The 107,454-nt window shown below is 41.1% G+C and overlaps 1 protein-coding gene across 1 annotated transcript; it reads right to left on the bottom strand.

The window, feature by feature from the left end:
• Positions 1 to 23,543: 23,543 nt before the first annotated feature.
• PLCXD3 (phosphatidylinositol specific phospholipase C X domain containing 3) lies at positions 23,544 to 106,093 on the bottom strand. The gene is made up of 3 exons (XM_050328731.1): positions 105,926 to 106,093; positions 58,865 to 59,573; positions 23,544 to 30,897 (listed from the first exon to the last, which is right to left on the bottom strand). The coding sequence occupies exons 1-3, from the start codon at positions 106,026 to 106,028 to the stop codon at positions 30,741 to 30,743; spliced, it is 969 nt and encodes a 322-aa protein (XP_050184688.1). The 5' UTR covers positions 106,029 to 106,093; the 3' UTR covers positions 23,544 to 30,740.
• Between the last annotated feature and the right edge of the window lie 1,361 nt (positions 106,094 to 107,454).

The following is a 107,454-nucleotide window of genomic DNA, read 5'->3' as shown; positions in this document are numbered from 1 at the left end:
TGGAACAGAACCTAAAACCTCCCAAACACCCACCATGCATTCCATCCAGAGGGCAATGTTACATTGAATCCCTCTTCTATCTGTTATACTGGCAGAAACATGTCAAGACACCAGAGTCCTCAAAACATATTTTCCAATTTGTTGGGATCCAAAGTCATATAATCCTTGAGAAAGAAAAACGACTCAAGAGCTTCTGCATAGTTTCTTTTTCCAGTTGCCTTTGCAGTTTTTTTTGGTTTGTGGGTTGTTTTTTTTTTTTTTTTTGAATTCTGAGTTTGGCCAAGAACTGTTGTTACACAACTTGAGCATACAATTAGCAAACCGATGCTCTGACAGATCCTTATTACATTGTATAAACTTGTCATAGGAAATCAAAATAGTCATCACTGGCTCCCTTGTTGCTGCTGGGTGGGATTTTTAAAGTTATTTGAAAAATACTGTGTTCTACTCTTCAGGGGGCATCTAAGCCTTAGCACTTCCAGCTCCCTGAGGGCAGCTCCTCCTGCCCCACTGGGACCCCAAAGAGTAGATACCTGGTTTCTTCAAGCCATGTAGAAACAAACCACAGCTGTGAGCTGCAAGTCAGTGTTCACAGCAGTGTAATGCAGACAGCTAGAAGCTTCTAGCTGAGACACTACTTTTACACTTTTTATTATCAGGAAAACAAGGAGTCACTAAAGAGTTTTTAAATTTTGAAAGGATTACAAAAGAAAGGCACACCATATGGTGTACAAGCAATCTGTGTCATTTGTAATTGGAGAACAAGCTAGCAAACAGGTACCACAGTCAATATTATGAGAAATATTAAGTGGAGACAGGCACAGATAGACTTCCCACCAAAACCAGAGCTTAAGGACACCATGAGTACACCCATACACGGAAGTTCATGTGAACTTAACTCAGTTGTCTGAAACTGATGGGCCACCACAGCAAAGAACACTCCTTGGGCTAACTCACATTTTGGCAAAACTGCATGTAGCTGCTGATGGGCCCCAGGAGGCTATCAGCATATCTGCAAGCAGGCCAGATGATGAGAAGAATGAAGGGCCTGGACCAGAACAACACCAGGGTGACTAGAGAAATCAGTTTTTCCCAAGGGTGGCAGCTTACTCTCTGTCACTGCAGGACTGCACTTCATTTTTTACCTGTTTCTCACAGGTTTTGTCTACAAGATATCCTCAAAGAAATCCCACTCTCCCTGCATTGGCTGGAGATCCACACTTGCATATGTGCACCTTTCCCTTACACCACAGGATGTGTTAGAACATCTTGAACAGCAGAAAATACCCTAGTGTTCGTGTTCACCTTCTGTTATTACAGTCAGCTACTCACAAGATCTCCTCTTGACCTTTTAAAGGTATGAGAAATCAAATAAGTCTGTTTAGAGATACAAGCTCTTAGAAATTCAGTCAGCATTATGGAAAATGATGGCTCACGCAAACAAGGTCATCTAGGACTGATTTTCACATGAAAAGTGTCAGCACCAAAAAATGCTTTTCCTCTGGACTGCAGTCCTGCAGGCTTTCATATCCATATGATGCTGAATCTTATCAAGTCTGGTGTCAAGCTCTGGTGCAGTATTCCCCAAAGACCAAAGCACTACCACTTGAATCAAATTAGGAGCAGTCCAAAGAGGCCAGTGTACAGATACATGCCATTTTACATCACTCAGACTTTGGGAATGTCTATGCACATGTTCATGGCCTCAATTTCATTACTTCTACAAGAAACATTTATCCAGCAAAACAAACATAACATCCGTTCATCTCTGCTGCAGTGTGTTTATAAAAGATCATTTTTCAAAGGATGTGGAAATGTTATCTCAAAGGGAGCAGAGAAATCCAACGAGTATTCTATGTGACATTGTAGCATTTCTAGCTGGGTTTCACAAGGTCATGTCTCATCTGTTTCATCCTGTATCTAATTCCTCATACTGAGGAAGACTGTGTTATCTTCCCAAGTCTACCTCTAACTCCTCTCTTAGAGCAGCCCACATTTTCACCACAAATCATTGCTCAAGGGAGAAACTCTATAACTATAAATGGGAAAGAACAGATTGAAGGGGGCAAACACCGCAACCTTTCCTGAGAGGTAAGCAAAACAGAAGTCTAACAGCTCTTAAATTTAAGTGGCATTCCCTGGTGTTTTCCAGATCCTCCAGCTGCAGAGATGTGAAAAGCCATTCATCCTGTCCCATAAAATTCACTACTGTGGACTGTTACCAAGCTACGTCCAGTCCTTTGGATGATGAATAGCAGGAGTTTACTGCACTGCATCCTTCATCTCACACAGATCTTCAGGTGTCTGCTTTCTGACAAAATCTGGATTTTTAAGAGCATGAAGTGATACTCTTCACTAGACAGTTTTTTACCAAAAAAGTTTTCCTGAAAACAAAGCAGAAGAGAAATCTCTCGTCCTTACATGGCAGATCAAAATTTACTATCAGGATGGAGTGGAAAGAAAATACACCCTGCAGTTAAATTTAATAATTCAGTGAGTTGTTTTTGCTCCCTCTATGTCCCCCATGAGAAGGGACATTAAAACAAAACAAAACAAAAACCCCACAAACAAACAAACAAACAAAACCCCACAAAAGCACAAGGAAAACCCAAGGGGGAAACAAGAAAAAACAAACAAACAAAATAAAACAAACAAACAAACAAGATGCCTTTAAGCACAAAAGGGCATCTGAATTACTTCAATGCTTAGCTGTTTTGACACATCCTGTGGTAATAAGAAAAGCAAACCTTCAAATATCTTATATACTCTATCCATCACTGGGCTGTCTAAGGACAGGGGTGGCAGTGCTGCTGGCATGGCACAGTGGTGGCAGGTAACCCTACTGGCAGCCAGGTGCCTGTCGCCTGTGCTCTGCCTCACCAGGAAACCCACGCTGCTGCCTCCTCCCTGATGCCACTCCAGATCTGGAGGTGTGGGATTGAAGAGCAGAGCCAAAGGATTTGAGAAGAGGGCTTGTGTCAGCAAAGAGGATTCTGTGAAACAGCAGCACCAGTGGAGAAAAATGATTTCTGTCCAAGGACTGGATAAGCAGATTCAGACTTTATAAGACAGGATTTGGAATTAGCTTCCCTCTCTGGGTGCTTTGTTGAATAAACAGTCAAGAATTTTCTCTCTTAAATAGAATTTGCTGCTTCACTGAGTTTAATTGGTAAGCTTGAAGTATTTGGTGCACTCAGTAGAGAAGCATAACCACAGGACTGCCCCAGCACAACCACACCATAGGTACATTCCCCTAAACTGAAAAAACCCCACCCGTTCTGCCAGAGGCTGAAATGCTTAAACAGAGGATTTCATCTACCACACAGTAGAAAAACAAAATCATGGAGAAACTAAATTCCAGGTTCCATGCTTGTAAGGGGCACCTTAGGGGCACAGGAGGATAGGGACCAACATTGCATAGCAGGCATTCTTCACTCAGTACTCAGCCACCCTCACGGGGAGAGGGGGGTGGGTCTAAAGTCAGCCACCCTTTGCACAGCACCCTGCTTTCCAAAGGAGCCACCAAGGAGGAGGAAAGTAGAATCTGAATGAAGTAAGTCTGAGCTGGTCTGTCCCAGAAGACAATCTCTAACCCTCCATTCCACAGACTGCAACACAGAGAACCAGGATCCATCCTGCACCATAGCAAGGAGCCTGCAGAGTTATTAATGCAAGAGCTTAGGGAGAAAGGAAGAAAGGAAGGAAGGAAGAAGGTCAGAAAACACCTGGCTTTAAATTGGGATTTGAGTGCACAGCTGGAAAGAGGATGCAAGAGTTGGGCTGCTTGTATTAGCCCAGATGATCACCTTACTTTACAACACTTTCAGAATAAATAAAAGCTATCATTAAGTAGCTACTGTTCAAACTGCTTGTGGGTTGAGGAATTTGCATCTAAAGCATGCGTACTATATGAAATAAGTGATTGACCTAACAGTTTTGTTTCTTGATCAGCACTTCACAAGTACTAATGAATGGCATAATTGATGATCAGTAAAACATATTCTGATAATTAAATTTATGAGAGACCAATATAAACCTATGTCAAAGTTGTAGTGAAAATTGCTTTTTTAACATTTCATAGAAAATACCTACTTCCCCCTATTTTTTAAATGTGAAATTTGCATTTATGGTGACTGATATTTTTAAATGGGGAAGGGTTTTTTCTGGTTTGTTTTTCTTTCTCAAGAAAAACTAGAAATTTTCATTTGAAAAATACTTGAAATTAATTTGAAAAATATGAATTTTTTTTTTCCCTTGAACCCTCTCTCCCCTCAAGTTTTCTCTGCTGAATAGATCTAATCTGTGATGTACCCGGGAAAACCTGAATCACACATGCACACAGTTGCCTTCCTACAACCTAAGAGTTCTCAAATTAGGGTGATTAAGATTGACAGGAACAAATTAGAGTAAAATTTCTTCAACACAGTTATCATTGAGTTTTTCATGTATCCAAATATGGTAAGACAGAACAAACCTGCAATAACCTTGAGAAAAAAAAATCTTCTAAAAGATGCACCAGAAAATGTCTCTTCTTGACTTGAAGGGGTTGGAAATCAGTTGAAAGTGCCAGAATTTAAAACCATTAGCCTCTTCTGATGTCAAAAACGTACCCCTTCTTCATATTGGTTGTAATAGTTGTAATAGCTGGAGCTCCCTGCTACTGGGCCAGGCAGTGTGCAATGCTGCTTTTCTGTCATGCATGGTGTATTTGTCTGTGGAGGACAACTCAAAGAGGGGTTCATGTGTCAGCACATACCAAATGTTATAAATGTATGCCCTGATTCAGCATAGGAGGAGCTGCAAAGGGCAAGTTTCTCCCATGTAATCTCTAGGAGATACGTGGCTTCCACCTTCACAAAAAATGACTGTTTTTTTGTTCATCAGGCTTTTAAGGACCTCCCAGACTACCACAAAAGTCCCCAGCCACAGAGGAGTGAATGTAGGAGAGGGATGGAAGGTTTTTGGGCACATACTTTTGTTCTTCTTCATCAGCCTGGCCCATGGTTCATGGCTGGACCATGAACATCAGTGCACATGAGCTGGCACCATCACTTTATCTGACAACAGTGTCTATCATATGGCAACATGAGTCCACAGTCTTCCCATTCGCAGTCACCTCTTAAATTACTCCCAGTCATTGCACGAGTCATCAAACAAATTCACTTTCTCTTGGTACCCATAGGCACTGGAGCACTGGAGTGAGAAACGATTGCTGAGGTCTGAGACAGTGAATAGGACTCAAGATCAGGAATCCGTGGAACTTCAGCCAGCAGCCATGATGGAAGCTGTGAAATGGTACTTCTGGAGTGCAAGCAAAAAGGAGGGACAACAGAGCTGTGAGGCACTTGTACCCCATAGCTGAGCAGGTATTCTAAATAAAAGAGAGGAGAAAATACCTGCGATTTCATGCAACAACTAACTCTGCAGCTGTATCACTACTCAGTTCAGATGGTGGCATCATGAGTAATTGTGAGCATACCTACAGTCCAGGAGACAGCATCTTTTGTCACAGCTGACTTCCCCACTATTATCAGCAGCTACTCCCTGTCTCCAATGAGGCAGCCAGGGTGTGTGTAGCCTGCCTACAGGCTTTGGATGCTCCCTGGGGAACACCTCTCAAAAGCTGCTCCAAATTATGGAAAGTATGTGGAGAGTAGGTTCTGCTCCAGGCCACTGGAAGTTCACCTGGCAACTGCAAGAGCCACCTGCTGTACTGGGCTTTCTTACATGTGGTGGGAAAGTCTAGCAATGTGTGTACATAAGGTGACTACTAGAAAGTGAAATTTTCCTTTACAGGTTCCACAGATTTATTTCGTTTTGCTTCCAACCAGTTTGCTGGTAGATCTCACCTTCTTGAAAGAGGTGGTGTGGTGCTGGAAACACTGAAAGAAGGAAGAAAATATCCTACTTGACAGGATAAAAAAGGATAAAGTTTCAAAAGAACCAGTATGAAGCAAAAAGAATCCCTGATAAATAATGATAACTACTATCAAACAAGTTTGATAATTGTCTATTAAAGCATCTGATAAGTGATCTAGTTTGATTAAAACAGCATCTGGAAGCCACCTGTAAAAGGTGAAGGGAACTGGGTGTACCCCTAACCACTGCTTCTGTGTGTCCATTTCTCTCCCAGGCTCACTTCCTCTGGGCAAAAAGCAGTGATCCTCTGGCTCCGCTGCTTTCTCCAGGGCCTTTCAAAGTCCTTGGACAATTTTCCTTTCTTTGCAGAATCTAAACAGTCAGCTTGGTCCTGGACCAGGATTAGTGGCAGTTTCCTTGGGACTGGGAGCTGTGGCATGTGACAGCTGTTTTGCAGGCAGAGATTGACCTGTGCTGTGGGATTTCCTTCACTCTCAGATGTTTCTCAAGTTCATAAAGTTCAGCCCACGAGTGAGGCCAGTCAGGCATTTACCAAAGTCCTTTCCACGAATGCTTTGTAAGCAGCCTGGCACATCTATGGGGAGGGAGCCATGGAGCCAGACACACTGCACATAGCCTGGCTTTCTATCAGACACAGAAGAAGAAGAAGAACAAGAATGGCATATCTTGTCTTATTTAGGACAGTTCACGTAACACATTAATGCTAAGAACAATACTTAAAAAAGCTTAGGAAGGAAAAAGAATTTTCTTTGCTGCAATGTCCATTTTTCACTTCATAAATGCCCTGTGCTATACAAAAGCACAATCCTGCAAGCCTGCAAGGTGTGAATGACTATACACCCCCAAAAAGGCTGTTTGAGCCATGTAAAGCAATTGAGATACCGAACTGGACAATCGCTAGCAAAATTCGTGCAGCTTCACTGAAAGCAAACTTCACCACTAGGGAGCACCAACAGACAAAAGTTTTTTAGAGCTTCTCTGTGTTGAAATCAAACTACAAACATAAAATACAGAATGCATTTAACACTGACACAATAAATATTTTAAATTGCGATTTTTTATAACTACCCACTGAGAAACTAGATGAATCAGAAGTGATGGGGCAAGTGATTCTAATTTATTTGATCACTAGACAAGGCCTGTAAATTGATAACCAATCGAGCTCTGCTGATTCATCTCTGCAACTCATGGATATTTTTTTCCAAGTTTCTGTATGATTGGTAACTTTATCACAATAAAAAAATAAAAATACTAGGCAGTGAAACATTCTTTCTCTACCAGATATGAACTTTCTAGGTCAAACCCGAAGTACATTACAGAGCCAAGAGAATAAACAGCTTCTTTTTTAATGTGGCAAATCAAGATCAGAGGTTCTTGTCAGAGTTTGGCAATGACTCAGAGGCAGACAAAGAAAATTCAGAGCTATAGCTCAAATCCCAGTCTGCACAGCAGAACTGACTGACCAGAGATGATTGATAACAGCTCACCCTGTACAACTTCAGTTTTTCTTCTTGCTAGAATCACAATTATAAGTCCTCCTTATCCTCCATTTTTCTCTAAATTGGACACAAAACATCAGCACTGCTGTAAACACTTGTGCAGAGTGGGGTGACACTAAGGACACTGTCAGACTGTGCTCTGGCTGTTCTGATTTTAATTGTAGACTCCAGAACCTTGACTCCAATAAACTGCTGATTAATGTAGTATTTCACATGCTATCTTCTGTTTCTAACACTAGAAGATAGGATTAGACTTGATTATTCAGTGACTCAGAATGTAGATCTCCCTAGTCTTCATTTTCCCCAACAACCAGGATGTGCACTTGTGATAGTGCCCTCCACTTGGAAAGCAGAGGCATACCTCACACCATTCCCACAAAACAGAGGTGGTTCAAATGGAGGTTAGTCTATAGCCTCTGCTCAAGGGGGAGGTTACAAGGACATTCACCAAACAAATATACTCGTGCCATGACTGTCAAAAGATGCACTATGTGAAGCTCCAGAGACCTAATGCAGTGGATGATTGCACACTGAGCACTCTTCCTAATGCCGTTTTGGTTATTGTATGGAAACTAAACTGCATTCATCTAGCCTGCTATGGTAGCCCATTTCTATTGGAATTGCAACCTGGCTGTCAGCAGAAAGGGGACTGATAGGATTAAGCAAATGACCATGGGCAGCAGGAGACAAGAGGAATTCCCTGCTGTGAAGACAGGACACTTCATCACAAGACCTGTTAATATTTAGCTATGTTTATTCATCCTGTCTCATTCAGCAAGATATGGAAGGACTTTGTGGTGATGCTGTCAGACGCGTAGAAGCCCCTTGGTTTTCTGCCCCCAGGTGGTTCCTCCCTGCAAGAGAATGTTAACCACTTTGTGTAACCTTAATCAAACGTTGTGTAATCCCTTAGTTAGCATAACCTGCCCTCTTCATTAGCATGTCCCACTCCCCAGACCCTTATATTGCAAAGTGTTCGATAAGGCATTCTGGTTTGCACCCCTGAAACTGAGATCGTTTGGTCTTTGGACCTTTGCACATTTCCAGTTGGATTAAACTCTCTCCTTCACCAAGGGCATGTTATCTCTTACCTTGTTCCTTCCAGTAGTCGCATCACTGTAGTGAGCATACTATAAATATCGAAAGAAGGCGTAGTTGAATTCAGTAGGAAAACTCCTGCTCACCGGTACATTGCAATGACACTTAAGGTGACATTCCTGACGCTGAGGGATTGCTTCTGCACTGTAGTGCTCCTGGGCTGGCCAGGGATTCCAGTCCTCAGCCACGGACTCCTTGGGCCACCTGGGCACTGTGTGTTTGAGGGCAATGGGAATGGGAGCTGAAGTGGAGCAGCTGAGACAAAATGTAACTGAGAGCAGTAAGTACATGCATGGTTTATGCCTGGTACACTCGGTCAAGATGGATAGGAGAAACCATACAGAGGGTGAAAGTCCTGGGAGTTGCTAGTATATACAGTATTGTAGGGGCTGTACAATGCAGCAATGAAACAATGCCCTATGTCGATAGAAGATACTTCCCTTTTAGTATTAGAAATACTAAATTCTACATTAAAGACCTGGTTTTTGACCTCCCTTTATAGTCAGACCACCCATCTAAATGTCTGCTCTCCAAAGTGCTTGCGAACCACACACAATGGAACAGACCAAGTTTGGTGTCAGGCAGGAGTGTAAAGGGGATCCCAAGCTGTAAGGGGTCCTAAGGTCTCTCCTGCAACTCTACCATGCTTTGACCAGTGGTATTTCTGAGCAGAACTAAAAATCAAACTGTGTCTCTTGTCAGCTGAGATGCAAATGCTTAACATCAGGGCTCATGAACACTGTCTGTGTGGAAAGCTTTTCCTCTGTCTGATACATATATGATATAGTCTCTCTGCCTATTCACTGCAACTGAAGATCAACCTCAGCTTTGCAAAGAGCCTGGTTGTGTCTCACAGGACTACCTGCTCTTCAAGCAGACCCAGCAAACACAACTTCAGCAAAGGGGGAATGAACTGCAAGGAACCCATCCAGGCCAGCTGACATCTGCTCATTTGCACTTGTGTCCTGAAATACCCATGTCTGCATTAACACACCTGCTGGCACTGATTCTGACCATCAGCTACTAGCACCTGCTCATAGTCAGCCTTCTCTAAAGGAAGCATTGTATGGATCCAACTGCATTTTTCCAAGGACACAGACTCCCCTTTACTGCAACCTTGTTCATGGAGAGGAATAAGATGGGATAAGCCCTCCCTGACAAAGCTTTTGGCTTGCCTGGACCACTCCTTGTCCCTGACCCATCAGAAGCAGGAGCAGGAGCTGACCCTGGAGGCAGGCTGTGCTTGGAGATATCAGTTGCAGCAGGACAGTGCTGCTTGCCCAGGCTCCAGCACTGCTGAGCCTGCATTTTGGGAAAGGCCCAGGAGAACAGGAGGCAGCCCTGACCTGGTGCTAATGAACTCAGTCATAACTGCACAGCTATAAAACTGTTTCAAAACCATTCAGCTCATCTGAGATATTTTTGCTTCATGCTGCTGCAAGTGGGAAATGTTGAACTTTAATGTGTTTGCAGTGATTGACAGGCTCACAAGGGGATCCAAAGATATCCCACTATATATCTGAGACAGCTTTTAAAACTGAGCTTAGAGTAGTCAATCCTTCTTTAGAGACTTAATGAGTTTAATGATCATCCCAGTAGACCAACACTCACTTTACAAAAATAAACTCAGAGGACAGGGAGTGAATTCAAGTAGGGTTCAGGCCCTTAAGTGAGCCCCACTGAAGATGAAAGATGACTTATGGTTTACCTGTAGATAAGCAGGAGACTTGAGGTACTTCTGTAATTATGTGTGTGCCATTCTAGGGAAGCAGAGGCTATTTTCATACCTCAGCCTAATAAAGTAAATGTGAGAGGCATCTGTGCTTTGTTTATAGCTCCATTAGCCTTTCTTGAACTGTAAATTACTTGGCAATGGCTGAGACAAAGTGGAAATGCAGGGATGAATTGCAAATGAAAAGTTTGAAGTTCACAGCTAATTCAAGTCTTTCAGATTTTACTGCTTAAACTTACAGTCCCTTTGAAAAGCTACTCCATAATTGTAAAATGCATTAGTAGAAATCAACAGATTTAGTACATGTTTAATTGTAAAACAGACCACTTAAAAACATTTTTATATGTATTTTTTTAATAACTTCTCAAGTCTGACCATTTTCTGTGGCAATCTCCACCCTTCTCTCTTCCTTACTCTTCATCAGTCAGTGAGCAAACAAATGGGTTTAGGGTTTGCCTAGCACACTTGAAATTTTCAGAGAGAGGGGAGTTAGGAGCAATAAATTGTACTCCCATTTTCAGCCCCCTGGTTTAACCACAATGACAACACGAGGAGAACATAAAGGCCAGGCTGTGAGGACCAGACACAGGAGGCTCAGTGTTGTAATGGCATCTGGAGCATTATCAGTAGCACAGTTGTGAGTAATTGCATTAATTGCCTTTAATTACACTCTGGGACCTGAAGCAGGCTGCTTCCAAGAAACGTCACACAATACCAGTCACGATGGGTTTAGCAAGTAACGTGAACAAGTATGGGGTTAGAACTTTCTAATCAGAATTGCAGCTGAAACAACAGATGTGTGCATGCGTATTTGTGTGCTTGTTTTACATCCACAATAGAAGTAGAGAAGCAAGTAGCAGATTTTTATTCTTAGAGTGAACGCTATAAAAAGGGCAAATCTGGAAACTACACTTTGCTTTGCTTTTCCTGAGAATAAACATGACTTTTTCCTTTTCCATCAGTGTCCCTACCCTTATAGAAAAGCTTTAGGCATGGTGGGTTTCACCACAGTTCTTGCTGGATAGTAACATCTTTGCCCCTGACACCATGCAAATTGTAAGTTACCACAGCTTTCTGCAAGTCCTGAAAGGAATTTTTTCTCAAAATCAGCTCTGTCCCCTTTTTAGTTGTAGTTTTGAAAACATGAATAAATGTTCACATGTATGCATTTTTGAGAAGAGGCAATTCTGTTCAATGCTGGATGGAATTTCCTGATGAAATCCAGAAGTCAGTGGAGGAGTTAGTTGCATTAGAAAAGCATTTTCTCAGCTCTCCACCCAAGCCTTGGGGCGGACCTAACAGTCCAACACCCCAGCAGAGCCGGGATAGTTGCAGGTGAACATGTACCTCATTGAAGGCAGACAGGCTGCTGAGATAGCTCTGCTGATGGAGCAAACATGACTGTTTCTCTGTCACCAGTCCTTGGGATGGAGTTGGTGGTGTTGCCATGCCATCTTTACATCACTCACCTGCAATTACGGGAGCTGCACTCTCCTCCATGACTCAGAATGTCTTATTTGTGATCCATTTATGGTAAGGCAAAGCACAGGCAAATTGTGGGTCATACTGTGATTTTGCCGTAAATCTACCTGTCTCACAACTCTTAGTTTTACATTTATTTTTAATTGTCTGAAAAATGTCCTGTAGAAAGCATACCACATACTATTGAAGGAACCCAGAAGTTATGTGCAATGGCCAACAATCACAGCAATCAACTGACAGCTCTATCAGGGTCCATGTAATTCTTCTGACCTCCTGCTTAGCAAGCAGGAGGTCAATAAGGGAACTTCAAATCCCCTAAGCCACAATTTACCAGAAACTGAAATCTTGGCGTTCCAATAGATTTCAAAACCAACAAAAGCACCCTGGAAACCAGCCATAAGTATCTGACTCCCTCAACTGTCCTTGAAAATCCCAGCCTAAGGTCTTGCTCCTACTCCCATTGAAGTAATTAAATTAATGAAATTCAAGATAGGACAGCAGAGGAAAGCGTTGTCCAGACAACCAAACACAAGGTTAGGAACTCAAAATTACAACACCCAGTCTCATACCTCCTTTTCTATGGATTGTGCCAAGTCACACACTTTCCTTGCTCATTTCCTTATCTATTTTTAGACTCAGGTTCTTTTTTCATCTACTTAAAAAAAGATTTGTTCACCTCTATATCCCCTATTGTTCATCACTATATCCCCCTACACAATCTTCAAGTTATTAATTTTCTTGGATAAAGACATCACTGACAGGCAGGTCTGCTTCTCATCATACATAACCGAACAGCCTGGACTCCCCTCTTCTCCCTGCAGCTGTACGAACTCGCACTGGAGAGAGAGAATTCAGTGTTGTGCAGAAGCAGGGAATATACCAGGAGGGGTTTCATTCTGTGCTTGCGAGCTGCAGAGATGCAGAATGAGAGGAGGCTGCTGATGGAGGCAGCTGATGAAGATGCCAGCCCACAGTGCACTCCAGGATTTAACTGCACAGGAAGGAGGTCTCATGACTAACAGCACACTCGGGCCCCTGGTGCATCAATATTGCTAACTGCAGGCACTTTGAGGCTTGCTTTCCCACCCACACTTCCTCCACTAAATCCGCCTATTCCCAGTTCTTGGGCATGGACAGCCCTGCTCCCAGGTGCTGTATATGTTCCTGGTATATAACCACCACAGCTGTGACACTCATCTTTCCTTGTTGATTTATAATGCAGCAATTACCAGCTACCACTCTCCTTCATGGGTCTCCTCTCCATCCATCCCTCCCTCCATCTGTCCATCCATCCATCCATCCATCCATCCCAATATCCACTCACCCGTCCTGTTTGCACAGAAGTTCGGCAGCACTGCAAAGTGCCCCGGTTATGGTTTCTCCTCCACAGGCTGCTCCGAACTGCCATCATAGCCCTTTACCCTGAGGCACCATAAACTGCATGTAGGCTTCGTGGTGACTATGAAAGGGATCTTCCAAGATCGTGGTTTTGGTTATACAAGCTCCCATTTCAATGTTTGAAGCCAATCTTCATGAAAGAAGCTGGAATGAGCTGAACACTTACTGCAGCATCAGCATATTACAATTGCCAGGTGCCAAGTATATTATATTAACACTCACTCAACACCACCTTTGCCCTGTAAATCATAATGAGAGATTTTGCAGCTCTTCTAATGATGATGAAGAAAGCTTACTGCATCACTGGAATAATTTAGCTTAAGGGAGCCTGTAGAAGAAAAAAGAGTCAACACATATCACACATTTGCCCCCTATTTTCTGCTATTTACCCTGAGCAAGAAGGTCATGCAAAATACCTTTCATTTCATCAAAGGTAATTTAAGTCAATAACGTCCAACTGACTCTGTACTGTTAAGCTTGCTCTGCAGAGGTAAGAAAATGGCCAGTGACCTGAATTTTGCATAGAAACAGTGCAGTTGCAATGCTATAGACATGGTTAGCTCTAGGTATAAAGAGACTATTCCTTCAGACAAAGATTAAAAAAGGTCATACTTACAAGCAAGGTCATAAACAGACATTGGGAAGAACAGTAAAGGACTCTTCATTTCGAAATGATTGAGATGTTTTGTGATTATTGTAGATGGGTTTTTTTTTAATTATTAAAAGAAATTAAAAACGAATCAGGTGAGAAGCTTCTCTGTCAGACTCAATGAGTGCAACAGAAGGTGAGTATGCAGAGGAGGGATTAGTAGAGGAAGCAGAGCTGGAAGTTTGGAGAAGGGTATGATAACAAAGACAATCATGCTTTATATGACCAAGGCATTTTAATTGTTTTTGAACAAGATACGTAAATAAAGGGAGTTTGTATCATCACATTAACTAAGTTGCATTTTTCTTATGAATGAACAAGGTGAGATTCAGCTTTACTGACAGCAATTTGACTATAAAAGCCTGGTAGGAGAATTAGAACCCTTGAGGAAAGGAAGGATCCATTGCCTCAAGAAAAATAAATTAATTACCCAGAGCGTGCACTATCTAATTAAGCATGAACCAGCCGATACCTCATAGCAGGTGTGCATATGGACTGCCCCTTTATAGAATCCTCACAATCTGCCTAAAATGAAAGATGATGTAATGCAGAAGCAGTTAGGATTACTAAATTAAATAAAGCATAATATTACCAAAGCTATGTATGGTGGTTTTGTAGGGCACATTTAGCATAGCGCTGTACAAGAGGGAGTTTGTGCTGAACATTTTCCCAAAAGAAATCACAACTTACTTAATACAAATATTGCCTTGAGCAGGCATCCATGTTTATTATAGCCATGCTTACTGTGTTCTACCTAACACAAGACAAGAATGCTGAAGAGGTGCTACTACAATATTGAATTAATTTTTTAAATATCACTCGAAGTCTCACTGCACTATTCACGTACGAATTTACAAATATGAGCAATAACTGATCTTTTTCAAGTCCTCGGGGATAACTGTGAAAGTCAGGTCTGTAGTAAGTCACAACCTTGTTACCTGTATTCAGGAGTGTGACTTGCAGCCCCAACATCACTGCTTGGGAGGGGAAGAAACACTGCTATTTAGTGCTTTAGTATTCAGTGCTAAGTCCAGGACCATCAGATGATCAGAATGTATTGGTCGGTGTAAGAATTACTGTGTTTTGTAAGTCATGGCAATACAACTTTTAGGTCACAACACTGCTGAATCAAGCAACAGAGACTTACAAGACAAGTCTTGCCATCCCTAACAGGCATCAGCACTGGAAATAATACAGTGAGCATTTGCAGGGCAACACTTAAGGACTTCAGGACAAAGCAAGCATGTATTGTGTTTGGCTCATTACACTTCTGTAAAGCAGCAGCTTATCTTGATTTAAGTCTTGATTTGTTCAAAGTACCACGCAAAGGTTTCAATGTTTGGTTGGTGGCACTTGTGCCCACAGCCTCACAGCTGCCACACTGCACATTCTTTGTTTGTTTTTCAAAAGCCTTTTTCACCTGGTTTGATCTTTGAGCAACACTGTGAAAGGAATTACCACAGACTGATGCAATCCAAATCCTCTAAATCCTATGAAAAATCAATGTGTTTAGGTTTCACAAGCACATTTTCAGGCAGGGAGGGGATGGGGAAGGAGAGGACACTGTCCTGAAAGTAGATGCTTCCTTTTCCTTTCCCCTACTAAAAAAAAAGTCCACACTAGGCTTTCAGTTGAAGAGAGAAGAATCATTAGAAGTGCCTGGGACACATCTCAGTTCACAATTAGCCTCTGGAAAATTCCTGTAAAACACTCTATACCAATGCAACAATCTTTCCCTGGGATCTGCAGTCAGTCTTTCTGGAAGTATTTTAAACCACTGATGATTCAAAGGAGGATGGATTCAGCATGATGAAACATAAGCATAGATGAGACCCAGGCAATAAGCTGGTACATATTCTGCTTTAGGAACTGCAACAGGACCACATGGATTTACAATAATCAAGAACTGGGTCCTTTAAGATTGAGACTTACCCAAGCCCCAGGTCTGGTCTGGAGAATGAGCTCATTTCAGAGTCAGAGGTCTCTCCTGAATTTCCTGAAAATTCTTCTTTCTTTCAGCAACACACAAATATGCTCAGAACTGTGCAGTTCATCACCTTGAAAGCAATAGGACTGGTGTAGCTTGGAGAGAGTGTTTTAAAGAAGGTATTCTATCTGCCATCTGGACACACAGCTGCAAGACAGAGGCACCTGAACTTGTTATGGAGCCATGCTTGGAGCTTGACGTGCTGGGGAACTATTGGGAAAGTATTAGCCAGACAAGAGAGCCAGCTGCACCTTTGAAGACAAACTTTGAAATACAGGGAAGAAATTAAAGAGCCATCTCGGTCTAGCATAAAATGTAGTTAACAGGATCTCAATTAACACAGCTGAGATACAACAGTCAAAGAAAATGTTGTTGCTTGAGAACAGCTTGAAGGTATAGAAACTGGCAGTCACATTGTACTTTAAAATGGAATAGCCTTTGCAACATAATGTAGCAGATGTTGCCTTCCCCAGTACATAGGAAGGCTGTTCCTGCTCTCCCTTGGGCAGTTGGGCACATGTCAGGCCCCAAGCCTCCACCACCGCTGTCCTCAGCTGCCTGCAAGATCCACTGAGAAGCTCCTGTTCCCAAGGCTTTACACTTCTGCCACATAAATATGAAGTATTCGAAAATTAGAGCACTCATCTTACCTATCCACTAAATATAAATGTTGGACAAGCTCTGAGGTAGAGGAGCAAATACAGTGAGAAAAGGGCAAAAGAAAGCAAAATCAGGGCTCATTCCTGCACCAGAAATACTGTAAGAGGCAAGCACAAGACAGTTACATGTTAAGGATGACACTTGACCCCCAAATGGCTCCACATATGCAGCTACACATAATAAAGGCAGAATCTACATCTGTTTTTACTCAGAAAGAGTTTTCTGTTTGGAATGTCAATGTGCTCTGAACCATCTGCCACACAGGTTTTGTACAGCAATTCAAGGAAAGACGCATGAGAAAAAAAAGGAGACAAACATTTTGTCTTCTCCTTTGCTCTTCTGAAGCTACCCATTTCCTTCATAATCACAAAAATAGCATCAGAAAGGCTCCCAAACAATTTTGTTCCCTTCCAACTTATCCAATTATTAGGGGAGTATGGAATTGAATCAAGATACTGTATTTTCCACATCTACTGGTATTTAAGTGTTCTGTGCAGCATAAAAAGAGCCCCAGGGGAAGAGACTGGAAGAGCTTCAGACCAGCTGACACATACAATTGTTCCTGGGGAACAGCCTGTGGCTGAAGCCCAGTGATCTTGCACCACAAAAATGTTTGTCTAACATGACAGAGAAGAGCAACTTTGTGTCGAAAAAACATATATTTGTGGAAACATATTTCAAAAAGGAAAGAAACCCAATCCCAAAAGAGTAGATAAGCTTGTAAATTACAATAACACAAGACAGTTCCTCTTTGGAGAGGTCATCTCTCTCCTTTAAATGTATACGCACATGAAAATGCTCATACTTATGAATGTACTATGTTTACCGGGCAGAATCACTGTTTCTTTTTTCTTAGAGAATAAAAATACATAAAAAAATAAAAATACATACATGTATGACAGATCTTTGTAAACACAGTTTGGTTCAGCTCCTTTACATGGTTCTTCAAAAAATTGACAAAAGTTCTTGCAACTCAGTATGATAAATTCTCAATGCATCAAAATAGCGCTCAGGTCATGAAAGTTACAGTATTTACCACTGCCTTTAAGTAAGAGAGACCTTGTGCAAACCTGTAAATACTGTTTGTATTTATTAATAAACTATTTATGAGCATGCACTGGGTCCCACAAGACACAGGAGAACTAAAGGTACCACTGATATTTTGCTATCATGAAATTCCACTGAACCACTTTCTTTCACTCTCTTCATCTAATTGATGCTCAAAGGCTGTAAGAGGAGCTGCTGGACATTGCCATTAAACACCACTGGTAACAGCATAAGGGTTTTGTCCTGTTTTGTCTACCATGCCCAAGAAACAGAAAAACCCAGCACCTTATAGCAGTAGCAGCTCAAGTATTTGGTTTGATATGAAAAGTTCCATTCCAGTCCAATTCTCTATTATTGTACTCAATGCTATGGGACTAAAAGCTACCACAAAAATTGTCAGCATAATTCTCTAAGCTATTTATTTAATTCTCCTCAAAGGTCAAGAGATTTTTTCCCAAATGTCTGAAAAAAGAGCAAAGTTAAAAAAAAAAAAAAAAGGAGGTTCACTGAATTATTCAGTAATGTATAAACAAGTTCTCAGTATCAGTAACTTGGTCTTTTCAATTAAGCTTCTTTTTTAGTCTAAAAGTTGCATTTATTTAATCAAATAATAAAATGAAATCTTGATTGCTGAAAGAGAACATCAGAGGAAAAGCTCCTCAGAGCTCCATTGTGTCAAACTTTATGATTACAGACAAATAAACTCACTTTACACATATTTGTTAACTGCAGCCTTTACACAACTGATGTTTTCAATGCACAGAAAGAACAGCACTGAAAGCTGAAAAGCAGCTTCATCATAAATTGTTGATTTACATTTCTCCTTGTCAAGTTCTTTTAGCAAACTCTAATTTAGAACTCCCGCTTTATTAAAAAAAAAAAAAAAAAGTAGAGGGAAAATGACAGACATTTGAGAGCAGCAGCAGCAGCAATGTTTATTCCCTTCACCAGCAAACAGCCCAGGAAAGGTGGGGTTGCATTTGCTTTCAACTGTTCTTATTTCTGGTTTCATATCATCAGTGTGTCCTAATCAGGCTAAGCTGCAGCCAAATTTTATAATACCAGAACCATTTATTTGAACCTTTAGAAATCTGAGATCCTACCAGGTGTGCTTTCCTGTGGACAGAGTGGGAATTAAGGGCACCAACTCTTAATTAGTTATTGCCAATAAAACCCAAAAGCCTAAATTTCTTTTATCTTAAGTACTCTATAATGATTGGCTTGGTGTTTCGTGCTCCTCTTCTGCAATAAACTTAATAAGCCTTAGTCCTTACTGAAACAGCAAGTGTACTTCAGCACTTGCTGGCAACATGTGGCTTGACCTTGCTTCTTTTCAAAGAGGGGACAGCTAATGGCCCTACCCCTTACCTCCCTTTCAACTTGGAGTTTGCAAACTAAAATCCCAATGTTCAGATTACACGGTCAGTTCCTTATGGTGGTGCTGTCAGATTTCAAAATAAGATTTTTGAAAGCTTCCTCCTCCCTTCCCAGCCACACACAGACTAATTATGCAGATGTACAAAAAGGTTCAGCCAAGTTTAGCTCGCACATTTAACTGTTGTAGTAAGGAGAATACAGATTACCTGATTTTCTTGCAGACTATGCTGTCTGCACAAACAGATGTACAGAGTAATAATCCTCATATTACAAAAAAAGTGCCTGATCTGACCTTATTAGAGCTTTAGCAATGCAGTAATTCAAGTAGACGACAAACTCATCTCTGAAAGATTTGATTAATTGCAGTGCTGCTATTTTGTGAAAGTCCATGTATCGTGGATTACCTGTTTGTATAACTACACAGTTAATCATCCCAAAGCATTCAATGTGGAAGCTTGCTTTTCATCTGGAAAAGACTATTGTGCTCATTTCATTGAACATGGAGCATGAAGACACAATAGCTTGTAAGACTGGACTGTGGAGACAAGGCATGCAGGTCAGTTGATACCAGGCCCTATGACAAGCTGTGACTATAGTTAATAAAGTGCTCATGGCTCTCCACTCTGCCCTAAATGATATGCTCAAATCTTTAAACCACAAAACTACTGTCACGCAAATGCAGACTGTGTGAATCTCCAGGCAGTCTTATGAAAATCAGTACATCAAATAGATGAATGAAGACACAGCAAGATCTTCTCCAAGAAAATATTTTCAGTACCTCATAGTCCTGTCTAGCCAAGGATATGAAGAAGGATTAAATATCGAAATAAATGAACCTGAATTATTCTGCGACCCTATGACAACAAATCAGTAGAGTGCTCAAGGGGGAGCTATACAAGCAGAGCTTACCTGCACATCCATATAACTCGAAGTAGCTTTTTTTCTATTCATCACTAGACAAGTGCTATCAGATTTTGATTTGTGTGAAAGATTACCCTTTATTTACCATCAAAAGTAATAATTTGTTCTTTCTGTTATGAGACAACTGCTCCTAAGCACTCTCTTAGCACCAAACTATTCACAGCTTAGTAACTTCCTGAGATGAGTCCACTGTCTGTGTAGTTAGTAAGCTTTAATAAATTTATTTTTCATGAACTTGCCTAATCTTCCTTTGGCCTAATGGAAACATTCAACACCCACCCAGCACCCCAGGGCAAGGAGCGTTGAGGTGTAACTACACAGTAGGTGAAATCCCCTCCTTATGTTTGCTCTGAACATACCTCTGGAAAGATTCAACTGATGCCTTCTCCCACTGCTTGTGGACCACCACTTGCAGCCATGATAGTCATGGTTTCATAGACATCTATCACACCTCCTCATAGCAACCTCTTCTCCAGTCCAAAGAGTCCTGACCTTGTCTTTGGTGAGGTCGAAGTTTGCCACAGCTTTGTTCATCCTTGTTGCCCTTACCTGAGTCTTTTTCAGGTCTGCCACTTGCTCTCTAATACTGCCTAACCAAACTGCCTCAGTATTGAAATGCAGATGCTGCCCAAATGAACACATAATGATGTGCTCTGGTTTGTTCCACTTTCTTTCCTCATGATCCCATTTTTGACCATCAAAGCAAATGAATTTTATTGCTCCATTATTTACAGTTTGTTTCAATGTTGAAGGTAACAGTCAATAGAGATTCAAAATGTAGACAAATGATAAATACATATTTCTCAATAGCCTGGAAAATAGACTACAGACATTCATTGTGTTCACTGTTAATTGCATATTTAATTTCAGTTAAAATATAAAACCAGACATTTACTCTTGAAGCAATCCCAATGGGATTATCAAAATGTATTTGCCACTTTGGGAGCTTCCAGCAAGTCTATATGACCTATAAGGCTCAAAGCATGTAAAAGCACACCCAGTATGTCTCATTTCTACAAGCTTCTCATGCTTTCTATTTTTCAGTGCTGTAACTGGAGGAAAAGTGGAGGTGAATTTCATGGGGTTTCAGGCACATTACACAGTGAAAAAGGACTTTGCTCAGATTTTGGGCCAAGTGTTTAACGAACATGGGCAAATATTCCTGTTACTGCAGGGAAACAATGTGCTGATTTGTTATCAAGAAACCAGCCCTCTAAAACCTTTTGCAAGATCTTTGATGACTCTGGTCAGAAGACTGCTAGAGTGATGAGTATAGCAAGATGAAAGTGCTAAACACTGGCTGGTTTCTATGCTCTTGGCTGCAGCAGGTCAGATCTACATCAGATAGGCAGGGCTTGGATGCACAGAAATAAGCAATTCATTCAGGTATCACCCAGTAATTCTGTCCTCTTGGATTAGAATGCAAGCTGAGAGATGGTTTCTGTATTCCTGAGTTACTAGAAAAGCAAAGCCAGAGGACTCAGACCATTGACTAAAAATATGCTTTTTACTCCAAGGTAAGATCTATTCTGGCTGTTTCATCTGTGTAGTACCTGACACATCTAACCCACATCCCAGCTCATGCCCTCCAATTCTGCCTTGAAAATCATACAAGTTTCAGAAATGTGATGGCTACTCAGGGAATGGGAGTGGTTTGTTTAGACAATAGTTTTGCTAATGAGGATGATGCTTCCTCATCCATGCAAACTGCATAGTAACCAGAAAAGAGAATGTGCATGCAAGATAGAAGGACATTAATGGCAAAGGACACTGTCCATCATGTAAATCAAGCAGGAGTTTTTTAAAGTTCTCTTTCTTTTAATCAGAATGCTGTGAGGGACCAGTGGCTCTCCAGAAGCCCTGCAAATCCTACCTGCCTGTGGATCATTGTTTTCTAATCTGCAAGATTTTTTATTTCTGTGGCTTCATCTGGCTCAGATATTCTTAATTGGAGGTATGTCTTTCAAGCCATACTTTCAGGCTTCATACATAGGCCTGAATCTGTGTCACTGTGGTAGAGATGAAAGATAGTCTTGTCTCCAAGTGTATCCTGCTCTCCCGCAACATACTCCCTCTCCCTTCCCAATATCTATGTTCAAAGTGTTTTGTCTAAGATAGGAACACCAGGTGGTTATTGCAGAAGGAACTGACTGGATGACTGCACAGTTAATTTATTCCAGAGATGGGGGAGCTGTTTGCATTGACATTGGTGCACACTGGTCTGTAAAAGGTTATGGAATACTGATGGAGACTGGAACAACTGAGTCTCCCAAGATTGCAGGAAGATTCTGTGAGTGTATGTTCCTTCTGAGCTACCCCTACCCCTTCCAGTCCCTTCCAGCCTGAACACTTTTTGGATGTGTGAGTAAAAGCACTAAGAGCCATCCTGTTAAATTCAGCCCCATGTTTGGGTACCTTGCAGTTGATCAGCTCCTTCTGCAATTTATGCCACCCCTGACATGATCCTCTCCACCAGCACTAGAGTTAAATTCTCGCCCTCTCTCAGGAGCTGCAGATTTTATTCCAGCTGCCCTCCTTTCTGGGCAGGTTTGCTAGCCATTAATGGCCACATGAAAATTTGGTATCATTTCCAACATTTTAAAGGAGAGATGGAAGCTTTGTTTATTGATACTGATCCAAAATAAAGATTACATTTACTGTTCAGTAACCACTTAGCAATGATGTAAATTCATGTTGTGTACAGAGCAACTCACATGCTCCTGTTGGTAAGTACCTGTGGGGTAGGAAGAAGTGGGAGGACATTTTAAGCAGATGGCAAATTTAATTCATGGGTTTCTGCAGCGAGTCATTGAGACATTTGCTCATCTTTTGTGGCATCTTCTTCTGCAACCCTGGCAGCCTGTGCCTGGCTCCTTGTCTTCACCTGGGCCAAGTGAAAGGCCACAGAGTGTAGGAAGGCAGTGCACTTGGGCAAGGTTTGCCATGACACAGTAGGAGAGGTGAGCAAAAGAGGTCTGTCTTGGAAAACAACTTTTCCGGCCTCACCAGGAAGATAAAGCAATGCAAACCTTCAACTTCGAGCTGTTGCCAGGCAGAAAGGCTTTTATCTTGTAACATACCACACTTCACTTTTGCAGGACACTGCAAAGCCCAGCCTTGCTGGCCATGTTCCTGGGTGCAGAGCAGTCCTGGTGGGTACTGGCCTGTGTCCCTGTCCGAGGGAAGTTCCTGAACCCACAGGATACACCAGGGAGATAATGGTGTATCTTACTTACTCACTGGCATGTCCTGGAGCCAGACTTGGGATAGTAGGAAGTCTTCTCCACCTCCACCTGCAGGCAAGCAGGTTTTGGTTTGCTTCAGTGGTGGTCAGTGCTCACTGTGCCTACACTGGCTGCAGGCAGCAGTGGTGGGAGGGCTCAGGGGAACAACAAGCACAGACTGGCATTTCAGAGGTGCAATCCCTGCATTCCATCTCCCTCCTTCTCACAACATACCAGCAATGGCAAGAGTCATCAGCAGGGGCTTGAGCAGGCTACACAGCTGGGTCCTGCACCTTGGTGTTTGAGGAAAATTGGGCCTGGAGAGCCCCATTAGAAAGAGGTAGCCAAGAGCCTGCTGTGTCCTGGACAGCATGAATAGCACATTACAATCCTGTGGTATGGAAGGGTCCCACAGAAACCAAGGAGAAACAACTCTCCCACTGCAGTGCCCTCATGGAGCAGTCCATGCGTGCCCCTAACACAAGAGCCTGGGTCTAACATACAACTCCACCCCATAACCCAAAACTGTGCTTAAAAGGCCTCCTGCATATGAAGTCTTAAATGAAACAATGAAGCCGTAAAACAAGAATACAGGTACCAGAGCTTTATTAGATGTTTCACTGTTTACAAAGAAACTGGATTTTATATTACTTTTTTTAAACTCTAAATACACATTCTTGTCATAAAAATTCACATTTGCTATAGAGAACTGTAGGCATTTTTTACACAACATTTATTAAAGTACCATTGAACAGATCCTAAAACGAGAAGGTGCAGCTCTGTGAACCTTTGTGGGCACAACATACAGGGAGCTCCATGTCCTCAGTGTTACTCAATCATCTTTCCCACCAAAACGGAGAAAAGCCATTCAAATGCATTAATGCTCACTGGGAATAATAAGGCTTCTGTACAGAGACCCTGAACAGTGTCAGGAGGCAGTGTGGCAATAACATCCTAATAATCATCACCCAGATGATCCTAAAGCTACAGATGACTGAGGCAGTCAAAAACTTAACAACTGTCCTGGCAAGCCCAGATAATTTTTCTTTTTCTTTTTAAAACTGTGGTATTAACAAATATTTTTATTTTCAGTAATAGTAATTACACATAACCTCAGGATTCTGCTTTAAGGTTCTCAGCTTCACAGCAAAACTAATTGCAGCTACTCAAGGAATCTCTCCCAGTCAAACTGACCTTTCCAGGGCTGAAGGAAAAGGCTAGTACATGCCATCTCACTGCAGAAAAAAACCCCGTAAGTGTATCTCCATCTTAGGAGATATGCACTGGCCAAGCTGAGGCCCATCTAAGAGGATGTGTGTGCCCAAATTATAGTGTGGAGATACACCATCCAGGGGTATCAGATGAGGTCCACATCTTTTAGCCCCACACTTAAAATCTTTTGTGGACTGCTATGGGGTACTGAGGTTGATGAATTTCTAATATTCACAGCTGGCAGGTAGAGGGATGTGTATGAGGAAGTTCAGATAAGGAGCACTGAGCAGAGGCAAAGGAGAGAAGTGCAAAGATGCTGCATTTTAACTAGACAAAAATAACAGAAGAGGGTCTGAAATAAGACTTCTGCCTTCCCTCAGTAACTGTTCATGTGGGTCTGACTGAAGCTGATAGCACACCAAATGTGCTGATGTAGGGCAAGCACCCTTTGCCTACTCCAACTGGCCAGGCATAGGGTGTACCCTCTGTGTGTTTAGTTAGCACATCTTTCATAATTACCCTCGGCTTCATGCAGAGGCATCTTAGAAAGAAATCATGAAGTGACAGCTAGACCTAGCTATGGGAATGGTAGAGGAGTCATACCTGTAGGTAGTGTAGAGATTCCTAAGTAGGTCCTGCCAGCCACAGGGAAATTATTATAGCTTCTTTTTTTTTAAAGCTGCCATGACTCCTGAAAGCTGAATGCTGTACATGGGCAGGCCAGGCTGATCAGGCTATCACATTTATAATTTTCACATAAGGATTTTTACAGTCCAACCTACACTGGAGCAGTGTTCAAAGCTCTTCCTGCAAATTTAAAGCTATATTCCAACACAGGACATGAGCAGTATTGCATAGCATCCAGGCACTTCCTTAAAGCCAGGATATCCCCATCCTCCTATCATGACTGTATTCCAGAAGATGAATTTTAGGCCACTCAATTACATGATCACAATTCCCACTGACTTCAGCAGGAGTTGTGTGTGCGCAGAAGTGATTTGATCTGTAACACACCATGTCTTTGCTACCTTGTACAATCAAGGTAGTAGATCAGGCAAACATCCTATTCTTAATGTACAAATATGTAAGTGAGCTCCAAGTTACTTCAAGTTTAACTCCTTAGTGCCAAAAAGTGAGGGAGTCAGCTCTATGGACAACCCTTGGTATCATCTGAAACAGAACTGATAATTATGAGATTTAACAATATTATACTAATACATTAAGGCAGGTTACATAACTGCCCTTTTCCTTTAGGATTAATTATTATTTCCTTGTACACTGTAGACAATCCATAATCCCATACACACATATACCTACAAAACAGCAGCACAGTAAAAACTAAATAGACCACTGAACTCCAACATACTTGTAATCAATACATTGCACATACTATACAGCATATTTTAACCTCATCATTGGGTAAACATATACAATTCAGAACAACATTGATTGTATGTAACACAGAAGCTACCACTGAGATATGGCAAATACATTATACACTATTAGCTTTTACTTCACTGAAAAAAAATTTAGAACTTTAAAATGGTGTTACCTGACCTCTTGAAATCACCAAATAGCCTAATCAGTTGCTAATTAGTAGTGCTTCATACACCAAATTCAGGATAGACAGCACTGGAACTGTGTTTTCAGGGCACTCTGCCTTTTTTATTTTGTGGAATGAATCTCCACAATTTTAAATTTCCTTTGCAACACAGCATATACTTACTACACACTGACTCTCTGCTCCCTCTTATCTCAGGGTAAAGGCTTAAAAGCTACTTAGAAGTTAGCAGAAATGGCCTAGATTTGTGTCAGTAAAGACTTAGCCCAGCATACGGGATCATACGGTCCCTCTCACACATGTATGCAAATATATATTTATATATACATACACATGTACGTTTAAAAGAATGGTTTGTAAATTTGAAACCTACAAAACCAGTAAAGTATCCAACAGCAAAAGAATGCAAATAACCCTCTAGTTTTAAAACCAAGCTCCTGTGGTTTCATTCTGATTTACCCCTCACCAAAAAAGGCAGTAACTGGACTCCAGGAAGCACCTCCTGTTTGGTCCAGATTGCTGCAGGTTAGATCAGTACTGAACAAAGACGTCTCAGCATGTGTAAACTGAAAAATGGAGCCAGGTGGGTTTACACCAGCTGAGACACTCTGTGTGTGCAGCACAGTCGCCATTTTTCAAGTGTGGCTGAAACGAAAGGATCAAGTAATCACACAAAAATGTCAGAAAACAACAGTACTTGATGAATATATCATGAACACAGCAGGGTGGAAAATGAGCATAGGAAGCAAAAAATATTTTGGCAGTCAGTGACGTGGCAGTTTGAATAAATGGATGTTTATGCAGATCAATAGTGTAGACAGGTATTTCTCCTTGATGGGTTGATTGCAGTCATCTCATTTCCCGTGCAAGATTCCTCATAATACATATGAAGAAACATTCCATGTTAATAAAGTCAGAATAACATATCTGACCCAGCCTGCAAGCATATTTCTGGTTGAAATCAAACAGCTGCATATGGGTGGTAAAACTGGGCTCTTGAATGGTCCAGTTGTGCTGCATAGTACTTTCTGGCTTGTTCTTTTTTGGCAAGATCCCCAAACAATATCAACAGGGAGTGCATCTCTATCAGGACTTAGAGTTTTGGGCCCTCACAGATGAAATCTTCAGAAGAGCATGGACAGTATATCCCCACATGCACTTTTTTCTTTTAGTAATTAAGGCAAGTTTGTTTACCTGTTCTTACCATAAAGTGCTGTGCTTCTCCAATAGAAAGATCGACAGCTAAACAAAAACATATTTTTTCTGACCAGAATTTAACATTTTGCTAGTGTTTTTCCCCATTAATGGAGAAACTATATAATTTATCTATTATTGTTTCTTGTCAGAGGATTTTTTTTTGCTTTTCTTTTCTTTTTCATTTATTTCCAAATGGCAATTAGAATAAAACAGACATTAAGCAAACTTTTCATAACAATGCTAGCAAACTCTAGATAGCTCTATAGTTATTCATATATACAGGCACACACACATACACACTTTATTAAAATACTGCAGAGCATTTGCCTTGAGCACACCTCAGTGTAAGCGAAAAGCCTAGTGTAGATGGTGTGTGATGCCCTGATTTGAGCAGGGGGTACCAGCAGGAACCTGGTGTTGATGTTCTCAGATACAACAGAATTTCAACCAGAATCCAAAAAAAGAAAACTAAGTTTTACTCCACCCAAGGATTCAGATCACTTTACTATGTTAGAAGGATAGATTAACTCTTTTGACTATATTTAAGCAGCAGAAGGATCACAGGAAGAGTGTGGAAGCAACCAAACCCAGCTAAATAGAAAATTGAAAAGAGCATTTCACACCACACCGCTAATAAATAAGCAAAGATTTTCACATTTCTGTATAGGACACCCACATAGCTGTGGGTTCCAAAATATATTTTCATGTTTCATTTTATGTATCTGTTACATAAATTTTACTTGGAGAGCCTGTGGAAACCCAAAACAATGTGTATCAAAGTGTACCATCCCATATCTTGCTTAAGCATTCAAGTCCCATCCCTTGTTCCAATGAAAAGATGAATGGGGACTCTTAGGTAAATTTTTGGGGCAATCTGGATAAAGTTTATATGCTGTAAAAAACCTAACTGGCTTAGATCACAGATTTCACTGAGGATGACTCTTACAGTCCTAACCTATACAGGAAAAGAAAATGCTACTTAAGGAGGTATCATGACTTTATAACAACTATATGGGTTTTTTCTAGCAAATTTATGATACTCCTGTCCAGAACCACAAATATCATTATGCAACTGTGCATGGATGTCTTTGTGTCACATACCTACATTTAAAAGTGTCATTATACTATGCACTTAACCTTTTTCTTTACAGTACACACACGTGCACACATATTTTTCAAGGCATCCTCTCAGCACAAAATAGCAGCAAGTGTTCTTTTTATTCCACTTCCTAAACTAAAACCAACAAAAAAATTCTATAATACCCCTGTAGCCCAACTGTTCAATAAAACCATTTTGGATTTTCTAAACTCTGATGGGAGACAGTAGTCATTATCATCTGATAGAAAACAGCAGAGGACTGTATGAGACCATACTCCTCACTTAACCAAAAGTTCTAGTAATATCAACAGAAACTTGACATTAGTTCTATCTCATCAATCCCTGCAATATTTCAAACAGCATTTTCCTTGTAAGACGTTATAGCATCTATTGTTTTGCACAAATGAAATGTTTTGCTTTCCAAAGTTATGTACCTATGTATTCATGTGTGCAGGAGATATGACTGATTATGTTTTATCCAGTTAGGTGTCATACAGTTGCAATGCTCTCAGTTTATAAATCACTAAGTTTTTCATGTATTTTTTATATGTGTTTCATTAAAAGTAGGATGCTCAGTGATTCTTTTGCTAGAACAGTGCTATTCAGCAGATTTTCAATCTTGTGTTATGCAGTATTATATCCAACAGAGTATAAAGTACTGCTATTAGGTAGAATTGAACTACTACATTCTTTCCCACAGAAGTTTTTCACTGATGAAACTGGCACTGATTTTTTGTAATCAGTGGAGAAATGTTCTCTTCATAGCTGCCTTAAAGAGAGGCTTAGACTGTATCTATCTTTTTTAAGTGCAGTTTCAGTCCTGCAGAAATGAGATTTCCACTATGAGACAAAATACTCCACATCTTACAGTGCACACAACTTACTGATCTTATGATCAATCCATACTAAACACAGGACATTTTCCTATTAAATTCAGTAGATATTGGATCAGGCTCTTACATAATATTAATCATGGGAAGAAGTGATGCTCCAAGCTGGCCTAGCTGTGTTCCTGATAGAACCAGGGAAAACATGCACCAGCAGCTGTCCCTCTGGGGTCCAAATTATGACTAGTGTTATTTAGTATCTCCATTGTTGATATAGATGAAGGGATTGAGTGCAGCCTCATCAAGTTTGCAGATGACACCAAGCTGAGTAGTGCTGTTGACACACCTGAAGGGCAGGACGTCATCCAGAGGGACCTCGACAAGCTCGAGAAGGGGGCTCATGGGAACCTCATGAGGTTCAACAAGACCAAGTGCAAGGTGCTGCACCTGGGTCAGGGCAACACCCAGTATCAACACAGGCTAGGGGATGAACAGATTGGGAGCATCCCTGGAGACAAGGATTTGGGGCTGCTGGTGGGTGAGAGGCTGGGCGTGAACTGGCCATGTCACTCACAGCCCAGAAAGCGAAATGTGTCCTGGTCTGCACCTACAGTAGTGTGGGCAGGAGGTTGAGACAGGTGATTCTGCTCCTCTATTCTGCTCTGGTGAGACCCCATGTGGAGCACTGCATCCAGCTCTGGGGTCCCCAGAACAGGAGGGACATCGACCTGTTGGAGTAAGTCCAGAAGAGGCCACCAAGCTGATCAGAGGGATGGAGCATCTCTTCTATAAGGAACAACTGAGAGAGCTGAGTTTGTTTAGCCTGGAGAAGAGATGGATTAAGGGTGACCTAATTGCAGCCTTCCAGTACCTGAAGGGAGCCTACAAGAAAGATGGAGAGGGACATTTTACAAGAGCATGTAGGAACAAGACAAGGGGTTTTCAAACTGAGAGCAGTTTTAGATTAGCTATTAGGAAGAAATTCTTTACTGTGAGGGTGATGAGGCACTGGAACATGTTGCCTAGAGAGGCTGTGATTCCCCATTTCTGAAGTGTTTAAAGCCATGCTGGAGGGAGCTCTGAGCATCCTGGTCTAGTGAAAATTGTCCTGCCCATGTCAGGGGTGTTGAAATTAGATGATCTTTAAGGTCTGTTCCAACTTAGGCCATTCTATTATTCTGTGATTACAGAGTTAGGCCAGTATCACATTATCTGCTGGTTCGACCTGAGGAGAGACATTGGAAAACCCTATTTTAAGAATGAAAAGCAAGCAGGATTTAGTCTGTGCTCTGTGCAAGCTACACAGTACATCATGTTTACTGTCCACTTATTATGGTACATAACACATCATGTTTACTGTCCACTGATAATGCGTGTGTTAAAGCATGACCTTGGATTCACATCACAAAGGCATTTAAACCTGTAGCTCATTGATAAATACAATCAATTAAACCACCTAAGAGATGAAATGTAGCAGCTTAAAATTTTCGTGCCAGATATACTACCCTCAGTCTCCCAGTGTAACGTTCACACCGCTGGGAATCCTGCTATGAGCAGGAAGAGGACAATATACATCCCCTTGCAAAAAGTTTCTTGGCACTGTTCATAACCATAGAAGACACATGAATCACATTTGGTACCTCATGGAGAACCTGTAAATGGCCTTCTTTTAGCAAACACTGTAAACATGTTTAGTTTTGCTCTTCACATGAAACACAAATGTGAAAAATGATCATAAATGATGAAAACATTTTCCTTATGCCCACCCACTAAAGCCCTAAACACTTCAGTGTGTTACAAGAAGATGAGTGTTTTACAATATAAGTCTTTTAGAATACAATCCTCTTTTTCAATGCTAAATAATGCAACAACACATATATCACAGTACTATCAAGTAGTGTCATCTTCACCTTCACCCAGGGCGTAGTTGAGCTTTATGACTGTGCTGATAAAGTCACCAAGTTCTACAAAATCTGCAGTGATAATATTCACACCACTTTCTCCTGCCTTCTGAGTTCGGACCCACTCCATCATCGCAGGAAGAGCCCTAAGGAGAAAAGAGGAACCATAATTAGTCATAAATCAATGAGACAAATGCATTGAGGAAGGATTTACCAACAGTGACTCCCATTGATCTTACTTGGTTTCTAAGTTTCTCCTGTGAGAAAGGACTCAGGCTTTTGGAAAACTCTTTTTTTTTTTTTTTTTTTTTTTTTAATCTTCATTCCCTGTGGAAATAATATGTTGATTGTATTTCAACTTCTCAGTAGAAAAGAATGGAAGGAAGATCATATAGGCTCAGAGTAATTATTGATTTTGCCCAGAGACAAGGGAATGGACCAGATACCTTTTCGTTATCATCTGGCCATATGATTCCATGGGAATTGTTTATGGAAAAAGAAATAACAGAGCACTCAAGCCATTTAAAGCATGTTTGACACATTCAAGGAAATGGTGAAAAAAATATTTTGAGAGACACTGGAGCAACCATGACTTCTACAGTGTAAGTACAGCACGTACCACATACCTTTCCTTCCCTAGTATTGATATCCCAGCCATGAATTATATTTAATCCTATCAACTCTTTTCTAAGACATCATATTTTTATTATGTCAGATCCTTAGCACAGGAATACTGAGGTGCAAAAGATGTCTGCCTAACTCAGTTTGTGAATGTATAGAAATTTTTCTGAAGTTTTTCTGATCTGTGAAAATACAGAATAACAATCAGAAGAAATATCTATGGGAAAATAAAAGGCTCCTTAGGCCCACTGATGAAGTAAAGCAGCAAAATCCAGCTTTCATAAGAAAGAAGTTAAGAGAATTCAAAAAAATAAGGTACAGATTTTTCAGAGAAAGGGTATTTTTCAAAGAAAGGGCACTTTTCAGAGAAAGGGTAATTGACCACTGGAACAAAATCCCAATGACTGTGACAAACTCTGCAGCACTTTGAGTCCTTAAATCAAGCCTGGATATTGTGCCAAAATTATACTCTTGGTCAGCCTCAGGCTGCTGAGTTAAATAAAAGAACCTAAGGTCTGGGCAGGGCTGCAGTCAGTTTAGACTAACATCGTGTTCTCCCTTTGCTCTAAGATCTATAAATATGTGATTGCCCCCCAGACAGCATATTGTGCAGCCTTTTTCACAGGGGCAAAGGTACATGTAAAATTTTGGTCTGACAATAATTTAAATCAAGCTGAACATGCTGAACCTAAATCTGCTTTCAAAAGCTTTAGATCTAAAGAAAAGAGAACTATTAGCAGACACAGATTGTACTTGTCAGTGGCTACTAGAATCAGTCGGGTTTTAAAACAGAAAAAAACCCCAAGCAGTTATAATTATACCCCTCTATGATTTTACAGGAGAAAGTACAACATTGACGTTTTGCTTCAGCAAGATGTGCTTGAATCTACCATAAGATTGACATCTAAAGCCAGCAAAATATTTTATTTCAGTCATTGATTCAGTATGACTGAATACACACCACCTCATAAAACTGAACTTAAGCACTCTGCTGTCTATGAACTCAGCCAGTAGCTTTAGATTTAAGTCTGTGCAGTCCTAGGAAGCTGCACTCTGTTGAACTGTAAAAGGCACAGTTCAGGTGCTAAATACCCAGCAATACCTGAGCTGCTTGAAAAGATCTACAAGCAACCAGAACCAGGACAGATCTCAGCAGAACAGCATGGACCATCAAGGTGACAAAAGGCAGCTCAGAGCAGCTGTAAACTCCACTGCATCTTCACATGTGAGATGTACTGCTGAACTCTGGACAAAGACACAAGGTTGAACTTAAAAGATGGCAGTATGTTGCCTTGGTATTTAATATCATTCTATTTAAGCCCAAAGAGTTTGGGGTTTAAAAGTGAACTGATTGATTGTAGGCAGACATAGATTTTTCCTTTCTTCCCTCTGTATAAGTTGATAACCTTGATATTTTACTCCCCCTTGAGGCATAGTTAACTTCTTTTGGTGTCTTTCATTTGTTCTGAAGCTTTTTCTGATGTAATTCTGTCTTCAGACCATAGAGTTTGCTGTCCATACACTTACCCATATTGATCAAAACACTCTTTTCCTTTTCCTAAAGTGTTCTTATTAAGCCAGCCTTCAACAAACAGTCATGCCTCCTTTTGACTAGTACTTTATCTTAAACTCAGTGTGCCCTGCCATTTCGTCTGCAGTTACCCTTGATAGCTGAATGGATTATTTCTCTTTTACTGATATTTCACACAGGACACAGCTTCATGACCCTTTGCTCATTTGCATATTGTTAGATAAAGTAATGGAAATCTTTTGTTCATGAGACTAGAGAGCATTTAAAGATAAGTCACAAATGAATCACATTATCAAGCAAAAAACTTATTTGCACAGCAAAGCCAAATAACACAATCCTGTACAAAAAGACAGCTGAAGAAAAGTTTCCACTGACCTGAAAGATTTATCTAGGCTATGTGACTCTTTTTATGATAGAAATTAATACAAAACCCCATACAGATCATCTTTCTCCTATAGTGCCATCTTGAAAGTGGATTACACCAGTTTCTATAAGAAACCACATGTTGTTCAGTTTCAATACAAATAAGTCACAGGCTCACAATAATTGTTAGAATAAGCCTGACTTATTCTTTTTGCCTTTGTGGTAGCAGTACAAACCTTGTTCACCCCTTACTTTACATTTCCAAACTGTGCCTCAAACTAGGGATTGCTCTAACTAAGGCTTTTAGTCAGGCGAACAAACCACCTACATGACTGTGCTCACAGAAACACAGCATGGGCCATGGTCTTCATAGATGTTCTCGTGCTGTGCTCTGTCAGACACAGGGGAAGCTTCTAGAAACTTTTCACAGAAGCTAGCCTTGCAGCACCCCCCGCTACCAAAACCCTGCCATGCAAACCCAATCCATCTTGCAATGTTGATAAATTATTTTACACATAAGCATATATGTTCAAGCCTCTCAGCCTGCCAACTCTGACAGCATCACTGCCTCTGTGTTAGGCAGATCCCAGGTCTCCTGCAGAGGATATCCATGCTTTAGGATCTCACTGAAGCTCTGGCATCAATGTGGTACCAGTCTAGGTTCAGATCCCAGCTTGCAAGGACTGAGGACAGCCCAGGCATGTGAGCACAGACCACACTTGTAGATGCTCAAGGTTTGCAATCTCTGCTGTTACCCCAGTAACTACAGAGGTGTGGTCATACTGTAACTATATTCAAAGTCCATTATTTTAGTATAATGATTTTTCCTGAAAAACCAGTGTCATGCTTCCAATGCCACCATTGAAGCTGCATGAAGGACAGGCTCTGGCTCTCCTGAGGGCAACCTCAAGCCTTTCAGTCCTCCAGTGACTCAACTGCCTCTGCTGTAAGGATACAGTGAAAGCTGGATGAGTTGATCAAAAGTCCTGTTGTGGGGTGTCAGCACCTTGAGTAAATACTCTGAAGGCCACAGAGATGAAAAGTTTTACCTTAACTACAAACTAAGAGCCAGGCAGCAGGAAAAACTGACAGATGCAGAATACCTGCAACCCTTTAAACTTACTGAGTCTGCTGCCTTCCACAGCTGGTACAGTCCAGCCCTTATGCCCATAATCCCAGCTCTCAAAAGGAATAATTTCTAATCCCTAAGGGTTTCAAAGCCACACGTAATCCTGAGGCACATGCACAGAAGTGTGCTGCTTGTCTTAGCCTAGAGCCACACAGGAGGCAGTAGGGGTGCTCCTTAGCAAGATCTACGCCACAAGAGAGGAGTCTTTTCCTATCACCCCACTACCTGGGGCACTGTTTTCATCCTGCTGCAGCTCCACTGTCCTGGGTTGAGGTTTGCCAGATTTGACCCTGCCAGGCAGTGCAGCACTGCCCCACAAACCAGCATCAGAAGTCGACTCCCTTTTCCAGATCACTGGCAGAAGTGGAGGAGCTAGTGGCACTAGTAGTGCAGGGAGGGGAAAGACACAGGACTGGTGGGCTTTAGCTGTGGCAGGGGAGGAAGGGAATGGCATGTTACCTGGGTTTGACAATGGACTGAGATCAGGAGTCTTGGTGATAAATTTTCTGCCCTGAAGGAATATGTAGAATATCTCATCTCCTTGCACTGACTGGAAACTAGGAGATACCAGACTGCTGCCCCTCCCTCTCAGGGTGACGGGATGAAAACAATGTGACTGATTCGATGTGGAAGGACCTCATAGGAAGGGCTCTGGTCCAGCCTCAGCCACCACCACGGCATCTCACCATCAGCAGCCAGATCCATCCCACCACCCACGCTACCCAGCAGCCTTCTGGAGTGACCTTTGCACCTGCCAAAAAGTCTGCATGAAAAGGGAGAGAGTGGAGGAGACCTACGTAGTAGGGACCTACTGATGCTGCACAATGCAATGTCATGCAGAGATACTTAATGTAACTTATTCCTTCTGAGACCAAAGCATTTATCTCTAGGCGTGTCATGGTTTTGCCCACCAGCCAGCCCCTGGGGTTGAGGACAGTTTTGACTAGGTGGATCTCAGGACCAAAAGGCCAATCAAAACTCTTAGTGACGCCTTTGCTAATTACATATTTAAGAAAACAGAAGAGAAGGTTGGTTGTGCAGTTGAAATTAAGGAGCAGCCATGTAGGAGAGGTGGTAGGCCCTAAGAAGGGTCAGGCCCCCTCCTCCCCTGGCTTGGGTCAGGGGCAGGTGTGGTACTGAAGCCCCCCTTCAGTGTGAAGGGAGGTGAAGAAAAAAAAAACTTTAGAGAACTCACTGCTTGGACAGAAACCACTGCAGAACTCCAGAAGAAAGATAAGGGACCTCCAAGGTCAAAGCTGGCAGCTGCAGGAGAGAGAAGAAAAGTTTGAAGGAGGGGGGTTGTTTCTCCCCGCTTTTGCTCTCTCCCCTCAGCAGGGAAAAGACTGAAAAATAATCCCTGCCACCTGTAGAAGTTTGTTGGAGTGAGAAGACGCCCATGTTGCTTGTGGAAGAGCCTACACTGGAATAAATTGATGCATAAGGAAGCTGAGACTTCATGAGAGATCTGAGGTGAAGCAGAGTCCTATTGAAGATTTGTGACCCTAGAAGGGTTACGCCGGAGCAGATGGCTTGGGTAAGCTTGGGACCTGTGTGTGGGATCCATGCTGCTGCTGAAGATTTGTGACTCTGAGAGAGATGAAACTTACACTGGAGCAAAGACGGCCCGGGTAAGATGTCGGGATCCAAGTAAGGGATCCATGCTAGACCCATGCTGGAGAGGTCTGTTCTCCCGTGGGGAGGGACCTCCACAGAAAACAGGGGTGGACTCATAAGCCATTATCCCTTGTGATCCTGTGGTGAAGATCCATGGCAGGCAAGCATGCCCTTGCAAGTCCATGGAAGAGAAGACCTTCAGGGCCTGGGTAACCCCCCAGCCTCCGGTCTTAGCCCAGAATGGGGGTAAGCCCAGCCCTGGAGGCCAACACAGAGCAAGAGAGAAAGAGAAAGAGTTCCAGCTGCGACAAGAGTGCTGCAGAGTTATTGAAGAGACCTGGAGCTCTGAGAATGGAGAAAGAAATTGCTTCTCCTCCTTGCACTGATATAAAGGGGGGGGAAAGTGTTTCTGTAAATACATAGTACTTAAGTAGAATTGTTGTAGATATAGTTCTTTAGTTTTAGCTTGTTAGTAATAAATGTTAATACTATTTTCCCCAAATCAAATCTCTTTTGTCTGCACAAACCTTCTCTCAACTAATAGTAATTGTGTGGGGGGTGAAAGCAAATTGACCCAGAGCAGAACCACGATATTTTTGGTGGAGAATGCGGGCAAGGGCTGTCCAGAGAGGCAGTGGCCAGATCAAACCCCGTCAAGGTGGCACCTCAATAGGTCAGTCAGAGGTATTCATAATTTGGACACAACCTGGGCATCAGGATGGCTTACATCATTACTAGCAACATAAGCTACATCACTGTTTTCAGCCTTTTTTTTTTTTTTTTTTTTTTTGAGGAGCCATGTACTTTCCCATATAGCATTGTTATAGCGATTTTCATTTACAACCCGATAAAATCTGGACTCAGCTTTGACACTTATTACTTCCATTTTCCCTGTTCTGCTTGCTTGCTCATATAAGCAGAAATGTGCACAGATTTATTTTTAAATTTTTCTCTTCTTTCAGCAACAATTTTCTGGTGCATTGAAGGAACTCAGCTGAGAAATACTGACCTAAACTACAAAACAGGCACAGACCTTTTCAAAGCTTTTGAATATTCAAGGCCTCTCTTTTCATTAAATCTATCAAAGCTCTCAAGTGGACTTCAATGGCATTGAATTTTGTTTAAAAAATAGTAATTAAACATTCAAGTAACTTCAGTTCAAGCAGCAAAGCTGTGAGTCCCATTAAAAGCTTTCAGAAAAAAAATATGACCTAATTAATTGTATTAAAATCTGCTTTAAGAAAGCTGTTCATAGGTTATTTTAGTTCAGAAAGAGGGTTGGTCGTTTGGGTTTTTTTTAATGTCTGAGTCATCAAATGCTGACAACGTGACAGAAGACTAATGACAGCAGCGCTCTAAGACAGGACCTCCCATGGTGAAACAGCCATTCCTCTCTGCAGAGCTTTCAGGGGAAAGCAGGAGAAAAGGCAACAAAACAAAAGGGCTGTTTGCTGTTTAGAGTTTGATCACTAAAAGCAGAGAATAGGTTTTCTTTCATGGTGGAAGGAGCCAGTAAGAGAAATTGGTCTCATTCACAGGGTGTGATGCTGGCTAGCATTAAGTCCCCGTTACCAATAACAGCAGTGAGAACGGCAGCAGGTCCCTTTGCTCAGGGCAAATGAACATGGGGCATTTCTTCCCCCTCCAGCAAAGCACACGCCCTCCCTCCCTGTAGCCTTTTTAGCAAGTCAGTGTTACTGTTCAACAAAAAACAACCTCTCTGTATGAGGACGTACTCACACGTCTGAATAGGAATTCCTCTATTCCATAACTTTCCCCCACTCCATCCAATTTTACCAACCTCTGCAAGAACACTGAATTCTGGAGCCGTAACTCAGCACATGCTGACTTTGGCTTTTCAAGGATGCTGAGATTCATCGCTCCAGTGGGAGCAGTGGATGTCTCGAGTGTCACTGAGTCATAAAAATCACGACTGGAAAGAACTTCGAAAAGTCATTCGAGTTCATCCAGCCCACCTTGAGCAGGATCAGCTACACAAAGATCAGTGATACAAAGCACTCCTGGAAAATGTTCAATTTAATCAGTACTTGCAAGCCCCCAGTGACAGAGATGTCAAAACCTTTCTCTGTATTCAGAGCATCCCTGTATAAAAAACTTTATACATCCTCATTGCCTCCAACTGGACTAACTACAAGTGGATGCCACTGAAGTGATGGTATTAAGGCATGCTGCTCAAGAGTGTTCACCATGTTCTCAATCTGCTCCTGCTCAAGATTTACTCTTCATCAGTAAATAAGCTTCCCTGCCAAGGATGAACCTTAGGTACCATTCCACAATACATCATTCTACCATAATTTTCTCTGTGGTAAAACTAGTTTAAAAGGTCCTCTTTTATGTGCCAGCTGTTTATTTCTGCTCCCTGATCAAAATTTATAATTCTCTCAGTTGTGTTAATAGACCTGAAGAGGAAAACAAAAACAGCACATGGAAACGGTCTGTATTAACAGAAACAAAACAAATATTTTTGCTCCCTCTCTGTCCCTAATTCATTGACAAGATTTGATTTATAACAGGTCCTCTCAAACAAGGAACAAATGAACTGAAGCACAGAGATTTACATGAGCTCCATACAAACAGGCTGGGAAAAGAACTCCACAAATACACTTCTATACCTCTCAGATCCTCTCTAGGCAGCAGTATCATAAATTTGGCACTACCAAGGTCAGACTGAACAGAACCAGAAAAGTTGGGTAGGAATTTCTTCCCTGGCCTGAATGAACATTCAGCTGACATGTTATAAGAACTACCTGCATTAACCTCCAACAACACTGAATTTATTCTTCTGAAAAATTTGTCTGTAATTAAGTCATCTCCAATTGCTTTATACAGTTTGGAAACACATCTAATCAGATGGCACCAACAACTGTGCTGGGGTCAGATGAATCTTTTAATGTAACTGATCTTAGCAGCATACTCTGCAGAGTCACCATGGGCCAGATGTCTTCTCTCCCTGACTGAGCTTTTGTTGACTTTCTGGGTTTCATTTTTAAAGAGAGGCAGAAATGAGCTCAAAATGGGTAGTCCTACCCTCCCTTCAAAGAACATTTCAGCTGAATGTACTGAACCTACATCTCTATCCTTGTATAAAAATAAAACGGGATACTTAATAGCAGCAAATGGTGTTTGCTGGAGGTGATTAATGTTCAACATCCTATTTTCCCTGATTCCATGTTTCAAACTGTTTCACCAAAAGCATTAACTAACAGTGTTAGGAATACAGACAGCAGGAAAAGGATTCAGTGGATGCTGTAGTACAAAAGGTCTCACTAAGGAGATAACTATAGTATTTTGGTTATTCTCTTGGTTAATGTAGTAGGGAATTAAAGTGGCGATGCTAGAGCTAAAAGCTTGAGCTGCTACCACACATAAGTGTGGCATTTAGCCTGGAAAAAGGCCTTGTAAAACAAGATTTATGCTAGTATGGAAAATGCGTAATAGTTCATGGATTAACGGGAAAAATACTACCTACTGTGAGAATGCCTCTGTTCAAAGGCTGTTTTTTCTCAGTGATTCAGCACATCAAGTTAGACAAGCTCATCAGCTGCTCCTCTAGTCTGGACTTGTGCAAAGCATTTGACACGGTCATGACATCCTTGTCTCTAAACTGAGGAGACATTAAATTGGTGGATGGACCACTCAGTGGACAAGGAATTGGCTGAATGGTCACACTCTGAGAGCTGTGGTCAACGGCTCAATGTTCAAGTGAAAAGCTGTGACAAGTGGCATTCCTCAAGGGTTAGTATTGGGACTGGCATTTTTTAACATCTTCGCTGGTGACATGAACAGTGGAATCAAGTGCACCCTAAGCTAGTTTCCTGATGACACCAAGCTGTGTGGTGCAATTGACACACTGGAGGGAAGGGATGCCATCCAGAGGGACCTGGACAAACTTGAGACATGGGCCTTTGCAAACCTCGTGAGGTTCAACAAGGTCAAATGCAAGGTCCTGCAATGGGTCAGTGCAACACCCTGTATCAACACAGGTTGGGGGCTGGTAGGATTGAGAAGCCTGGAGGATAAGGACTTGGGCATGCTGGTGGATGAGAGGCTGGACATGAACTGGCAATGAGCACTCACAGCCCACTCACAGTCAAATGTGTCCTGGGCTGCATCCAAAGCAGTGTGGGCAGCAGGTCGAGGGAGGGAATTCTGCCCCTCTACTCACCTGGAGCTCTGCACCTAGGTCTGGGGTTTCCAGCACAGAAAGGACATGGACCTGTTGGAATGAGTCCAGAGGAGTCCATGAAGATAATGGCTGAAGCAGAGGATTGTAACACCTCTCCTATGAAGGTAGGTTAAGGGACTTAGGATTGTTCAGCAAGAAGAAGAGAAGGCTTCAGGTAGGTCGTATTGCACCTTCCAGTACCTAAAAGGGGCCTATAGGAAAGCTGGGGAGGGACTTTTTACAAGAGCATGTAGTGATAGGACATGGAGAAATGGCTTTAAACTGAAAGAGGGCAGGTTTTATTAGGAAGAAATGCTTTACTTGTGAGGGTGGTGAGAACACTGGAACAGGTTGCTCAGAGAAGATGGGGATGCCCCATCACTGGAAGTGTCCAAGGCCAGGTTGGATGGGGCTTTGAGCAACTTGCTCTACTGGAAAGTGTCCCCGCCCATGGCAGGGGGGCTGGAACGAGATGACTTTTAAAAGGTTCTTTACAACCCAAACCATCCTATGATTCTATGTTAATTGGTTATCTCTTGGGAGATCACACAGTGGTGATCAGGGAGACCGGAGTGCTGTTCAGTCATCATTCTTTTCAACCTTTTGTGGCCCAAACACAAAGCCTGAACACTCATTTACACAGGTACCTGGATGAGATACATTTTACCTGCTTGAGACAGTTGATCCTGGTCCAGCCTTCACAAAGAAAGCTCTGTTTTATATAAGAAAATTTTTGTATTTCTGTCACTAGTCACAGGAATAGCTACAGATTTGGGACTTTTTACCTCTCCCATCTTCTAGTTCTTTTATTTCTTTTTTTTTTTTTTCAAAAAAAAGAGTTATGATTTATTCATACAACCTTTACACTTGAATCCCTGTATTAAAGCATTCAAAGCAGGTGCTAAGAGTCTGACTGAAGAGCTGGAACTGCTTTGTCACAGGTGTATGTTTTAGCCATTACTACACCATTCACAGCCAAAGTTTCCTCCACCAGACCCAGACACGGGCTTTGTTTTCTCCAAGAGTTGCCACCATGGAGCCTTTCAATGATCTGTCTTGCTGAGGAATGTGGTTGAGGACTCAAGGTATGGAGCTGCCCAGCTACTCCTCAGTTCAGAGCTTTACTTCTGGCTCAGCCCCTTCTTACAGAACTCACATTCTCGAACATGTAAAGTTTGAACATTGCAAGAAAGAAGACAGAGTTTGAGAAGAAAAAAGGGAAAAGGTAGTGCATGGGGAAAATACCCTGAAATTTAATGTGGAGAATAATGAAAGCAAATCTAACACAGCAAAGGACAAAAGGTGGGTTTTACCAGCATTTAGCCCTGCCCAGAACCTTGGAACACAGATGAACTAGCTGAGGGATTATGAAAATCCCATTTTCAAGTGACAGCAAAAGTTAGTGTATGTAACACTACTGGAGAAAGCAGAGCAGCTAGGTGAAAGGTAGACTTTATTTGAGAAACATCTGGCTGCCAGCACTATCACTCTGCTGTATGACTTGTAGCAGAATTTAACACATCATTGCAGTTTCCACTGAAATCATTACTACGATAACTCTAAATTACTTAAGTAAATAGATAAAATATGGTGGGTTTTTTCAGATTAATAGTGTAGCTTGCAAAATTGTTTTCTTCGTATAGATACCTTAAAATGAAATTGAATCTCACAAATACTGGAATTCTTTGCTATTGAATACAGAGACAACTAAAAGGTATGAAACTGCAGGCAGCTGTTTGCCATAGTACCTTGTTCAGTATATTCCAAAATACATTTTTCAGACAGACATATGCAGAATAATTCATATGGAAGGCAGTGTTGAAAAATGCAAGGAAAATAACCATATTCAAGTAAGAGAAAGTTGGAGTAAAGAGATGCATCTTGAAGAATTCTCAGGAGTCCTATACTTTCTAATTGTTTAAAGGTTTACAATGAAGCAATCAACCTAACAAAGTTTAAATGGCAAATGATGACAGAAATAATTACCTGTGGAAAAAAAAGCTACAGGAAAATAGCAGTATTTCATTCTTGCCACTATTTGTACAGCAAAAAGCAAAGGATATAGTAAGGGCTTCAGGTAACATATCCAAATAACAGAAATTGGCCATAATTACAGATGATGAATGATGTTGTGATTAAAACAAGTTAGAAAATTAGATGGTTGAGACTAAATTATATAGGAACATACAGTTTTTTAGTTAATTAAAAAAATTAATTAAGTAATTAAATTAAAATTAATGTCTAGATGATCTTCAATGTAGCCAATTAAACATTCTTTTCTCACTCTTTGGTGTCTTAAAGTTTAAAATTTTAAATTAGATGTCTTTTTTTAAAAAAAGCTATTTTGAAACTTTCAAAACTCTTCAATATTTCTAAAATATTAAGGTAGAAAACATCAAGCTTAACTATTGTCTTACGTACTTTCCCCAAATAAAACTAGTCTTCAAGTTTGACCCCATTTCACAAATTGAATCAACAGTGATTGCAATTCTGTTTTCCCAGCACATTTACGTTTAGCATCAAAATTCCTCCCTGTTGTACTTCTCTCCATCTGAGGCACCACTTCTTCTGCTTCCTGCTGTCTATTCTTTTCTTCACCAATCCTTTTTATGCAAAGCCGGTTTTACAATTTCCCTGGCAAGGTGTGTACCAAAGGGATACAGAGAGTCAAGGATCCTTATTAACACCACTGTTGGGACCACCCAGGGTTTTGGCCCCCAGCACCCCAGGCTGGTGCCCAGACCGCAGGCTAAAGGGGTCTAGGGATGTCATACACCTGCTAGCTCCTCCACAAAAACGGTTTCATCTCACCACAGAGGAGGACTAGGCTGCTTGTTATAATTTATACATTTTCTGGCTTCTAGCTCTGGCTTCCCACAGCTAAACCAGCTTTGTTAATCAGCTGGATCCCAGAGGCACTATCCTTCTAAATAGCATCCTGGGCATTGCTGTGAATCATTTACCAGGAGCAGCCTTCCCTGAGCTATTCCTCTTTCCTTCCACTTACTCTCCTTGCAACCCAGAATTAAAAAGCCCGGAGCATTCATATGATAAACTCTTTACTATGCCAATGATAATTATCCCAAATACAGTACTCAGGAGATATTACAAAATAGTCACTGCTCTTTTACAGTGAGAAATGTTTGTTTTGGATACAAAAGCTGGGGTAGAGAGGCTCACCAGGTTATCTTCCTGCCAAGCTGGTCCCAGGTGAGGAGGAATTGTCCCTCTAACACAGACTTCTCTGACTCCTCAATAGCCATGAATGAATACCGCAAGAGCACCTGTTTCCCCATCCCCAGGTGGGGGTCCCCATCCCATGTGTCTCAAGACCAGAGCACTCCTGGGGCTCCTGCAAGCAGACTAGGAGGGAGTAAAACACTGTGAGGTCCTGTCTTCCCATCTCCAGTCATAAGGCAAATGCCACAGACAAGCCTGTGCATAGCTTCCTTTGGAAAGCCAGGTTAGCAGCCATGATGTTCTTCTGTAGAAGAGGGTCTGAGAGGAACCTGCTAACTAATGATCTCTATTAGTCTTTCAAAAGCTGGTAGAGCTCATCTTAAAAGCAGTGAGCTTTCCCACTTCCACTTTTCCAGCTGTAAGACTGCTGGAAAACTTCACTGCAGGGAGCCCTTCTCTCACTTCCAGACCAAATTTTTTTATTCAGTGTATACATGTTACTCTTCTTGAGAACACCAGCCTTCAGCCCAAGCTGTTCTTCTCCCTCCCTGGTATCTATTCCCCTGTGGTATTACAGACAGTAATATTATAGACAACAGGTTAGCTAAGGCATACAGAGCTTTTGGTAAACTCCATAAAAGAGTGTGGCAAAACAAACACCTGAAGAAAAGTACAAAGATCAGTGTTTACAGAGCCATTGTACTGTCTACTCTTTTATATGGATCAGAATCATGGGTCATTTACCACCACCACTTGTGTCTCTTAGAACGCTTCCATCAGCGCTGCCTCCGTACAATCCTAAACATCCACTGGACTGACTATGTGACCAACACGTCTGTCCTTGAACAGGCAGCAGTCACGAGCATTGAGGCCATGCTGCTGAGAACACAGCTGCGCTGGGCAGGGCACGTCTCCAGGATGCAGGACTACCGCCTCCCTAAGATCGTGCTCTATGGGGAACTTGCCACTGGCTGCCGCAAGAGAGGAGCCCCGAAGAGGAGATACAAGGACTGCCTGAAACAATCCCTCAGCCTTGGCCATATTGATCATCACCATTGGTCTGCCCTGGCCCTCAGTCGGGAGGCCTGGAGACACACCATCTATAACGCTGCTGCTGCTTTTGAGAACACACGCAGGATCACTCTCGAGGAGAAAAGACAACGCAGAAAGAATTGTGTCTCGTCAATATCACCTGGGGAGTCTTTCTGCTGTGCCTTCTGCAACCGGACTTGTCTGTCTCGCATTGGCCTTTTTAGCCATCAGCGCGCTTGTAGCAAGCGTGGGTAGAGCCCCTCTCAAATCTTCGTTCGCGAAGCCTAGCCATGATGATGATGATTACAGACAGTAGGCAATCACACAGCCTCTTGGGCTTCACTCTGCTGGGACTAACAAGACAAGTTCTCTCAATATCTTCAGCAATTCACATCCTGTTAACCCTAGTTAGTAGCCCCTCTCTGCATCTGTGCCAATTTTGTCTACTCCCCAGAACATGGATGATCAGAACTGCACTGAACATCCATAAAGGTATCCTACTCACACCTTGGAGAGTAGTATCACCACCTTTCTGCACATGCTGGGAACATCTAGGTGTATATCAAGAGGATACCACCCTTTTTTCCAGATTTTTACCAATAAGGGCTCAACTTTAACCAACCATGGGTGACACTCCAGCAGCTGCCCTGCTTGCTGTTCCCAGCTGATGAGATCCCACCCTACCAGAGCATGCTCCCATCACTATGACCTTGCATTTTATACCACTGAACTTCATCTCATTTCTGCATACTGAGGTACGCAGGTCTTGCTGTATGTATCCCCTCAGCTTTCCTTTGTTACAACGTAGCCTTTTACTTCATGTTACCAGCAAACTCTGTTAGCAGTTCCCTACAGATGACTTCAAGTTCTTAATGGAAAAACTAAAGAGGACCAGGCTCTTTGAGGACCCTTCAGCAAGTCCAACTTAATTTTGTATTTTCAAAATCCATTTCAGTTGATAATATCCTACTTAACACTTTACCAGCTGCATTATACATTATTTACCAGCTGCACTCGGCCATATTAAGTGTGACCAACATGTCTAGGGAGGTGATTCTGCCCCTCTGCACTCGTAAGACCCCACCTGTAGACCTGCATTGACCTCTGGGGCCCTCAGCACAGGACCTGTTGGAATGGGTCCAGAACAGGACACAAAGATGACCAGAGAATTGATGCAGAGAGATGTAAACTCTCCTATGAATACAGGATGAGAGAGGTGGGGTTGTTCAGGCTGGAGAAGAGAAGGCTTCAGGGAGACCTTATAGCAGCCTTCCAGTACTTAAAGGGGTTTATAAAAAAGAGGGAGAGTAACTTTTTACATGGTCAGATAGTGATAGGACAAGGAGGAACAGTTTTAAACTAAACAAGGAGAGATTTAGATTAGATTTAGGAAGAAATTCTTCACTATGAGGGTGGTGATACACTGGAAAAGGTTGCTCAGAGAACCTGTGGATGCCCCATCCCTGGAAGTGTTCAAGGCCAGGTTGGATGGGGTTGGAGAAACCTGGTCTAGTGGAAGGTATCCCTGGCCATGGTGAGAGGGTTGCAACTAGATGATTTAAAAGGTACTTTCCAAACTAAGCATTTCTGTAATTCTTTGCTTACTTATATCCCAAAATTTTCCTGTAAAATTTCTAGGGAACAGATCACAAAACCAAATGAATAATGACACTATCCACCTTTGGCAAAACCTCATCAGCACTTATCCTGCTTTCCATTAACCTCTGTATCTTCAATTATCACTTTTTCCATCTAAGCTCTTCATTCTTGTGAACACTGGGGGTAGTTCAGACAATTCCCCTGCCATTTTCAGATTAGGTCATTAATGTTTGCTGCTCTCCACTCTAAAACACTGTTTTCAGAGGTCTGCTTTAACATGTGGAAGGCTCATGTTAGTCTTTCAGCTTTTCTGCTATGGAGATTAGACAGATCACTCTGCTCTCTGCTTGAACTTATTCACTTCTTACAGTTACTATGAAACATCTTCCCCAGTGATACTGAGAGTGGTAAAAGAAGTCTCCAAGAGGAATCCTGACAATTCAAACACAGATTGGTAAACTAAATTCCAAAGTCCACAAAGTGGACGTGAGGATATGTGGGATTAATAACAGTTATTTTAACCAACTCACAAGGGCCTATCACTAAGGTAGTAACGGTACAGTTCACTGTGCAAAGGAATCCACTGGTGGAAATGAAATCTGCTTCTTTCTCTCTGGTAGATAGTTCTGGTAGATAGGTGACCTCTAAGACATTCTTTTAAGCATTCATTACTGGTAGATTCTGAAATCAAATACAAATAATCATCTTTACTTTTAATTCAACTTTTAACTCCTATTGCCAACAGTCTTGGAAAGTATAGATGATACTATCAATGGCAGCATAACACGACTGACAGCGAAGTTCAGACCAGTCATAAAGCTTGGTCAGACTCTTCCACATTGCATAGTCATGAACCACTACCTCGACTACAGCTGCCAGCATGCTCTGTGCCTTGACTTCAAATAATTTTAAATTTTAGAGAGGGAGTTGGGCCGTTTAACTTCTAGACAAAATAATGAGGTTGAACTTTCTCAGAGAAAAATTAAGAACAGATTCTGAATTATTTCTCCTGCAAAAAAAAGTAAAAGACCCTGAAATGTGCCTCAGTATTACTTTGGACAATAGTGCCTCCCTAAAAAACTCTGCCCTTCTACGGTGCTTATTACCATGCACTCCAGGTTAATTAATATTGTTAATAATAATTCTACTTTGCTCAGCTGGTGATATTCACCCTATAGATAGTAGATTAAACTATAGGTTTTAATAGCCATAAGCAACACTAAAATGAATATTAGGAATGAGAGAAAAAGTGTACTATCTGGAGACTGCCACTTGATCAATATCAAGGGGCAGGCAAAGGTTGGATACTTCAGTGCTAGACATCTGTTTTGGTACTAAACAGATCTGAAATCAGGAGGTCAAACCAACAGCTGCTGTTGTGTTAAAACTCCAGCATTTAAAAATGTGATTTTGTTTCAAATTAGAAAGTAAAACCAAAATCTTGGCCTCTCCCATCAAAAAAAGTTCAAGACCTATTTCTCACTAGAGAAATGAAAAGCTGGGAATATGGAAACAGCACTAAATATTGCAATTAACACTGTAACATAAATCTAATGACAAGACAGAATTAATAGAAGTGAAAATGGAAATGTTTTGACATAAAATATTTTGCTAAAATAGACTACTCCCTAGGGAAAAACTCCAAAAGGAGCATTCCTGGAAAAAGAGTAGACACCTGCAGTTTTCAGTAAAAAGCTGCATCAATGGGAAAAAGAAGAAATGGATTGAAACAATTTACATAAACATGCATTTGATACCACATCTAATAAAACCAACAACTGTAGACCAAACTCTTAAAAAAGGAAATAAAGTATTAACCAATATAACAATGATGTGAGCTCAAATTAGCTTTAAAAACAAAAATGTTTTTTGGTGATTTGTAGTGCTCTTACTGGTTCTGATTAGCACTAAATATAAGCACACATTATGAGAAGTCCCATGTTTCCAGTAATACTGGTAAATTCTGGATTGATCTCATATTTTATTTAATGAGAACTCTACATCAATGAACCATGGTTGCTAACCATCAGGGAAAACATAGACTAAAAAATACATTATATAGCTTGCAAAAATTTACTAGGGGACTGCAGAGGATGCATCAACGATAAACTAAAATCCCCCTGGAGAAAAGCCAGGACAGGCACTTGGTTGAGAAACACTATAATAAAGAGGTAATGGAATAACTGATTAGTTTGGACTGAAATAGACCTTTAAAGGTTATCTGAGGGACACCACTTGTCACTGATGTCTATCAGGACTCTAAGTTGTTGACCACTACCCTCTGGATGTGACTATCGAGGCAATTCCTTATTCACCAAACATCAAGGCCATATCTCCAGTTTAGAGAGAAGGATGTTGTGGGGGACCATGTCAAATGCTTTACAGAAGTCCACACAGATGACATCCGCTGTCCAGTGATGCATCACAGAAGGCCACTGGGTTGATCAGGCAGGACTTGCCCTTGGTGAAGCCATGTTGGCTGTCCCAAATCACCTCCCTGTTCTCCATGTACCTTAGCATAACTTCTATGAGGATCTGTTTAATCATCTTCCCAGGCACAGAGGTGAGGCTGACAGGTCAGTAGATCCCAGGGTCCTCTTTCCTACTCTTCTTAAAACAGGGTACAATGTTTCCTTTTTTCCAGGCACCTGGGACTTCACCTGATTTCCATGACTTTTCGAATAGGATGGAGAGCAGCCTGGCAACTCCATCAGCTGATTCCCTCAGGACTTCAGGATGCATCTCATCAAATCCCATGGACTTATATACTGTCATTGTGACCCTATGCACTGGTATATTGTGCATCAACGGAGATGTTATTTAAGAGATGACATGGATTCACAAACACTGGCCTTGAGAAAATACGAACCACTTACAAAAATTGCAACATGCAGATGAGAGTCTGTATTGCAGAAGAGATGTACCCTGAGAAAAGCTGTACAGCTGATACAGTGAATGCTGGTTGTTAGCAGAATAGGAAGATTACTGAGAGGGAATTTTAGAAACTGACCCTTGTCAGTCCATCCAGTGCATTATTTAATAGAATCACAGAATATCCTGATTTTGAAGGGACACATAAAAATGATTGAAGTCTACAGCCTGGCCCTGGACAGGACAACCCCAGGAATCATGCCATGTGCCCGAGAGCATTGTCTGAATGCTTCTTGAACTCTGGCAGGGTTGGTGCTGTGACCACTTCCCTGGGGAGCCTGTTCAGCACCCAAATACCCTCTGGGTGAAGAATCTTCTCCTAATACCCAGCCTAAACCTCCCCTGACACAGCTTCATGCCTTCCCCTCCTCTTCTTCTTGTGAGGAAGCTGCAGGTAGTTTATGAGGTCTCCCCTCAGCCTCCTCATCTCCAGGCTGAACAAGCCAAGTGACCTCAGACACAACCCATATGGTATCTCCTCTAAACCCTTCAGCACTTTTGTAGCTCTCCTTTGGATGCTTATGTTCCAGTTACTAGAGAACAAAGCAATGTCCTTCCTGACCTGGAAAGTAATTTTCAAGCAACAGCCCACCTATCTGTCTTATAAGAAATAGCTCAGAAGAAAAAAAAATTTCAGATGTTTTTCATATAGATTAATGCCTCCACAAATGTTCCTCAGATTGCAGAGCTCAGACAAGAGATGTTTCCACCAAGAGAAAACCGTTCAGCGAGATTTATGTCTCTCCTGTTCTAACACAGCCAGACAGTAACAGCAGTGAAATGTTATCTGATGGAGAGAAGGAGCCAGCAGCAAACACCACTAGGCAGATCATTATCAGCCAAATGTTCTGAGATGAGATTTGCAAAAGGCTCAGAACTCACTGTGCCTAGTGTGAAAATAGGGCAGCTCTCACTTCCAGTGCCACAGTAATGACCTTACCCCTCTCAGTTGAGCCCTGTTCTTTACCTTTGGCAGAGGGATGCTTAACAGATGGACCAAACTGGGCACAGACACTCATCATGCCACATGCTCCTACTCTTCACAGAAACAGTGCCAGTACCTTGGACAACACTCAAGTACCTTGATGACATTCTGGCAATGAGCTTTAGGACCACCCGCCTAGCATTTGACAACAGCCTGAAACAGATCCTGGTATGAAACACCTTTTCCTAAATCTTTACCATTTTTAAAGGCTGATGGTAACACTCTGTTTTCAGATTTATATTTTCACCTTAATTGCCCAAACACTTACCATCACCTCACATGCAGCTGAAGTTGAAATGAAACTTGCTGGGCTAACTGACTGCAGTAGCTTAGAGGAAGCAAGCAAAACAAAGTAAAAAGAGCATATATGGGAGGAGTGAGATGGAGAAAGGTGGCTAAGGAAAGGATGTACAACACTGGTCCTTGCACAGAGGCAGATTCTCCTCCTGATGTAGGGAAGGAGGCATGACCCCCACACAGCTGATAGTTCACTTGAGACAGCAGGAAAAGTTCTGAGGAGCCAAGGCCTCACTTCTTCAGCATTTTCCTCAATCAAAAGCAGGAAACAGATTGGTCCTGTAGCTGTGTTTCTCTGGGAAGGAAAACCAAGGCAAACTGTAACAAACTGAGCTCTGAGAAAAAAGCCTGCTCACAAGGAGGCAAGTTTCTTTGCAATATCCTCTCAAACCTTGGAAAACAAAGCAGCAAACACAATGGAAAAAATGACCCCTTCTCCATTATTCAAGCAACACTGTACACTACAACACCTGTAGGACTTGGATTATAGCATTTGCCTCCAAGCTTTAATTTGAACAGGTCTCACTGGAAAAGGAGAGAAGCAACTTTCAGGCATCAGAAGGTAAAAAAGGTGAGACCATTGATCTGCTGTTGATCTGCTGAGATAGGAAGGCTCTGCAGAGAGATGTGGGCAGGCTGGATTCATGAGCTGAGGCCAGTGGTATGAGGCTCAACAAGGTGAAGTGCCAGGTCCTGCCCTTGGGTCACAACAACCCAGTCTGGGAGAAGAGTGGCTGGAAAGCTGCCCAGCATTAAACAACTTGGGGGTGCTGTTTGACAGTGGCTGAACTTAAGCCAGCAGTGTGCCCAGGTGGCCAAGAAGGCCAATGGTATCTTGGTCTGTATCAGTAATACTGTGGCCAGCAGGACCAGGGCAGTGACTGTCCCCTTGCAATGGGCACTGGTGAGGCTGCATGCATGTCAAGTCTTGTGTCCGGCCCCTCAGTACAGGAAAGACATTGAGGTGCTGGAAGGAGTCCAGAGAGGGGAAACAGAACTGGGGAAGGGTCCATAGAGTAAGTCATATAAGGAGCAGCAAAAGGAGCTGGTGTTGTTTCACCTCCAGAAAAAGAGGTTCAGGGGAGACCTCATTGCCCTTTACAACGTTGTACAGGTTTTAAGAAGGTGGGGGTTGACCTCCTCTCCCAGGACATGAGGAAATGGCCTCAAGCTGCACCAAGGGAAGTTCAGATTGGACATCAGGGAGAATTTCTTCACTGAAAGTGTGATTAGACATTGGAACAGGCTGCCCATGCAGAAGGTAGAATCACCATCCTTGGTAATGTTCAAGAAACTACTGGACGCAACAGTATTATGATTTAATTGGCATGACAGCGTTTAGCTAAAAGTTGGACTCAAGGATCTTGGAGATCTCTTCCAACATTAATGATTCTTTGATTGTAAATTCAAGTAGGAAGGGAACAAAGATCCATGGCTGTGCCTCTTTGCTGTCCAGCAGCAAAATTAAGGTGTCCATTACCAAAGATCTGATTTAATACTTGATTTACTGCACAACAGTGCATGCTGGCAGAACTGAGAGTTCCAGAATGCTGTATAAAAGATAAAATTAGGCAGGTTTCAATACCCCACCGTGAAACAGATGATGGTAAGGTACATCCTTTTTTCTATAGCTCAGAAAACAAAAATGTTCAATGAGAAAGTGCTTACATCTCACCACGGATCCTTCTCCACTCTAACCACTTAGTCTCCTTCATATCTTAATACTCTTTTATGATATAATACATTCTGGATGACAGTTGCTTAGTTACAAAAACCCTCAGATCACCAGCTACAATATTAAAATATTGCCAAAGGTCAAATCCCACTGTATGATCATTCAGTATCTTAAAGACACGACTTTTATTATTTTTCTTAGTGTCTGAAATAAATACTAAGAAACATTTTAATATAACAAGCTGTGCTCTGTTGAAGCAACTGTATAGCCAGGGACAATACATGTAATTATATCATCATAATTATAGACAAACTGTTATCATCTTTAATTACATCAAGTTTATACCTTAGCCCTTCCCTAGCTCCCCCCCAAAAAAAGAAAAAAAAATCAATTCTGGAGGAAAATAGAATTCTGAAACATTTGTCTAGAAGTAAAATTGTAAAGAAAAGATCAGTAAAATAAGGTTAAATAATTCCAGGCTTTATATTGCATGAAACCAGCATCTTTCACAATGGCAGTGGCTCCTTAAGAAAGAATTGCATTGTATTCCGCAGACATTACTGATTTCCCAGGTCACAAACTATCATCTCTGTTTTAACAGAAGAAAAGCATGGGCATTTTTACAGCCTGTGTAAGTTCTGCATTATATAAAAGGTGGTACATTCCCAAGATATTCAACCTGGCTACTTTCCCTATTTTCATATCCTTTTCCACCCCCCTCTTCCAGTATCTCTTTTTACCAATGTGGCACCAGGGTGCCAGAATTCCTGCTTGTTCAGCATGCATTACCCCAGCACAACTCTGTCTGTAGCCTGCATGCCCAACTGCTCATTCAGTCCACAGAGGCTACTTGTTTGTAAGCATGGGGAAGCATTTAATTAAATTAGTTGCAGGCTTGGTGTACATTCTGACAATGGCTCTAAGGGGATTCTGTAGCTAAGGTTTCCTGAAAGCCCTTTCCTACAACCTTACGCCTTTCCTACCACCCAAATGGAGATAGCCCCTGCAGAAGTCAGGGATACGCAGCTGACTTCTCTAGAGACAGTGGAAATACATTCTCCCTAGATTGCATTTGAAAGCCCTCTAAGGCTTTAGAGGATGCTGAGAATTGCTCGTCCATCAGGAATGATACAGCACGTTCAAACATATAGCACCCATGTTAGTTAGCCCAGAACTGTCCAGTTCTGTGCTTAAAATTTGACAGGGATGTGTCTATAGATTTGCTTACTCATATAGTCCTGAAGGCAATGGTTTGCATCTTGCAGGTGCTAACACAACACAGAGACATAGATGTTACCATACCTACTGAGTTTGTGTTTGTTTGAGTTTGTATTAAATATGTTTGTATTACATAAAATTATTACCAGCTTGAAAACCACCTCGTGAATACATCAGGAAAAGCTTGTTTATGTAAATCTCTGCGTTCACTTTGTACTTTATAAATGAAGAGCAGAAGGATCAATCCATCAAGGAACCATTCCCTTCACAATGAGGTAAAAGGAGATACACAGGCCCAGGCCCAACATCAGCGAAAGCATTTTCCCTGGGGTCAGCAATTGTTAGCGTCTATTAGCTGTTGAGTTTCCTTAGTGATCTGAGTAATGCAGAAAGATCAAAGAAAACCCAACTGACTTAATGAGACATTTGCAATTTCAGTACAGCAGCCGTAGGGACTGAAGCATGAAATCTTTGAGACAAGTAGATGTTAGTGACAGCTTACAGCAGTGGGGCTGAGAGAATGAACATTTCCTGTTAGTGATGAAAAACACTTGCTGCTTGCTGCACACACAGGGTCACACTGTGCTCAAAGTGTGATGACAGGATCACATAAAAGATATTTACAAGTAGTCACACAGCATATACTGTAACTGCAAGCAGGTGTTTCGGTGCCTAACGTGATAAAACTCACAAGCAGAACAAACAGAGGGAAAGACTGTGAGACACCCTCACCCACCACAAGAAAACACCAAGACAACTACCCCAAACAAACACCCAAAAAACAAGACACTGATAATGCTGGTGGTTACAGAGCTGGTGATTATCATGACAATCTCCTTTCTGGATAAAATCCCATAGGCTACTAGTAGGTATGTAGACAAACGCTTCAACAAATTTATTACAAATCCTCTGCTCCTGTATTTTGTGACAATTTAATACTATTCCAGGTTCATGACCAAAGCCATCAGACACAATGACCAAGCCCTTCCTGTGGGAATGCTGTGCTAAAATTCTCATGCAGACAGATGCTCCAATGATGAAATGTCACTACACGTACACAGCCGACTTGGGATTTTTCTGTGCAGGCCTGTTGACATGGTAGATAGATTCTTCAAATGAAACCAAGGTTTGCCTGTGCTGTTCTGTGTGCAAACACAGAGACTGCTTGTGTAGAAAGACTGGAAAAGTAGTTAAGACTAGTTTGAGGAAGAATAGAAATACTAAGGATTTATCTGGATTACCCAGAGTACTTTTGAATTCCCTACTATCATACCAGAATGCCATTTTGTGCTTTCTGGGGTCAGGGGGGAAAAAAAAAAAGAGACAAAAAAAGACAACCACCTCCAAAGGAAAGCATAGAACAGTCAAGCAAGTATGTTGTACCACACACATTAGTGAGGGACAGAGCCTGTCGAGTCATGAAGTCCAAACCAGCTCATTGGAGCCTTCTGCTCTCCTGCAGCCCATCACGGAGACAGACATCTAGATTACAATCAGGAAGGATACACAGACAATTAGGAAAATACATCTGCCACAGTCAGCATTTCTGTTGTTTTGCTTTTTCACATAAAATAGTTTGAGAATGGCATCAGTCAGTACCAAGTGTGGATCAAAATATGATCAATTCCCACTCTTCCTGCCACACAGAAATGCAAAAATTCAGCTGAATGAGATACGGCACCATCAGAACTGGCTCAAAAAAATCCCACTTCTTGCAACTTCAGGGATCATTTTTCATACAATGTCCACCTATTACTAGCTAAATTGAACTCTGCTTAGTTCATGACTGTACCAAGAGATGCCTTCTCTCCTGACAGTTTCTGTGGCCTACTTACCACCCCTGCTGTTAATAGTGTGGATTGGATGTTTTGCCTCCACTTCCCAAGGTTCATTCTTATGTGCAGGATATTTTTTATTTTTTTTTAAATTTGGTTTGGTTGCTAAGGAGGAAGCTTTAGCATGGTAGGCAAGGATTTAGTCATATGTGAGCCACAGGGAACATTATCCTTAGAGATTAATTTGGAAATCAAGTGACAATTGGTGGGGTATGTGTTTATTTTCTATTTTTTGAAAGCTTTTAAAGTACCACAGGTTTTTTGCATCATCTGAAGGAGATTTATTCTTCTTCTATATTATTAAACCTCAGAGACAACAAAGAGAATATCATGCTTGTCTCAAGTGTCAGAGATAAAATTAGTAATTTCACTGCAAATCAGAAAACAAACTAGATTATTAGGAAGAACAGCTCTACACTAATCAAAAGGGTGTCTCACAACCACCTTTTAGATGTACTAGAGGCAGCTGCCTCACTGTGAATTTAATTCAATGAGCACAGGGAACGTAATTTATTTGGCACATACTGTTTGCTAATCAAAGAGTATTTCTTGGCATCTAAACTGTGTGAGTGACAGAATGTTAAGACTGAAAACATACTGATAGTCCTCAAAGTTTTTCTTCAAATCCAAGAAACATAATGTGCACACATGCAAGCAATTCTTCTCATTCAAGTAATGAAGACGAAAGCTATGTTATCAAGTTTTGTTACACTGGACTGTGGTCCTAGGGAGACCTTGCAAGAAATGGCGTTTTTCCTCTCATATATGTGCAGGTCAGAAAGCTTCATGAGTTTATATTCATGAGTTTATAATTTCTCCTTCTTTCTAATTACTGTACCACAGAACACTACCTGCGATGACGACAAAGCCTGTGAGCAAACCTTATCAGCAGAAAACAGTCCTGGTATATCTTCACTCATTTCAGACTTAGGAGCATGAAACTGGTTTTTTTTGTTGGTGGTTTGTTTCCTTTTTTAATCAATTTTACCGTGGGCCTCCCATCTTGCATATCTGTGGTGTGGGGAACAGGTTAAGGAAAAATGTCTCTTTTCCTTCTGAAATGTATTGCCTTGGGAGACTGTTCTACTGCAGTGTGAATGTGTGGACCTTCACCACCACAAGTAGTCATGATGAAAAGCCATTAAATAAACCATCTTGGCTATAGAGGAATATTTCACTGCGCTCTTTCACAACATAAGCTAAAAAACAGCAGAAAGGAACACGGATTGCTGCATGGTGTCTGCTCACAGTTTTTCCAGTCCAACAGATGCTGTGACTGAGAGAAACCAGGTTCTCCCTCTAAGGTAGCCACTGCTCTTCAAATCATAAATAATCTCATGACTAACAAGCAACTGCAGAGATCAAAACCTGGTATGTTTTATTGAATTTGAAAGAATCTAAACTTTGCTTTATTATCCATATGTAAATGGCTACTGTACAGATGGAGTTAAAAACAAAAGAAATTACTACAGGTTTTATTCGAAAATGCCAAAAAATATTTCTCAAATGCAATGCCTAGTTTAGGAAAAAAACCCAAACAAACAAACAAAACCCCACACCAGGATTATTTGGAAAATTCAACCTTTTTCCACCTTTGTATTCAGATCTTTTAAAATTCAATGTGCAGGAAAAACCCCATATAAGTACAGTTACAAGACTGCTGCCAAAAGCAAGATGTTTCATTCTTAAAGTAAAGCTCTTCAGTAGCATTTCTTAATAAGGAGAAAAGAGTATAATATGTATAAGTCTATTCAGTAACTGGTAAAAAAATTCCATATGTTATCTACCTGGACACAATGATGAGATTTGACCTGTATATTTATTCTGAAAAGGACAGAATAATTTTTTTAAAACTAATTAAGAGATGGTTTAAAATAGCAAACACAGCACAGCTGGAACATATATCTTGGCTCCTTTAGTATGGATTACATACTTTTAAGTTAGCGAAATTTTAAGGCAGTGAGGCTGAAGAGGTCTGTGCAAGTTCTACTAATCACACTTCATCTTCTAATTGCTCACCTATTTACTTTTTAACAGGATCATCATAAAATGAGGAGCAGCTCTGAATATACTTGATGTTTACTTTTAGAGCAGTTAACTCAACATATAAGCTCAGTTTCTCTCTACGTTATCACACATTCCAAGCCTGGAGATAATTTTAAAGGTCCATTCCTTTTGTAATGGCTACAGGAGTTATGCAAGGAAAGAAGCGAGTACTCATGCAGGAGGCATGATTACACATTTGTGGCTCATGTGAAAAATCTCAGTTGAAATTTGGAAACACAACATTTCCAGGGTTTTCAGCCCAATTATTTATTGACATTTCAGGTTAGTTACAATCTAAAAATCTGCTGTAGAGAAAGGTATACTATGAGTTCAAAGGCTCAGGACATTCAGAGCTCAGTCAAACATATTCAGCATCTTTTTGAAGCCTTTATTTTTCCAAACAGCTTCAAGAAAGTACATTATGCATTAGAGAAGAAGAAAATGGGTTTTAATGGCTATTTTATTGATGCAGCAAGCTTTAAGAACAACCTGTTAGTTTCCTGATTGTGCTACTTCATGTTCTAAAGAACACTCCAAAAGATGTTTAGCAGAGAAAACAAATCCCTGAACAACAAGGTGTTTATCTGTAAAACCCATCAACAAAGTAGTATTTCAGCACAGAGAAGTGCTCTTCAGACTCAGTAGAAAGGGAGATTCTCCAGTCCAGTGGAGCCTATAAAACATAGATGAAGGATATACCAACAGCTGCAAGTGCGGTAACATGAGAATTTCTGAGTCACATTCCTCTGCTCATAAAACCTTCTATGTCAATGTTTTGCCATTTCAGGTAAAGTTTTTACCTAGTGTTTTAAGTTAGCAGTTTAAGTTAGCAGCTTGGAAAGCTGCCACAGAAATGGCTCAACATTTCTCAAAGATAAGGCGTGTTTTCTTTGCAGGCACTGCATCATTCATCACATAGAAGGGGATAGTATTTCCAACAGACCTCCCTGGCACAAGCACATCCATACAGAGAGCAGGACATTAACAGGCCAGTGACCCCCCACGGTAAATTTTTTTTTTACACTCTGCAACCCTTTATTTTTAAGGAGAAAAACCTAAAACAACAGTTTTCATCCTAGCATTAAATTTCAGCTTTCCTATCGAGTTGTCAAGAACATAGTGACACATATATGCCTTTAAGCTGAAAATTGGCTCTTATTTAACAAAGTCAGAATGGTATAAATAATGCATGTCTTGCATAGGCAGCTTTTTTTGTAAAGTAACAGCTAATAGCCAGTCAACAAAGTATTTCATGAACAGAACCTATACAGGGGTCTGCAGTATCTTTTCTATATGATAAGTGAGAGACTGTTGGGCATCAGATTTACTCTAATGGTAGCCTGATACCTTCCATATAATATTTGATGGTATGGAGACAGAGAAACCATGCAGCTTTAAGGTGTGTAAACGTAGTTAAGGATGCTAAGGATGCAGCATCAGGCTTTGCTGATGAGCCAGGATGGACAACTTATTTATCCAATAGCTGATGCATAAATAAAACCTTAAATTATCTAGATCATGCAGATAGATTTGTCCACGTTCAGTGAGGAAATCCCAGACAAGATAGTAACGGTGAGAAATCACATTTGAAAAATAAATTAGCAAAACCTGCGCTCAGAAAAAAAGTAAAAATTAAACCAATCCCATAATATCTCCTTAGGCTTTAAGCAGCAGATTTTCTTCAGGATACAAAAGCTTGTCCTTGAATGTGTTTCTCTTTAGGATTTTAGAATTATGCCCAAGTTCTGACTAGCCCACAGTAGCATGGGAGAAATGCATCTGCTGGGGTTTCTTTGAAAGGAATTAGAAAAACAGCACTACCAACACACACACTCAGCCCAGTCAGCACATCTTACCAGCCACAAACTTACCTTTCTGTGATTGTTTCTCTGAGACCACTAGCAACCCCTTTCACCACCGTACTAGCCTTTGGTGTCAGCACTACTTGAGATATAAAAAAGGAGCCCTTCTTTCTTCTTTCAGTGATCGATGCCTGGAGGAACTGAATCAGTTTTTCTGGATCCGTTGTGTTTGCCCAAGGAGCTGGCATCATCTGGCCTGGCCAAAGAAATGCTACCTCGACAGCCACTGGACTGTGGTAGAACACCAGCACTTGGTGTTCCTTCTCCCATAGGTACTGCAGGGTGACTTCATGGGCAAATATAGCAGGACACATCTTGTTTCCATATGTGTCTTTGAGCATCTGGACAAGCTTTTCATGGTGGTACTTCTGCATCCCGTAGAAGTGATTGAAGTCCAAGAAGACCACTTCTTTTGGATGCTCAGTGAGAAACGCATTGATTTCCTCCAGACCCTCCTTGACTTTGGCACTGAATAAACCATGAGCAAAGTAGAGCTCATTGTCTGGGTCTCTGGGCTTGGTGGAAATTCTAAGATCAAAATACCGTATACCTGCCCCCAGCTGGCTGGTGAAGTTCATGGTCTGTGTAGCCAACCACTTCCTCATCAGCTTCTTAGCCACAGTTCCAAAAACTGACACAAAATTCTGGACTGTCTCTGGCTGTTCAGGCCCAACTGGAGAGGCTTCATCGATGTAGAAGCTAAAAGAGTCATGAGACCCTAAAAACACAACAGAGGAAAGGTATTAGCATTGTATTCATAGATTAAAAGTAATTGGTGATTTTTTTCTTAATAAACATAATTTTCTGACTTGTACCAACACTCACCAACCACCTCTCCCGCCCTTTCCCTCAATAACAGTGCATTTGTCTGGCAGCGTTTACCCCACCAGCACTTTGTAGGAACTTCAAAGAAAGGTAATGTCTGTTTCACTGCTTGTCTGATGCTTGGTCACTCTCTTCCCGCCTATACTTATGCCTTTCAGCTCAATAAAGCCAGTGGGCTCTCAACACAGAAGCAGTTCTGGTAGATAGTCACATAAATCCCTTGAGCCAACAGGAAGAGTCTGGCCCTGCACATTGCACCATGCACTGTCTAATTTGCAGAATAAAACAAACCAACATTATTCCACACACACACCTTTATAGCCAGCTAAAATAGGAATTGAAAAAATGCCAAGGACACGTAATCTTTCTGACCTTTATTTCAAGTCTCATCTGCTCATCCACAAGGTTACTGAATGCTGTTTTCCTTCTTAAATTTACCTCTAAAAGTCTTTCCTTTGCTTTGCTAAATAAGTAAAACAGATGGAGTCAAGGATAAAATTCCACTGATAAAATTCAGAAACTCCACTGCATGTTCTTGACAAGAATGGGATATACTTCTTAACATGCCTATGTACAGGACTGATAATTTTCTACAATATAGTTCAATACAAATATGAATGGCACTTTGCTATGCAAAACATTTTGCCTTAAGGTATGTTCATTAAAAAAAAAAAAAAAGAAAGAAAAAAAAGCCACAAACAAACAAAAACAGCAGTAATTAATTTCGCTCATCATTTAGACATCCACATGAAAACAGCTGACAAAGCTAAGGACATCTGCAAATGATCTGCATGATCATTCCTCTGCTAGGGGCTTCATCTTGCTTTATGCAGAGATAAGCTGGCCAGAGGAGATGTTTTTCCGCCTTTTCTACCCTCAGCCTGTTGAATACCCGGTGGTGAGACCTGGTAGTTTACACAAAAACACTGTTCGTCTTCTGGCACAGCCACACTCCCACTATTCCAGCCAAAGAAGATGCTTCTGGTCAGACTCACAGCAGCAAGCAGGTTTGCTCCTCAGCCTCAGACACACTCCTTGCAAACCTCCTTCAAGGTCAGCAGGACTTGCACGCCTAAAATGGATTGTAGCACTAGGCCCTCAGACACCCAAATCCTACAGGAAAATGAGTTCAGAGCACTAGGTTTGCCTGTTACTGATGCTTTTGTAGGTGCTTTTCAAAATTACTTTCCAAATCACGCATGCTGTAGCAAATAAGTACCACATTAATGAAATCCTGCCAGTCAGTCATTTCTGAGAGTGATGCTATTTCACCTGAACTGGAATAAACCCTATAAACCAAAGGGACAGCTATAACATTTTCTCCTTTAACAATAAATGGAGTCACGACAAATCACCTTAGACTCTGGCTTGGATTTGGCTTTGTTTAATCTGAGAAATGTCTTTAAATTTTGTACACCCCTGCTTTTCGTGGACGTCTCTTTGAACTACATTTTGCTTTAAATATTAGATAAATTTTCCATTTTTATGAAGTTTTCTGCTTCTAAGTGTTGAAGTGATAACATATTTCTTGCAGAACCTGATTAGATCATGCACTATCTGGTTACACACTGATATCCTCAGAGACTAGATCTGCATACAGAATTCTAATGGTAAAACAAATGATTAGAGCAGTGACTTGTGTATCAACAGTATTAGAGGGAAAATCAATGAGATACATTGAATGTTCTGCTCAATGTAATCTGCACTAATGCAGAAATCAAAGCAAATCCAGTCTTGTTTAAAACAAGGCATAGCTACTGATATTAGCAAGGGCTGGATTTGGCAAACCCTCACTTTGTCCATTGAAGTCCCTTTTATTTTTTAAGGGTTTATATCAGAATAAGTACATGTGTAAACATGATCAACTGATTAGAGCAGCAGGCTCAAAATGGTATTAAGATTAATTGAATCACTCATCCTTTATTTTCTGATGTACAGACACTCGCAACCTGAAGTTGCAGAAGTACTAGATAAACTTGACCAGTACTGCCAGTATACACATATTGGCTTAAACCACTACTTAAAACTGTTTAAGTCAAGAGAGGCGGTGCAATTATCACAGCAGAAAACTAAGGTGAAAAACTTGTCAGCCTGTAGCTACTGGTAAAGCAAGACACTGAGAAGAAAGTAGGCTTAGGGAAACACCGCAGTTAGAAACACCCGGACATTACAAGCAGGGTAGTTCAGAAAAATATATTTTTCCTAATCAAGGCCTTTGTGCACACACTTGAGCCTAAAAATGGGTATTGCTATGTGGAGGGTTTAGAGAAAAGTGCACAGTGCACTGAGAATCTCCATGTTTCATAACCCAAACAAGGAAGACCCACAGCATAATACAAAAAGGAAACAAGGTTTGACTTAACTTGGTTGACACTTAATGAAGCAAATGTCAGCTGTTCAGGAGTATGTAAAGATTCCTCTTGACTGAAAATACAGCAAATGTTTTGTCTTGCCACATGTATAAGTAATTTGAACAGGTCATTTAAATATTTATTTCTACCATTCACTCAGCTTTTGCCTTAATCCTACTCAACAGCGCTAGACAATTTACTCATGTAATTCACAGAAATTCAAAATCCTTACACAGAGCAAATTAGAGTATGATCTTTTCCACTGTTCTGCCCCAAATAATTACGTTCTTGATAACAAGAGAATCCTACACAGACATCCACTAGTTTTTAGCAACCACGTTTCCTTGCAAACCTTGCTTTTGTGCACGGGGACATTCCCATCCTGCTTCTTCAGTGAGAAGTCATCTTGAATGTTCTCTGTATCACCAAATCTCAGCTTCCATGAACAGAGGATGCAAATTACATTTAGGAATTATTGCAACAACAACTACAATCTCTGGAATGCTTGGGCATCACCTGTCTTCATTATGGTAGGTCTCCTACCACAGAGACTTCACAGATTGAGACCTGGAGAATCAGAGGGGAAATGACTCATCCCCAGTCATGCAGGGAGCAAAAAGTGCTATTCTTCTTCCGTGCAAACATATTTTCTCACCAGTTTACTTATTGTCTAGCACTTTCTTAAAATATTGCACACTGTTTTCCCACTGTTTCAACAACCCAACATATCACTGATCCAAGAAGTCACACCTGGAGGTTTGCAAGGGCTTGCATATGTGTGTGTGCATATGCTACAGAGTGCCCAGTCAAGAAGACAAAGCTGACAAAGCCTTTAAACAATTGAAATAAGCTTCATAATTAGATGTTTTCATGCAGAAACTTTGGGGAATCTGCTGGACAATCAGAACAGCAGAGCACAGGCAATCTGGAGAGCACCTAAGACTTTTTTATTGCAGGTACTCCTTTAAGTAGCAAAGGTGCACTGTTCAATCTTGTATGAGTTAAGGAAAGAATGGCTAAGGACATGAAGGCTGATGACAGCCTTAGACTGAGTGACTATGAATATTTAAGAATTTAAAATATTCAGGAAAGCAGTGAAGGCAAAAAGCAGAATAAAGATCCTGGATTTCAGAGTAGCAGTCTTGGCTTGTTCAGGAAATTGGTAAGTGGTAACCTGAAAAAGCTAAATTACCTTAAATACCAATAGACTCAGGAGAAAGGGCTGAACTTGAAAGGCAACCTCTCTAAAGCACATGAACAAAGTGTGAGAAAACAGGGAGGTAATGCAGGAGGTAAGTTTGCCTGAATGGGCAACTCTGGAGTGACCTCAAACCTTGGAAAGCCATTGCAGAAGGTGTAAGCAGGGACAGGCTGCCAGGGAGAAACAGAGGAGGATGCAAGAAGGGAGTTACGAAAGGCACAGCTGGGAAGGGAAACCTGCAAGGGATGGGAAAGGCAACAGATTGCTCGTTCAGGTAAGTCAGCAGCAAAAGGAAGCAAGGAGAATGCTGTTTCACTACAAAATAGGGCAAGAGACTTACCGAAAGGTGGGATACTATCCAGAGGGACCTGAAGAAGCTTGAGGAGTGGGCCCATGGGAACCTCATGAGGTTCAACAAGACTAAGAGCAAGGTGCTGCACGATACCAACACAGGCTGAGGGATGAACAAATCGAGAGCATCCCCGGAGAGAAGGACTTGGGGGTGCTGGTGGATGAGAAGCTGGACATGAACTGCCAATGTGCGTTCATAGCCCAGAAAGCCAAATAAGTCCTGGGCTGCATCAAAGCAGTGTGGGTAGCAGCTCGAGGGAGGTGATTCTACCCCTCTGCCCTGGTGAGACCCCACCTGGAGCTCTGCATCCAGCTTTGGGTTCCCCAGTATAGGAAGGAAATCAACTTGTTGGAGCCAGTGCAAACGAAGGCCATGAAGATGATCAGAGGGCTCAAGAACCTTTCCTCTGAGGGCAGGCTGAGAAATCTGGGATTGCTGAGCTTTGAGAAGGGATGGCTGCTCAACAGCAGCCTTCCAGTACCTAAAGGGGACATATAAGTAAGAGGAAGAGCAACTTCTCACATGGACAAGGAAGAACAGTTTTGAACTCAGAGAGGAGAGATTTAGATTAGATGTCAGGAATTATTTACTGTGAGGGTGGTGAGGTACTGGAACAGGTTGCCCAAGCTGTGGATGCTCCATCCCTAAAGTGTTCAAGGAAAGGTTGGATGGGGCTTTGTAAGCTGATCTAGTTGAAGGTGTCCCTGCCTATGGCAGGGGGTTGGAACTAGATGATCTTCAAGATCCCTTTCAACCCAAACCATTCTATTTTTCTATAAGTTATCATCAACAGACACTTAAAATGTCCATTCCAGCAGTGATTTAAAAAACAGAAGCAGCCAGTTTCAACCAGCAGCAGCACTGCTCAGCACTGAGACATTAAATTTAAATAAATTTAGATGTGGCCAAACACTATTTAGATATTCAAGAGTAAATGGTGCAGTATCACTTATATGGCTAGAAAACAGCTGCTAGTACTTTTACTAGGGAGAACTGTCTCCTATTTTCTTTCCTGAATTCCTGTAACAGGACAGTTAGGAATATTTAACCCACTACAGTTCAACTACGGACCCATTTATAGCTTCCCTGGAGGGCTAAACTCCACATTTAAAAAATAATTTGTCTCAGTGCTGAAAGAAGTCCCTTAGGGAGAATACATTGTAGTTCAGAATCGTTTCTTCAGTCCCTTGGAGGTTTACACAGAGGCATGGCAAAACTATTATTTTTGGTGGCTAAGCTTAAATAAATCATTCACAAAGCCATCAAGTGTAGCTGAACTTTGCTGTGGCCTGCCCTTGCTTCCCTGTACATCCCTTGTAAAAACAGATTGGTAAATAGGACCCAAAATTGAATGTCACTGACCAGTACGCTCCCAACAGAAGCAATCACACCCTGAAGATCCACAGGTATCAGAAAAACCACAAACAGATAGAAACAAAATTTCACAGTTTTTAGCCTGTTGTACCCTCTTGCCCTTCTCCCACATATCTCAAACTCCTCTTGTCTCTGTGCTGGGAGTTACCCAACAGCTGTTGGAAGTAGAGTCTTTTGCTGCTGCTTTGGATGTCACTAAAAGATTTACCTGTTGTTGTCGCTCTGGTTTTAGGAGGTGTCATCCCTTGGCAACTATTGCTGAACTGTCACATGCAGTGCCACCTAACTTCTCATCCTTATCACTGAAGGCTCTATAGTGCCTGATAACAGATCACAACATGTGTCTTGGATAGCCAGGACAAAGTCCATGATCTCCTGTACACAGGAGAACAATGCAGATGCTCTTGCAATCTCATTTGGTCAGTTCTCACTGTCTTTTCTGGTCTTAAAATTCAATCAAAAAAGGGAAAAGCCCTGTGAATCTTCAGCTAGTCATACTGCCATTTCAAGGAATACCAAAACCTACTCATGAACAATAGAATCAGTACACCTCAATATTGCATTTAACCTTCTTTTTAAGATGGCTGAGCACTGTTCCTTTCATCAAAGCAACAGAAAACCTTGGGAAGTCAAAGGGTGTTGTCAAGAATAATGCAATTTAGACTTCACAGTCCGGTTCCCTTTAGCATGCAAACTGCTTGGGTGATACAAGCTTTGTTTGATAAAACCATTACCCAGGAGAGCAAAGCCAAAACAATCAGGGGAAAAAAGAGGGGGGAAAAAAAAAAAGAGAGAGAGAGATTATAAACTGCCCCATAAATTGTCAAAGGGCTTAGCCACCTATACACACTCAGCTGTCCATGGTCTAAAGGCATGGGAAGAGAGGTAGACACTACCTCAGGTAATGCAAAAATCCAGCTAATGAACAAGTCCAGAGAACATGAATACTTGCATGACCTTACAAAAGCAATATATGTATACATGTATGCATTATATATCTACTGGTACACTCAAAAAAAGAATTAATTCTACTCTTCTTCTGCTTGTATCTCATTCTGCCTTGAAGACCTTGGTTACAATGTAGGAAAAGAAAAGGGAAGGCAATGTTTGCTTCCTTTCTGTACCATTACTTCCCAGAACCGACAGCCTCCGTTTCCATCCCCATCCTCCTCCTACAGGAGATAAAGAAGCATTTTCTCTCTACCACCAGGTAAGTTCTGGACCAGCCGCCCCAACAGCACATAATAGTGATGCAGACCTTGGTCCTGTGCCTGGGAACACAGCACCAGGAGTCTGCACTGTGCTGCCTTGTTGAGACTGTTGTTTCAGGCAAAGTGGTGTGTGAAAGGGACAATCTCAAAAACTAGATAGGTGCACAGGAACTACCATGTGAACATTTTAACATGGTTTGCTTTCAAAAGTGAACAGAAGTACTTTATATCAACAGCCACTTGAAAGGCACATCTTGTCAACCTCTGCCAGGGTTTTTAATGCTACTTCTGCCACGGGTGGAACTCTGCATTTCCCAGACAAAACATCTCGGTTGGAGCCCCTTAAACCACAACAAATATCTCAGCACAACCTCAAAAGACTTACCAGTTACTGGATCGATGGACACAGCCTAGAGCTGTGTGTGGCAAAGTACAAAACACTCAAAACCCAACACAAAGCAGCTACTCTTTGATTAATGTATTACAGAACAGACTTTATCCTTCAGACATTCTCAGAATAGCTGAGTTCAGAAGAGACCTTGAGACCATCAAGTCCAACCCTCCCTCCTCCTAAGTGAAAGAAAAAAAATGTGTGCACAGATTATAACAAACCATTGAATACTGATCAAAACCTCCTCTCTGAATCAGCTTCTTAGCTAGGAAGAAAGAAGAACTGAGAGTCCATGGCATTCCATATCTAGTGACCAACTTTCAGACTTGAATGACTCCATGTTTTTGTCCTCCCTATAAACACATAAAATTTTCATGAAACAAGAATGGATTTTAAACAATAACTTACTCCTCTTACATCTCCTTACCACCATTTTGTTTTGTACTTTTGAATATGGCTATAACTGCCTCCAAGAGAAACCCGTGACCATTGACTTTACCAGTAACTTCCATGAACAAGACAAACCACCCTTGATTAAGGCCAAAACTGTTACCATTTTAGGTAGTCTTCAAAAAAACAGCTTGTGGAATATGGCAGTGCCTGCCCTGGGAAGTGTTTCTGATCACTGGATACAGGCAAGATCAGTGCCTCCCGTAAGTGCTTCTTCTTTTCCATAAAGAGCTCACTCCTAAAAAATCAAATGGCTTGGAAGGAGGGGAAGCATCCACTTGGTATTAAGTCCCAAGGTAGCTGATAATTATCACAGTATGACAGGCAAGCTTGGCTATAAATCTGATTAGGTTACTCATTATTCAATTCCTACTAATACGTTTGTTTTATAGAAAAGTACCCACGTGCAGTCTCTTACAGTTCCCTCCTGCAAACACAAAGACCAGCTCCTGTTCCTTTCAAAAGATTATGCCAGTTAATTCCACATTTCAAATTCTCAATACTCTGTTGAAAAGTAAAGAAATAAAAAAACCCAAGCTGTAATTATATTTCTAGCTCTCCAAACAGTGCAAGCACATTCACAACTATGGCCATAACAAAGTCAATTTTTCTAAAGAAACAGGTCTTTAAAACAGAAATTTAGCACATGCTGCCATCCTGAGAACATGTTTGCCCTCTTACTTGATAACTTCCTTAGTGTCCTGTAATTGTTTGTGTAGCATGAGGTGAAGTAATTTCTTTTGAGAGGCTGCTAAGTGTAGATAGCCTCCCACCTCTTCCCAGTTAAACCATCTCCAGATGGATTTCCTTGCAGACTTCACGCAGGTAGCACTCAGAAGGCAGCATGGTGCAGCAGCATGTGGATGGCAGGGGCTTTCCAAGAGCCACAGATTACTGTATTATAAAAGTTCACTGTAAAGTGAATTACTAGTTAACCAAATGTAGTTCTAAAGAGGACAGATTTTACACAGATAAATGTAAGATTCACACTGCTGGAGAAGCATGTCAAGGTCAGGACACAGCGCAGGGCAGAGCAGGCTCATTCTCATGATTGCTCAGCTCAGCGGAGTCCTTGTCCAACACTGCAGTGGGGCAGGCTTGGGGCAGCAGCACTGCTCACCACCTCTTCCCATCCTCACCTCCCTCAGAGCCACATCCTGTTGATCACCAAGCCCAAGCCAGGACACCACAACTCCTGTGGACACCCAAAGGCAAACAGCACGGGGAACAATTCTGCATTATAGATGTAAAAGTGGAAATGACATGCTGAGGAGTGAATCAGCTGGAGTGCCTTCTCCACTGGTTTTTTTTCCAAATGTGATCTAAACTCTCATCTGCACACAGAAGAAAAGGTGAAGGAGGAAGGCAGTGATACTGTATATAGCACAGGCAAAAAAGCACCCTGTTGAACATCTGTGCACTGCACTGGAAATTTTAAAAGCTGTAAAAGCCTTAAAATTTTTAAAATCTGCCCACAGTAAGCCACTAGAAAAGTTATTTTTATTTGTTCAGTCAAGTGAAACTTTAAACATGATTTCATAGTGGTTTTCAAGCAGACACATAACAGTTCTATAAAAGAAGAAGGTTCCCTTCACCTGTCAGGCTAAAACTCAGCAGAATTCATGAAAGAACTTAAACTTACAAAAGTTAGTAAATCAGTTCTTAATTTTTGACACAGCAAGAGTAACTACAAATTTAAAAGAAAATCTTTGCATCAGGATTGACCAAGCACATAAAACATACCGTTTAAGATGATCAGAATTTATAACTTCAACAGCAGAACAGACACATCACTACAGCTTGCATGATTCAGCTCAAGTGCTGCTGCACACAGACTACCACGGCCTTCTTGTTTATGCATTTGGCTGCATTTATGAGAATTGAACAGAATACTCCCTATCACATTAAATAGGCATCACATAAAACATTGTTTTGAATGGACAACTATAATTTGAAGCCAAATTTAATCACTTGGAAAATTCATGGGGGCAGAGCTGTAGCTATGGTCAATTACCCAAACTCCACAAATGACAGTTCTTTCAAGTTTTTGCTTTTTTGTGAACACTGCAAGCAAATGTACTATTCTATCTTTTCTTTTTGCTCTGCAAGCTCATTGCTGCATGTTCAGATGCATGAGAGATCTCTATCAGATCTCACATTTTAGTTAAACACTAGTCTCAGAAGTACCATAATAGCTACTTTTCTTCTTAATTTAGGGATTCGCAGACAAGAATGTGAAGTAAGGAAAGAGCAAGGAAAAAATAGCAAGAGGTATATCTGAATCTAAGCATAAAATTAATGTGCCAGGAATAGTTTGGGGCGTATTTTGTTCCAGTACCAGCTCAGTCTGGTTGAGTATGTCATCAGCATCCAAGTCATATCTCCTGGGGCAATCAGCAGCACTAGAACTGTGTGCCAATAGCTTTGGGACTGGTGAGAGGCTGTGATGATCCCAGGCAGCTCTGCTGAGCATGAGAAATGACATCTCCCTACAGTGAGCACCTCCTGACCATAATTCATAACCCTAGTGACAGGACCCATTGACAGGACAGCACCCAAGAAGGCTTCTAAAAACAAGAGTGTTCATATCTCTCCCTCTCCACGCACACATAGAGCAGAAGTAATTCAATGTTCACACTCTAAAATAGCATCAAATAAGAAAATCTGTTCTTCTCGAGCTTTTATTTTACTTACTTTCATGGAAAACATCCTTTAATACTCTTGGCAACAAGAGAAATTTCCCTTAAAATAATTGCTTCTGATTACACTGATATCTCTCCTGCCAGTTATTGTATCTTTATGGAAACACTGAAGTTTTTTGAAACCTGATTTTGCCTTTCCCTCACCTCTTGCCTATTCCTTCTTCTTTGATCTACACTTATTTTCTCTGGCATATACAGTATATCCCTTTCTTAACTCATGATTGCATTGACACATCTATCAGCCTCAGTATAATTTTTATTTCATTGTGCTCTTCCTTCTATTTTAAAAACAGTAATAATTTAAAAACCCAACCATACAAAACCCTAAACCCCGATGCAAAAAACAGCACAGCGTTTTCTTCTAAATCTGAGCATCACTACTGAGCAGTTCCAGTGATCTTGTAGCTGACAGAAATTACTTGCATAACATATGTAGTTTCTGCATTTTTACATATAATTTAAAGTCCAATAAAAGGAAAACCAAGAGGTCTGTCTGGATAAAATGAAACTGCATTGCAAACTCAGTGGAAGAATGATCCCTTAAATTAGGCTTCTTGTTACTTTTAAGGTCTCTACAAGAAAGCCACTGGCATCTGAGATGGATCACCATAAGAAATTTAAAATGCAAGATTTTTCAGTTGTTCAAGTACCAAACTCTGCTGCAAGAACATCTGCAATGCAGAGTATTAGGACTCTGCCTTCACTGTAATGAGTGCACTGGCAGTCAGTTTAACAGCACTCTAGAATGGGATGTCCCAGGGACAATACTGATAGAGTCTTCTATTACCATACCATAAAAATCCAGGCTAGCTTCCTTTTCATTTTCTGAGTTTGAAAAGCTGAGGCAAATCTGAGCAGTTTACCTGATTCTTGGGGCAAAAACCTGGAAGAGCAGATGGGAGAAATATTACACCCTTTTATGAGTCAGTTTGTAAAGGCTTTCATATAGAAACTCTCTTAAAATATAATTTTTAATAAGCTGTCCATATAGACTTAGCTGACTGAACACATCAAGCCTGACAGGTAACAAAAGAATGTAATGTACTGCAAAGGAAGGGGAGGAAGAGGGAAGCATGTCAGGTGTTTTATTTTTTGATCATTCCCTTTTCTATGGATCTTTTTTTATCTGTAGATTGCCTCAAACCTTTGCATTAGACATCGTTCTACTTTTGTGAGTTGCCTGGTAGATTTGACAAAGAGTTACAAACAAAGTAACTCCCTTAGCCAATCTGCTGAATGCAAGACATGTCTCCCAAGACCAGGTGTTCGAAAAGAAGTCTCTCTCATGCAAGGAAGGTCTCTTCCACCACAAGTAAAGACATTGTAAAGTCTGATTTCACGTGCACTAGAGGAAAATAGTGAAGCAATTTCCCTTGGACCCTGAGATGCAAATTGAAAACACTGTGTTACCAGTGCCAAAGTATTTTTTCCTACCAAAGTCCAGAAAAACATCCCTAACCAGTTGAAGCCTGAACTTTAGGAATTCACCAACTATGCATGTACAAATGGAGTACCTCTCCAGCCCAGGGGATCCCTCTCCATCAGTTTGCTCTGCTGTAACTCAAGAGAGTGGGCACGAGAATGGGCAAGTGAAGCATCACCATGATGAGGAAGCACACAGGCACACTCAGCTGGCCATAAACATAACCACTCCACCAAATTACCACATCATGGTGTCACTGGCTTTCTCAAGCCCAGTGGTCTGCAAGTAACAGTACAGCTTCTGCTTTCTTATGTACATCACTGCTCTACGGCATTACTACCTCAGAAAGTAACTACACATTAAAACCATTCTGGGAAGTCTCACTGTCTGCTCCATATAATCAATATTTGACTTTCACATCCAACTGCAGAACAAGGAAAATAGTCTCATTCAAAAGATTTTTGCATGTGAGTTTTCAAGTTGTGGCTTTCATAAGATATCAACTGCAAGGCATTATGAACCACCAGGAGATGACACATTCTGAGCTTGCTGGCACCCAGAGTCCATGTCAGGTGTCAGAGCAAGTCCTCTTCAGCCAGTGTATTCCAGTCCCTTCTTGCACCATGCTTTGCTACTCGGGTTCTCATGGAAGATCTCCAGGCACATATAGCCACTGTAAACTATCCTTTCTAGGAGCATGAACAGAAGACAAAAATGTGACTTGCTGCACAGTGAATGAAGAAAAGCAACTACAACACCTGTAAAACCCTGGATCAACATCAGAAAAATAACCTATTGTGGTAAGGTGGCACCAGGACTGGAAGGCAATGAGCCAAGAGGCTTTATGGGGGAAACAGTGGAGAAATGCACCCAGCTGGAAAAGGAGGACACAGAGAACACGTTTAAATAAAATTATTTATTTAGTCACTGCTAAACATAAATATATCCAAAAGTGAACGGTGTTTTTACTCCTTGACTGTGAGGTGTGGATAGGCAGATCATCTCTCTGCAACCAAACAGGAGATTTAAAAATAAATCCTATCCAAGCTGAGTGTGGTTCAGGTAAGAACTGTCAGGCCAGCTCCACTGCAATGAGACAGTGTCCCCCTTCTGCAAGAGGTTATACTCAGCAGAGTTTTAAGAGCCTTCTAGACAGAGCTATGGGATAATCTGTTACCCCCTGTGTTCCTCAGGTTCACAACGTGACTTCTGAATAAGGTTAAGCCTTAAAATATGAAGTTTAATACCACTTCCAAAGTTCCATGCTTTTAATTGTATCTCTGAATAATCTTCCTAGCTACAAATGTGTCTCATTTAATTTTTAGCATAAAAACCAAGATATATCACAAAAGAACGGAAAATAAAACATTGCGAAACAGCAGAGGCATCAATCTCAATCAACAGGTAGGAAATGGGACACACCTGGATGCTATTTTATCTTGTAGATCAAATAAAAACAAACAAACAAAACAAACCACCACACTGTAATACAGATAAGCATTACAAGTGCCACTGTTGGAAGAGTCTTAGGTAGGATTGCAAAATGTGTCTATCTTCCACATCACCTGTACAACCACTCTGGCCCAGGAACATAAAGACACTATTAATGTCATTTTGCAAACAGAATGAAGGCAAGTAAAACAGACAGAACAGATAGAACTCAAACTGCCAATACCTGTCTTCTACACATCTCTTCTACCATCACTGAACAGGCAATTTAAAGACCCACATAATCAATCAACCTACGGTTCCATCAAACACCTTGTAACACCTACTAATCCAATTTCAATCCACTTCTTCTTGCATTATTTGCTGCTAACATTATCCCCACTTGATTCAACACAGCAGTCAAATAAGCCACTAGACAATAGAGAGGACTACAAGAAATTAATTAAAGCAGTTATAAAGTAGTGCTTATGCTATTCCATTTCCTAAGTTTTCAGCCTACGGTCCACACCAGATTCCCAGTTGGCATTTATCAGTACAGCTCTAATGACCCATTAGGTCAATTTAGACTACTGCAGATCTGGCTGTTAGTGTTTACCATTTAGCATTAAGAAGTCAATGAAAAAGCACAGGTGGTACTATTGATTAACTGAAAGAACAGACAGATGATCTGTACTTTGCCCAGACTCAGGATACATCTAATTTACACTGGATATGCTTGTGTCTTTAAAATCAATTATTAGTTTAGCTGTTTCATACTAACACTATATAAATATAACATTTCATAGTATTTTCCTAACTTGTAATTGGATACTATCGTCATTCTCTGATTTCAACTGTTTTCATCCTCTCTGTTCAATAGTTAACTTCAAATTAAGCACAAGCGTAAGTCCTATGAGGAGAGGCTGAGGGAGCTGGGGTTGTTTAGCCTGGAGAAGAGGAGGCTCAGGGGTGATCTCATCACTCTCTACAACTACGTGAGAGGAGGTTGTAGCCAGGTTGGTCTCCTCTCCCAGGCAATCAGCAGTAGCACAAGAGAGCATGGTCTTAAGCTGTGCCACGGGAGGTTTGGGTTGGATATTAGGAAGAAGTCTTTTACAGAGAGGGTAATCAGGCATTGCAATGGGCTGCCCAGGGAACTGGTGGATGCTCCATCCCTGAAGGTTTTAAGATGAGACTGGATTTGGCACTTACTGCCGTGGTCTGGTAACCACAGCGATGTTGGATCAAGGGTTGGACCTCAGGATCTCAGAGGTCCTTTCCAACCTGGTTGATTCTATGATTCAATGCAAAACTTACAAATTAGTAAATGCATTTTAAGGACATCTCAAATCACCCAAATATGGAATGCTTTCAGTCTTGAATGTGCCCCCCAAAAAGCCATGTTTTCTCTTTAACATCATGGCAATGACTGCAGTCCACTTAGACTGACTGTGTTTTGGCTTCAGTGTAACACTTCCACAGCTTAGAAGTCAAAATGCTGTTATCTGCAGTAATTCCATAGCTGGTGATACTGGTAAAGCTGACAATATTAGTAAAGCTGACATTTCCAGTGCCTGTGCTTCCTTCGAATTCTCTAAAAATTTACGTGTCACCCTTTTCTTTTGGATTGAAATTGTCCTTATTATTCAGTCAGGAATACCAGAGATCAAACTGACTTAACAACCCCTTCTTCTCCACTCTCTAGCTCTATGCCACCCTGAGTATTTTCAAGACACTTGCAAGGACTTGCTCCAAAGGGTCCATTTCTGACCTAGTTGTGAGAGGATGTGAATGGCATGTGAGAAATGAGACCCTTTGCTTTAAATCATTAAATAATTCCTTAATAAAATGGCACTAGCAAACAGTATCTCTATTCAACAGACCCACTGCATTGCCAAACACAATGGCAGCTGTTCCACACTGCTGCTACTGTTGTTTTTCAAGGAGACCGCCAAAGCTGCACAATTACCACCAGTTTTATTTTTTCCTCTTTGCCTTTCCTCCAGTTATAGACATATACATAATTTCAGTAATTTGACAAATTTTGAGTAACTGAGGTATTTTGAAAAATAAAGTCCTGCTTACTATTTTTAGGAGCAGCTGTACTGGAAAAAAGCCCCTTGCAGTTACCTAAAAGAGGACTGATGGCAAGAGATCAAGATCTTCACATTTAACTTTGTTTAAAAAGCTTATCCACAACCTTAACCTCTCTGTTGGATACAGAACAGCCCTACTGCTGGGACGTCACTAAAGCTTTGGAGCATGTGAAGACAAAGCTCCCAGGACTCTCCATCCCTCCAGTACACAGCTGTGATCCAGAATGCAGTGGGGAAGACAAATTCAGCATGTAGCTTTGGTGAAAATCTCCCCATTGCTCAACAGTCACTTCTGCGATACTGAGGTATTAATACACCCTCTCCCATTAAAATTCTCCTGGTAAGAAGTGCCACATAGGAACTAGGCATTGCTGGATTTTTGGTTGGGGCAGTGCTTGGTGCAAACACACACTCAGTCAAAGACTTAACAATATTTTTGCTAATGCCTGTCACAGAACACAGGAATGTCCCTCTTGCTCACAACAGCCCCTCCCCAACCTTGCTGCATTGCTGCCCTTCACCCCACAAACCTGCACACCGTGGGCAGCCAGGCACCCCTCGGCACTGCTGCTGGTTCATCCAGCTAGAAACAGCCACGGCAGCAGCTGCAGAGCCTGTACTCCGCCCTTGGAGCTCGGTGGCACATGGTGCTCCAGATGGTGCTGTGAGGACACTGCCCTCCCCTTCTGCCCTGGAATCATTGTCAGCAATCACACAGATCCCACATACAACAGAGGAGGCCTGTGTGCAGAAGTTCAGTTTTGTGCTGTGCTCATGACTGTAAACCACTCACCGTTGCATACAGTTAAAATGTTCAATATTTAAAAAAGAAAGTATACAAAATAATTGCATGGCAAATTATTTCTCACCTATGAAAAACACCTAGCCTGTAATCTTCTGTTATTAACAACATTATTGACATATAAACAAAGAATAAAATACCTCTTATCAGAGGGTACATTTTTAAATCTAAATATACTCACCAAAATTAAACTTTGAAGGAAGCTCCAAAATCTTTCCTGCAACCAGCTATCAGCCATTTTTTACATTATGTTACTGACATACCTTAATTAGCTCTAATTAACAAATTAAAATCACTGTCTAGAAAAACTGTGATGCACTTGTTCTGAAGTAGTTGTGCATCCTTATGAACATACAGTCACTTTAATCTTACAGAATTCATTAATGCAAAAGGAAGGATATTTTTTCCCATCATGAATTACGACATACCTGTTTTCCACTTCGAGCACTCGGGTTTCCTGAAAGTCACTAGCAAACTGCTAGCTAAAAGTATTAAAATCTCTGATCATTGAATTCAATGAAGAAAAAAAAAAGAAAAAACATCATTCCTTTGCTATAGAGACTAGTATTTTTTTTCAAATACATTTCAACAGGACATAGAAGGATACATTCGAAGAGCTTTTCAAAAGAGCTGAAGATTAGTTTCTATCTTTCTGTTTCCAAAGACCTTTCAAACCTTGACTTGTGGGAGTCTATTACTGTGAGTCAATGACAACTAGGCTCTTTGAAGTGAGACAGACAGTTTTAAGACTGGTGGTGCTTAACTACAATATACAGTACTACTGCTATTGAAGAAACACGATTTTAAATTTGAAATTAAAAGATTTCTAGCCTTTATGACAGTGACATAGCTGTTGGTGTTACTAAAGTTCAGATCTCATTACTATATAGTTCTTCAACATCCACAGTTGATTTGCGAGCATTGTTCCAGGTAGGCTTATTGGAGCTCAGTTATCAAGTGCAGAGCTTATGAATTTGCTGGATCTTCTAGCTGAACTGTAATCTTTCCTAAGTCGTAATAACAAAAGCCAAACTTTGGGCAGGTAAGTGAAAGCCAAAGGAATAATCAGCACAAAACCTTGAGAAAAAAAGCTTCTGAATTGCAAGCTACTTTGCCTGAGAAGAGACTGGCAATACAATACCTTCTTTATTTGCTGAAGTGCACTTGAAGCACAGTAACTTCTCGCTCCAGGTACTTAGCTATCCAAAAAACCAGAAGATATGTTCCACCTTTTGCCTCATTATACTTGCATACCCATCTGTGAAGAGGTACAAATCCACATGAAGCACTAATTGTTTCCCTCTTCCACAAGTCAGCATCCTTTAAAGAACTCCAGAAACAAGATGGTTCAATTATTTGCACACAAAGAGACAGATTTCATGGCACTGATTGATTTTCACCAGCCAAGCAAAAGCAGAGGCACAAAAGGGCACTACACTCTGGACAGTCAATGGCACATTCAAGGATGATGAAGCAAGTGTGAATGCAGGTGCCAGGCATGGTTTTGCATATGATGCCACACATCAACAGCCAGTAAGGACCATTACGATCCATGCTGAATTCCACCCTGTCTCCTGTGTACTCCATTAGTGCCTTTACACAAGCACATCACCCAAAAAACTCCTTAATCTCATGCAGCAGGAGCAGCTGCAATGGAGACAGAATCCGGCCCCCAGTGTGGGAGGAAACTGAATGGGGAGCAGAACAGCAGTCCCACCCTCATGCCACCATTTAACAGTTTTGTTGGTATGTGACCTTTTGTTTGCCATCAAATCATCACCCTAGCAGTCAAATCATATGTTTGCCTATTCATCAGATCCCCTGAACATTCAAACCACATATACAAAGGCTGTTTGGATTCTTCCTGCCTCTATTGTGGCAGTTCAATAACTAAGACAGGGAGCTCCCAGCTGGGTATGAGCAGCAGAGAAACACTGCACAGCCAGAGGGGAAAGAGATCTCAGCAGAGCACACTTATATAGGGAGAAAATTAGAGTCTGAAAACTCAACAGTAAGTCATCCCTTTTCTTCTGAGTGCGATTAAAAAAAAAAAAAAAAAAAGATGCTCAAAATAATTACTACAATAGTGATATTTAAATGTTCATTGGTACAGTTCTCTGCAGAGCTTACAGTTCTGATTGACATTTTGGCTGGAAAAGGAACCTTACTTAGCAATCTCTGTTTGTTGAATTAAAGAATTAATAGAGGCAGTTTGATAAAAATGATGTCACCCTGTTTGAAACCAAGCCAAAGGAACATATGCTTTCATGATTTTGCCCCTGCAGCTGTATGGTGATATTTAGACCTACAGATTTTCAGGATAGATTTGAATCCTCACCATTAAAACTCAGAAACTGGGAATTCATTACAAAATTCTAGCACTAAAACTGCCTCCAGATGAACACGTTCTGTTTGCAGGAGCAGCAATTCATTGGATATTTAATTTCTTCACAAAGAAGAACATTCACTTAGCTGGTCCACAGTTATCACATCAGCTACTTCACCCAGTTGAAACCACTTAAAATTAAGCCTCATCTAAACTGGCACTGGTCATCTAAATTCCATCTGAGATGAAAAAGAAGGACCTCTGAAGTGTATTTACTCTGTTCACATATATGCGACTATTATAGACTAGGGTACTTTATTAGTGAAGGTGATTCTTTTTCTCCACTCTTTAAATGCGGAAAAATAAGTCAATCAGCTAAAATTAGATGAGATGAATGCCAGCATACATATCTCTACTATTAATGAATGCATCCTTTAAGGGAAGGGAAATATTATCCCTGTGTTACTAATGGGCAACTTAGGGTCTCAGGAGTCTGGAGGTCATACTTTGAAAGAATTTAAAGTACATCTACACTTAATTTAGAAGTTTAAAGTCTAAAGCTGGGACCCTGAAAACTCCTCTGCGGAATATAGGTGAGGAACAGAGAGTCTTACTTCTTTTCTGTCTCACTGCGGTATAATTATAGTAGCTACACCTGTATGGGATAGCTTGAAGAAGTCCTCAACAAGAAACATGTCTTGCTCAAAATACAAAACAGAGAAACTTCTATAGAGAGATAATACAGGGATGTTTTTGTTATTTCTGAGCAGTGCTTGCACGCTGGTGGGGAGAGTGGGGGTGCATGGGAAACTGGGAGGAGACACAGTCAGGACAGGTGACCCCAACTGACCAAAGGGACATTCCATACCACGTGACATCATGATCAGTATATAAGTTAAAGGAGAAGAAGAAGAAAGTGGGGGGATATTTGGAGCAATGGTGTTTGTCTTCCCAAATAACCATTACAAGTGATGGAGCCCTGCTTTCCTGGAGTTGGCTGAACACCTGCATCCCCGTGGAAAGTGGTGGATGAATTCCTTGTGTTGTTTTATTTGTGTGTGTGGCTTTTTCCTTCCCTATTAATCTGTTTTACCTCATCCAATGAGTTTTCCAATTTTTACTCTTCCGATTCTCTCCACGACCCCACTGGCGGGGGAGTGAGTGAGCAGCTGCACGGAGCTTAGTGGCTGCCTGGGGTTAAATTATGACAGATTGGAAAAAGACTCCCATTCTCAGTGTTCTTCCCCACAGTAATACAGAAGAAAAGTACAGGAGAAAAGGTGATGGTGCTTTGTGGGAAGTGCTGACTCAAGTTCAAAAGTAGGGGTCATTATCATAAGGATGCAGCAAAACCCAGCCCCCCCCCCAGCTACCAGGACTCACCTGTCGGGCTGCGGCAAGCTGGGCTCTAAAATCAGGTGTGAGCACTGTATGTTTGATTCTGTGGGCAGGGAGGCATGGACAAGGACAAGATGAGGGAAAGCCTACATGACCAGAGTTGCTGCTGCAGGTCCTACAGAAACACCCGTCCGAAAATGCACCCTTCCTCTGTGTGTTTATTGTGCATAAGTGTGTACGGAGGAACATACATAGCTTCACATAGCCCAGAGAGAACCAACACAGACCTCATCTGAGTGCTCTCTGTAAGCTACATCCCTGGGGAGAAACAGCGTAACACTTTCTGTCATACAAACTAAAATTACACAAGCTGTCTTGGTATTTCTCCCACCATGACACAAGAACCGTGCCCAGACCCTGATGTGATGAGAGAAAGCATTTTTTGGAACATGCTCAGTACAACCCAGGCTGGAATCCACTTGATATCCAGACAGTAACATTTTCAGGTTTCATAGACTGAGCTACTCAGAGTGCATATATTCTTAGATGGCACTAGTATTAGTGTCAGGTTGTATTTTTGTACTTAGCTTGAAGTCTGCTGCTTCCATTTCAGTCCTGGGAAAAGATTTCCTATATCTAGAAGTTTATCCAATTTTTTCCAATTATAGCCACTGGTCATCAAAAATTATTACATTTTCTACATGCTTGGGACTATCACAGGCATAAGGAAACTGCTGCAATAAGGAAAGATACTGAATCTGATGTCTGGATGGAGACTGCCCAAAATTAAGAAAAATGAAGCCACATTACCATTTAGTTCTCAAATTTACACACCATACCCAGAAGACCTACACCTCAGCCTCTAAATACTACTCATTTTTAACTACTATATACAACTAGGTAGAGACTTTAAAACACTAAGAACTCGTTTGCTTCACTCAGCTAACTCAACTCCACAGGAAACAACTGAAACAAGAAAAATGTTTCAAAACACTTGAAAAAACATCCATGCAACAGAACCAACATTACACAGCAAACTCTAAAATGCTGGCAAAATAATTTGGTAATAGACAAAAGAAGAGAAAAAAATCCTGTTAACACCCACTGTCAGCAACAAATTAACCCTGGAACCCTATAAATGCATCAAGAAAAATAACAACAATGTTAGATTGAACACCTTTGGACACAAATTTGGAGTTAAGTCATTAAAAAGATTTCTTGAAAGGAAGGATGCTAATAAAAACCCAAACATCTTAAACTTTCAATACTTTTTTGTGAACCATACATTTCTTCATTAGGCTAATCCCATTAATGCTTGATCAACAGACCCAGTTCCAGCTCTTAACAATACAAGTAACACCACTTGGCAGTCTGTGGCAGTAGTTTGCCTTTTCCTCTGCCAGGTAAATAACTAGTAAACTCAAGACTGCTCTGATATCAAAGGCTCCATTTTTCAGATGGGAAAGAAAACCCAGAGGATGTGTGAACTGTCTTGCTACAGAGGTGGCACTTGCTGAAAGGCAAAGCCCCTCTCCCCCAGTGACCTCCACTAGTCATCCTCGCTCACATGCACACTTTTCCTTTTGATATGCCATTGGCATCTGAGGGGAGACACACAGCTTAACAGGTGGCTTATGGTCCAATAGAAAAGAAAGACATCTATAAATAAAAAGCATTACACACAGGCAAATGTGCTGATATTTTGTCTATGTGCATCTTTCCACCTGCACAGCATCGGAAATTAACATTTTCTTAATTTGCTTGAAGAAACACACAGAAGGTCGGCTCAATCTTGTGATTTCTATGGGTTACATTACCTGACTTGAATGCCAAACACAGTTTGATATTTCCAAATATAGACCTTGCATGTATTTTCCTGAAGTCTCTCAGCAAAGGGCTGGACAAAATTTGATTGTCCTTGTTCCACAAACTGATTATGCTCAGTGGCATATCCCCTCCTATACACTCCCTCCCCATCCCTCTGCCTTCTCTCAGCCTTCTGTTAGCAGCAAAGAAACAGGAGGAAATTATAACTAACATCAGGCACATTTCAACTGAAGCTTGTAATTGCATTTTCCCATAAATCTATCAGTTATTTCCTAATAATTATTTATTTAAGCATTTGTAGCCAAACAGACAATAGCTTATATCACAAAGGGTGTACAAAATTGAAAGATAACCATACAGTTTCGTAACCTGACTGTGTTCCCACTGCAAAATGTGGGTTTAGCTTTGCAGAAAACATAATGCAAAGGTACAACAGTGAATTGAAAGGTCAATCTGACCTTCATTTTGACAGGTTTTAGACATTAAAGGTTAACACACACAAAAGATGTTAGCTCCGTCTCAAAGACCCTTTTCCAAGCACTCTTTTGTGTACAGAAACAATGTTTCTGTATAGAATCACAGAATCATTTAGGTTGGAAAAGACCTTTAAGATCATCAAGTCCAACAACCAACATTATTGGACTCCGAGTCCACCAAAGAGTGGCATGAGTACAAGCAATATTTAAAATGACATTTTAACTGGCTTTAGATAAATTAATGTCCTCTCAGAGGACACCTACATTGATAAATGCAGTTCAGACTGCAAGACTACTCTATGACACCGTGTCCACACACTGTGCTCCTCTCCACCCACCCTGGGAGGGGCTGGCAGACCCGCGAGGGCTGGCATTTCACAGCCATGCACAGCATGATGCTCGCAGGTGCCTCCCGACCCCTGCACGCTCCCACCGCACGACAGAAATGGTTCAATTAGTAATACATCACAACCTCATTTTTCCTGACTAAAGTTCATCTTCTTTTCATTATTGATGCGGTAATTAGCTAATGAGGAGGAACTGCCATTGGTAAAAAACTAAGTTGTAACACAAGAACTCAATTGGTATGAACTAGGTTTCAAAACCTGAGTGGAGTCATATCATCTGTTGTTTAACGGGAGACTGCGCAGCTCTGTAACACTGAAATTTCTGCAATTACTACACTTTTCCCTCTGTCCCTCCTCCCCTGAAATATACACCTATAAAGAGAATGGGGGGGTCAATTTTCAAAGACAGGTGGAAATTCAATTACATCAAAACTGGGAAATTGTGAATAGAATATTTTGATCTATGTAGTATTTGTGAGCCACAACACTGAGAAGGACATATTGTATACACAAAAAACCCCCATTCATGTTCTAAAATAAAAGCAGCACTATTTAATTACTTCACCGATTTCTCCTCTGGCAAGAGCATCAGCTAAGTAAATAAAATATTTTAGTGTAGCTCTGTAAAGCCTTATGGCTTTGGCTTTGGCCAGGTTGACAAATAAAACTAGCATAAGCCTCAAAACCTGGGAGGCAAACAGTTATCTCATTAAAGTGAAGCACATTAACTTGCCATCAGCTTTGCTGCATGCTGTGCCGTGAATAAATTAAATGTGAATTCAGAAGAATTCTGACTGTCTGTGTTTGACAAGCATTATTACCTTGCATATACCAGCAATCATCTCCCCAGTTTTGCGGGGGGGGGGGGGGGAAAAAAAAAAAAAAAAAAAAACACCAAAAGAAAAAAAATAAAAACAACAACAACAACAACAAAAAAAACCACACAAAACAAAACAAAAAATCATTAAGGAGGCAAGAGTAAAAGAGTCCAAATTTATCTTTTCTGGCAGTGGACTGGCTAAACTTCTAATGCCAAAGAGGGTCTGACATAAATGCTTCAATGGCAACATAATTGGAATTGATATTTTGGACAACCACCAGTGAAGCAGGTATTTTGGTGACCTACCATTAGCAGCTTCTCCTCGTGGCCATACCCAAGTGTGGAGTGTCTGTTACTTATGCGAACACAGCCTGTACTCACTCCAACAAAAATGCAACCTGAGAACCGACTCTGATGGGTTTTGGCTCAGTCAGGCACAGTGGAGGTCACTGAATAATATATTTTTCCTGAGGCAGAAGGAAACATTTTCCTATCTTCTGAAACTCTTTGCCCCTATTTCTTGTAGTGTTACTAAGATCCTTTATCCTGGAGCATGAAGAGGCTTCAATATGCTAGTTGTACTTCATCCATTTCAATGAAATAACATTTGACTATGAAAAGCAGGGATTAACATTTCTTTTCCTTTGTTTTTTGTTAGGTTCTATCTCATTAAAAAAAAAATCAGGATTTTTGACCATCATCATATATTTCAAAATACAGACATAATAGAAACCTGTGCATCTTAATCAGGCAAAACCATCAGAAAATCAAAACACAAATGAGGACAGAAGTGAGAGAACCATCACTCTAGCTGACTCAGATCTTCCAAGTCATAAACACACATGCAAGTATTCAAGACAGCAGGCCAGTGATCCAGCACAAAGAAGGAATATGTAACTACATACCCAAGAATTTTGCATCTGTTCTTACACAATACCATTGTCCAGATCTACTCAATAATAATTTATTAATGTATAATCTGTGGCATAAGCTTCTGAAGACCTTATGGTTGGTTTAGCTCAATGGATGAAGCATTAGGTGGTGACTATCAAAGAGTATGTAAGAGCAAAGTTTGAGACATTGACACAACTACAAATAGTAGCACATGGTAAGAAAGACTTTGAGGTGCTGGAGTACATCCAGAGAAGGGCAAAGAAGCTGGTGAAGAGTCTGGAGTATAAGTCTCATGAGGAATGGTTGAGTTAGTGGGGTGCTTTAGCCTGGAGAAGAGGAGGCTCGGGGGGGAACCTTTATCACTCTCTACAGCTACCTGAAAGGAGTTGTAGCCAGATGGGGTTGGTCTCTCCCTCCAAGTAACAAATGATAGGACAAGAGGAAATGGCCTCAAGTTATGCCAGGAAAAGTTGAGACTGGGTACTAAGAAAACTTTCTTCACTGAAAAGGTTGGAATAGGTTATCCAGAAAGGTAGTGGAGTCACAATCCCTGGAGGCATTTAAAGACATGTAGATGTGGTGTTTATTGGTGGATCTGCTAGTTAGGTCAGTGGCTGGATCACAGAGATCTTTTCCAACTTAAACAATTCTATTGTTGTCTTCTATTAAATAAAGCACCTTGGCCTCCAGCAAAGTAGAATCCTGTAGCTCCATGTTTTATTTAATGTGCAGACACGTTAAACCACATAATGTCAGAAAGTCTCTTGGACAGAAGCACACTGGATCCCCATTAGTTTAGATTGATGGGGAATTAAAAATTAACCTTTTATTCATCAATATTTCAATGCCCTATTTGGTTCCATTCGGTGGAGAACATCCTTAGCACGTGTCCAATCACAGCAAAGCTCGTGAGGATGAAAAACATTTAACTGAAGAAATGAGAAGGGCACAGAATTTGTCTAAAACCTCCAAAGCCAGGGACCGTTTCACAGCTAAAAGCTATTTTGCTTCAGATGATACTGTTTACTTTAGAGATAAAATTCATGCATTGCAGAGAAGGTTGTCTCTGAAGCCGGTCAGAAGTCCTGGAGGAGCTCACCCTGTACTGCTGACACTGCACAGATGGCACTTTGCCAAAGCCATGCTTTAGCTGCTAAGAAGGCTTGGAGGCACAGAGACGGCACTTGACCTGTGGCCCTCAATCCTAGATTTTCATCCCCTAAAATAAAGTATCAACATCATGTTATTCCCAGGGGATGTCTCAGAGTTACTGATCTTAAGTGTAATCTTGCAAACATGCAAGTTCAAATCATGGGGCTGCTACAAGTGCCTGATATCCACCTGCAACAGGAAGATGGGCTGCAACTCTCACACACAGAACTGCCATCCCACAGCAGAACACAATCCCCAAATCAAGTTTTCTTCCCCCCAGCACATTTTTCCAGCCAAATCAGACAGATCATGCACAAGTGCTGGAGAGAGAGGTGGGGGGAAAGAAAGGAAAGAACTGTAATTTATCTTTTCAGTGGGAGTTGTCCAGCCACTACAGGATCTGGTAATTTAAATTAACTTCTCTGGGGTACTTTTATTCACAAATGGTAAAGAAGTAATGATACGAACTATCCAGTAAACAATTTGCCTTGACAATTACACTCTTTGTCCTTGGACCTAACCAAGTGATTAATTTATCATCATGAGAAACCTTTATAATTTGAAGGGGAAATTTGCTTTCCTGGGGAGGAAAGGTATTGTCTTGTCTTCAAAAAGACAGACTTCAAAATAATCAGGATTTAGCCCATGATAGTTTTTCAGTTCTTGAAATCTCTGCTCTCAGTACATCATTAAAAAAGCCCAGCAGCCAGTTCAATGCAAGTGTGATTGATTACCCTTTTTGTTTTGGGTTGTTTTTCTTTTGCTGTTTGTTTGTTTGTTTGTTTTGTCAGCTTTTTAGTGGTTCTGTTTCTTGTTTTGTTGTTTATTGGTGGGGTTTTTCTTTAGAATTAGGTATTTTACTAATACAACCCCTGCCTAGAACTTAAGTATGGTAAGCCAAGGGTAGTGTCTACCCTGGACATCTTACAGTCTAGAAGCACAAGAGATGGACAGACAAAAGAGTGCAAAGGAAGAGAAAGAAAACTACTGTTGGTAGCCATGACTGGAGAGAAATTTAATTTTTCAAATCCCTGTTCATGTTAATGTTGGTTTTGCATATCTGTTCCAAGTACAGGAAGGGTAACCCTCAGCTTTTCTATATGAAAGGATGGTCTAACGAGGACCTGACTCAAAGTAAGACCATCCTTATCTCTGGCAAGTGTTTGCTTATGAAGATGTCCCTCCTTATTGCAAGGTATTTGGATGAGACCACCTTTCAAGGTCTCTCCCAAATCAAACTCTTCTATGACTCTACAATTCTAAGTGACTGTACAAATTCAACAAAGATTTAAAATAACTACCCTTTCCAGCACACAAGCCCTGTACCCATGTGCTGCAGACAGCAAGCTCAGGCTCTTTGATCTTCAAACCCTTTGAGTATGCACAGAGGGCAGAGGGTCAGGTTGGACCAACCTGCCTCTATCAGTCCATTTCTAACAATATGTTTCAAAAAGCTAAGATCCCTAATTCAAGAAAGAAACCCCAGTGACTAAGGCATCTCTCTGTAGTCAAAGTGAACGAGCAGTCTTGAAGACCAGATATGAGTGATACCACTTTCACTCAGATTCAAGGAGATAAGTTAGCTACAAAGCTCTGTGTTCAGCTGGTTACAGTATTTGATGAAGAGAAGGTTAATCTTTCAGGTACTTTTAATAACCACCCCTCAAATCAGTGGCACAGCTGGTGTCCAACACAGGACTAAGGATATTGCCAGCTCCAATATACCAATTAGGTAGTGATAAACTCTGAGCAGAAAAGCCATACTGCATTTTAACCTCTTTACCCTGAAGACCAGCACAGAGGATAATTAGTTGAGGAGATCACTAAAGATGAAAGCCTAGCTTAAGAGTTGGAAAAAAACAGGAATGTATAAATTATATTTACACACACACACACACACATATATATAAAAATACACATATATATATATATACACAAAATTGAAACAATTCTTCATACACACATAAATATTCATATTTATAGTTAAAAAGTGTGCAGGATTTCTTTGAATGTGAGCCTAAAGACTTACTCTGCGACATGTACAGACACAATTAAAAGGCTGAGATGGATCCTTGCAATCATTTGTTACATCCTAATCCCATTCACTGTCCTTTCCAGGAATTCAAGAAATCAGCAGGACACGCAGACTGAGACAGACAGTAGTCTGCCCCATGTTAGGGAAAGAGGAAGCATCCCATACCTGGTGATATAATAGGGTCACTTTCAAAATGCCTTGAAAACAAAAAACTTCTTGTCCTCAGGGGCCTCCACATACATTTACTTAGGGTTCATATGGACCACCTTGGGGCAACATGGGCACGGACCTCAGCACTGACCCAATTCTGACTTCTCAATATTGTGGTTTCATGAATTCCAAGTGCATTTGAAAATCCACATTTAAACTTTTACTAGTTCCCATGAAAGTAAAATCATGTATGCATGTTACTTGAATAAAAAAATTAAATCCCAGACTGTCAGGTAAGCACTTGCTAAATAAGTTAAATACCACAAATAAATATTTGCATTCTGCTAATCTCCACTCAATATTAAGCACCTGAAAGCCTGAAAAATACATACAGTTGTTTGTTTCTTCTGAGTCCAGTGCCAGTGTCATTAACAAAGACATTTTTACTTGTCTTCATTACCTTTACTCTTTTGCTGATCACTTACCAAAAAAGTTCACTGTCTTTATGTGGTTTATGTTTTCATTCATTATGTTATAGCTCAGCTGTTCAGTCTTACACGCATAGATATTCATCTTTCATACATATTCAGCTTATGTAACTTGGTCCACAGCTTTGAAACAGTTAATTTGGCTGCAGCTAATAGTACTGTCTGAATGTTGCAGTCTATTTGTCAGTCAGACTATTTACTCTGCTGTGGGTAGTGGTGAGTAAACTCCCTCAAATTATTTTCCCACACATAACTGCTTCTTGAAAGAAAGTTTATACAAGTATTTGGGGAAGTTCACTGGGTCATTGCAGTCAAGAAGGACCTTTTTTGAATTTTAATTTACTATACCCCAAATGTTTTTAAGCTACTGAACCAGGATCACAACCACATTGCACCCTATTTACAGTCTGTCTTTTCCTGTTTTGAGCATATGATGGTTGACTGTTGTACAGCATGGAAGAAATTGGTTTAAGCCAAGTAATAATTCCATTCAATAGACTCTACATCAGCTCTGAAACCTTGTACTAAGATGGAGTGTTTTTTCTGGAAAGAACTCTCACTTTTAACAGATTTCACTTTTCAATCTATTAGTTGTTCTAGCAGTCTCATTGGTAAAAACATGCAGTTTAATTTCAGGCTGAATATATATGGAGTAAAAATGACATTTATATTTCACTTTTTGACTATCTCCAGAGTATGCTGTGATAGTTATGTTCTTACCAGAGAGCCATTCTGAAAAATCATTGTTCATATTCTTTAATCAGACTCAGAAACATTTTCATACCCTGTAGGAAGAGACAGTTCCATCAAAAATATGGCTCTCACAGGGTCTCTAACACCAACCTTCTTCACGGTCTTGATGTAGCAAATGGCCTCCTCAGGATTTCATAATTTCTAGTATCAGAATAAAATGTGTCATTAAAAGCTTTAAAAGGACAGCTCATGGAATAACTTATGGGACATCATCTTCAATTGACACCCAAGGATACTGAGACTGAAATTAACAGGCAGAGCAAAGATTTCAGCTTCTTCTCCAGCCATCTCCAGCTTCCTCTTCCTCCCTTTGGCTGGGGTAAGCAATTGCTCATCATTTGCGTTTCTTGGTGCTTTGAAATCCTACTTTGACACACTAAACAGCAATACCCTCTTCCCAGGCAATCAGAGATCTGCGATTGTGGAGCACATCACAGTCAAAACCACACTTTTATACAGAATGATACTGCCACATACCTGAAACTCGAACAGTCTTTGAAAGGCATAATGCCTTTAGGAGGGTAAAAAAGAGGATTATATTAGGGATGGAAGGGCTGTTCAAAGAGAATGAAGAGAGTAAAAAATACTGTGGTGATTGCGCGGTTTTGGCTTGGTTCTTTCTTTCTTTTGCAGATATAGGAACAGCTCAGAAAGTCATCATCACTCTCTGAAGGAGAAGATGGTTATTTGGTATCATGTGGGCTCCCCAATAAGCACAGTATTTTAACACACACATTCAGAAGCTGTGCAAATTGGAAGTAACAGGAAGTTTTTTTAAGTATGTATTTTTACTAAATATGGTTCAGAGAGGGAGACACTAATCTTTTTTTCCACATCACCAAACCTTTTGTTTTGTCTTCATCTTACAGAAGTATTTCTGTAACACAAGACATGACTAGCACCCCAGAACCACACATGGAGAGGCCAAATTTTCTGTCTGGATTTTGAAGAGATTAAGGATTAAATGCTGTCAGGGAAGCAAAGACATTTAGGCAGTACCCAAAACATAATGGTTCAGTCTGCCTGGCTCAAACCTGAGGTCAAGTGAGCTGCAAGGGAGCACAGCTGTTAGAGAACTGCCCTGGTAAAGTATCTCGTCAGGTGTCTCCCCTAGCCCACAGACAGCCAACTTCAAAGTATCACTGTATCTTGAAAAGTAGTATTGAATTTAACTGTTAATATATTTCCTCACATCTTCCCCACTTCACATTTTTTTCTAGGATAGAACATGCTTTGATTCCAACAAATAATTAAAGCATGAATTTACTTCTCACCGGAGTTACATCAATGACTAATTAAGGCTGAATGTGTGTCATCCTCCAGTTTAGAAGAGGCTTCCTGAGGTGTAAACAGTCTTACTAGTGGGTTTATTCATATACAAAAAACCCCTCTCACTAATAAGGGAAATAAGATCCAAAATTTGCTGCTTGATAAGCAATGATTTGTGCATAATTATCAGGACGTAATTCAACTGGCTTAGGCTCTGCCCCACACACACCTAGACAAAGGCCACAGGTCTTTACCAGACAGAGCTACTCATCACAAAACTTCACTGAAAAGGAGCACTGCATTTTGACAGTTTAAGATGCCCCCTGCAGAGAAGAGCTCAGGGAGCAAGTAGAGCCATGTAAAAAAATTCACTCTTCCAGTGCTTGCCCAGGCTTTTTAGGTGGTATGGGAAAAATAGCCTTACCAAGGCATTAGCACCATCAGTACTCATAGAGCAATAGTTTTAGAAACTAAACCAGAGTTTTAATTGGCAGCAAACCCTATAAATTTCCACTACTCCTCCAAACTTGTCCCTGATAAAGAAATATAAATGCATCTTAATTGCCACTCTCTAAACTACTTCTCCTAAATACTTCCTTCCAGAACGTAAGCTCAATTCAAGAGAAATCAGTGAGGCATGGATGAGCATTTTTCATTTCTTAAGAAGTTTCTGGAAGTGTTTTGTGGAGAGTTCCCTCATGAGTAAACCATCACAGACATGCTACCAACCTGTAGCAGGTAGGTACAGCAGCTGCAACCTGGACAGATGATGACCAGGGCTCCTGGAATCCATCTGACACTATCCACACGCAGTATAACCTCCTCAAGAGGCTCAGCAGTTAAAGATGATGGAAAAGAAGGGAGATTTGAAGACAGCTACAGGTGATGGTGAAGATGTGTCAAGCTGTAACTTCAAGAAGACCTCAACAGCCTTATCCCCCAGCAGCCCCCAAGTTCTTTACACATGAACTATTGTGATTTATAGCTCATTACTTGCAACTGAGGCAGGTTGAAAAAGACCACATTACAACTTAGGTTTCCTGAAGAAGAGTAAAGGATGGGAAGAGAGGGATGCTTAGGTTGGACAGGACACTCACTGGGTATAATGATAACTCTGTTTATCAACACCCTTCTAGCCACTAATGCAAAGCACTGCACTGTGAGGGCTACTATGGGGAAATGAACTCCAGCTCAGCCAGACCCGATACAGTGCTCTTTCCAATCCGTGCGTAAAGGAGCTCAAAGGGATCATACCTCACTTTTCTTTAAATCACATAGAAAGTTCATCCACCATTTATACATCTTCCTCTTGTCAGCTCTTGCTGAGCTCAGCACTTTTTCTATGTGCTCCACTAATCCTCATACTGACACACTATCTTAAAGGGCTTAATCACTTCATTTCCAGCTTCCATTTCCATCTATATTTCCAATAACCATGAATATCATATCTCACTTCCATGAATATCATATCTCAGCCACACAAGATTACCATCTCTATGCTAAACATTGTGTTTCTGAGTATGTTGCTAACACCTCCAGTGGTAATTTCTTCTCAGCTCCTTCACCTGTGAAAATTCCAGCCACGGCCATCTTCTAAGTCTCTTCCTGAACTTAAGATGTTTTAAATCCCTCTTCTGAAAAAAAAACAACTGCCTATCAGTTTATTCTTATCTAAATGAATTTCATTTCTCTGTGATGCAATACAGGCTTACTGTTCTTCTCATGTGCTTCTTTCCAGTGCTATTACTCACATATTTCACTAATGAACTTGTTCTCATCTAGGTTATTAATGAAAAAAACATGAAAAGAAACAGGACCCAAACACTGCAGAAATGAAAAATCACCCTGTCCAGAAACCAGTTTTACCAGTTTAGTGCTGTATTCACTTGCAAGTTCAGATTGACTGGATGTAAACACTGCTACCAAGATTTATTGTGGTCTTTTAACAAGTATCATACACAATGGGACAACAGTAAAGTTTTAATCTGTTGTTTTGCCAAAGTCATTAATCATCCTCCACGCCCAAAGAAATTCCTTGAAGCTTATTTTTCTACAGTCATCATGAATTCACTGTCAAGAAGAGCAGCAAGAAATGTGTAACAGCAGGCACAGGCCTACTGGCAAACATCATTTTAGGGCTTCAACAATTCCATATCCTGATTTAAATTTGGCAGCTATAAAAAAAAAAAAAAATCTGTCAACAGCTTTCACTTTAAATATCCCAGCTTGGTAGTCATGAAGTATTTCAATACTGCAAAATTGCTTGATCTCAGCACCAAATCGTTAGAATACAGCCCCACTCGCCTGTGAGCTTGCAGAAACCTTTTTCCTGTATGGTTTATCACTCCCTTTACTTAAACTTCACAGCAAATTCTGTCACTCTAACATCTTTTAAGTAAAGGCCTGGGCTGCAATGGTATACACACAGTTCTCTCCGAACGGGGGTTCTAAGAACAAAATTTACTAGATAGGAGCATTGCTGCCATACATATCTTTGGAACATACGTGAGAACAGCAGAAATAAAGCAGTCTTTTCAGAGCCCACAAATAGACTTAGCAGCTGGTGAAATGCCTGGGTATATTCCAGTATTTAGCAGTAAAATGTGGGATTTGTTACTGTAAATTTCAGTTATTTTCCCCAACAGCAGCATAATTAATACCTGTGTCCCCTCTTTCTGAGCACAGATTTTTCTTAACTTTTGATGAAGCTCTGAAATCAAAATCAGCCAGCAGAAGACTCCTGGGCTATGCTCTAGATGCTTTCTGAAGCAACTCTTTGCAAAGAGATGGAACTAAATCTGGCAGTGCTCAGACCCTAATCTCGAGGTAGGGATTTTGGGTGGTAACCTTTATTCTCTCTTGCATGATTTTGGGTGCATGGATGAAAATGCTGATGCCTTCATAATTTCAGGCAGTGCTTAGGAGGCTTCGAAGTGCTCACACCTCGTCCCTCTCCCCACCAGAAGACATTAAATACTACAGAGATACACAACTTACTCAGTAATCTTCACATGAAGGAACAATCTCACATTCTGATTCTTTGCACGGGTACAGGACACAGATTAGACCAGCCGGGTGTGGCTCACAAGCTGAAAGGTGAAAAAGTGTAGCTGGATGGCACTAGGGAACATCCAGCATAAGCTCAAGGTGTTGTTTGCATGTAATTTCAATGGACAGTATGTGCGACCCTTAATGTAATTCCAAATGTGTTGCTAGTTAGCCTACCCTTCCCATGCAGAGCTTGCAAACCTCCCATTTAGCTGGAGCTGCTGTAACACTGTATTTGCTTTTCAAATGATACCAGAAACCTCATCTTCTCCAGCTTACCCTCTAACGTGTGGAGATCTGCCAAATCACTTATAGTCTGGTCTCGCCTCTGACCAGTCCTGCTTTTCAGAGAACACTTCAGAGATGGGCACTGTGATGCAGTGTTCCCTGTGCCATCACATTTGATGACTAATGAACATGTGTTGCTTTCCTGTGAGATATGTTTCCTTTCCTTGATGGTATGACATAGTGCAAACCACACAAGTCTTACGTACAAAACGTAAAAACTTAATGTGTCAGCTGCCATGAGAAGCTTTGTCCTCTATGCTTCGGAAAAATTAAGATCTACAAAACTCAGGTTCATTTTCTATTCCTGCCTCACATGCCCCATTTGAATTTAGTAATTTAGCTTTCTGGTCAATAAAACATGGAAATTACCTGTCATAATACAGAAAATTAATCCTTTGCAATTTGCGTTCAGTGTGCAGGTTATGGAGATGGTTAAATGATGCACACACTTTCCATGCTCTGACCATTTCTTCTAGACAAGCTTTAAGTATACGTCTTTGGCTCTAACTTCACTTCACAGAACCTAACACCTCCCTCTGGAAGCATCAGGAAAAGCCAGAAGTTGGAAATCCTGTACTAGACCAGCCACATCACCAACTGTCAGTGTTTTCAAATGATGATATAGAGCTGTGTCTGCTGCACACTTTGGATGGCGTAATGTCAAAGTTACCCAGCCTGGTAATTTGCACTGTGATGCCTCAAGGATCTCAAGCTCTACTGCTCTTCTCAATGTCCAGTCCAGGCATCAAAAACTCCATAAATCCTTACCTTCAATGCAATACATAAAATTCATGCAGTAAACCTCTTCTGTTCCCCAGAATTGTTTAAACTACCTGTTTTCAAACTATAACAGTTAGCAACATGATATGAAAATCCATGGAGCCCCTGGTGGTCTAGTGGTAAAGGCGCGGCGCTGTCACCGCCGAGACCCGGGTTCGATTCCCGGTCAGGGCCACTCCCGGGCAGGTGGGGCTCGTTAGCCCTTAAAGGCAACCCATCTACGTCCTGAGGACCTCGCTGCCACCGTCCAAGCTCGCTTGGCCCCGGCAGATGAACCTTAGGATTAAAGGGTGGGCTCAGTTCCGCGCACACTGTGTCTCACCTAAAAAATCCAATGCGCAGGCTGGAAGGTGGAAAGACCTTCCCCGGATCTTCACTCGTGAAGACTGGCCATTATATATGAAAATCCATCCAAAATCAGAGACTAAAGCAAGAGGATTGATCTTTTCTAAGAAGCTGTTCACAAAAGATATGATGAGTCTACATGTTCCAGGGTTTCAGAAAACTGACCAATATTGCTGTTATGGAAAAACTACGCACAGCCTAAAATACACCACAAACATTTTAAAGCTCTTTCCTGAAGAGTATTTTTTGTTTCAGTATCTGTCTCAATTCCATACTTATTCCAGAAAAAGATCACTACATCTGACCTGGGAGACAAGACCCAGAAATTTCAACCTTTACTTGTCCCAAGAGTTCTCCAGACCTCAATTATATTAACATCTTAAAAGATAGTTTAATAAGAATTTGAAAATAAGCCAGCTTGTTTTTGAAATATACAGGTCTAAGCATTAAAAGATATTATTATAAATAAATGTAAATACATCATATTTTCTACAGTAAAAAGGAGCAAGTCTGTGAAAGGTCCACTAGCTCAAATACCATTATAATATAGATCAAAACCAAAATATTACTTAGTGGTATTTCAGTAGGGTACTGTCTCAAAATATTCCATTAGACTATGTGCTATTTCCTCCTCTTCTCTACGTAAGGGCCTGATCTAGCACTATTAGTCACCACAGTGTGTCTGTCAGTTGACTGTGAAATGCCATAGGTAAAATCCCAAAACCTGATTTTCGCTTTCTGTTCTCCAATTTATATTTAGGTCATAAGGAAAGACAATAGAATTTTTTGACAGAGTTGAATTGTAAAGCTTGTGATTTCTTCACCTTGAAGATAGGTTATTTTTTCTTTCATGTAGCTATGTAATAATGGTTCACTTAAAGATTACAAGCAACATAAGCTGGTACTCTTCTTTCTGACATATGCATTGCATTGTGTATTTTAGGGGGCTGTATTTAGGCTAATCATCTAATCAGCATTGCTTTCTTCAGCTGCTCAGAGCAATTTATTCATCAACAGAGGTAGACTCAGTTACACTCTGCACAGTGCACAAAGTAAAAAAATATCAGTGTAACTGCTCAGATTTAGTGCCACTTCATACAGATCTGCATTTACACATGGTGTAAGGCAGTAGCAAACCAGAGCCAGTCAGACTAATGTCTGAATTTCTCCTGTCAGTGAGTGAATCCTGTTATTGAATAAACTGTTGGAAAAAACAAACCAAACCAAACCAAAACAAACAACAAACCAAAGAAAGAACCCACCCAAGCCATGACCTGAGTTCAACTTACACCAAAAGTTCACTTCAAATATAGTATTTCCCTTCTTTCCTCGTGGATCTTTCCTGTTTTGCCTGTAAGTTGGTGCAAATTTTGAAAACACGTTACTTTGTCTTAGATAATAACTTTTAAGCACTGTTTTAATCTAGTGGAGAGAGAAACAGGACTGTTAGCCTATTCCTAACTCCTTTCAAATGTGATTTCCATGTAGAATACTACTCCTCCATATTGATACTGGCTTTACATATTCTATGAGTATTTCTGGCCTGCATCGCACACTTAAAACAGTTGAAGTAACCCCTGATGGGAATTATGATGTAAAAAGGGATTGCATTTTCCTTCTTGGATTCAGTGGTCCAGGAACAGCATGCTCTTAGACAACAGCAATTTCAAAATGAAAAGGCATTATCTCCCACTTGAGTTGGAGAAGCTACTTTCAAGGAATTAAGGTTGTTTATCAGTGCTTATGAATACCTCTTGAAATATGAAAACACTTAATTATTAAAATGTTTAAATGACAAGACCATCATCTTCCTTCTCTCTGATAAAATTCAACCTAATTCACAGCCTAGGATAGGTGGTTTAAAGATTAAGAAATCTTGTCTTTCTTAGGACATGGGAAAGCAATGCCAAAGAAAGATAAAATACAGTTCTGAAAATTACACTGGTGGCTTAGTAACTTACTTGAGAAACAGGCTGAGCTTAAAGAAGCCACCACAAATGTTAGTCGCTTTAGGGCAGGAAGCACAATGCATGTGATTCAGAAAGATGTGTTTCCTCCAGTGCAGAGAAGTGTAGATATATATGGATTGTAAATAGCCAGAATTTACTGAGCACTGGGAAAATGAAGAGGATGTCCAGACATATCCCTACCCCTCTGCAGTGGTGGTGTTCAGGTTGCATCTGCTGCCCCCAGTGTAGGTTTTGTTGCTCCATCCAGTATCTAGTCACTGTCAAAAACCTAAGCAGCTCCAGAAGCAGGCACAAATTTGTCCCAGTCATGTTCTCTCATCGCATCTATGTCACAAACCCTCTGGTGCCCTCTTCCCTCAGCAGTTTCAGCTCTGTATTCTCCAGCAGCCAAGGGGAACAGGCAAAGTCCCTATTCCAGCCTCCTTTACACACTAAAGGGCATAGTCTGTAAGATCTTGACAGCTCTCCCTTGAAGCCTGCTGGCAAAACAGGCCATCAGGCTATACAACATAATTTGGATGCAACTTTTTGGCTCAGAAAGTCCACAGGGTAGAAGAGTCAAGTGTAGGGGGAATATCCCTTTATTCTCAACCTTGTCCTTAAGCCTTTCCTGTATACAAACCAGAGATGAACCAGAGCCAGGGCACTGAACTAACTGCACCTTTGACCTCCTTCAGCCCAGCACTTCTCACCCTGACCATAGATCTCCACTTAGCAACAATCAAACAGCGTAATCCCAGTTCAGTTTAATCCTCCCTGTGTTTACTTGTCCAAATACAAAGAGGGCTCTCCTGCAAAACTGAAGGCACTTGCCAATTGCAGAGGTCATTCCTGGTTTTGTAAAGGATGCAGCCTCACAGAAAACTTTAAGAATTCTGTGGTGGACAGAGTACATTAACATGCAGCTAAGAACTGAAATCCTAAAATGGACCAGACCAGACAACCTTCCAGTGACTTATTCTGAGCCCTACAGAGCAGGAGAATGTGACAGGGCCAAGTACATAACGACCCAGAAGCCAGCCATTTCTCTGCAGTAACATCACTGCATTATCCTAAGCTCTCAAGGAAGTCAGTGTTGGTTTTACTGGTTCACACTCATACTGTTTCCAGTCAGAGGAGTCTGAAGCATTTTCAGCCAGTGTATTAAAACCAATCTTAGAAATCCCAGTTTTCTTCTTATTCCACACTATGATTTCTAACGGGATTCCCGCCTCTTGGACACTAGAAGAAACAGCATTCATTTGTACATGCGCTGTCCTTCACAGTGTCCCTTGGCTTGTTTCCCCTATAATACAGCTACATCCAAAAATTACTGAAACTGGCTTGTTTTCTCCTTATGTATTGTCAACTTATAAAATGTTCCTCAAAACACTCACTAGGCGTCAACACTAAATAACACTTGTCTAACGGCACAAGTCCAGCTCCCTCTCACAGGAAGAGCCTGTGCTACCAGATAAGCCTTGAAGCATGTCCAGATGTGTACTCCCCATCCCTATCCTGGACAGCACTTTTTTGAAACTCTCTCTCCCACTTGAAAGCATAACAGCTGTCAACTTTGCACCAGAAGCAGAGTAAGCCAGAACTCCAACTGAGCAATGCTTTGCAGATTACAGTTCATCAAAACTGAGGTACTTCTGAGCCATTGGAGAAGCTGCACTTGAATCCTGGAAATGGTGAGAGAACGATACTAGCCAGGGGGAAGTAGTTGAAGCACTAAAAAAAAAAAACAAACCAAACCTCAGACAACAAACCAACACAGAAACATGGCCCAAAACAGACAATTCCAGGCTTGGGTTCACATACTTATGTGGCCTAAGTAGTCCTGAATTCAAACATGCAGTTTGTTGACCAAAAAAAATATACTGCTGACTCCTGTGATGTATCCTCACAGGCAGTAAGCAGAGATAATTCCAGCTGCACCTGCTGAGAAGAGGTTCTGGGGATCCAGTGAAGCAACACCCTAAAAGTGTTTTCTTAGTGCAGTGAGGATGCAGATGAATGCAGACAAACATAGCACCTTCTATTCAATGTCCAAGTTAGATCTTTGTCTCTAGAGAACTTCCAGTAAACACCCTCCTCCCACTTTTTGTGGCTGAGGGATACTCGGGAATTTCTGTTCAAAAACAGCTTCATCCAACCTCTGCTAACCTCAGTGTACTAATAATTCACTTCTACTGCAGTGCCACGCAGAGTGCCAGTGCAGTCGCCACTGCTTTCCAGCAATGGAAAAAGCAACTGCCATGTGTCTTCTGCAGAAGCTTCAAAGTGATCTCCTGATCTGCCCATCACATACATATGAGCCACTTCTGAGGTGCAGACACTTCAAGTCTGAGGGAACCAATCCAAAATTCTCACATTTTTGGATCACATGATTTGCACACGCATCTTCACACATGAGATACAAGGGATACCACCTACCCAGTTGGATGACTTCTGAAGTAGTATTTGTGAATATGATCTATACAATTAGAACAGTCTTGTAAAAATTGAGGGTTTCAACAGAAAGAAAGACTAATCCCAAAATAGGAAATGTATTGGGATTCTTGTGGAAACAACTAAAAACTGTACCTGCTCAAACTTCTCTGCCAACAAACCAACTTTTGGGTGGCATTCCCACGGCTGGAAGGCAGCACTCCACCAAAAATTGTTGTGAGCTTTGCCGTGTAAAACAAACACTCTTTCTCCCAAAGCACAGCCTAGGGATCAGCGAAATGTTCCACAACCCATGGAGCAGACTTCCTAACCCAGCTCCCCTCCTGAGAGAAAGGCCAGCCTCACATCAGGGGTCTTCCTGAGATTACCCAGATCAATCTACAAAGAAGAAAAGATGGTAGAGATTTCTAACAGCTTTCTTAAGACCATTCAGCAGTGTCAGTGAATGAAAATGCATCAGACTTCTCCATTTCTCTTCTAACCTTCAATGGCCGGCATCTGAATGAAACATCAGAAGATGTTTGCAGTCACACACTGATTCAGAAGATGTACAAACACACCACTTGGTTTTGGTGTGAACACCCAGACCAGTTTGAAGCGTGTATTTTTGAAGCATGTATTTTCAAGGTTAAAGTTCTAACAATAGGATCTAGGAAAACCAACAAGCTAATAAACTTTGAGGCTCTAAGACATCAGTTTGATTGCATAACTCATCTATTCTACCTTTTCCTATTCTTAGTTAAATCCCAGTTTAGCAACCTTTCATAACTATAAAACCAAGTTGCATGGCTGTCAAAGTATAAATACATGGCAAAGGTTTAACAGGTTTAAAGAAAAAAAAAAACGTTTTCTATTAAAATACAAATACATTATGGATGACAGCATGACAAAAAGGTAAAGCATAAAGTATAATATCCAACTCACTGGGTTTTGTTTTGCTGTAAAAAAGAAGGCTACATAATTTACTTAATGGCTACATTAGTTCATTGCCCTTTATCCTTGTTTTTTTTTTAAATTACAAGCGAAATTTATAATCCAGTAAACTTCACTGAGAGGTTTTCCCTTCATAGCAGCAGCACGTGTCTTATATCTCCAGTCATCTGAAACATCCTAAGTGACATGCACAGAGGGGAGCAAATCCTGCAACCACAACAAAGCAAATCCATTTTTTCTTCCCATCCTTTCTCTTTTCCAAGCTATTCTGCAATAGTTTATTTCACAGTTGAAAACTAAGTATTTAAGCATGAGATATGTGAACTAACCAGATTAAAGAGATTAAATGAAGAAAAGATTAACTCTATTTAATATGAAAAGAGATGGTTTAAAAGGTGCCAAAGCATCTGAAAACAGTTTTAGCAATTTGTTTAAAAATTAGACCACAGTGAAAATTGTGAGATGGTTTTAAAACACACATCTGTACTTTCTAACAAGAAATAATATATGTTAGCCTTTCTGTACAGTTATCGACTGATACTACACAGCTGTTCAAAACAATGGAAAAGATTAAACCAAGGTTTGTTAAATAGGTAAAATAAAAAATCACTCAACTTTGTAAAAGTTTAGATCAAAATCCAAACCACCAGATTTTAAACCACCTTTATTTCAAACTATATAGTTTCCAGTGTCCCATGGGCTATACTGTAGGGACTGCACAAGGAGATCTATTCACAAAAGCACCCATAATTTGTACCTACTTTGAAGAAAAGACAAGATGGGCAGGAAAGCTATTCCGCCTGGAATTGGCTGCTCTTTGAAGAGCAGAACTGTTAAACACCAATCTGTCTACTAAATCTGAATACTATTTGTAAGTGATATACAATTAATTTCTAAAGAAGTTGCTAGAATTTTAATTATTATCTCTATGTAGAGCAGTAGAAGAGATTGCATAGCCCTCCTAGGGGTCTTAAAGTTACAATCTTCATAACTTTGTCTACTTTGCACCTGCATTTTTAACTACTTGCACAGACGAGTGTGTCTGAGGATCTTCAAATCTAAGTATATTTTGTAAGAAAGACACAGTTCAAGTTGCACTACAGTAAGAACTGTAGAAAGTTACAAACATAAAGCACATACCACCAAACACAAAGTTAAAAACTGTCAGAAGGTAAGGGCAGTCTGGATATACAGAGCAGCCAAGAAATTTTCAGACAAGAGATAAAACAGCGGTTCAGTGAGTTGGAAAGACAGAAATAATTCCAGATGGCAACAAAGCTGCTCCCTCTGCCGCACCTGCCATGGTGGCAGGATACGAGGCAGGTCAGAGAAGGCCGTTCTGTTGGAACTGAGCCGCGGGAGACAGAGTGGACAAGGACTGCTGGATTAATAAACAGCCCCTGTGGGGAAACCAAGCAAAGGCAGCTTTGAATTACCTCTGGTCGCAGATGGGCAAGTAAGTGAAGGGCTTGAACTGTTTGATTTTGCGGCAGTGTGAGGAACCAAACAGCTTCATTCTGTGTGTGCTAGAAACATGTCACAGCAGGAGAAATTAACGGCGCATGCTGCAGGAAACTGTATTACACAGAAATATTTCTGAAAGGGTTGGAAATTACAGACTGGAGTGTGCAGGGCCAGAAAGAGACCGTTTTGAGAGAAAAGTGATTGATGTAAAAAGAAGAACATCAACAAGGAGAAAAAGAGAGATCCTAAAAGAGGTTTTGAAGGTCAGATATAAGGATCTTTGCTCATTTTCTGATCAGAAAATAAAGCATAAAGTATTTATTTCTGATAAAAGAACACCAAAAAACTAGCGTAGGGCACACTGGCAAAAGAAACAGCTCTTCCAGATACCTATATGGATGTCAAAAGCTTAGAGGTGCCTTGCATTATGGACTTATTTATAAATTTACCTGCATCATCAGTCCATGGTTCTAGACAGAGCTCATTTTGTACAGAGTCAGACCCTGGCACATGACGAAGAGGTACTCTGTTGATCACTAGTGGACATACGAGGGTGAAAGAGGTCCCAAGTGCTTCTTACAGACAATCATTCTTCACATTTAATCCAAATCCAAATCATCGAAAGTTCAAGCTCAAAAATTAAATAGCTTCCTAATAACATTTAAACAGTGAAAATGTTGTGTGCCTAGGTAACCAACAAGGAAGAACTTCTAGCCTTTTTTAAGATGAAAGAACTTCCCCACAGGGCTGAGAAGTGTCTGTCCAAGAAACAAAGTAATCACTTGAAAATTTGCAAGCTATTACAGGTATTCAAAACAGAGCTGTTATGTTAACTCAGTAGTGCTGTTATTCACAAAAATGGTTAAAATATTCCAGCTACACTAACATACATGCTTTTCCCAAATCCCCTCATACCATCTCCCTTCTTCTAATACATCTTTGGCATAACATACATCCTTCCTTTTTGTAAAATAACTCCCTTTGAGGTCTTTTCAAAGCATGATAGTGGAAAACACAAAATTCAAGTTGCAGAGCCTCCTTCTAAAGATGGGTAGTGTTAAAAAATTCCACCTGGTAGCAGCTTCTTATTTAAGATGAACCAAGTTAGCTCTGCTGTGTCTAGCAATTGTTTTCCAGCTGATGGGCAGAGAACTACATATGTCAAAAGACAAACAAAAAAAAAATTAATCTGAAAAACAAGAGATGCCAATCTCTTTTAAGGAACTACATTAAGCACATATAGCAGCCAAGCTGGTGTCACGGTGAAAATAAATGGTACTGAAAACTGTGTTGCTTATAGTGCATCCTTGAGCACCAAGAGAACATGCTGAGGTCAGAAGTTTCATCTGCTCAAAGAAAGCAGAGAACTCTCCTAGGAAACAAAAGCCTCCTTGGAAACAAAAGCCTGAAGAACAACTGTAGAAGTTTTGCACTCAAGGGATATTCTGGGTGTTAAATTAATCCAGAAGACTTTATCTACACTATATGATGGACAGACATGTCCCTAGTACGGACTGCTCGTATGACACATCTTAAGCTAGCAACAGTTTTGTGGAGGGACTAGTTACTTGAGGAGATAAATACTCTTACATCATAAACTATCCTTATGGACTTCTCGGAGGCTTGGAATATTAGCACCAGTGGAAAAGGCAACATGCATTACACATATTATTTGTACAAAACCTCAGACTGGTATAAAACTAGATACATATTTAAAGACTGTCAATAAGAAAGTTTATCGATCAGTAAGTGGATCGGTTCATGAGGAAATGCTGCCTACTCACGTCTATTTACTGCACTGCACATAACTCATATGCTCAATACAGATAAGAAGAGCACATTGACAAAGCAGAGTATAAAGGCTCTCCATACCTCACCTTTCAGCCTCAATTTGGGGGCACAAAGATTTAAGTTCTATAAGCATGCTTTACCTACAAAAACCTGTTTCTTATCCTGAGCAAAGAGGTACAGGCACTGAAAAAGCTACATTTTGCTAATTACTGAAAGGTGTCCTCTCCCCAGACATCAAAATCCTCCATCTTTTTCTTAGCCAAAGTGTTGCAAGTTTAGCCAGGTAGATTCTTTATCACAAGAGGTTGTTTACAAACACTAGAAGACATACCCCTTAGCCTAAAGTCCCAGGAACAGCTCCTTTCAATAGTCTAATAGCAATAGAAGATTAAGAATGTGTGGCATTTTCTGGAAACTAAGGGATTATTTTATTTCCAAATAATGTATACTATTATTTGCTACTAGTAGTATCACCTGAGGAAAATCTGCCACTTGCAGTGTAGGAGAACACAGACATAGGCAGCACAATGAAAGAAGAAAACTTCATCCTATAATGCATCATCCTCATATTTGGAAGAAATACAAATGGAAAAGTTTCTGACAGACAAGGCTAGCACACATTATATTAGAGACCTCCGCCTCATCTACTGGGTTTCTGGACTTAGGGAAAAAAAGGTACCTGGTCCGAACTCCAGAGAAAAAAATTAGTAAAAGAACTTACTGAAATAATAACAAAATCCAGTGCTGAATATGAAAGCATAAGTGGTGCTAAATAATTTAAATTTATGCCTGCATAAGCTTAACAACTGACCAATAAAAAAGTGTGATCAATGTTTTTAAACATACTATGAAAGGAATGTTCCTTCAAAATATTGTTTACATACAGTCATGAGAGAATATTGTGGGTTTTGTGCTCCTCTTTCCAACAGTTAAAATAATACAAGCATGTCTGTGAAAAGACAACACAGTGTATCATCTCAGTTCTAAGCATTCCTACTAAACAATGAAAAATTTAGTGACAATTTCTAACAAAACAATATTTCTCCCCTGATACAGTGGAACACCCTTTGTACTGGAAAATTCATTCTAACATTTTCAAGCTGTTTTCTTCAACATTTGCAGTGGACTGGCTTTTGGATCCTGGCTCCATAACTGAATTTCATCCAGCTGAATTAAGGTCAAAAACAGTATGCATACTGTGCAAAGGAAGTTTAAATCCTGCTGGGGGAAAAAAAAAAAAAAAAAAAAAAGCAATGTAAATAAAATGCTATTCACATGATATGGCAGTACTTCTATGAATATAATTATAGTATTTACACATTATTTTCCAAAGCAGTTAAAAAATCACGAGTTAAAACAATGACAATATGACATATGAAGGTTTGCATTTTACACATTCCTTGCATTAACTACTTGGACACTAGTTATATGTTAATAGCTATTATGCACACATATCAACCTTCAGCTGTGGACATATGGGAGAAAACTTTCAAATATTAGGAATATCTGAAAGATTTTTTCTTCTTAAAGGATAAAATCAATCCCATGTTAGCCTTTGTACTTAATGTTGTATATTTCCACACTGTTAAATATAATAATAAATCTAAAGGTTAGAAGATAATATTTAAACTGCACTGATACCTCTGGTCTCTGTGCCAGGCCCCCTAGCTGACAAATTCATAAGAAACGTATTGCACCCTCCCCATACGACTCTATTTGCCAAAGCTGGCATTTAAAAGTTGAAATAGGCAGATAAGAGGTTTGTGTCAATTTACCCTAACAGAAGGACAAATTTCAAAGGTCTTAACAGTATGCCACTCAAGTCATATAAGTTTTGTTGCTAATTTCACAAAAAGCAATCCTCTGTTCATGGCTGTTACATGAACAAATTCTTACAGCCAATGTAAGGGATCAGTCTCTGCACTTACAGCCTACAGAACTTGCCCACTGCCTAATGCTGTATTGGGATTAAGTGGCCACTGTAGGTTTGTTTTGGTTTGTCTTGTTTGTTTGTTTTCACTTAAACATATTAACAAGGTGTGAAAGCTTGTATTATTATTGCCAAAGCTCTGAGAAACGTCCACTCTGAAAAGCTGCGGACAGTTCTTACAATGAGGCTGTGAGAAAGTAACAGAGAGATCTTGGGGAGATAGATGCATCAATAACCATGCCCCATAATTCTTCCTTCGGTCAAGGAAGCCACTTAATGGTGATGCACATCGAAGGCAATTTTTTGCATCTAGAAGCAAGGGAGTTTGATCATAATGCCCTCAAACCAGGAAAACGTCTCCAAATCGTTGAACCTGAAAAGCCACCACGAATCAGAAACAGACTCATTTCTCATCATAGCCAGTGTTCAGTAAGAGCATTCCACAGTTTGTGGGTTAATGAAAAGTTGTTAACACCAAAAGATTTTTACAGCTCCAACATAGTTTGATGCATCAATTGAGGACGTTGGATTCCCATGCCTAAGAGGGACACAATTTTATACAGGACATATCCGATCAACAGCAAAAAACAATGTAGCAAGTAAAGTGCTAGACAAAGCTTGTCTAAATTGTAAGAAATTAAGACATACTTTTAGAAGGGCACATCTTTGTTTAAATGAAGTTACAGAAACATATTCTAGCAAATAGCAGCTGCAAATACATTGTCTTAATGTCTTTAACATTATAAAAATTCCTGTAACATGAACATAAAATACACAAAATACACAAAACTTGCATGAAGTGAACATTTCTCTTGAGAAGCTTATAAGGTATTAAAGCTTCTGCATCTCTGAAACCTCATTCCTGTTCGGCACCTCAGAGAGAACGGGTTGCTGGTAAAGAGGTCTTGCAAAACGAGGTACTCCCTCAAATCCGAGACCATCTGAATCAATTACTGGCTTGCATTCTGAGATGCATTTTGCCTAAGTCTACAGCTATAGTTATTACCTTGCAAAAGGGGAAAAAAAAAAAAAAAAAAAAAGCTGAGAGAGCAGGAAAGAAAGAGTTCATAGCCTGAGCACCACCACCTGCCATTTCTCATCTTATTTGAATTTGTGTTGAGATCGAACGCTTCCTGACGGCGTCAAGGCACGAAGCCGCGCAGTGCCGCAGCCCTGCCTCCTCTCGCGGCAGCCGCAGCCCTGCGCCCGGCCGCGCTCCGACCCACCGAGACGCACAAGTTTACGAAGAAACGGGAGGTATGTGGCATTTTGGAGCTACGCGAGGGCTGCTCATCGGGCTGTTACGACAGTGTGGCGGTGCAGGAACAGGCTCCCTACCCACCCCGGCTCCAGTACAGCCCCCTCCGTCTCCCAGCCCGGCAGTGCCCGGCGCCGCCGGAGCCGCGTCCCGCGGGAATCTCCCCTCACCTGCCCCGCATGGCAGCGCGGCAAGGGACAGCCACGGAGCCCCGCGGTAAGGAACAGCCACGGAGCCCCGCGGCAGCGCGGCCGGGACGCGCCGCCTCCCCAGCGGTGCGTGCGGAGCACTGAACCGCGCCGAGCGCTTCGCTCTGCCGGCCGTGGGAAGAGCAGCCGGGAACACCTACCGGGAATGGCCAGGTTGGTGAGCGGGGTGCTGTGGAGGCTGCCGGGCAGCGCTGCCATCCAGTCGGCGAAGAGCAGCTCGTTCTTGCCTTGCGATGAAGCCATGCTGCCGCTGCCGCTGCCGCTGCCGCCGCCGCTCCTTCCAACTCGCGCGGCTCCGGTGTCGGCCCCAGCCCCGCCGAGCCCGGGCCCCGCCCGCCCGGCGCCGCCTCCCCACGCCCCGCCGAGCCCCCGCCGCCTCCCCACGGCGCGGCCACAGCGCCCTGCGGGCCGGCACCGAGCGCTGCGGGGCCGGACGGCACCGCCGGGGTGCGGCGGGCGAACCCGCCCCCAGTACCGAGGAGGGAGCGGTGTCACGGCCCAGCCCCGCACCGGGCACCCACCGGCTCGCAGCGCTCTCGCCACATCGCGCCAGACCCGGGCAGGGAGGCGACAGCAGAGCCCGACCGGGCGTCCGTGTCCGGGACGGTGCTCGGGGCCCCGGCGGTGCCGCCCTGCGTGGCCCTGGAACTCTGCGGCACATGCCTGACCTTGGCCGTGGGTCGGCTGAGTGCCCCGTGGGGAGACCCGGCACCCAGCGCAGCCTCGGCTGCCTGTGCTGAGAATGTCTGCTTTTGCAGCGGGTTACTCACATGGAAAAAAAGCAGTGTGCCTTAGTTGAACACTCTCCCGGGAGATCTAATTTTTTTGGCAATAATTTTTTATTCTCCTTTTGAGGATGATCCAAAATAGTAGCTTCTATTCTCGTTTCCAACCTGTCTTTGGAGAAGCATTTTATTGTTGGCAGTAACAAAGCAGATCTGGCTGCCTCCAGATCCATGAGTGAATGAACCCGGTAAAAGCTCTGTGAGCCATTTTGAACTGTTACAAGAAGCCTGGTCTTCTTGACTTCAGTGTGTCTGAGAACCCGTTTTTCATCAGAGTTGTTGATATGTGGGTAGAAGTTCATCTGGTAGTTCTGTCAAAAACAGTACCTGGACAGAACCGTGACTGAGACAGGTTTAATTTGTCAGTTCACCTCGAGGTGAGCAATTCCTAGAAGGGTCAGCTCTGGTCCTGTGTCCACTTGTCCTTGTGTTCTCACTCAATGGCTTCTGTAACAACTGGCTTTGGAAATAAAATTTCAGGGAACAACTAATAATAACAACACATCTTTCTCTTTCTGTCTAAATTTCCAGAGCAAGTATAATGAGAAGCTCTTCCTGCAACCACAAAATAAAGAAACAATTTCTTGGAAAGTGAGTGACTATTTATGAGGTATTTAAATAAAGGAAATTTTGCTGACTCACTTTTTGCAACAGAAATAACTTTAAGGTGGGGTTTGATTGGGGAAATGTGATCAGATGGTTGACCTTGGGGGAGATGATGAACCTGATTTGAGCAATACATGAAAAACGGGAAGAAGAAAACAGCCATCAAGGCCATTAATGTTTTTGCAGTATTGCATCCTGCCTATTAAGATGCTAATCTGCTCTTTCCAAAATCACTGGTATTAGGAAGCATGATAAAAAAAGACAAATCCACACTTTGG

Source organism: Myiozetetes cayanensis, unplaced genomic scaffold (assembly GCF_022539395.1).
Source record: "Myiozetetes cayanensis isolate MyiCay16 unplaced genomic scaffold, myiCay2020 scf4, whole genome shotgun sequence".
In the NCBI taxonomy this organism is placed as follows: Eukaryota; Metazoa; Chordata; class Aves; order Passeriformes; family Tyrannidae; genus Myiozetetes; species Myiozetetes cayanensis.
Note: the sequence above shows the minus strand (reverse complement) of the source record. Positions and strands in the feature narration are given on the sequence as shown.

Excerpts from the sequence above, each read along its gene's own strand:
- PLCXD3 (XM_050328731.1), bottom strand. The coding sequence starts at position 106,028 with ATGGCTTCATCGCAAGGCAAGAACGAGCTGCTCTTCGCCGACTGGATG. Across the intron at positions 59,574-105,925 it reads CACCAACCTGGCCATTCCCG|GGTCTCATGACTCTTTTAGC; the intron begins GTAGGTGTTCCC and ends TTGTGTTTTTAG. Across the intron at positions 30,898-58,864 it reads AGAGAAACAATCACAGAAAG|GGCTCTTCCTGCGATGATGG; the intron begins GTAAGTTTGTGG and ends TTTTCTCCTTAG.